Source organism: Juglans regia, chromosome 14 (genome assembly GCF_001411555.2).
Source record: "Juglans regia cultivar Chandler chromosome 14, Walnut 2.0, whole genome shotgun sequence".
Lineage (NCBI taxonomy): Eukaryota > Viridiplantae > Streptophyta > Magnoliopsida > Fagales > Juglandaceae > Juglans > Juglans regia.
This window is the reverse complement of record NC_049914.1, coordinates 23,693,471-23,837,649: the sequence shown is the minus strand read 5'-3', so window position 1 is coordinate 23,837,649 and position 144,179 is coordinate 23,693,471. Positions and strand designations below refer to the sequence as shown.

Sequence of the window (144,179 nt, the reverse complement as noted above, 5' to 3'; positions counted from 1 at the left end):
TAAACTTCAGTTCATTCTTCTCATTTTATTATCTATCTTTGAGCAGCTTTTTAAAAACTTTAAAGTGAATTTTGTACCTGGTTGGGATTTTCATGAGCTACCTACTGAGTTGAAAGGCAAGTCTTGAAGAGAGAGCTTCATAAAATGGATGACAAAAGTTGAAGAGAGAAGTAGAAAGTGCTAATTAATGTATTGTATTAGGCATATTTTGTACTAATCAGTTTCAGACTAAGGACTCATGATCATTCTCATCACTGTAGAAAGTGCTAATTAATGTATTGTATTAGGCTTATTTTGTACTAAGCAGTTTCAGAATGAAGACTCATAAGTTTTAGGCAATCATTGCACTTTTGTTTTCATGACTATTGCTCGTTCAACTTCTTTTCGCTTTTTTTTTTTTTTGTGTGGTATTTTTCCTTTCTTTTCTAAAGCCACAAAGGTTTTAGCATTCATACATGGAGTGGTGATTTCCTAAAGTTTCAGGTTATATTAAACTCTAAGACAGACACCAATAAACCAACGTTCAAAAGCTACTCTAGCCGTGCAAGCAAAAAAAAAAAACATGCTCATGTTACATCAGAATTTCAAAAATTGTTTCATCACAAACCTTCATGTTTAAATAATTTCTCAATACAAATTCTAGTGGGACAATCAAAAACCATCCAAGTAATTGGAAAAAGTATAGGGGTGATCTATGCTAGGCACTAGTGGGTGTTGAATCAGTCTCTGCAAGCCTACGCTTAATGTCCCTTGCTACTGAGAAGAAAACCTCCTCCATGTCTTGACAGCCTGTTGCCCACTTACAATTTAAAAAACTTGATGTCATACTCATTAGCAAGAGCTTGACCCTTAGAGGTAGGCACAACCTACGAAAACAAAGAAGAAAATTTTTCGAGTCAACAATGTAGAACGCGTTTGCTTTCATCCATGTAGCATCCATGCAATTTTGTGCTCAATTTATGAACTCACTATCAAGCCCAAAAGTGAAAAAGAAGTATTTTCTACTAATTGAAGGAAAAAAATATGGAACAAAATATATATAGATATATATATATATATATATATATATATAGAACCTACTCCACTAGGCACTAGTGGGTGTTGAACACTCTCCCTGCATATATAGATGAAGGAAAAATTTATTAGTAAGGAGTATAAAAGCATAGAAAAGCATACCATATAAACTGTGCTAACTTGAGTTGGAGGGGTTGGTCGTATTTCATTTGATCCACTTAATTGGATGGGCTGGTAGAAATTAAAAGTGTATCTATATAACAAAATCTATACATTAGTAACAAAGTAAATTAAAAATCATAAAGAAAGCTTCAAACCTTTTTTTTTCTTACTTTTTTACAAAATTTTCAATTGTGGAAACTTTTCAATGTGTCGGCGGCCTTCCTTTACCTCTCACAACATTCGGACTAATGACTTTTTTAGCCTTAACTGCACTTCTATTAGTGGGAACTATTTGTTTTGAAGGCCTTGGTTCACACATTACGTCACGACATTGGTCTTTGACATCGAGTAAATGGTCCACCATGTTCGAGGATTGGGATTTGGATGTACCTGTGCTATATGACCCAAATGGTTGGATAATTGGGGGCTACAAAATGGGTGGAAGGTAATAAATGAATTAACTTTGTGCATAATGTATGATATAAAAGAATGTATTATATTCACATGACAACTCCATATATAGGGGTAATGTGTGCTTGCGGACAAAGCATTATGATTTGTAGGAATAGCACATGGATTTGGAGGCAGATCATAGAGATTTGGCTCCACGTAGAAGTTTTGATTAGTGTATGGGTTTGGAGGGAGAGGATGGGGACTTGGATGAGCATAAGGATTTGGATGGGCATTAGGTGCTAGATAGGCTTTCGGAGAAGAATCCATGCTTTTGATAACTGTTATAACAGTTTGTGCATTGCCCTCCAGTACTACTTGGCTTTGTTGGAGCTATGTTGCCATCTAAGATGCCAAAAGAGCTGTTGAAGCATCGGCTATCATAGGATTTGTGATTTGGATTTTTGAGGTCCTTATCTCTAATATTTCTCCATTTTGGTCTCTACATACAATGGAGATTGCTGAGAAAGATTCTATGACTGCAGCATCAAAGGAGAAGCTCCATTGGTTATGAAGGGGAGGCTTCCATGCTTTTGTTTGATTGTTTTGTCTTTCTTCCCATGCATGTGATAAGTTTGTTTTAGTTTGCCGAGAAACCATCCAAATGGATACATCTATTTGAATTGTACTTGTTAGTAGAACATGCTCTTAAAACTTACAAGGCAAATATATAGCAAGGTGAGCAACAACTTTAAATAGGGGTCCAGTTTGCCTCCTGTTGTAAAAGTAACAGGATATCTTCTGTTACAATTTAATGGCTAGCGATCACAAACATTTTATATATGTATTCTTTAGAACTAAATTCTCGAAAGCCAAACATGATAAATATAACTAACCTTTGAGAGTAACACGATATTTAACAACATTATATTACAAACCAGAATAAGACATCCCACTTCACATTCTTTTTCTTTTTCTTTTCTTTTCTTTTTTTTTTTTTTTTTTTTTTTTTTTTTTTTTAATCATAAAAACTTTCATTTATAAAAGGGAAACATTACAAGTTTTTGTCAAGCCATACAACTTGAATTACAAACTCAAGTAAATTTTCCCACCACATATCTAAATTTTCTACATTCCAAGCATTCCTAACTAGCTTGTGTGCCAATTCATTCCCTACCCTATCCACATGCTGAACCAAGCATACCTCAAATAGAGCCTTGAGCATCTTTACTTTCCCTAACCAAATTTCATAATAAAGAGAAAGAAGCCTCACTTGCATTAACTTCATTTACTATTAACAGGTTATCACTTTCCAAGATCAATCTTTGAATTCCCATGTTTGCACAAATTTGAAGGCTTCTAAACATTGCCAAGTGTTCAATGTCTTCTGGGTCATTTACTTCATATTCAATTTTGCTAGCTACCAAGATTACATCACCTTTATCATCCCTCAAAACTGCCACAATTCTTGTTTTGTGCCTATCAAAAAACATGTCTCCATCGACATTCAACTTCAAGAAACCAACAGCAAGTGGTTTCCAGCAACAAAGTTCCTTGACTTTCGAGTTTTGAAATCCCTTGGCCCCCTTGAGCAGAGACTGCACTGTTAAAGCATAATCAATTGCTTGCTTAGGATCAAAGTAATTCATTTCTATCACCATCTTGTTCCTCCTATACCAGAAGCTCCATGCCAGTAAAAACAAAGTATTTAATGCCTCCCCATATCCCTTTTCCTTCACAGTAGCTGCCACTTCCATAATAGCATCTTATTATGCAAAGTTTGCACAATTGGAACATAGTTTTTCCATCTGATTTCGCAACAGAAGAAGAGAGCACGAGAGGTATCTTCCATCACTTCCTTGCAAAAACAACAACTCCCTTCTGTTTTAACTCTTCTCTTCTCAAGGTTAAGTTGTGTAGGTAGCCCCTCCTTGCATGCTCTATTTGCAAACACCTTAATTTTATTTGGCAAAGTCATCTTCCACACATCTTTCCAAAGAGTCTTGTGTCTAGAGAACTCAAACACTCCCCTGACTTATCATTATTTTTGTCTCTAATCAGCTTGTAAGCACTCTTCATGCTGAAAGAGCCATTTTTTTTTTTTTTGGAAACCAAATCCATTTATCAGCTTGAGCACCTGGGCAGACCACAATTCTCAATATATCCTCTGCTATCTTTGGATTTAATAGAGCTGTGATCTTTTCAACATCCCACCACTTGGTTTGACAATTCAGCAATTGGTCCACTGTCTCATCTTCCCTCACCTCCACCGATTCTGTACACAGAGTTTCATGTCTAGCTATCCAATGATCCTTCTAGATTTTAACAGTTTTTCCATCACCTATCCTCCACCTACTGCCAGCTTTTAGCTACTTCTTAGCTTCCTATATCCCTCTCCATGCATAAGAGGGATTATTTTCCAAACAAGCCTCAAATAGATTATTTTCTAGAAAATATTTGGCTTTATTCACCCTTTGCAGCAATGAGCATTCTACTTGCAGGATCCTCCATGCTTGTTTGGCTAGCAGTGCCAAATTGAAAGTTTTAAGGTCACTAAAACTCAATCCTCCTCCAAACTTTGATTCACACATTTTGTACCAGATGACCCAATGTATTCTCTTCTCATCCTTCTTCTGGCCCCACCTGAACCTTGCCATCAAAGCTTCAAGTTCTAAGCATAGTCCTCCAGGTAGCAAGAAGCAACACATAGAATACATAGGAATAGAGAGGGATACAACCTTGATCAGGATTTCTTTTCCCCCTTTTGATAAAATCTGCTCATTCCAACATAGCAACTTTTGCCACACTTTGTACTTAATGTTAGAGAAAGCACGAGTCTTTGATCTACCTACAACTGGAGGCAACTTGAGATATTTCTCATATTGTTGTACCCTCTCCACACCCCATAATAACATTATCTCCTTCTAGTTAGCTTCAGGGACATTCTTACTAAAAACAATAACAGTTTTTCCTCAATTGATCTTCTGTCCATAGGTATTCTCATAAATTTCAAGAAGCCTGTGCACCTTTCTGTTTTCTTGCATATTAGCCTTACAAAAAATTACACTTATTTGCATATGATTAATGTAAGGAGCCCCTTTGCACAGTTTTATCCCATCAAGCTAGAACTCCTTATTAATAGTTTTAAGGAGGGCCACTAGTCCCTCAGTACATAATAAAAATAGATAGGGGGATAAAGGATCCCCCTGTCTCAACCCTCTGCTTGGTATAATTGGGCCCTTTGGTACACCATTTATTAAAACAGAAAATGAGACAGACTGAACACACTTTATAATCAGCTTGATGAACCTTTCCTCAAACTCCATCTTCACCATCACCTTTTCTACAAAGCTCCAGATAATGTATGAGTTCATACGCCACTAATACATTATCTGAAATAAGCCTTCCAAGCACAAAGGTGCTTTGTGAGTCAGAAATAAGAAAAGATAAAAATCTCTTTAGCCTATTTTCAACTACCTTTGAGACAAGCTTATAAAGTACATTGCATAGGCTAATTGGTCTATACTCAACAATTTTGATAGGGTCTTGTTTCTTAGGACTAAGGGTAATAAAAGTGTGGTTTAAAGAAAGTGGGAAATCACCTTCACTTTCTAAGTTTACTTTTTACGAACATCTGTCCTATAGTTCCAACTAAATCGACAACAACAATAGGCTATATTATAAAGAACATCAGATTACAAACATCATGAAAATTGTAATATTTTATTAAATTCTTCTTTGATCTTATTGGGAATCCGTAACTGCACTGCTTCTTTTTTTCCGGTTGTTATTGTTCTCCATAAGTTCTCTCTCTTATTGGGACCCTTAGCACTTATGGTTGTAATGCCTCTAATGGATTTTTTTTAAGAGTATTCCAGCTTGGTTGCTTTTGATTCTACAACCAGCGTTGCCTGTTGGCCGTGCGCTTCACTGGAAGTACCAAGTAGCGTCAGCTGGTCTCTACCAACAATATTTACACTCTCTCCCAAACATAAATAATATAGCAAGACATGTTATCCACTCCATTACCAAATCGTTTGGTCCATCGACTTGCCAACAGGCAACACCAGCCACTGAATTTTATAACAGGATATGTTTTGCAACAGGAGGCAAGCCGAACTACTTTAAATATTCGTTCGGTGGATATATGCTTTCCAATTTATACAATATGATGACATTACCTCGTTCCATTTGCTCTAATATGTCAAGGTTTAACATCCAATGGTTAATTTCATTCAACCAAACATCATCTTTTTCTTTAATAGAGTATAACGTTGGAACCTAATAAAAAGTGTTAAGATATAAATTAAGTAATAAAATTTACCTCTTCCCATCAGCTCAAACTTTTGGACAGGGATAAGTGGTGATTTCACATGATATCAGAGCCAAGTTCTGAGTTCGAACCCTGACTCTATAGTCTACACTCTACTTCATTTAATTAAATATTCCACGTGTTGGGTCACCCATTGAGGGAGAGTCTGGCTCACACATGAGGGGAAGTATTAAGATATAAAATAAATATTAAAATGTACCTCTTCCTATGATCAGCTTAAGCTTTTAGCTAGGATAAATTGTGATTTTACATGGTATCAAAGTAGAGCTTTTGATCCGTTCAAACCTTAACTCTATATTCTATCACATTTAATTAAATATTTCCCGTGTTGAGCTACCCAGTGAGGGAGAGTTTGGTCCACACATGAGAGGGGGTGTTAAGATATAATATAGGTAATAAAATCTACCTCTTCTCGTTAAACTTTTGTGGGATAAGTTGTGATTTAACAAAAAGGATCAATGATAAATGATCTCCATGCAAGTGAATTTTTTTCTCTATTATCATCCATCATGAAGTGAAGCTTGCTAGTTCATTCTTCAATAAGATGCTGAACTAATTCATAGGTCTTTGCAGTACACATGAGCATAGAGGCCGATGAGGTCCGACGTGAGCAACACCAGATCATATTGATAGGCGTTTTGGCTTATATATTTTTTGCATGTTTATCTTTCTATGGATAATATCTTACTTTTTTTTTTTCTGCTAAACATTTTCTACAATATAATTTTTTATTCTTTATTTCATTTTTGTGTTTTTGTAAATTTAAGGTACGTAACTGTTATCTCTAAGCAAACATTTTACAAAAGATATATAAGACGTTACTATACGCTGATTTTACAAGTAGTCTTAGCTAGCTCAATTTGCAGTGTATCATGACAATATTTATCATCATGCATGGATTAATGTCACTAACCAATAGTATGGTAACTCTATGTCATACCATTGAAGATTCTCCAATTAATGTACATAAACTATATAGATTCAAAGAGAACTTAACCAAATAGATCATTAATCAAAGTTGTCATGATCAATTTAATTGATTCCTATTGTTCAAAAATTGTGTAGTAACTTCTCTATATCGATCCTCCATACCGATACAACCTAAAGCTAAACTAAACTACACTAAAAATATGAGGGTAGTTGGGAACTTACTTACCTTGACACCTTTCATAGGGAAACTCCAACAGACAATAAACCGTTTTTCCCTCCGAGAAATCCTCTGAATCTTTGTTGCCAAACAGAGAAAAGTAAAATAAAATAAAGAATCCTAGCTACTATCCCACACGTCTCAGACCGGCCAATTAAAGACTCTTTCAACACACTTCAAAATCCACCCAACCCTACAATTCCTCGCTATCAATCCCTCTGTAATCTCCCTCAACAATCCAAGCTGTACCTTCTCTCTTCTCTCTCTCTCTCTCCTTTTCTCTTTCTCTCTAAACAAACATTTCTCAACACTCCAAAACCCAATATTCCCTAGCTTGGTCGTCATCTCTTTGTTTCTCTCTCTCTCTCTCTCTGTCTGCCACCATGGGTAACTGTTGCTCTCAAGGCAAAAGCCATGCTTCCTCAATTACCGAAAAGGGAGAATCCATGCCTAAAAGCAGCCATGACAATGCATGCAATGGCACTCCGGGAAACAACTTCATTGACAATGCTAAACCTGCTCCTTCGGTCGCCCCGGGAACCCCCACCAGGCCTTCCAAGCCTGCTGCTCCCGTCGGGCCAGTCTTGGGCCGCCCCATGGAAGATGTCAAGTCAACGTACTCCATCGGAAAGGAGCTCGGACGGGGACAGTTCGGCGTCACCCATCTTTGTACTCACAAGGTGACGGGCGAGCAGTTTGCGTGTAAAACCATAGCCAAGCGAAAGCTTGTGAACAAGGAGGATATCGAGGACGTTAGGAGAGAGGTTCAGATCATGCACCATTTGACGGGGCAGCCTAATATCGTGGAACTCAAGGGCGCGTACGAGGACAAGCACTCGGTTCATTTGGTCATGGAGTTGTGCGCCGGAGGAGAGCTTTTCGATCGAATTATTGCAAAGGGACATTACACGGAGCGCGCAGCAGCATCCTTGCTGCGGACAATCGTCCAGATTGTGCACAACTGCCATTCTATGGGAGTCATTCACAGAGATCTCAAGCCCGAGAATTTCCTTCTGCTTAACAAGGATGAGAATTCACCACTCAAGGCTACGGATTTCGGTTTATCCGTTTTCTACAAACAAGGTTAAAAACGAAATCTTAATTTTCATATTTATTAGTTTTGATTTCCTAATTCAAATGATAAGTTCGATTTTCTAGGGATGTAATATATATATATATATATTTATATATATATATATTTACAAAAGTGGGCTTCTATTTTTTTCGAGGTTACCAGCTTGTTTTGAATCCTGGACCTTCAGAATAAACAGATAATTGATTCCAATATATAAGTATATATAAATATAGAGTAATGCTACATACAGTCGTGGAATGCGCAAACGCCGTGCAGTCGCTTTGAAAAAGAGTGGGGTCTACTATTAAAAAATTAATTTCTTTTCAGGTGGGTCCCTTATTTATTCACTTTTTTCACGGCGACTGCACGCTCACGACTGCAAGTATCATTTCTCATAAATATATATGTATGTATAAAAGTTTAATAAGGGAGCTTTTTATCCAATATTTCTCAGGAGAACTATTTAAAGATATTGTTGGTAGTGCATATTACATTGCGCCTGAGGTGTTGAGGAGGAGATATGGACCAGAAGTCGATATCTGGAGTGTTGGGGTCATGCTCTATATTCTTCTGTCTGGTGTTCCCCCATTTTGGGCTGGTAATTAAATAATTAAACTCATTTTTTTCCCCTTAATTTGGTTCTAGATCGCTTTCTAAATTTGTTGGGTCTTATTTCTTATATGCATGGAAATCATGTATTAACTTGTAACTAATTAAGAGATATTTTGATGATCGTACAGAATCAGAACAGGGGATATTCAATGCAATTTTACGAGGCCAAATTGACTTTGCAAGCGATCCATGGCCGTCGATTTCACCTGCAGCAAAAGATCTTGTCAGGAAGATGTTGAATTCGGACCCCAAACTGAGGCTGTCTGCCTTCCAAGTTCTCAGTAAGTGATCTAATTTTTCTGCTTTTTTTTTTTTTTCAGATGTTATTTTTGTTCCTTAATATTCAGATCTTCTAGCATTCATTTCTCTAGTTTCAATCAGCAGCTTCATGCATATGAATCCGTGAATATATGTGAAAGAGTAAGGGGAAAATGCCATAACAAGTACTGTTTGATTATCTTCATCAGCATGCACGGTAATATTTGGGAATAAAAGAAATAAAGAACATTAAAAGAGTACGTACAATGACACCAAATATTTGGAGAGAAACAGCTAGCTAGAGCTAGCTGGATATTATCAATAATGCTGATTAATCCATTTGCTTTGATTCTCAGTGCATGTGCTTGCTGAATCCCAGATGAGATATGGAATGCATAAAAATATATATATCGATAGAGAGAGAAATTACTATTTTTTTCTTTGTTTATGACCATAGATCATCCGTGGATTAAGGAGGACGGAGAAGCGCCTGATACTCCTCTTGACAACGCAGTGCTGGATAGGCTCAAACAGTTTAGAGCTATGAACAAGTTCAAGAAAGTTGCTCTTCGGGTACATCTATAATTAATATATATATATATTATTTCCTATTAATTTAGTTGATAATATTCACATTAATTAGCATAAATTTAGTTAGTTATGGCTATTCAATTTCATGTATGTACGTACGTACGTGCATGGTGATCTGCATGCATGAGCTTGGACCTGAAGTTGTGTATATATATATAATTTTGTGGGATTTATTATTATTATTATTATTATTTTTTGGTAGGTGATTGCTGGATGTTTATCAGAGGAAGAAATCAGAGGATTGAAAGAGATGTTCAAGAGCATGGATACCGATAACAGTGGTACTATTACGCTCGAAGAGCTGAAGCAAGGACTCGCTAAGCAAGGAACTAAGCTCTCTGAATATGAGGTTAAACAATTAATGGAAGCTGTAAGTACACTAATTAATAATTATTTTTTCTTTTTCATTTATTCTTAAGTACTCGATCGATTTCTTTCTTCAATTTTCTATTTAATTTATTCATTTATTCTCTAATTATACATTAGCATTAATGCTACAATTAAACAGTACATGTAATTATATATATATGGGACAAATTATTTTTACACTCGGATCTCAAACTATCAAAAACTGACAGTTTGCACTTCAGATTACCAACAAAAAAAAATGTTTTACGCCCTAGCTTCGTTAATATCTGATCAGGCCCATACTGTTTCGGGTCATGCACCTATTTTTCAAATCATTTTATTAATATATGGCTAAAATTGGATTAGCGTTCAGATCAGTGTACTAACTTTCCCACGACCCCTATTTTAATAATAATAAAATAGGATGTGCTTAACTAATGAATTAATTACTACCAACTCTCTGACGAAAATTTAACAGGCTGATGCTGATGGAAATGGGACCATAGACTATGACGAGTTCATCACAGCAACAATGCACATGAACCGGATGGATAGAGAAGAGCATCTTTACACTGCCTTCCAATACTTTGACAAGGACAATAGCGGGTACGTACTACTTCAAATGTTTTTTCAATCTCAGATTTGATTCATTCAGGATCAGTACGCACGTCCCCTAATTAAGAACATTATTAATTTCGTTTTTCATATTTAATTCTAGTTAAATATTTAGAGTTAATAACAGTTTTGGTTTTAGAGTTTTCAGACAAAAATATTCAGTGAAAATGTAAGAAGAAATTCACTCATGTAGATACAATTAATAATGTTGATCAGGCACATTACAACCGAAGAGCTTGAGCAAGCTCTCCGCGAATATGGAATGCATGATGGAAGGGACATCAACGAAATTCTCTCTGAAGTTGATGCTGATAACGTAAGTACCCAAAACGCAAATTAATTTGTGTAGTACGTGTGGCATGCATGCAAAAATGTTTCCTTAAATTTGTTCTCTTGAATGTTCCAAACAAAATCATGTACATGTAATTTGCTTGAATCATGATATATATATGCAGGATGGTCGGATAAACTACGAGGAATTCGTGGCAATGATGAGAAAAGGAAACCCAGAAGCAAACCCCAAGAAACGACGCGATGTAAATCTTTAAATGTACAGTACTGGTGCATGCGTGCATTCATGCATGGTGGGGAAAAAGAATCTAAAATTAAAATCATCATTTTGGATCAGCCCAGTACTCATGTTTGTTTTCATCTTTAGTACTGAAGCAAGCGGGTGGAGTTTCCTATCTAAAAATATATAGATTTCGTGGAAGGTGCATGGTCATGATCATGATGTGAAGGTGAAGATCAAGATCAGTATCGGATCAGGCGGATATATATATATATATAAATATATATATATATATATATAATGTATATATATGATATATATATATATATATATATATATATATATATGACTGTGAGTGCATGAGGAGTAGTACGTACTGGCCCAAGATCGAACAAATTATATATTGGTGGGGGTGTTGATGGTTATCAATTAAGTTTGGAGGGTTTAATTCTAGATCTCTTTCTTTTACAAGAATATTGTGTATGTAACAACTTCAGCAATGTTGTCATGGCAGCTTACTAATTATTGATCTTAGGAATCGATGGTATTAATTAATTAATTTCTGTGTGTTTCTTGTGCAACATGATTTCAAGCCGTCGACATAACTAACTGTTACATAATTTGTTGACTTGCTGATCAAATTATCAATTGACTAGGTATTCTATTTTGTACGGTTTTTTGAAGTTTCGTGTTTGTGAAAGGTACGCATGACTAGGGCTGTGCAAATGATCCGTTAATCCGATGGGCCCGCTTAAATCGACCCGACCCAAACCGATTTTGTCGGGTTATTGTATGATTGCGTCTCCAGCCTGACTAGTTAACGGGTTTGCATTTTTATTTCAACCCGTCCGCATTTTCTGCCTTTCGTTCTTTCCGTGCCTTTGCCAACACATTGAGCACGGGTCTCATGCGTTTCTCATCATCCTCGAGATCGTTGGTCTGGGAAGAAGTTTTTTGTGGCGCCCCCGACCCCCATGAAAGGAAACACAGGAATCGAGACGCTGGGATGATGACAACACGGTCACGCATCCCAACAAAAGTGCCAAGTGTGTGTACATGCAATAGTGTACAAAAACAACGCAGCGGATTAGTCAACTAAGTACCAGAATTTAAATACAATATAAACATCAGTAGAGGTTTAAAAAGTAGTTATACAGTCATCCAAAATTAAAATAAAATACAGTAAAATAAAATAACCAAGCAAGTGATCCCAGATCACTCTTCGGGCGGAGCCGTCTCCTCAGGCTCGCCTTCATCCTCCTCATCTACATCAAAATCTGCGTTACCACAAAATGATACCTCAGGTAAGTATAACCCAAATAACCACGTAATGAAAATGCATTAATGCAACCAATATGCATGCATATGAAGAAATATGCATTTTCCTCAAAACATCATTTTTCCCGAAAATGATTATTTTCCAACACACGCCAAAATCCCATTTGGCCCAAAATATCCGTAAAACATTTTCCCAGAAAATTATTTACACAGAAATCCAACACACTATTTTCCCAGAAAATAGTTCATTAATCCATTATTACCATATGCACCAAAGTCTCCCCTAGGGACCATCCGCACGTCCTGACTTCGTAGCGATGCCCAGTTCCGCGCCCAGCGCGTTCATGGCCGAGCACCCACTACGCAACAAGCGATGCCCAGTTCCGCGCTCAGCGCGTTCATGGCCAGACATCCTCTAGTCCCCGCCAGCAGAAGGACCACGGAGTCGGCACGAGACCATCTCGTCCGATCCCATTGTCGCCCAGCGGCAATCCAGGGGACGTTATTCAGTATATTCCGCTCCCGAGTAACCAGAGGAGCTCCACCGAGATAATGCCCCATCACGGCTTGGGGTCGTGATACACACGCACCCAAAATCCATTCTCACATGAAAACTCAGTTTTCATAAATACATGAACATGAATGCAATACACGAAAACCCAGTTTCCTTTACAAATGATCATGCGTGCAAAATGCAATGTACATGAACAACACCATATCCAAACCAACAATTACTAACCCAATCAATCACACAAACAATTTCAATCACCAATTCATCTAACCCCCGTACTCCTTGGACTCAGTCCGGCATGTTCAACCAAATACAGTGAAATGAGTTAGTGTAAAAATACATTCAAATCACGAAAGTTCTTTGGAGAAATACTTACAGCGCTATATAGAAATTTCCGAAGGATCACGAAGCTGCAAGAAGTGACGTCTGAGCAACGTAACAGTGCAAAATGCACTGTGGCCGTGGGTCTCAAATACCCACTTTTCAACGGAGGCAAACGAAGACCCAAAATTGATAGGGTAGGGCCTAGGGTGGTCGGTGAAGCTAGTGGTGGTAAAGGTTGGGCGTGGGTGGCGGCGTGGGCGGCGGTAGAAGACCAAAAAGCCCAAAACGGAAATGTTGTTGAAAATGCTTCACCGGTGACGGATCGGAGCTGGGGTTGGGTCCAATGGGTTGCCAAGAGGTCGATGATGATGTGGTGAGAAGATGGTGGCCAATGGTGGTGCGACGGCGGCGCAGCGGGGGAAAGAGTGTCGCGGCTTGGAGAGGCTCGTGGTGGCTAACGGCGGCGCGAATGGAGCTAAGGTTGGTGGGGTGAGGTCGCCGGCGGCTAGGGAGGCTAACGAGCTGGGCGGTGTCGGTCACCGCCGGCTCACGGCGGCGCTGGGTGGAGAAGAAGGAAACGGACGGAGAGAGGGAGAGACCAAAGGAGAAATAAGGAAAAAGAAAAGAAAGAGAAAAGAAAAGGAGAGGAAATAAAAATGGAGGGAAAAGAAATGAGGTCCAATCCTCATAACTTGAGTCACAAAAATGATCCAACGGAAACGATTTCAAAACCATGAGTTAAATAAAATAATTTAAACGTAATGGTAAAGTCAAATTGAAATAATTAAATATGAAAAGCAATTTAAATGCATAACAATAAATAAATTTTAAGAAAGCACATAAAAATAATTTTCACCAAATTAAAAATCATAAAAATAAACTCACTAAAAATCCAACCAATTTAAAAATAAGAGAATAAATTTTTGAATAAATAAAAATAATCATTCAGTAAAAATATACTAAAATACATGGTGTTACACTTTTGGCTGGTGGCGATTGTTTGGTGCTGCGGCCGGCGAGCTTCTGTCCAGGGATCTGCGAGGTGCGCCGATCTTCTGCACCGGAACGTGGTTGCACACAATGACTCCATGGTCAGTCGGGGAGTAACGGATTGGGAGAGTGAGTCGAGGTTGTTCCCGTTGGGGAACTCCGACGGAGCATCGATGATGATGGGGAGTTACCCGAGATTCCCCATGTATGAAAATGACTTCGGGTGGGGACGATCTATGGCGGTGCGGTGAACAAGTTCAAAGGTAAGATCTCGGCGTTTCCTAAGATCCAATACAAGTTTATATGTTTCAATAGATATAGGAGGTTGATCATTATGAAATCAGGTTCAAGCTAAAGCATCTGCTCATTAAACAAGAATAACCAGAGGTTATCTGGTCCCTTGGATTCGTCTTCAGATGCTTCCATCATGTCCCCCTTCTTCTCCTCTTCCACGGTGCAAGACCTAGTTGGGTCATACGGGTTCGACCCAATTTTATTTTGATCGGGTCGGATCGGATCAGGTCAGTCTGATCCTCGAATGATGTCGTTTTGGGTCGGGTCGAGTACAAACCCGACTGTTTTTGTTCGGGTTGCAGCCCTACTCATGACGTTGTGTATACATGCTAGAATGTCATGTGAACAAGAACAAGCTTAAACAGTTTTGGAAAAAAAATTGGGATGACATGCATTCTACAAGCTTAAACAGTATAGAAAGAAAAATTATATTTACAGTTTTAGGGTGTGGAAGTCTATTGAAAAAAGTGAATAAATCTGATACTCACATGAAAATATTATTTTCTTAATGTTGGACTACTCCACTTTTATCCAAAGAGAATATGCAGAACTTTCACACTCTGAAACAATACCTAACGTCATTACTAGTAGAAAAATGAAATTACTTTGGATGCCAAAAATTTGGTAAGCCCATGTATGCATCTTCTGGATATCCCTCAATTATGAATTAAGGAATTAGATCAAGTATTTCCAAATATATGCACAACAGCAAAATGATTGGCCAGCTTCCCTATAAACATAGTGCAACTATAAAATCTTTAACAGCTCATGATCATATATCGAAAACGGTGTTGGGAGAATGAGTGAATTTTTCATCCAATTACTGATCAGGCATACTCGCGAAAAACCTTACTGAAGCCATCATGTGCACTACTGAGATATTAAGAGCATTGGTTTCATCAAATCTATCTTCCAAAATTTGATGAATTTGCCATAAATCTAAAATATCTCAATCCATAACCCCACATTGGATTAGCCATTAAATTTATCAAAATAATAATATAATATTATTTTTTTAATAATAATATTTTTTAAATTTTTTTCATATTTTACCATTACACTAATCATATGTTAATTAAAGTAACCATAGTCATTCTAGGAATAGAACATGTAAATATTTGGAGAAAATTTGGAGAAAATGTTGTGATATTATATAGAAATTAAAGTAAAAGCTCCTCCAAATTGCCTACTTATAATTAAGTAGGCAATTTGGATTGCAGTAGCCGAATTGTCTCATCACGCCAAACTGGATTCTACTAATTTCGAGTGTATCAATCACAGAAAATGCTCGAACATATAAATATTAGTTACTGATGTTGGAGTAGTAAATCAGTAAATCAATACAAATTTGCAGTATTTTCATTTATTAATGAGTAGCAGTTGCTTCCAACATAGATAACAAATGAAACAAAGAACTCCTTCCATTCATTAGTCAGGACAAAAAGTGGGTCATCGTCCTTTTCCTCTCTTAATTCCTCATAGTTATGCTCTTGTAACATCCTATTTCAACACCACCATGAAAGACCAATTTGAATAAGAAAAAGCAAATGGAAAATATTGTTGTAACTAGTAGGAATCTTTTTTATGCAAAACAATAGAACTAATAATGAATGTGTTTATGCTAATGGCAGAGCTTGTGAATCAATTTTTTCTATTAGACATCAAACAAAAAGACATTAGATATTCAAGGATCCAACTAGTACCATTGCCACAATTGACTTCTTTTGCGCAGTCGAGGAATTGGTTCTCTTTCATATTTAGACAAGAAAACTGGCTTGGGCTACATGGACCGTGTTCTAATTGACAAACAAATTCCAAAGGTATTCTCTCATTTAGACCAAGTAGTCTGAACATTTATAGCACATTTTATTGAACAATGGTCTTAGTTTTGCAACACCACGGATAATGAAAAGATGCAAAGTGCCAAACTTTCGTAATCATGGCAAGTGGCAATCAAAGCTAGCATGAAAATTCAATTGAGAAACAAGTCTCATTAGTCATATAAGTGAGAACTTTGCAAATAATCAACAAAAGAACCACAACTGTTATAGCCCATGACATCATTTTATACCTCATTTTTGTGCACAGACCTCAAAAGTTTTTAACACCTAGATACCCTTTTTATTACATGTACCCCCTTGCTACTTTATTAACATAAAAAAGAAATGTCCACAACTAAACTCAAGGAGACACTAAGACTTGAAAATCCCATGCCTTCTTGACTGAAATATGTAGCTTTAAGATGATTTTCAAGAAAAAGCAAAGCAACTGGATAGCTTGGCAAAAAAAAAGGGAGAGGAAGAAAGGGGATCTGGGAATTCACGAGCTATTGGGAGGGAAGAAAGGGAGAGGAAGAGAAAGGGGATTTCGGACTGTTGGGAGAGGAAGAAAGGCAGAGGAAGAGAAAGGGGGAGAAAACAACGAATTCACGGGCGAAAGATGATGATTTTGCTAATAAAATAATACGGATAGCAATGAACAGTGGGTCTTCAAATTTGAAGATGAATTGGAATGTATTGTAGCTCATAGTTTCAGATTTTGAAGTATGATGAATCCAATGCAGTGATTTTAAAGTCAAATTCATCAAATTTTGAAGATTTGACTCATTTGACGAGTCCAATGCCAATACTCTAAGAGTTTGATTGAATATTAATTTGTGAAATAGTTTATGAATAGTAATGAAATGATTTGAGTTAGATATTTTATTGAGTTTTGGGAAATGAGATAGAAAAGTTTGAATAAAAATATTAAAATATTATTTAAATATAATTTTTGTTTTGAAATTTGAAAAAGTTTTATTGTCTTTTATGTTTTGTTTAAAAGCTTGGAAAAGCTGTATAGGCTGGAGTTTAGTGTTTGGATAGTGGCTAAATAACGATTACATGAAAAAGTTGAAAATTAAAAATTAAAAAGTGTTTTATATTTTAGTGATATTTGATAAGAAAATATATCAAAGTACGGTATTACACAAACAAGGTCTAAAAACTCCGTACACCTGGCGCTAATAAAAAACATGTATCAAATTAAGTGGTGGTACTTTCCCAAATTTAAGCAAACAAGCTGCAAGGGGTGATATGATACAGTATCATGAGTATCAATTTATACTTATGACATAATTAGTATTGAAAAACCAATATTAATGAATAGAGTCAAAGAGAAATTATAAAGCATTAATCAGCGGAGAGAGTAATGGTGTAGATTTAAACCAAAAAATTGAAAAATCGGACCGAACCAGTTGGTCTGGTTTTGAACTGGTCCGGTCCTGGATCGGTTCCTATATTATGAAAACCGGCCGGACCCAGTCCGGTTTCAGTTCCATAGTTTTCGGGACCGGACCCAACCGGTTGGAAAAAAATATATATATAAAAATTAATTTTATATATTATACAAAATATTTATATACACAAGTTTTATATATAATATATAATTATAATAATTATATATGAAATTTTTATATATAATTATATATCATATATTAATTTCATATTATAAATTATAACATAAAATGTTAATCTTAAATATGAACATTTATAATTTGTTTAATCATATGTTATTAATATAATTATATATAAGATAATGTTATTATAATTTATAAAATAAGTTTAATCTTAAAGATGAAAATTCAATTGATTATATGTTTTAAACATAATATATATATATATATATATATATTAAATTATTAATAACATTTTATCATAAGAAGTAACATTTTATCATATGTTTTTTACATTTTAAAAAAACCAGAAAATTGGACCAAACCGGACTGAAAACCGGTAAAACCGGAGGTACTGGTTTAAGAAGGTAACAGGCACGTAATCAGTTTTGAAAAATACAAAATCGATACATATCGGTTTAGTCCTAAATTTTATCTAAAACCGGACCGGACCGGTTACAACCCCAAGAGAGAGCATCCTTTCATGGAAAGAAAAATCATATCATTCAAAGGCACATCGTGCATGCATCTTATATATACGTACGTACCAAGTATTGCAACCTAATATATTGACTCTTCCTAATGATCTTGAAACTCGCAAACAAAAAACAAATGAGTACGCGACAACCTAATATTTCAATTTTAAGTGCAACCTAACATATTGTTGGAGTTAATCCTCATGATTCAACATGCAAGCCTGATTCTTCAGCAAATAAAGATCTTCCACAACAGAAGTCGGATATACATCAGTATTTAAATTCAAATTCAAATATTGTATATAGATAACATCAGTTCAAATAGATTTAAATTGTAACTGATAACATTTTGTAATCTATATATATACAAACTATATTACTCTGTTTTGGCATTGAGAACCAAAGCAATTCCATACACTTCGTATTTTATTTCATGGTATCAGAGCTTCTATAAGCTCACGCTTTCTATCTCGATCCTTATGGCATCTTCTTCCACTCCCTTCCATTTTCCTAATGTTGCTCAACTTGGTACTATCAAGCTCGATGGATCCAACTATCTTAGTTGGATTTTTATCACTACTCTAGTCCTTCACACTTATGATTTGATGGGTATCCTTGATGGCTTCGAACCGTGCCCTCCAAAACTTCTATCTACTGACTCTGTTTTAGGGTCTACTCTCAATCCTGCTTATTCCCTTTGGGTTAAAAATGATCAATTCATCTTGAGTTGGATTAATGCCTCTCTTTCTAAATCTATTCTACCCACCGTCTATGGTCTCCATACTTTTCGTGAAGTCTGGAATTCTCTTGAACTGAAATTTGCCTCTCATTCTCGCTCTCGGATTACTCAACTTAAACGCCAACTACAAACTCTTCATCAAGGGTCCAAATCCTGCACTGACTTTGTCACTTTTGCCAAATCTTTGGCCGCCCAACTTGGTACTTCTGGTCATCCAATTACTGATGATGACCTTATCTCGTTCATTATTGGTGGGCTTACTCCAGTTTTCAACCATTTCATTACCTCTTACTCATTTGCTTCTCATGATTTAGTATTGTCACTTGCTAATTTCACTGTTGAGTTATTATCCTTTGAACTTTTGCTGGACAACCAACACCAACAGATTGCACCTGAACCCAATGTCGCTTATTTCACGTGTAACAATTCTCAGCTATCTCACAAAAAGCAGAAGCCTCCATACAGTAAACAAATTCATCACAAGCAATCCTCCTCTCACCAAGGTTTTTCTTCCACTCCACAAGTGTCTCGTAGCTCCTTTCAACAAACTACTGCACCTCCGTCTCCTTGCCAAATTTGTGGAAAGAGTAGTCACCATGCACTTGACTGCTACAATCGGATGGATTATGCATATCAAGGTCGTCATCCCCTTGCTCAGCTGGCTGCCATGGTTGCTCAGTCTAACTCTCTCTATGATAATGATACTTGGTTTGTTGAAAGTGGAGCTAATGCTCATCTCACTCATACTCTTGAGAATCTCACCATTCATGAACCATATACTGGAAATGAAAACATTGTTGTAGGCAATAGTACAGGTTTGGATATACACAACACTGGTTCTCTTACTTTACAAACTTCTTCTAATCCTTTCAAGCTTTCTCGTGTTCTTCATTGTCCCAATGCATCTGCCAATCTTCTTTCCATAAATCAGTTTTGTAAAGATAATTTTTGTTTCTTTATCTTAACCGATTCTTTGTTTTATATTAAGGACAAACACACAGGTCGCACTCTACTACAAGGAATGAGTGAAGGTGGTCTCTATCCCATCCATCCCAACAAAGTTCATAAATCCAATGTTCATACTGCCATGTTAGGTGTCAAAGTTCCAATTAATATATGGCATTCCCGTCTTGGTCACGCCTCTTTTACTATAGTTTCAAGTCTTTTGTCCAGTCATAATCTCCCTCTTATGGGCTCTCATCGTCATTCAGCTGTTTGTCTTTCATGTTAACTTGGCAAGAGCAAACAACTTCATTTTCAGCAATCTACACATGTTACCACTGCTCCACTTCAAATTATCCATTTAGATGTTTGGTGCTCTCCAGTTATATCTCTCGGTGGATATCGCTACTATGTAATTTTTGTAGACGATTTCTCCCGTTATACATGGATGTACCCGTTATTTAATAAATCAGATGTCTTTCTATCTTTTGTTAAATTTAAAGCTCTAGTAGAAAAACAGTTCTCCTCCTCTATTAAACAACTACAATCTGATGGTGGTGGGAAATATGTTTCAAAACAATTCAGTAATTTTTTGGAACTCCATGGTATTTTTCATCGACTTAATTGTCCTTATACTGCCCAACAAAATGGGCTTGCTGAGCGTAAGCATCGCCACATTATGGAAATGGGTCTCTCAATTTTTGCTCATTCTTATTTACCACAATCATTTTGGGTTGAATCATTCCTTACTGTTATTTACATAATTAACAGCCTCCTACTCCAGTTCTTAGTAACTCAAATCCTCATTATGAACTCTTTCACAAGCAATTGCATTATTTATCATTTCGGACATTTGGTTGCTTATGCTTTCCACTACTCCATCCCTATAATTCTCACAAATTAATGTACCGTAGCAAACACTGTATTTTTGTTGGTATTAGCTATCATCACAAAGGCCATCGTTGCCTTGATCCAGTCTCTAACAAAGTTCTTATCACTCGACATGTTGTATTTGCTGAAACTATGTTTCCAGGTATTTCCACTTCTCCAAGTACCACCTCATCTCCTCCTACAAATGCAGCTTGTGTGCCTTCTTCTTCTCGTTGAAGCTATTCCCACTGAGGCTACCACTACCATTTCCAACTCAGGTATTTCTTCATCTCTTGAAAGTATAAATTCTTATTTTCATGACCAATCTCCAACCTTTCTCCTTGTAGCTTCCCATAGTTTTGTTTCTGACCTCCCACTAGTCTCACCACCTATTCAACCTCATCATCATCCAATGATAACACGGTCCCATACAGTGTGATTCTACAAATGTTTTATTCTACAAAGCATCCACTTCGTGCTTTGAGCAGTGTAATTCAACCAACTGAACCTACTTGCTATTCACAAGCTTCCACCTCCTCTGAATGGCGAGCTGCTATGGGTCAAGGGTTTGATGCTCTTATCTCAAATGGTACTTGGACACTATGTCCTGAACCTATTGGCCACAACATTGTATGCAATAAGTAGGTCTATAAAATTAAGCGTAAGCCAGATGGTTCTGTCGAGCGCTTCAAAGCAAGGCTGGTTGCCAAGGGGTATGATCAACAATGTGGAGTTGATTTTACTGAAACATTTAGCCCAGTAGTCAAATCTTCCACCATTCGATTGATTCTTGCTTTGGCAGTAAACTTTGATTGGTGCATTCGACAGTTGGATGTCACAAATGCATTTTTACATGGATATTTAGAATAGGTTATTTACATGGAACAACCATGTGGCTTTGTTGATCCTCAAGATCCTCCGCATGTGTGTCTTCTGCATAAGGTCCTTTATGCCTTGAAACAGGCACTACGTGCATGGTATTATAGACTCTCCCAAGTTCTCATAGATCATGATCTTGTGGTCATTGTGGTATGATGTTCAAAGGCTTTTACGAAGTAAATCATATACTACTATGAATTAATATTCCTTATATATTTGGCCTAAGAAAAATTAAAGTACCTCATAGCCTGCGTCAGGTCTAGTTAAAAATTAAAATATAGAATCCACCATGTTCAGGAATGCAACACACATCATGATTTTGATTGCAGTATAGCTAGCTAGCTAGGCAAGTCAAAATTTAAATTTAAATTATTAACATGATTAAGACATAATTAAAAGATTGAAAATAAAATAAACCAAGCTAGCCACCTTTTTCAACAAGACAAGACTTTGAAATAAAAATGGTAGATGAAGTTTTTCTTTATTGATTATTGAATTGTCGACATGATTGAAAGGGAAATAATAGATGGATGCATGATCATTGTCTGCTCTTTATAGATGGATGCATGATCAGGTCCATAAAAAATCCATAACAAATAACAGAGCATATAATCTCAACTCAAGATTTGCAGAACTGAAATGGGATATTTGAATAAATGTTTAGAGAGAGAGAGAGAGAGAATGGGAGAAGAAAGAGAATAGGTTGGTGGAGGAAAAGAAATGTTTCATGTGGGGGGGTGGGGGAAGAAGAAACGTTTCCTCTTAACTGTATTACACAATAATTTAGGTGTGAGATTTACGTGGCAGGTTATAATTGGAGTCTATTATTTGGAGAAAAATGGGCATGCATTCGTGCGAGAAGTTTTTCTCATAAGGATAGTGATAAGGTTACTATTCTTTTACTATCTATTTACTACTTATAATATATTTATTTTTTATCATTTTCTTTAAAGTATTTTTTTCACATCCTTAATCATTAAGAAAAAAATTAAAAAATATATAATTTTATTAATATTTACTTCTTTAACTATTAAGTAAAAAAAATTTAAAAAAATCAAATACAAAAAAATTAGTAAATAAGTAGTAAGAGGATAATAAACCTATCATTTTTCTTGTGACTATATATATAATGTGATCGAATTAATTAGAATAAAATACAATCATATGCATTACTGCTAATTTATTAAATAAGTTCAACAGTTCTATATTACAATTTATTGATATGAATTTTTATTTTGTAATTTTTATTTTTTTAAGTAGGCATGTTGTGATAAGACTGCTTATTAGAATTTTCACAAGGATAAGAGAGTGATGGTATGTTAAGGAGTCTTGTAACCCACAAATATAGTGAAGATGTTGTGAGGTTGGCGATTGCAGAGATGGTAATTGTCGATGAGTTACCATTTAGAATTGTTGAAGGACAGAGATTTAAGAAAGTGTTTTGGTCTTTTGAATCTCGGTTTAAAGTGCCATGTCGTATCACAGTGGCCAAAGATTGTATAAAATTGTATGAAAGTGAAAAGAAAAAACTTTAAAAAGTGATAAAAAATTGTGGCATGAGGATTTCGTTGACAACCAATACACGGACATCAATACAGAATTTAAATTATATGTGTCTAACTGCACACTTCATTGATCAAGATTGGAAATTGAAGAAAAAAAATCATTAACTTTGTTTAATCCCTAATCATCGAGAGGAAACTATTGGGAGATATGTTGAGTCATGCTTATATGATTGGGGCATTGAAAGAATATTTACTGTGACAGTTGATAATGCAAGTTCAAATGATACTGCAATTTCATATTTGAAACAGTTTTTGAGTGGGAATTTGTTGGGGGTAAGTATATGCACATGAGATGTTGTGCTCATATATTGAATCTTATTGTGAATGAGGGTTTGAAGGAGTGTAATGACTCCATCACAATGGTTAGAAATGCAGTTAGATATGTGCGTTCATCTCCCGCAAGATTAGACAAGTTTAAGAAATGTGTTGAAAAAGAAAAAATTGATTGTAAAAAAATGTTGTGTCTTGATGTACAGATACGATGGAACTCAACTTATATGATGTTGGAGGCGGCTAAGAAGTTTGAGAAGGCTTTCAGGCAAATGGAGAGTGAGGATTATAATTACCTCACTTATTTTGATGATGGCCCTGGGTCTGGGCACATGGGACCTCCTAAAGTTAGGGAGTGGGAGACAGTGAGGGTTTTTGTTAAATTTTTAGAGATGTTTTATGATACCACTAATAGATTTTCTGGGTCTTTATATGTGACAGCCAACACTAATTTTCTGAAGATTTTTTATCTCCAAAATGAGTTGATGGAGTAGAACGAGAGTCATAATAGTTGCTTGAGGAGTATGGCCATAAATATGAGAACAAAGTATGATAAGTATTGTGGGTCATTAGACAGGCTGAACTTGTTCTTGTTAATTGCAGTTGTGCTTGATCCACGAAGCAAGTTAGGACTTCTTACTTTCCACTTGAAGAAAGTTCATGATGAGTTTTGTGTTGAGGAGTTGGTGTCGAATGTGAAACAGGTATTGAAATATTTGTATACAGAATATAATGTGGAACTCGGCTCCACCACGAGTAGCCAAGAACATGTGCCCCCTCCGACATCTAGAACCATGAATGATGGTGATGGCAAGCGTGAGACCAAATGGTTCTACGAGTGGTATAAAGCATCTTCCGCCATGGGATCTAATATTGCCAAAATAGAAGTAGATCAATATTTATCAGATTGTGAGACACTCTTCACATCGTTTGACTTGTTGACTTAGTAGAAAATTAATGAGGCTAACTATCATATACTCGCAAGGATTGCACGAGACTTATTGGCCATGTCTGTTTCCACGGTTGCGTCCGAGTCAGCATTTAGTACTGGAGGTCGTGTGCTTGACCCTTTTCAGAGTTCATTGGTTCCGATAACTGTTGAGGCACTGATTTGTACTCAAAATTGGTTAAGACATCCAGCCACAACCATTGATATCCAGGAGGCTATGGATAATGTGGAGAGTTTCATAGTAGAATCAGGTAATATTTTATTTGTTTTCATTGTAATTTAATTTTAGTATTTTTTATAAACCAAATTCACTAACATTTGATGTTTTATTCTTATTATTAATATTTATTAATGTTTGTATATATAGTTGGGCACACAATCAAACGTGACAAGTATTGAAGATTGAAGGTTGACGGCTTAAAGTTGAAGAAGCAAGTAAGCAACTATCTAATTTGTTGTCATTTAATTATGTTATATTTTTTAGTTGCATTTTGTTATGCTTAAGACAATTTTTTTATTTTAATATGTATTAAGTAATACTAAACATCTAGTGAAGTTATTTTTATTTTTTTTAATTATGTAATAAGTAGTAAGTAATAATTAATATAGTTAGTTAGTAATAGTAGAAAATTATAAATGATATTACTATTAAAATTTAAAATGAAATTAACTCAAAAAAAGCTCAAAAAGAACTTGGATAATGAAATGAGAAAAAAAAAAGTTCAAAACGGTTTGTTGAATTGGCCCAATTGGAATAGAACAAAGGCCCACAAGAATGGCCCAAGAAAAAGTCCAAACCGATCAAACCGACCGAAAACCAGCCGGCCCGAAGCCGGTCGGTTTTAGCCCTTAAGCCATAAGGTTTCGATCGGTTTTCACTCACAAAATTGGACGGTCGGTCGGTTTCATGAGGAAACCGAACCGATAATATCGGTTTTCAGGCCTAGTCCTACTTATAAGTTTATTATATTAGCAGTAATGTAAAATTTTCTATTTATAGATCCAACTACATACTTCATTTTATATTGACTTATTAGTTTTTCTATTTATCTGTCTTATATAAATTATCTTACTAAAATAAATAAATAAAATGTTGTCGTTATAGTGAAGACATTCTTATTTGGCCAGTTATATAAATATATATATATATATATATATATAAAAGAAGATCCCAACAGTACTTTGAGAATTGCCTCCATCGTGTTGCCAATTAATATTGTCCGTACGTATGTTGTCTTCCGAAAAATGGCAACAGTACGCTAATCTCGATGATAGTGATTATTTATTCATATTATATGCTATGCATATCATGATGGTTAAACTAGTTTTACACGTCATTAATTTTGTAAATTGATCACGAGTTGTTTTCTTTTACTTTCAGCTCAATCTCTTCCGATACAGACGCAACACGTACCACCTAGCTAGCTAGTGAGAAAAGTAGTCCATCCAGTAAAAAAGTTCTAATCAAATATAGGACCTTTGAGATGTTATCTAGATAGCTGCATGTGTTGCACTAGAAGGACTCCTTTTGTCAGTTGTCACATGGCTATGTTGCATCGAAATAGATTGAGTTTAGCTTGTTTTTATCGGTAGCTGGAAGATTATCAGACACACATATATATTCAAAAATATACAACAAAATCCGATCGGGTTTTCAAAATCTAATTACGTGTAAGGCTGAAAAATGTTTTGGTTGTCCCTCAACTCATTAAAAATCTTTTATCCCTTAGAAAATTAACGACTAATTTTCTGTTATCCATCATATTTACTAATAATTTTTCACTGTTCTAAATCGATAAACGAGAAAGATGGTGACAATCGATAAACGAGATAGTGGCTTATATGTGCTAGAGCGCGACAATTACACTTTTATTTCTGCCATAAAAAATAAATTTCCATACTTCTTATGATTTATGGCATGCTCATTTTAGACATGTGAATCATTATATTATCTCTCTTTTAAATAAAAATGACAACTTTATCTTACATCTTTATTGTCATCTCCTGCATTATTAACATGACATAATTAAAAGATTGAAAATAAAGTAAACCAAGCTAGCCACCTTTTTCAACAAGACTACTTTTTTCTTTATTGATTATTGAATTGTCGACATGATTGAAAGGGAAATAACATATGGATGCATGATCATTGTCTGCTCTTTACAGATGGATGCATGATCAGGTCCACAAAAAATCCATAACAAATAACAAAGCATATAATCTCAAGATTCTCAACTCAGGATTTGCAGAACTGAAATGGGATATTTGAAGAAATGTTTAGAGAGAGAGAGAGAATGGGAGAAGAAAGAGAATAGGTTGGTGGAGGAAAAGAAATGTTTCATGTGGGGGGCTGGGGAAAGAAGACGTTTCCTCTTAACTGTATTACACAATAATTTAGGCGTGAGATTTACTTGGCAGGTTATAATTGGAGTCTATTATTTGGAGAAAAGGGGCATTCGTGCGAGAAGTTTTTCTCATAAGAATAGTGATAAGGTTACTATTCTTTTACTATCTATTTACTACTTATAGTATATTTATTTTTTATCATTTTTTTAAAGTATTTTTTTCACATCCTTAATCATTAAGAAAAAAATTAAAAATATATATAATTTTATTAATATTTACTTCTTTAACTATTAAGTAAAAAAAATAAAAAAAATCAAATACAAAAAAATTAGTAAATAAGTAGTAAGATGATAATAAACCTATCATTTTTCTTGTGACTATATATATAATGCTATCGAATTAATTAAAATAAATTACAATAATATGCATTACTGCTAATTTATTAAATAAGTTAAGCAGTTCTATATTACAATTTATTGATATGAATTTTTATTTTATAGTTTTTATTTTTTTAAGTAGGCATGTTGTGATAAGACTGCTTAGTAGAATTTTTACAAGGATAAGAGTTGATCATGTACGTACAATTTGATCTGCAGGGTATGGAAAGAGATAAGCAGTATTATTAATTGAGTTTTACTACACAATCTCCACCATATTTTATATTTTATATTTTTTTTAATTTTTTAATTTTTAAATATTTTAAAAAAAATTGAGTTTATTCGTTTTAAATTATTTCAAATTTTCTATTTATTATTCATCTAATAAATATTTGATAAAAGAAAAAAATTAAAAATTAAAAAAAATGTGAAATGTAAAGTGTTAAGAAGTTGTAAAAATTTACTCTAAAATATATTATGAGAACTTTTATAATTGTTTTACAACTTTTTAATAAAATAATATTTTTTTAAATATTTATTTTAATTTGATTTTAATTTGATGTGTTCAAAATTTGAAAAAAAATATTATTTAATTAAAAAAAAGGTAAAAACAATGTAAATGAGTAGTATGGCTATCATTGCTTTAAAACAATATATAATAATTAAATTGGCCAAACCGCTAGTGAGTGTCATCGTGTATAAACAAAAGAAAATGTCCCGATTAAGATGATATTCGAAAAAAGGTGTAGTTTACTATTAAAAAATTAATTTTTTTATGTAAATTTTACAATTACTCTTTTATATTATATATATATATATATATCATATATCATATATATATTTAAAATAATAATAAATTAAAAAAAAAAAAAGCAAAGCAAAGCAACAACGTGCTGACGACACGTGCAGGCTGTGGAATAATACGGTTGTCAAGATCACAATGTGATCTTATAATACGAAAGGATTTGATTTCTATATAAATATAATGTATAATAATTCTTGACGACTTAGTTATGAGTCCAATTTTCATTAGGAAAAATCTTATTGCAAGTAAGTTTGTGCACCGATTCGTGCACCAATATTAATATGTAATACATATGTTTAATGAAACGATGTGAATTAAAGATGAAAATAATTTTTATGATATAGGAGAGTTTTTTTTTCTCTCAAAAAATTTTTTTTTATTTTTTTTAAATAAAAAAAATAAAAAAAAATCATCAATACGTAATATAGTGCACGAACTCATTTGTATCTAGCAAAATCCTTTTTATTAATATGAGTAGAAACCTTAACGTTTTAACCTTAATTTAGTCCGACCAGATAATATGCTGCGTGCATGCTGGCCACTTAAGTAGTACTACTCTGGACCACCTAATTTATTTATAGCAATATGCAGGTTTAATGGAAAAAATAATGAAATAAAACTCTTTCATTTTTAAATTCGAACAAATCCTAAATCTATATAATTTCATGGCATGATAAAAAAGTCAAAAAATCTACTCAACCTCTTACTATTCATACAACCTCCACACTCTACATTATTTTTAATTTTTATTATTTTTTTCTTTTATTAAATATTTATTATATAAATAATGAATAAAAAATTTAAAATAATTTAAAAAAAATAAACTCAAAAAAAATTTTAAAAAAAATATTAAAAATTTAAAAAAATATGGAGTGTGAAGTGTAGTGGAAGTTGTGTAGTAAAGTTCTAAAAAAGTACCCTAAAGCCTGCGTCAGGTCTTGTCGTTAAAAATTAAAATAATGATAGAGTTACCGTTAATACAATAATGTAAAAGTTTCTATTTATAGATCCAGCTACTTCATTTTATGTTGACTTATTTATTTTTCTATTTATGGCCAGTTATATTTATAGCCTGCGTCAGGTCTTGTCGTTAAAAATTAAAATGGATAGGTCTTGTCGTTAAAAATTAATATGGATGGGTCATGATTTTGATTGAAGAATAAGTTACTATTAATACAATAATGTAAAAGTTTCTATTTATAAATCCAACTACTTCATTTTATATTGACTTATTTGTTTTTCTATTTATGGCCAGTTATATATATATATATATATATATATATTTGGGAAAAGTTTATTTGCCTACTTGATTTGTCCACTTGGTTTAATTGCTAGTCATTTTTTATTTTTTTATTTAGTAATTAAAGAAGTGATTTTAAGTGTATTGATATATTTTATTTATTTTTTTAAAAAATATAAATATATATAAAAAAAAAAACTGAACGGCAGAGTAGCGTTTGAAAATTGCCTCCATCGTACGTGTTCCCAATTTCAGAATGAGCACTGCTACATCTCCCGAGAGATGTAGCCCGAAAGTGTCCCGAATAGGTAAAAATTTTTTTTTTATTTTTTATTTTTTTATTTCATATATTTTTTTAATCATTATAAATATTTTTAAAAAAATTAAAAAATTTATAATATTATTAAAAATATTTTTTTAATCATTCTATAAAAAAAAAAAAAAAAAAAATTTAAAAAGTCCCATTCGGGACATGTTTTGCGAATTCGGGACCCAAAGCATTTCTCTTTCAGAATTAATAGTGTTCGTACGTATGTTGTCTTCCGAAAAGTGGCAACGTTACGCTAATCTCGATGATAGTGATTTTTTATTCATATTATATGCTATGCATATCATGGTTAAACTAGTTTTACACGTCATTATATAATTTTGTAAATTGATTACTTTTTATCTTGAATAAAAAATATGAATAAGCTGAGATGAGCTGAGATGAGTTGAGATAGATTGTGAATAGTAATGAGATGAGTTGTGAATAGTAATGAGATTTATGAGTTAAAGTTGCTGAATAGTAATGAATAGTAGTGAGATGAGTTGTGATGAGCTGAGATAACTTGCGAATCCAAACAAAGATTCACAAGCAATATAACTAGCTAGGCAAGTCAAAATCAAACTTTAAATTATTAACATGATTAAGTCATAATTAAAAGATTAAAAATAAAATAAACCAAGCTAGCCACCTTTTTCAACAATGACCGGTTTAATTAAGACAAGACTTTGAAATAATAATGGTAGATGACTTTTTTTCTTTATTGACTATTGAGTTGTCGACATGATTGAAAGGAAAAATCTTGGATGAGATATATACTAGATAACATTTAGATTTCGTTTGGATACGGATCGGAAATACTCTGAATCAATATTATTTTATTATTATAATTTTTTAAAATTTTTATACAAAATATAAAATATTAAAATTTAAAAAAATTAAATTATTTATTATATTTTATATAAAAATTTAAGAAAATTTTATTAATGAGATGAGATAAGAATGTGCTGCCGACACGTCTAGGTAGTGAGAGTTTAGGTAACGGATAATTATGAATTTATGAATGGTTAAAAAAAAAAAAAAAAAAAAGAAAAGAAACCCAAAACCAAGGTAAAAACAAAAATCATTATCAAATAATAAAATGTAATTTATACGGTTGTCAAGATCATGACAATGTATAAAAATCTTATAATACGAAAGGATTTGATTTCTATCCACATTGTTGGAACTGAATTCCTAATTGGATGCATATCTCATTAATTTGTTATGATATAAATATATAATATAATATAAATCTTGATGACTTAATTTATATGAGCCCATTTTTTATTAATATCATGAGTAGAAACCTCAACAGTTTAACCTTTATCAAAGGGCCGGCCTGCTATGTCCGATCCAGAAGCGCAACAGCATAAAGAAACTTGCCGAAAAAGGTTAGATTTCTTTATTAGATCAATCAAATGTTCCATATTCTTTTTATATAAAATAGCTAGGATTTTATCCCCTAAATTATTTGTATAATTCGATCTATATATATATATATATATGTATATAGTATGCGGCACATAAATATCATAAAAAAAGCATTATATATTTTGTGTTATTTTTTTAATGTACCACACGAACTGATCATAATTATTTACAACTTAATTAATTATGAGAGGAATATGGAATGAAATAAGTCTTGTAATTGGTTTGCATTAATATTTTTATAAGAGACATGAGTACACATTCATAGTTTATATATATATGCTGCATGCATGCTGGCCACTTAACTCTGGACCACCTAATAATTTATTTATTATGCAGGTTTAATGGAAAAAATAATGAAATAAAACTTTTTCATTTAATAATAATAAAAAATAATCAGGTAAGCATGCATGCAGTGATTGAATAATTTACGTAACCCGGCCAGGAGAACTCATGTCATTGAATTTACCTAACCCTAAGCACTTGATTGATCGATCTGCTCTCATATTTAAATGCATGGTTTTGGCCTGATCGAGTAGATTCATATATATATATATAGGAATGACATGATCTTAATCATCAGGCGGCGTTGTCATTTTCTAGCCAGTTTGCAAAAAACTAAGCAAAAGCTCCACATGATCACATGAGGTTCATTCATTACATCCATCCATGCAACATCCTCGATCCCCTTCTTTCAATTTTCATTAATCATTTTATTATAAGTTATTCATCTGATCTCAAATTAATAATTAAAAATTTATTTATTATTTGAGAAATATTTGGTGCATAAAGAGATCTGATCAATAAATAAAGTTTACAAACTGATCACGAATTAGTATTAGATTAATGTAAAACTCATTTTATTATTAAATAGATATATCTTGAACGTACACTTTGATCTTTTGAGCGCTATATATATATATATATTTATATTTATATATTTACCACATACTTCTCATGATCATTTTATATTTATATATTATTATCATTTTTAAATTAAATATAAAAATGATATTATTGGTTAATTTGTTTGCGAAGCCTACCTTCTCGGAAGCAAGCTCCTTTGTTTTGTAATCTAACTGATATTATTGTTTGAATAATTGTATCTATTCAATTCTATTTTAGACGCCACAAAAATGATAATTGATGTTAATCCAGACATCAAATCATGATATATATCGTGTCAACCTTTTGAGTCGATAGTCGATATATGTCCTATTCGATCGATCGTGTCCATTAATAATGCATGGCAGTGCATATCCTATTCGTTGTCTGAATCTTCAATATCAATCAACGTACCAAATTATCTTGTAAATAAAAGGAAAAAAAATATAAACAAAATATAAACAAAATAAACCTCTAGTCTCTATCGGCCCTTTGATATTCTAACTTCAAAAATTGAATTTATAAAAATAATATTCACAAATTGATGATATGTTTAGATTTGATATATATGTTAGATACTCTTTATAATAAAAAGAGAAAGATTTATAATATTCTAATGTAACGCAACAAGTCATCAATTTATAAACTTACTTTTATAAGACCAAATACTTTTTCTTTTAAGATAAGAGACCTGAAGCCCAACTCTTATATATATGCACCTTATATTGTGAATTAAATTTTTTTTTCACTGTTTTTATTATTATTATTATAGAGGAATTATACTATATATTAGCGTTATAAATAAACAAGGCTACTCAACAAGTAGCTCGAGATCGACTCAATCAATCATTAATTAACTCGATCAAAATTGATTTCGGCCTAATTCGTTTGTTATAAAATGAGTTATTTGTTAACACAAAGTTATGATCGATTATTAATTAACGATATAATTTGTATAAAGATCAGCTTGAGTAAATTCGAATAATTTTATATTTATTATCTTTATAGTATTATCTCTATAATTATAAAGAGAATAATTTAAATAGATTAGAAGAAATCATGATGTTCCTAATATTAAATATGTTACTTGAATCTTTATAAAGATAACCATTGATATATCAACTTTATAAAGATATTAGCTAAAATGCAACATAATTTGTTTGCCAGAATTAGTAGTTAAAATTATAAAATATAGTAAAAAATAATCTATTTTTATCAAAATGAAACAATTCGTGAATAAGCTCGATCGGACTTGCTCAAATATTAAATAAGCTATTAATCATGAACATAAAATCTAACTGGATGAAAAATTCGATCTTCACTCATGTTCAGGCACTACAACAGAAAGGGTCTTTTGGGACGAAAATTTTTGTCCCAAAAGACCCCAATTTCGTCCCGAAAAAATTTTTGGGATGAAAAAAATTTGTCCCAAAGTCGTTCCAATATCACTGTGCCAAAAGGCATTTTGGGACGAAAATCACCATTTCGTCCCAAAAATTTTCTTTTGGGACGAAATTGAAGGAAACCGTTCGAACACGTTCGAACGAAAAAAAATTTTCGTCACGGTTTAAATTCGTCCCAGAAAATAGTTCGAACGGAAAAAATTTTAAGTTTGAACAGTAGTAACGTGTTTGAACGATTTCGAAATATGTTCGAACACACATGAATTCGTTCGAACGTTATGAATTGTCTTTGTGTTCGAACGTTAAATGGTCAGGTCGAACGCTATATGGGTTCGAACGGTATAGGATATGTTCGAACACGACTGAAATTATTTACGTTCGAACGTTGTGTGATCGTTCAAACACTACGAACAAGAATTTCGTTCGAACATTATATCCACGTTCGAACGCTATTGCCGTTACATAGAGTTCGAACGTTTTACGTTCGTTCGAACGATATCTCTTTAATTTAAAACCAAATAGACATTCATACTATTTGCCACAATACATTAGAAACTGTTTAACACTCACAAAAGTGTTAAAATAAGCACAAAGTAAATAAATAACAGTCGAGACAGATATTGTTCGTACATAAATAGATAATCCCAAAATCCATCAGTTGTTTGGAGGCCTGTACTGTTACATAAGCTGCTGCATTTGGAGTTGCATCTGTCTTCTGAACTCTTCTTGTTGTTCTTCATGTTGTTTGAGGCGCATCTCCAATTCTGCTTGTTTTGCCAATTGAGCCTCTAACTCATGTTGTCTTGCAGTCAATTCTTCGATTCTGGAATTCGCATTCTCTAGCGCTATAGAAGTCATAGATGCATTCCCAGAAGAAGAGGAAGGGGGACCAGGCTTTACACAACGACCCAAACCCCTCAAATATCCTGAACGTTGACCCAGGACTTGTGTAAAAATCTCAATATCACTTGTTGATGAATTTTGATCTGACGCAGATTCAGCACGTAGGGCAACCATTTTATCCTAGTCATATATAAGATAAAGAATTAATATCGTCATAAATATTCTAATATATTTAATTTAAACAGGTTATAAAACTTACATAATTTTCACGGGCATCGGGATGAGTCCACTCTCCATTACGATCAGTGTGCGATGCAGCATATAATTTTGTCAGATCATAATTAGTATCTGAATCTTGCTACAATAAATGTGTTAAAGATATAAAGTCATTATGATGAGTCCAAATAATTAACTATATCCAATAAAAAAAATAGCAATACCAATTTCTGAGAAAGACGATGGAAAGATCTTGAGCCTGCATGATAATTAATCTTCAATTTTGATCTATTTGTTTTGTTTATAGAACTTCGCTCCTGCAAAGAAATTGAAAATATTATGAAGCGAAATGACAGATATGACAAGTAAAATAAATAAATTTCATTATACCTGATATGATGGATCCTCAAACATGTCACAAAGTTTTTCCCACTCAGAAGGTCGGACATCCTGGAAAGGATGTTGGCGTGCATCTTCCTTCTTCTCAAACTTATTATAATGCTCATGACACCTCGCCTTATATTTGCGGAATGCATTACCCATAAGCTCTTCCACAGTCTTACGCTCCTCTCTCCGACCAAAATTTAATTCGAAATCATCCTTAAAAAAATAGTCACAAACACATTATCATTTATAATATTCTAAATTTAAGTAAAGTATAGGAATTTATTCTACTAAATCAATATTTTAAACATTACCAAACAACGCTTCTTGATAAGCTCTTTAACATCTTGGGAGACTTTCTTCCATGAAGTCGTTGCCAAAGGTGCGTAAGTTCGTGTAAGAGCACCCACATGTGATGCAAGCCAAGCTGCTGGTTGTCCTTCACCCCCAGTATGTTCGACAGGAATGTTAACTTTGATCTTACCCACCTTCCGATATTTTTCCAACGTCACCCCTCTAGTGGTGCCTCGACCTTGACGAGATTGTACTGTAGATTCTATAAAATATAACATTGTAATCAATTACATTTATATTTCTATTACAGGACCTTAATTAATAACTTTTATGAGTATTAGATTTTTACCTTGTTCTGTAGAATCAATCTCTAATGGTGAGTCTGGAGGAGAGCTAGGAACAGGTGGAGATGAGTTGCGAACTTCCTTCCTCTTTGGCGGCATAATTTCAAACTACTGATACATTCAATAAGTAAAATATTTGTCATCAAGTGTAATGTTAACACTTAATTGGTCAATCAGAATCTGTATCAGTTTCATTTGACAATTCGCTCTCATCATCTGTAGATACTTCAGATGATTCAACATTTTCCTCAATTGTCGTATCAACAATTTCAGCCTCAATATCTTCTCTATTTAATGGAATCATCTCATACTGGCTCAAATCCACAAACAAATTTAAGGCGGGTTGACTCTCTTGGTATGCTTCTTGAGTAGAAGAGTCATCTTCTTCTTCATCTTGTCCTTCCACCTGAGGGATAACATCATATATATTTCTTGGAGAATATTTTTGAACTACTCGCCATTGATTTCCTAACTTCGGGTCATCTAAGTAGAATACTTGAGATGCTTGAGAAGCCAAAATAAAAGGATCATCTTCATACCATTTTTTTGATGTATTAACACTCAAAAAATATTCATCATCACGGACTCCAGTACGAGGATTGCTTAAATCCCACCAATCACACTTAAACAGATACACCGCAAGCTCTCCCAAATATTTCATTCCAATTATATCGACAATAACCCCATAGAAATCAATATTTTCTCCATCATGACTTCCTTCGACTAGGACACCACTATTTTGGGTTTTCCTATAACAATCTCGATCCAGTGTGTGATACCTACTTCCCCGAGAAATACATGCAGAATATCGAGCAGCGCGTCTCGATGGGCCACGCGCCAATGCATACAGTTCATCAGATATATCATTTGGATTATTCGCATGCAATTGTACAACCTACATATTGAGTAAAGCATATACTATATCAAAGTTGAAATTAATATTTTTTCATTTGTTATTGAGTAACGCATATGTAATTTCATTACCCGTTCTTCAAACCATCTCGGGAACTCCTCTTCATGTTTCTGGTTTATATCATTTACTCCTAGTTCCTTGAGCACGTTAATATGATCACTGAAATTGATGATTACCACAAATATTTTATATTTTGTATTTTTTTAAAAGTAATGAGGCAATTTAAATTAAGAAAAAGTTATAACTTACTTCAAGTAGTTCTCTATCTCAGGGCAATTGTTCAGCACGTACCACTGAGCTTTCTCGAACTCTCTTCCACACAAGTCATAACCACGCACTGCACCAATTGGACGAACTTGTTGGGAAAACACAGAATATATAGTCCGTTGTCTTGCTCGGTCAACGTCAAAGTTTCTTTCTGGCCGATCAAACCGAGTGTCAACTCCGTGGAAATATTTGGAACAGAAGGTATGCCACTCATCGTCAATATATGCTTCTGCAATTGATCCTTCTGGACGGGCCTTGTTACCCACTGTACGTTTCAACTTTCCAAGAAATCGTTCAATGGGATACATCCATCTATATTGAACTGGTCCTGCAAGTCGAGCCTCACGTGGCAAATGAACGGCTAGGTGAACCATGACATCGAAGAATGACGGTGGATAAATACTTTCTAGCTTACACAATATTATGACAATTTCTCGTTCCATTCGATCCAAAGCTTCTACATTCAACGTCCTAGCACATAAGTCTTTAAAAAATGCACCCAACTCAGTCAAAGCCACGCGCACATCTCTGGTCAAGTACCCACGGATACCAATAGGCAAGATACGCTGTAAGAAAACATGACAATCATGACTTTTTAATCCAGTTATTTTCCAATCATTTGTTCTCACACACCTTGTTAGATTCGAGGCATAACCGTCCGGTAATTTGATCTTCATTAGCCACTCACAAAATGTAACCCTTTCATTCCTTGACAATGTATACCACCCAATCGGCATGTAGACAGACGAACCATTTTCTTGCAACTGCATTTCCCGTCTTATTCCCAACCGCTTCAAATCCTTCCTTGAGTTTATTGTATCCTTTGTTTTTCCTTCAATTGACATCAATGTTCCCAATACGGATTCGCAAATATTTTTTTCAATATGCATAACATCAAGGCTATGTCGCAATTTTAACTTCGACCAGTACGGGAGTTCGAAAAATATACTCTTCTTTGTCCAATTCAACTCATTCGTAGCTCGTTTTCTCTTTCGTTGTTTTTTACCAAATTCATTACAACCGACATCTATAAATTGTGCAAGTACATCTTCGCCAGACAAATATGGTGGAGGTTGGCCCCATTCAACAGTTCCATCAAACATTCTAGAATTTCCACGCCATATATGGTCACCAGGTAAAAATCGACGATGACCCATGAAACATAATTTCCTCCCGTACGTAAGCCATTCAGATTTGGTATATTTGTTACAAGTTGGACATGCCATTTTCCCCTTAGTACTCCAACCTGACAAATTCCCATAAGCTGGAAAATCATTTATTGTCCACAACACCGCAGCATGCATCTTGAACGACTTGCCTGTTAACGAATCAAATGTGACAACCCCATTCTCCCACAAATCTTTCAATTCTGCAATCAATGGCTGTAAGTGTATGTCTATATCATTTCCCGGTGACCTCGGACCTGGGATGAGCAAACTCATCATGAAATATGGATCTTTCATACACTTCCAAGGTGGTAAATTATACGGCATAAGTACAACTGGCCAAGTACTATGACTAGTACTCATGTTCCCAAAAGGATTAAATCCATCTGTTGCCAACCCAAGTCTTACGTTACGCGGTTCTTCAGCAAACCATGGGTGTTCCTGATCAAATTCCTTCCACACCTGGGAGTCAGCAGGATGTGACAAAATATTCTCGTTCCTTACCCTATCTGATGAGAGCCATGTCATATCTACAGTCGTTGCGCGTGACATAAATAATCGTTGTAATCTTGGTATCAATGGAAAGTGGCGGACGACCTTTTGCGGAACATTTGTCTTGTCCGATGTCCATCTTGACTCGTGGCATATAGGACACTCGTTCAACTGCTCATTCTCTCGCCAAAATAATATGCAGTCATTCGTACATGCATGTATTACGTTGTAATCAAATCCGAGTCCTCGTTTCAACTTTTTTGCTTCATAGAAGTTACGAGGTAAAGTATTGTCTGTCGGCAGTGCCCCTTTAAACAGCTCAAGTAACATATTGACTGCCTTAATAGATAATCGACACATTGATTTTATGTGAAGCAATCTTACAGTAAACGACAACTTACTATGTCTTCTGCATCCTGGATATAGCTCACGCTGTGAATCATTCCACAAGCGTGCAAAAGTGTTATGGCCCCCATCATTTGAGCTTAATGTGTCCGTGTCACCTTCATCCATAAACATTCCCACACCGATGTCACCTAACATTTCCTCCAAATCCCCATCGTAATCATCTCCAACAATCTCTGGTTGTACATCTTCATCGATCTCTTCTTCTTCATGTGGAGCCTCAAATGAAGTTGGATATGGTTCGCCGTGTAAGACCCAATCAGTATAACCCTTATCAATACCTTTGACAAACAGATGCTCTCTCACCAAGTCGAATTTATGAGAACGCAAATTCCTGCATTCTCTGCATGGGCATCTGATACGCCCATCACTATCACATGTACCCAATGCAAACTCCAAGAATTTCTTAACACCTTCAGCATATACATTGTAATTCTGACCCAATCGATCGGTAACTCTCATCCAACTCTTATCCATGCCGACTATATTCATTACAAACAATATTGTAATGCATCAGCAAACAACCATATATCATGTACCAATTAATGAGTATGTCACCTTTCACCGGGTAGTTGGTCCTATCCCGTTCAGGATTGTAAGATCATAGTCGCCAACCTATGATCTATTATATGTCACATCCAACAAAATTTCGGCAGCATCTCCCCATAGTTCTCCAAATATGCTCGTTTCGTTGTGTGCACTGACGATTAACACGTCGTTGCACCATCACCGAAACTGCATATCCAGAGAACAATGGATGAATCTACCAAAATCATAATGTTAGACGACAACAGATATAGTTCTATAGTTTGCGAAAATGATCTTACAATCCCAAACTGTCCACTCTGGACAATTCAAGAGTTATCAATCAAGCATTCATCCGAATTGATAACTCTCGAACGGGTTTAAGGTTTATTTTGATGAACAAACAATACAAAATATGCTAATATATGTCAAACAATAACAACATATTATTTACACAACAATACAACAAAAACATAATTAGTAGGTATTATTTCAATATTTATTCCAGATTTTAATTTAAATATTAGTTTTACATGTTTATAATTAAGTATTTTAATTTAAAGATTTAGTAGTATTTGAATTTGAATATTAATTTTATTAATTTATCTTGAAGTATTTAAGTATTATTAAATATTAACTATTTCTATTTTAATTTAAAGATTTAGTAATATTTTAATTTGAATATTAATTTTATTAATTTATCTTGAAGTATTTAAGTATTATTAAATCTTAACTATTTATATTTTAATTTAAAGATTTAGTAGTATTTTAATTTGAATATTAATTTTATTAATTTATCTTGAAGTATTTAAGTATTATTAAATCTTAACTATTTATATTTTAATTTAAAGATTTAGTAGTATTTGAATTTGAATATTAATTTTATTAATTTATCTTGAAGTATTTAAGTATTATTAAATCTTAACTATTTATATTTTAATTTAAAGATTTAGTAGTATTTTAATTTGAATATTAATTTTATTAATTTATCTTGAAGTATTTAAGTATTATTAAATCTACCAAAATTTATATTTTAATTTAAAATTTTAGTAGTATTTTAATTTGAATAATAATTTTATTTATTTAGAATTAACAATATTAAATGGTAGTAATACATATAATTTACACAACTATCCCAAACTGTTTGTATTATGTATACGTTATTGGTGAAATGTCATTACCCGTTCGAACGATGATACCCGATGTTCGAACAAAATTAATCCGTTCGAACGTATTCATTCCAGATTCCAGTCGTCTTCAACAACGCCGAAAACTCCATTAATTACAAACAGCATCAAACACAAACACCAATTTCCGTGCATACAACTTTCTAACATTACAAAATATTAAGTTCAAATCATACATTTCTATTTTAAAAGAAATACCTGACAAATTGAAGATGAAAAGAAAATAATCCGAAAATAATCCGAAAATAATCACAAACTATCCTACAAGTATTAATCCGAGAATAATAGAGTGAGATGAACAATTTTTTTGAGCTTAAGAGTTAGTTTGAGAAAGAATACCTCTGATATGTGAAGGGTAATCTTCAGGCGACCACACGGAGCGACTGCGCAGGAGGAGAGAAACAAAATTGTGAGGTTCTGTCGTGTTTTTGAAGAACATTTCATGTTCGAACGGTTATTTACTAACCGTTCGAATGTGAAAATATTAAGCGGGAGAAAATTCCCTCCTAATTTTCACGTTCGAACGTAAAAAAAGTGTGTTCGAACGTTAATTTCTAACTGACCCAATCGGTATTACAAAGTTTTATTTATTTATTTTTTTTTCATTATACCTATGAATAAAAGAACAACATTAATATATGTAGACATATTAGATGATACTATATTTTAATTGGCGGGATATTTTCCCACCACTGCAATAATCCGTTCGAACTATAACAAATTACGTTCGAACGGTAATCCAGCTGTCTTTAATTGGCGGGATGTTTTCCCGCCATTTGCCTTGTCCGTTCGAATGTTTTATTTTACGTTCAAACGTTAACATATGTGTTCGAACTGTTTATGAGTACCGTTCGAACACATATCCTTTATGATTAAATATAACTTTTTTCATCTTAAATGAAAAGTACTATAACATCATATGTATTAGTTATATATACTATCATATATAATGTAATATATACTATCATATATATGGTAATCTATACTAATTATATAGTATATATAGTAATATATATTATCATATATATAGTGACCTATACTATCATATATATTATTAAGATCATATGTATTAGTAATATATACTCACATATATATAGCCCCAAATATACTAAGGTCACATAATAAAGTCTAGAAAAATTTATAAGATGATAGTATATTATAAGTAATCTATACTCTATGTATATATGTTGTATAATATCATATATAACTTTAGTAGGTAAAGTATAATGAAATATGTAATATGACATATATTAGTTAAGTATAAACACATACCATATAGTACTACATGCTATTATATGGTACTATATATATCTTAATATCTCATATATAACACTTTGATAGTAAAGTATTATGATATATTACTATTAGACTATAAGAAAATATTTTATAAGTTATTATGCTTTCATTTAAAGTATTCTACTATTATAATATATATTATAATATTACATAGTAGATTACAGTATATATAATCTACTATAATAGTATATATATTATAATAATTTATATGAATATAAATATAGTATACATTTAATATATTTTTTAATAAACTTACAAACTTCCGTTCAAACGTGAAATAGTAACGGGGCGAACGGTTTTATATTAAAATTCGAACATTTACTATTAACGTTCGAACGGTTATGCACGTATAAGTTATCGCGGGCAGCGATTTCTCTCACGCCGCCGTCCCCACCGTTTGAAAAAGCGAGAAAACGTTTGAACGCACTACATTCACCGCCGTCTGCCGTCGTGATCAGCACATACGTCAAACATTTTCCCTCCCAACTAAAGGTATGTATTTTCAAACTCATTTTACCGTTTATTTTATAATTTTATGGTTTTATTTGTTTTTTTTCCGAAAAATTACATTTTTTTATTAATAATTACCGTAAAACATCATAAATCTATCGTAGGATGTTTAGAAATGAAGAGTACTTTATTTTTTAGTCGAAGAAACCACAGAATCGATATTTTTTTGAGTATTTTCATGGCTGCTGTGTTGACTCAGCCATGGCCGAGTTAGATCTGGTTTACGTTCGAACGGTATTAACCAGTTAGTTCGAACAGGTAGACCTGTACGTTCGAACTTGATATACCCGTTCGAACGTTATTAATTGTCCGTTCGACCATATATTTAGACGTTCGAACGCTAATTATTAAATTAAATCCATTAACATTTTATTAGCTTATTAAATTGTTTTCATCGTTTAATTGATTATATGTTCTATCAATTAATTTATTAAATTGCTATTAGTATATAATTTTGTAAATCTTTTAGTCGTAATTAGATTTTATCACTAATCTTGAATGTATATTTTATTTTTTAAATTGCAGGATCATAATAATGTCTTATCGGGGCCGTAAACGTGGTAGATCAGGAGAACCTTTCATCCAAACAGTTCGAGAGCGGACCGTTTTACTTGAGCGACAGGTAAAACTGTCTGATTTTGTCGCTCTTATATGGGAGGGTCATTCCCTCCCATCAGTATTCAATGATCGTGGTTGGGCACCAATCTTAGATCAGCGAGAAGAAGGAATGGAGCTCGTTTCCTTAATTGAGATCGTTACTGAGTTCTATAAAGAGCTCGGTGCTGCTAGCCCAAACGATGGAGGGGCATATAGGATATGTGTCCGAGGAGCTCCTGTTATATTTTCAGCGGATGGACTCGCTGCATATCTGGGTATTCCTAGGCTTCTTGATGCCTATCCAAACCTCCCGCTTAGAGAGTCTGGTCCTTCAGGTGATGCAGCTATGTCTCAGGACGAAGGACTAGATTACACAGATGAGATAGATACACTTGCTGATCACGAGGTCAGAGACTTGATTGTTGGTCCAGATGCTCCAGTGTACGATGGCTCCAAGAGTATTAGGCAGGCAGATTTATCTTCTTTCTTCAAGATTATGAATTTGATCATTGCCAACAATATTGACCCACAGCAGCACAAGACCGAGGTCGGCATGGATCGAGCGAGATTTATGATACGGGTCGCTCGTGGCATCCCGATCGACCTCGTTGGTTATATATTTGAAAGGATCCGATCAGAGGCACGGTTTATTACGACAGATATACTGCCGTTTGGGATCCTCATCACTCGATTTTTGCTACATGCCGGGGTTGTGTCCGAACCTGCCGAGCGTTCCCGATTTCCGATGGCACCGATCAACAGCACCACCCTATCACGGAGCACGGGACACTCTAGATTTCGTTTTCGTGGAGCTGTTCCTGACAGGGCTGAGATTCAGAGAGATGGGCAGCCAGGAGATACTGGAGTCTCGGCTGGTGAGACATCTACACAGGCTGAGACATCACGCACATATATTCGTGAGGAGATGGCTGACATATTGCGTGCTGAGATCAGTGTACACACATCAGCAGTGATTGATGCAGTGCATACTGCCATGTCTGAGTTGCGTACAGAGATTATGGCTACCGTCTCTGGGTTACGTACAGAGGTTGATGAGTTACGTACAGCGATTAATGCCAATAATGCAACTCAGGTCACAGTTAGTACTCGACTGACACAGGTAGAGACACAATTAGCTGCAGTCGAGGATGTGTGTAGAGACCTCGCATCACAATAGTTTTTATCTTTTATTTATATTTTCTTTTGTTGTAATTATGAACAATATATATGGCATTTTGATAATTTGCTTTATTTGGTTGATTAATATGTATGTGATTGATAATATTTATTTACTAAATATCTTATTTAACGTAAAAGAAATCATTAAAATATTTTAAAATTAATTACATAAAATTAATTAATTAATTTGTATATATGATAGATATTTTTTATATTTTGAGTTTCGTACCGAGATTAATATTATACCTTCGAATGTATAAATGTGGTGCTTGAATATGTTCTAACTAAATATATTCCGTTCGAACGGTTTAGAAAGCTTCCTGCCAGGATTTGCCACCAAACATTTTCCATTCAAACACAAAAAATTCTCGTTCGAACGTTTTTTAACTTTCCCCGCCATAATAAAGTAATTATCCGTCAAATTTTACTGTTCGAACGTATTTTTTCACGTTCGAACGGGAAAAACTTTTTGAGACGATTTAATTCGTCGCAGAAAAAACTGTTCGATCGGTTATTTTGACGTTCGAACGGTTTTCTAAATTCATCGATTTTTTGGGACGAAATTTAAAATTCGTCCCAAAAAATGACTTTTAGGGATGAAAAAAATTTCATCTCTAAATAATTTCATCCCAAAATCTCAAATTTGTTGTAGTGAGGTAAATTAGTTTAAACAAATAAGGTTTATAAACTGCAACCCACTACTCACTCAAACTTAACTCACTCGTTTACACCCGGCCTAAATATTACCGTCATTGGTGTAGTATTTCCGTTCTCTGCCTGCTGGTATATATTCATCTATAGCTGGCCAGGGTGGAGGCGTGATTGATGAGTACTGGTCCTGTGACGACTGACGAGCGTTGAAAAGGGAAGATATGGGAGTTGAGACCGAAATAGATAAGCCATGAGCTAGTTAGATAAAATGTCTATACTCCTATATATATATAATATATATATATATATATATATATATTTTTTGTCAATGATAATCTTCCAGCTACTCATAAGAACAAGCTCAGTTCAATCTCTTCCGATAAAGATGCAACACAGCCTAGCTAGGTAGCGACAAAAGTACTAGTCCTTCCAGTAAACAAGTTCTAATCAATAGGACCTTTGAGATGTTATCTAGATAGCTGTGTTGCACTAGAAGGACTCCTTTTCTCACTTGGCTCATGTGTTGCATCGAAAGAGATTGAGTTGACCTTGTTTTTATCGGTAGCTGGAAGATTATGATCAGACACACTTATATATTCAAAAATATATAACAAAATCCAATCGGGTTTTCAAAATCTAATTATGTGTAGGGGTGAAAAAAAAACCGGTGAACCGGTAAATCGGACCGAACCGGTCAGTTCGATCCAGTTCTAAATTGGTTCGGTCTGATACTGGTTCTATTTTTTTCAAAATCGGTCGAAATAGGTATGATTCCGGCTTTCCTTTTTCTAAATATATAAATATATTTATATAAATATATATTTTTAATTTTTTATATGATTTTTTATAGTAGATATAATTTTTATATCTAATATATATAATTATATATAAAATAATATTGTATTCTATGCTAAATTACTAATTAAAATAATATTAAAATTTAAAATCATATATAAATAACAATATATTATCATTGTAGTCTATAATATTAGTAGTTAGGTGGCCGAGAATCCATCGTAAGCTGTTAAATGAGTGTTGTGTACTTGTTATTTGTGGAAGAATAAAAAGAATCGGTGGATTCTGACAAGAACTCAATCAAATGAAGAGAGAGAGCTTGAAATAAGAAAAGGAAATGAATTATGAATTGTATTGAATAGTGAAATGAAAAGAAGTAGTGAACTAAGTCTGCTATTACATCATATTTATACTGAAAATGTAAACTAACAGAATTAACTAATTACATTGTATTGCCTATTTTATCCTTCCTTAGCCTTTTTTACTTTGGACTTTAATTCCATATTTTCTATATGTGATGCAATACTCCAACACCCCCCATTGTTAAGAATGTTCATCTTGCGAAGAATATGATGAAAAGGCAATGATCTAAGTGGCTTGCGAGTATGTTTGTCAACTGTAGCCGAGAGGGAATGTAAAACAACTTGATGAGCTTTTCTTGCAGCTTCTCTCGAACTAAATGGCAATCAATTTGTATGTGCTTGGTTCCCTCATGTTGTACTGGATTTGTGGCAATGGACATAGCAGATTTGCTGTCTATATACAAGAGTGTTGGAAGAGAGTGATCGATCTGCAAGTCTTGTAGTGAATAGATTAACCATTGTATTTCACAAGTTGTAGTTGCAAGAGGTATGTACTCTGCTTCAACAGATGATCGAGTAATGGTGGCCTACTTTTTAGACTTCCATGAGATCAAAAAATTTTCTAAGAACACTGCAAAACCTATTATGCTTTTCCTGGTATCGATGTAGCGTGACAAATCAGGGCAACCCTCCATCAAAACAGTTCAAGAGATGACTATTTTATTAGAGCATCAAGTGAAGATTTCTGACTTTCTAACGCTTATTTGGGAGGGTCATTCCTTGACATTAGTCTTCATTGATCGTGGTTGGACATCAATCCTTGATCAAAAGGACAAAGCATGGGACCTTATTTTTATATTGACAGCATCTCTGAGCTTTACAAAGAACTTGGTGGTACCAGCCCATATGACAAAGGGACAAACGCGCCAATTTATTGGTATTTCTCGATTGCACACTGCATATCCGAACATGGTATGCAAAGAGTCTTCAGCTTTGGGTGATGGGGAGACGGTTGAGGATGAGGGATCTTATACAGAAGAACTCGATGACCTTTCTGATCATGAGGTGAGGCAGTTGATTGTTGGTCTAGATGCTCCTCCCTATAATGGGACAAAAAGCATCAAACAAGCATATCTATCTAGTTTCTTCAAGATCATGAACTTGATCATCGGTAGCACAAGACAAAAGTTGGCATGGATTGAACGAAATTTATGATACGCATCGCTTGTGGGGTTCCTTTCGATCTGGTGGGCTGTATATTCGATAGGATTCGATCAGAAATCTGGTACATTACAATGGATATATTGCCATTTGGGATCCTGATCACACGATTTCTGCTACATGTCGGGGTCCTACCAAATATTATTGAGCATGTTCGGGAGCCGATGAGACCGATCAACTCCTCCACTATCATAAAGCATGGGACACTCGAGACTTCATCTTCGAGGTCCTATTCCAAACCTAGTCGATACTCAGAGAGATGCAAACCCGAGAGATCGTGGAGTATCGGCCAGTGAGACATCCAGGCAGGCTAAGGCACCACGCACAACTACTCATGAGGAGATGGAAGATATAGTGCTTGCAGAGATTAGCAAACATACATCAGCTATGATTGATGCAGTGCATAGGAAGATCCATACTGTTATATCTGATTTACGTACAGACATTAATGCTAGCATCTCTGACTTACGTAGAAAGATTGATGTCATGCCTGTGACTCAGGTCACGATCAGTACTCGACTGACACAACTAGACACACGCCTAACTACAGTTGAGGATGTGTGCAAAGAGTTGGGATCTTAGTAGTTTATATGTTTTATTTACATTTTTTTATGGCTAATATTTAATTGGTGTTTTCTAAATTTAATTTAATTATGAACTAAATCATTTTTTAATTATTGATTTCTATTATTCCTATTATTTAATTTCTAATTTTTATATAAATTAAATATTTATCCATAATTAAGGTATTTTGATGCCATCAATAATTGTAAAAATTATGTAAGCATTCGAACAGAATATATCATATTTGAACGTTTCTCCATTCCTTCTAGATATTTATGTAATAAATATCTGTTCAAACTCTTTATTTTACGTTTGAACATTAATTAACGCATTCGTTGGAACAGTATAATAACCTGTTTCAAATGATAAGTCAATTGTCCCGCTAAATTTATTGACTTAACCTGCCAATTTTCCATTCGATCATATATAATATATGTTCTAACATTGATTAATTTCGACGTTCGAATAGTAAGTCAATGTCCAGCTAAATTTTATCACTATATGCGCCAAATTCTCATTTAAACATAAATAATATTCATTTAAATGTTTATTTCATTTTGTTTGAACATTTTTTGTCAATGTTCGAATGGTTATTTTATTAGGGATTGAATTTTCCACCCCTACATATACCATTCGAATGTTTTTGAACGGTAAACACCTTCCATCATTTTTTAAGAATGAAATTTCGTTAAATTTTGTCTCTACATTTATTTTTTGTGATGATTTTTATTTCGCCTTAAATAAAAATCGTCTCAAAAATAAATTTTTATTGTATTGCCACAACCATGCACAACCTATTTGACTATTACTATTTACTAGGTATCTTTTCTGCTTGGAATTGGAAACAAGAGTAGGTTTGGATTTAATTTCCAAAACTAGATCAAGAATTTTCTGGAAATGTATCAGAAAAGGTACTGCATATATCTACCGTATGAAAAATACCATTCTCACAAAAAGTTGAGTCCCGATTGAGGCTCGATAAATTTTTTTTTACTTAATAATTAAGTAATTATTTTTTAATAAAATTTGTAAATTTTTTTTAATAATTAATGATAAAAACAAATAATGCTAGATACAAGTTTCAAATAGATAAATTGCATACAAAATTTTGTAAAAAAGTGCATTCTACTAATAAAAAATACTTTCTTTAATACTTTTTTAAGGTATGATCCACTTTTTTACAATGACTTGTATGAAATTATCTATTTATAGCTTATAAAAATCATTTCTCATAAAAAAAATTAAAACTTTTACCCGTATCGAGAGTCATCCATCTGGGTGTAGCACTGTTTCTACTGTATATATGTTAGGGATCTCGGTCTTGTCCCTAACACTAAGGACCACGAGCTTGCCTTGGTGTGGATGATGACCGAGTGCCCTTGCCAACTTGCTTGGCCTTCAACAAGGGTTGGTGTTTGAGTAATGGAATGATGGAGATGATGATGAAATTGGATAGGTTAAGTGTTTAGGGAAGGCTAATCAATGTGGGCGGCTAGAGACTTGTTCTTGAGTGAGGTACCAAGTTGATGGGCTAGGGTTGGATGAGTGAGGTGAGGTGAGGTTAGAGTTTTTGTTGATGGTTGGCTAGGGTTTCCGTGGCTAGGGGTTGGGCTTAGGGTTTCGGATGCAAGAGGCAATTAGGGCTGCCGTGTGTTAGGATGAGAGATTAGGTTTTGGAGTGTAATGCACTAGGGTGGCCGAAATGGGTATGGTGAATTAAGGTTGGTGAGGATGAGATGGAGGCTAGGGTTTCGGGTGCAAGAGTTGGATGAGTTGGGAATGGATATGGAAAGCCGTGGACTATGGGACTAGATTAGGGTTGGCAAGATTGAGGAGGATTGGCTAGGTTGGACGGTTTTAGAGGGAGTCTAAGATGGAAGGAATCTTGGAGGGAAGAAGGGAATTCGGATTTGGTGAGTTGGGGAGAGTCAAAAGTTGACTTGTGTGATTTTAGGAAAAGAGATTTAAGGAATTGAAGAGTGATTTTCAATTCCTTAAATTACGGAATTTGAATTTGAGGAAGTCAAGACTCATAGAATGAAAGACTTACCTTATAGGAACTTGAGGTGGACGGCTAGGGTTTGATGGAGGGATATCTTTAGTGTGGCCGAATATGGAAGTGGAGGATTTGGCTAGGGTTTTATGGATGGGCGACTTTGGGGTGGTTGAATATGGTAAGTGGAAAATATGGAAGTGGGAGGCAATATGGGTTTGGCTAGGTCAAGGTTTGTGAATGATGAATGGCAATTTAGGGAGAGTTATCTATTTATGGAAATTAGGGCAAACACTACGGTTGGTCGAATTTAGGTGGTGGGAAGATCAAAATGGATGAATGGGTATTTTTGTGGCCGAAGAACACTAAGACCTCACAAGAACAATGCAACAATGATGAACATAAAATAATCGGATCAATGGGGGAAAAATGGAGAATCAAACGCGTGCAAGGGGTTGAATGGATGAACAATGAATGAATAAGATAGAAAAGATGTGAACACTCAAAATTAATGAATGAACACAAGGATAAACATAAATCAATTTTGATTCACGAATTTCACAAAGTTGACAAAAAAAAAAGGATAGATTGGATCACACCCATTCACGAACGTCAAGGTAATGATCCTCTATAAGGGTTTCACGAACGTCCCCCAAGTAGCCCAAGTGCCAAGCACCGAATGGTGATCTCAAGAATAAAATAATCCGCCCACAATGGGAATTTGCCAAAAGATGTCAATGCAAAGACTAAGAGTCCTATTTATAAAGATTACAACAAGAAAACTTCCAATAGGTCCCTTGAAAAATAAATAATTAAATAAATATAAATAATAAAAAATAACATAGTGGGCATAGGCCAAATTGACCCATGGCAAGCATGAGCCAATGGATAGGCTAGGCTGGCCCATGGCTGACATGGTTGACATGGCTGTTAGCATGTGGCTGACATGGCCCTGGCATGGTTGGCATGACCCAAGCAGAGGCCTGGGCGCAGAGGCTGCATGCCGGGGCTGTTGCCTGGGCGGGCTGGCATGGCCCAGGCAAGGGTGTGCGCGCAGGGCAGCCGTGCGCGAAACGTGTGTGCTGGGCAGGCTAGGCGTGCTGGCATGGTCACGAGTCTCACTCGGAATCCTGGGCATGTCTTGGCAGGCCCCGTGGCATGCCCATGGGGCTGCTGTCGGGCTGTCCAACCTTGTCATGACAAGGCTAATGGCTTGGCCATGGGCCTCAAAACATGGAATTCTACCAATATATCTACCATTCATGTCCAGTGGCCTCGTGGAAAGGTACTTTGAAAATGTAGTTGAGGCGACTAATTTGTTCGATAATCACGTGAGCTTCAACCTAACCCTAAAAGCTATACTAAATTAATGACCGCGCAACCTTTATATATTTCATGCCGCTTGGAGCAAGTTTATGTATCACACGCTGCCTTGCTTTTATTTGCACATGCAAAACCCCCTAATATTAGTGGCCACTACTGCTAGCTGCTGCAACACCATGGCCCTAGACATATTTCTTCTCCGGGAACTTGTCACCGCCATTTTCCTCTTCTTAATCTCCCACTTTTTCATTCGTACACTCCTCAGAAAAAGTGCTCGAAAACTTCCACCGGGCCCTAAAGGTTGGCCGGTTATAGGGGCTCTTCCCCTACTAGGAAGCATGCCCCATGTAACCCTAGCCAAGTTGTCACGACAGTACGGACCCGTTATGTACCTAAAAATGGGCACATGTAACATGGTCGTGGCCTCTACCCCGGATGCTGCACGAGCTTTTCTCAAAACCCTAGACCTAAATTTCTCGAACCGTCCACCGAATGCTGGCGCAACGCATTTGGCGTATGGTGCTCAGGACATGGTGTTTGCGGACTATGGACAGAGGTGGAAGTTGCTTAGGAAGTTGAGCAACTTGCACATGCTTGGAGGGAAGGCTCTGGAGGACTGGGCTCAGGTTCGAGCGGCCGAGCTCGGGCACATGCTAAGAGTGATGTGCGAGTCTAGCAGGCAAGGGGAGCTGGTGGTGGTGCCGGAGATGTTGACGTACGCTATGGCGAACATGATAGGGCAAGTGATACTGAGTCGACGAGTGTTTGTGACGAAAGGGCTGGAATCGAACGAGTTTAAGGACATGGTGGTGGAGCTCATGACTTCAGCTGGGTTCTTTAACATCGGAGATTTCATACCATCCATTGCATGGATGGATTTGCAGGGGATTGAGCGAGGAATGAAGCGCTTGCACAAGCGGTTCGATGTGTTGCTGACGAAGATGATTGAGGAGCACTCAGCTTCGGCACATGAACGCAAGGGAAAGCCAGATTTCTTAGACGTTGTCATGGCTAACCGAGACAACGTCTCTGCAGGCGAGAGGCTGAGCTTGACCAACATTAAGGCCCTCCTGTTGGTAAGTACGAATAATATTCGTCATTAATCGAGAGTATGTTAATTAGGAAGTAGTCAATTCATGAAGGGTTAACTGTGATTTAATAACTTTTTTTAATTAGGAAGTAGTCGTTTTTAATTTTGGTAAGTTGCCAGGTAGGTACGTTGCTAGGACCTAGATGTGGATAACATAGCTAGGACCTATATCTGGATAACATCTTAGACTATTAAGTGTCAGGTCTGCTGCTGGGCGCTCTTACACTTAAAAAAGATCGCGCCGTAGTTTAAGCTTTCGTTTGTAATTTAAATTTATCTCTAATTTTAATATAAAATATAATAAATAATTTAATTTTTTTAAATTTTAAAATAATAATATAAAAAATAATATTTTATTAATATTTTATCTTTTTAATTCAATTTATTTTAATATCTAAATATAGATAATAAAAATCTTTTATAATTTTTTTAAATTTTAATATAAAATATAATAAATAATTTATTTTTTATAAATTTTAAAATAATAATATTAAAAATAATATTTTATTTAATTTTTATCTCAAACCATCAAAATAAACAAAACATAACTAAATTGTTTAATTCATCCGCCGTAAAAAAAATTCACCTCGTAATTCGTAAGGAATATTTTCTTGTAACACTCCTGCATATAAAAATATATATATATATGAGTATTACGGGTCCTGAATTTAAAATTAAAAAAATATTTCGAATAATATGATTTTTTTATATATTTTTTAATCATCATAAAAAATTTTTAAAAAATAAAAAATTCATAACATCAATAAAAAATATTTTTTTAATCATTCAATAAAAAAGAAAACAATCTCAATCAAGACATTTTTTAAATTCCAAATTCAGAATCTAAAGTATTTCTCTATATATATATTTTCTTTATTTGTACACTGACAGGTATAACTAATTTGAGTCGTAGATTAATTTGGGAATTCAGTGGGTATAAACAAGTATCAATTATTTTTTTAATTAGCTGCTTTTTCGGAAACGATTTAATAAGTTATTATATATATAACTTTAATTATGTGAGATAAGAAAAATATGTAAATATCGTTTAATTTTTTTTAAAAAAAGTTAGTAATTACGAGATAAAAATAAAAGAATTAATTTTTAATATTAGACTTTACTCTTTTTCAAAACAATTATGCGACGTTTGTACAATATTTCATGATGATATGTAGCATTACTCTATCGTATAAATATTTACAATATATATATGTATGAAAGCATGTACAATATGTATTAAGGAAAATACTGGAGACCGAGGAAATGGAATCCCAAATCCATTGATACTATTTTTATTTTTATTTTAAAAAAATTAATAGTTAAAGAAGTGTTTATTAATTAATGAATTGGTTTTTTTTAATATATTTAAAGATGTTTAAAAAATATCTGAAAAAAAAAATCCACCCTGTTAATAATATTATACGATTGTTTTTTGATGATTTTTTTTTTATTATTATTTGAAGAACTTATTTACGGCCGGAACTGATACATCATCAAGCATAATAGAGTGGGCACTAGCGGAGATGTTGAAAAACCCAAGCATCCTGAGGCGGGCGCACGAGGAGATGGATCGAGTGATTGGAAAGAACCGACGCCTGGAGGAAGCAGACATATCAAAGCTCCCATATCTTCAGGCCATATGCAAAGAAACCATGCGAAAGCACCCGTCTACGCCTCTAAACCTGCCCCGGGTCTCAACCCAAGCATGCGAGGTTAATGGCTACTACATTCCCAAGAACACTAGGCTTAGTGTGAACATTTGGGCAATAGGAAGAGACCCTGACGTGTGGGAAAACCCCTTGGACTTTACACCAGAAAGGTTTTTAACAGGAAAAAATGCAAAAATCGACCCAAGAGGGAATGATTTCGAGTTGATCCCATTTGGAGCTGGAAGGAGGATCTGTGCTGGGACTAGGATGGGAATTGTGCTAGTGGAGTACATTCTTGGGACATTGGTTCACTCTTTTGACTGGAAATTACCGAAAGGAGTTGAATTAAACATGGAGGAATCCTTTGGACTTGCCTTGCAGAAAGCCGTTCCCCTTGCAGCTATAGTTAGCCCACGTCTGTCTTTGAGTGCATATGCTTCTTGATCACGAATCGAAGTCTCGAGGTTGCTGATCAAAGTTGATCTATTTAATAAGACCTTTATTAGCAATCTGTTGCCTTTTAATAAGAACTTTCACATGAATGCCGTTTTCTGTACGCATGTTGGTCTACTTGATGTTAGTAATCGAGTTATGTGGCTTTATGAATCATGACGTTTTTAGAAGTATCTACCAGCTGCTAGCTTTCTGGCGGGGAAAGAAAAAAAAAAAATCGATTTCATGTCCCACTGTTAATTAATGTGCTGTAAAAATTAATGGAACTCAATTCATTTTTAATTAGTAATGTCGTGGTCTATAAATTTTCTCAAGAAAAACTTTATTCATCATCAATATTTTTAGGAGAATCATTTTGATACTCGTAGATATATAGATCATGTTGCAGAGGCTCAAGATCAGTGCATGCTGCATGCAGCAGGCATGTTTCTATAATTCTCTTAACTCTTAAGTCTCATTTGTTTTTACAGATGAAATGAGATTAGTTGAGATAAAAGTTAAAAATTGAATAAAATATTATTAGAATATATTTTTTTAATATTATTTTTATTTTGAGATTTGAAAAAATTGAATTGTTTATTTCATTTTTTGTGAAATTTAAAAAATTTATAATCATTGGATAAGATGAGAACATTAGTTCTTTTAGATGTACCATGAATTAGCTTGTAATATTGCCTCACCAAAAAAAAACAGGTTTTGGGTCTCTGATAGTCAGTTTTGATTTATTAGATTTGCGTCCAAGCAATTGCAGTCTTGCAGAGACTAATTAAAAGAACTTTAAAAAGAGCGCACTCGCCGTCTGTGGGATTCGAACCCACGACCACATGGTTAAAAGCCATGCGCTCTACCGACTGAGCTAAGACGGCTATACATTCATGCAGTTTCAATATACTTGTATTAGTTCAAACAAAAAAAAAAGCCTCCCACCGTCTCCCACTTGTCTGTATTATGATTGGGCCGCAAAAACCCCAGCTTCGGTTTGCTACAATAATGCCAAAGAAAATATCCATGATTTACTCCCTTTTCGGGCAAAATGTTCCGACTCATTGTGGTAAAGACAGAGAAACTACATTCGGCGCCTGTACGCCCAACTCAAGCCGTCCAATAACCCAGCCCCTTAGTGCTGCTCGAAGCCCATTTTCTCCCCCTCTTTCCTCCTTTTTTTTTTTTTTTGAAAAACAACCTTAGAAACTTTCCATTTACCTTTACGTAGTACAGTTTGTATCACCAAACAGGCATCCCACAATGAAGTTTGGGACCTCTTCTATCCAAACTTGTTCTTCCCCAATCTCTAAAGCTTTTTTTGTTGAAGTATGAGCTATCATATTCTTTTTTCTAATAGCAAATTGTAAAAACCAATTTGTCCTAATTCTAAAATGAAACTTAACATCTTCAATGATAGAACTAAAATCAAATACAGCTTCATCTTCACTATGTACAGCCTCGATCACTCCCTTTGCATCACTCTCGAAAATGGCATTTTGAATGTTGAGGTCTGAGTATAGTTCCATTGCTTTCCTCAAGGCAAAACTTTCTGCAACTGCTACAACCACCAAAGTCTCTCATTCTTCATCCCTTATTATAATCTCAATCCTCATTCTCTTCTTTTTTACATCTAAAGAGCCATCACAATTAACCTTAACAAAACCCCTTTTGGTTTTTCCCAAGCCACCAACTGCTGCATTGAATTACTCTGTTGTGCACTATTCTGTCTCCCTTGATGAACTTGAATCTGAGATTCATGGTACTCTTGTAGAGCTACCCTTGTAGCAATGAAGGAGTTTCTAGGGCAACACAATCTCTTTTCAAAAATTCATTCATTTCTCCTAAGCTGGACTTTTCTTAATATCATCACCATATCTTCCAACTGATTTTGTTTAGACTGCTCCTGAGTTGCTTCCATAGTTCCAGGAAGTTTATTTATGATCTAGTCCATTTCTTGACATAACTTGCATCCATAACCTATAAGTCATTTGTTGCAGAGCACTCCCACAACACATGTGTGAGAGATTCTTCTTCTGCATCACATATAAGGTATCTTTTATCCACTGTCACCTTCCTCTTTTACAAATTCTCTTTTTTTGGTTGCACGTTATTTGCAGCTTTCCATAAAAATAGTCTTGTCATGCCTGGCATCTCAAGGTCACATATGCTCCTCCATCTGTCATCTACTTTCCTCTCTGATGAGCTCCCTGCTTTGTTTCTCTGTTTTAACTCCAAGTGAAAAAAGTAAACACTTCTAACCATAAACAAACCCTTCTTAACTGGTCCCCAAAAGATCTTGTCCTTTGCTCTACCTCTGCTCAAAGGCAAGCTAAGGATTTGTTCAACTTCTTCGACAAAAAATATGGCTCTGATTTTTGTTTCATCCCACTCTCATTTCTGACTGACAATCAATTCTTCAACTTTAACATCATTCTACAGCATGGTCACTGGGGACTGTACAGCATATGAAATGGGTCCATTTTGATCCTCATATATTTATCTCATTTCCATCCCCCACTTTCCACCTTAACCCTTCTTTCAAGAGGTCCCTAGTAGACCACATGCTCCTCCAGACCAGAGAAGAATGGGTGCCCCAACTTAACATCCAAAAAACTTCCATGTCTGAAATATTTTTCTTTAAGTAACACTGCAGCCAATGAAAGAGGGTATTTGAATATCCTTCATCCTTGTTTAGCAAGGAGTGCAACATTAAAACTCTCTAAATTTCTGAATCACATCCCCCCTCTCCCTTTCTACATACTCATATTCTCCCATTTGCTCCAGAGCATCCCTCTCCCATCCTATTGTTTCCCCCACCAGAATTTAGAGAGCATTACATTGATCTCCTTACACAATTTATTTGGGAGTTTAAAGACCATCATAGTATAAGTTGGGATGGACTGCAATACTGCCTTAATGAGCACTTCTTTCCCAGCTTGAGACAAGAATTTATTTTTTCAACTAGACATTTTCCGCCAGATCTTCTCTTTAAGGTTTCTAAAAGTGTTAAACCTTGATCTCCCTACCATAGCAGGAAGTCCAAGATATTTTTCATAGGTGTCACAAACAAAAGAATTATCAGCTTCATTTATGGCCTGTTTTAACTGACAATTGAGTATTGTTGCTAAAAAACACAGTAGCTTTGTCTTTGTTAAGGACCTGTCTAGACGCCTTCTCATATACAAGCAATACTTCTTGGATTTTCCTCCATTCTTCAATTTTTGCTCTTCTAAATAAGATACAATCAGATGATTGATACTAGTTCCCCCTTGAGCCACTTGCACCCCTCATGTAAGCTTACTCTGCTCATAAAAATCCATCAAACTATTCAGTCTCTTAGCACAGACAATGAACAGATAAGGTGACTTATCTCAATCCTCTTGAAGGCCAAAACTTATGGCCAGGTACCCCATTGATCAAAATTGAGTATGAGACAGATTTTACACATTTCATCACCAACTCTACCCACTGGTCACAGAACCCAAGTTTAGTCAACACAGCCTCCAAAAAATCCCACTCCACACGATCATTGGCCTTAGACATGTCTAACTTCATGGCCATACTTCCTACTTTCCCTTTCTTTTTACTCTACATTGTGTTCAATAACTCATGATTTCACTCAGTCCATTGCAGATTACTCTCTCTTCACCAAAGTTTCTAGATCATCTTTTATTGCTTTGCTTGTGTATGTAGATGATATATTAATAGCCTCTAATGACATGAATGCCGTTGAAGAACTCAAACTGTTTTTGGATAGCAAGTTCAAGTTGAAAGATTTAGGCCCTCTAAAATATTTCTTGGGTATTGAGATAGCTAGAACAACAAATGGCATTACCCTTAGTCAGAGGAAATATGCTTTATAAATCCTTGAAGATAGTGGGATGTTAGGGAGTAAGGTGCAGAAATTCCCTATGGAGCAGAATTTAAAATTGAGTAGAATAGAAGGCAACTTACTAGATGATCCTACAACATACAGAAGATTGATAGGCAGATTGATATACCTTACTATCACAAAGCCAGATATCTCATATGTGGTTCAAGTGCTTTCACGATTTATGGATAAGCCTAGACATACACTGCAGCAGCAAATAGAGTGTTGCAATACATTAAAGGAACTCCAGGGCAGGGCTTTTTCTATCTTCTAAGTCAAAATTACATCTAAAAGGCTTTGCAGATGCGGATTGGGTTGGGTGTGTAGATACCAGAAGAAGTGTTACTAGCTTTTGTATTTTTCTTGGAGATTTATTGATTTCATGGAGATCCAAAAAGCAGTCCACTGTGTCTAGAAGTTCTGTAGAGGCTGAATATAGATCAATGGCATCAACAATTTGTGAATTGATGTGGCTAGTTCTTGCTTAAGGATTTGCATGTTCCTCATCCACATTCTCCATTGTTGTTTTGTGATAACCAAGCAACGTTACACATAGTTGCTAACCTCATGTTTTATGAGAGGACAAAGCATATAAACATCGATTGCCATATAGTGAGGGAAAAGCTACAAGCAGGACTAATCAAGACACTGCATGTCAAGAGTAATATGCAGTTGGCAGATGTTTTCACCAAAGCTCTGGGGCAACTTCAATTTGAAGCTTTAATCTCTAAGATGAGACTATTAAACGAATATTTTACCACAACTATTTTTCTATTTTTGTCATGTGCACTACTGAAATTTAGAGTTTGATTGGATATTAATTTATGAAATAGTACTAATTAAATAGTTTTTGAATAGTAATAAAATGATTTTAATTAGATGTTTTATTGAGTTTTGAGAAATGAGAGAAAAAAATTTTGAATAAAAATATTATCAAATTAAAAGATTATTTAAATATAATTTTTGTTATGAAATTTTAAAAATTTTTATTATTTTTTATGTTTTGTTTAAAAGTTTGGTAATGCTGTATAGGCCGAAGTTTAGTGTTTAGATAATGATTAGGTAATAATTAGATAAAAAAAATTAAAAATTAAAAAATATTTTATATTTAGTGATATTTAAAAAGAAAATATCTCAAAATACGAAATTACACAAACAAAGCCTAAAAATTACGTACACCTGGCGCTAATAAAAAAATGTATCGAATTAAGTGGAGCATGGTATTTTCCCAAATTTAAACAAATTACAAGCTGCAAGGGGCCGTGATATGATACATGAGTATCATGAGTATCAATTTATGCTTATGATATAATTACTATTGAAAAGTCAATATAAATGAATCGAGTCAGAGAGAAATTATAAATCATTAATCAGCGGAGAGAGCATCCTGTGATGGAAAGAAATATCATATCATTCATGCATCTTATACGTACGTACGCACCAATTAGAATTGCATGAACGTAATATATTGACTCTTCCTAATTTTGATCTTGAAACTCTGCAAACAAAAAACAAACGAGTAGTACGACAACCTAATATTTCAATTTTAAGTGCAACCTAACATATATATATATATATATATAATATGATGACGTTCGCAGGCTTTTCCGAAGTCAAATTAAAGTACCCTACAGCCTGCATGCGTCAGGTCTTGTCGTTAAAAACATATCTGTTCATGAATGCAACACACGTCATGATTGGGTTTAGCTGGAAGATTATCAGACACACATATATATTCAAAAATATACAACAAAATCCGATCGGGTTTTCAAAATCTAATTACGTGTAAGGCTGAAAAATGTTTTGGTTGTCTCTCAATTCACTAAAAATTTTTTATCCATTAAAAAATTAACGATAGATTTTCTGTTATCCATCACCTTTACTAATAATTTTTCACTGTTCTAAATTGTTAAACGAAAAGGGTGTTAACAACCAATAAACGAGATAGTAGCTTATATGTGCTAGAGAGCGACAATTATGCTTTTATTTCTACCATAAAAAATAAATCTTCATATTTCTTATGATTTATGGCATGCTCATTTTAGACATATGAATCATTAAATAAAAATGATAACTTTATCTTATATCTTTATTGTCATCTCCTACATTATTAACATGATTAAGACATAATTAAAAGATTGAAAATAAAGTAAACCAAGCTAGCCACCTTTTTCAACAAGACAAGACTTTGAAATAAAAACGGTAGATGAAGTTTTTCTTTATTAATTATTGAATTGTCGACATGATTGAAAGGGAAATAACAGATGGATGCATGATCATTGTCTGCTCTTTACAGATGGATGCATGATCAGGTCCACAAAAAATCCATAACAAATAACAAAGCATATAATCTCAAGATTCTCAACTCAGGATTTGCAGAACTGAAATGAGATATTTGAAGAAATGTTTAGAGAGAGAGACAGAATGGGAGAAGAAAGAGAATAGGTTGGTGGAGGAAAAGAAATGTTTCAGGGGGTGGGGGGATGGAGAAAGAAGAAACGTTTCCTCTTAACTGTATTACACAATAATTTGGGTGTGAGATTTACGTGGTAGATTATAATTGGAGTCTATTATTTGGAGAAAAAGGGCATTCGTGTGAGAAGTTCTTCTCATAAGGATAGTGATAAGGTTATTATTCTTTTACTATCTATTTACTACTTATAGTATATTTATTTTTTATCATTTTCTTTAAAGTATTTTTTTTCACATCCTTAATCATTAAGAAAAAACTTAAAAAAAATATATAATTTTATTAATATTTACTTCTTTAACTATTAAGTAAAAAAAAAATTAAAAAAATCAAATACAAAAAAATTAGTAAATAAGTAGTAAGAGGGTAATAAACCTATCATTTTTCTTGTGACTATATATATAATGCGATCGAATTAATTAAAATAAATTACAATAATATGCATTACTGCTAATTTATTAAATAAGTTAAGCAGTTCTATATTACAATTTATTGATATGAATTTTTATTTTATAATTTTTATTTTTTTAAGTAGGCATGTTGTGATAAGACTGCTTGGTAGAATTTTTACAAGGATAAGAGGTGATCATGTACATACAATTTGATCTGCAGGGTATGGAAAGAGATAAGCAGTATTATTAATTGAGTTTTACTACACAATCTTTGTCATATTCTATATTCTATATTTTTTTAATTTTTTAATTTTTAAATATTTTAAAAAAATTGAGTTTATTCTTTTTAAATTATTTCAAATTTTTTATTTATTATTCATCTAATAAATATTTTATAAAAGAAAAAAAATTAAAAAAAATGTGAAGTGTAAAGTGTTAGGAAGTTGTGAAGATTTATTCTGATATATATTATGAGAACTTTTATAATTGTTTTACAACTTTTTAATAAAATAATATTTTTTTAAATATTTATTTTAATTTTGATTTTAATTTGATGTGTTCAAAATTTGAAAAAAATATTATTTAATTAAAAAATGGTAGAAAAAATGTAAATGAGTAGTATGGCTATCATTGCTCTAAAACAATATATAATAATTAAAGTGGCCAAACCGCTAGTGAGTGTCATCATGTATAAACAAAAGAAAATGTCCCGATTAAGATGATATTTGAAAAAGGGTGTAGTTTATTATTAAGAAATTAATTTTTTTATGTAAATTTTATAATTATTTTTTTATATTATATATATATATCATATATTATATATATATTTAAAATAATAATAAAAAATAAAAAAATAAAAAAAAGCAAAGCAAAGCAACAACTTGCTGATGACACGTGCAGGCTGTAGAATCATGTAGTAGCTTAAGGAATTAAGAGGACCAGCAGGTAGTGAGAGTTTAGGTAACGGATAATTATGGATTTATGAATGGTTAAAAAGAAGAAAAAAGAAAAAGAAAAGAAACCCAAAACCAAGGTGAAAAAAAAAAATCATTATCAAATAATAAAATGTAATTTATACGGTTGTCAAGATCACAATGTGATCTTATAATACGAAAGGAGTTGATTTCTATATAAATATAATGTATAATAATTCTTGATGACTTAGTTATGAGTCCAATTTTTAATTTAGTCCGACCAGATAATATGCTGCATGCATGCTGGCCACTTAAGTAGTACTACTCTGGACCACCTAATTTATTTATAGCAATATGCAGGTTTAATGGAAAAAATAATGAAAGAAAACTCTTTCGTTTTTAAATTCGAACAAATCCTAAATCTATATAATTTCATGGCATGATAAAAAAGTACCCTCAAAATCTAATTATGTGTAAGGGTGAAAAATGTTTTGGTTGTCCATCACCTCACTAAAAATCTTTTGTCCATTAGTAAATTAATGATTGATTTTTCGTTATTCGTCACATTTACTAATAATTTTTCACTGTTCTGAATTGCTAAACGGGAAGGGTGGTGACAACCGGTAAACAAGATGGTAGCTTATATTTGCTAGATCGCGACAATTCCGCTTTTATATCTACCATAAAAAATAAATCTTCATACTTCTTATGATTTATGACGTGCTCATTTTGGATATGTGAATCATTATGTTATCTCTCTTTTAAATAAAAAATGACAGCTTTATCTTACATCTTTATTGTCATCTCCTGCATTATGTAATATATGTCAACTTGAGAAAAATCACTGTTTGCCTTATTCTCGTAATGAACATAGGTCATCTAATGTGTTAGATCTTATTCATTGCAATATATGGGACCCCTCACCCGTCAAATCAAATTTGGATTTTGCCTACTATATTTTATTCATTAATGATTATTCTTGTTTCACTTGATTTTATCCATTGAAATTGAAATCTAACTTCTATGCTACATTTATTCACTTTCAAAAATTTGTGAAAAATCAATATTCCGCTCGAATCAAAATTTTTTAAAGTGACGGTGGTGCAGAATTTACAAGCAACTGCTTTAAAGCTCACATTCATAACTTTGGTATTCATCATCAACTCTCTTGTCCATATACACCCGTTCAAAGAAAACATCGACATGTAACTGAAACAGGCTTGGCTCTCCTTTTCCATTCCCACACTTCCCCTCGCTTCCAGGTTGACGCCTTTAGCATTACAGCTTACATCATCAACCATTTGCCCACACCACTTCTTTGAGGTAAGTTACTTTTGAGCTTCTATATGGTTCCTCTCCGAATTATGAAAATTTGCATCTTTTTGGTTGTCGTGTTTATCCTTGTTTACGTAATTATATGCCTAACAAGTTCCCCCCTTCCCCCGACAGTATTCCTTGCATTTTTTTGAGATACAGTTCTTCTTATAAAGGGTTCTATTGTCTTGATCCCACCACCTCTAGGCTATATATCACCCGACATGATTAATTTGATGAGAACCAATTTCCCTTCCTAGATACCTCCCAGGCTCAACCCATATCCTCTCTCCATTATTCAAATTTTTTGGAACCCAGTCTTTCCCATCCAGAAATGCCCTCATCTTCCCCCACGCCACATTCCCGGCACATTCCTCAATTTGGATCTAGCCCGTGCGTTATTTGTACTGATCCAGTAGATGAGTCTTTGCAGGCCAATGATTCTCTTACAGGTCCATCTTTGCAGCATTCGGATCCTAGCCTGGCCCCTCTTGAACCCACCACTAAGCCTCCTAGCACTACTCTTACTCCTGTTGCAGTCATTCCGATGGGTTCTCATCCTATGCTCACACGAGCCAAAGCTGGTATTTTCAAAACTCACGACCCAGCCCATCTTGGTCTCTTGGGATCCTTTGGACTTTTTCTCTACTCTTCTTGCATCCACTGAGCCTAAAGGATTCAAATATGCTGCTAAGAAGCCTGCTTGGCTAGCCGCCGTGGATGAAGAAGTTCAAGCTTTGCAAAATAATCGTACCTGGATTTTGATTCCTCGACCTACCAACACCAACATTGTGGGCTCTAAATGGGTGTTTCGAACCAAATACTTGCCTGAGCATCTCAAAGCCCGCCTTGTTGCCAAGGGCTATATACAGGTACCTGGTCTTAACTATACTGACACTTTTAGCCCTGTCATCAAGGCTACCACTGTTCGTGTTGTACTTTCTCCTGTTGTGACCAACAAATGGCTTCCTCGTCAACTTGATGTCAAGAATGCGCTCCTCAATGGTCATCTTACTGAACATGTTTATATGGAACAGCCCCTGGGTACATTGACCTTCGCTTCCCTAATCATATTTGTCAGTTGAAGAAAGCTCTTTATGGCCTAAAGCAAGCCCCTCGTGCTGGTTTCAGCGATTCAGCTCTTTTCTCATTCAACTTGATTTTTATTGCAATCGTGCAAACACATCACTTTTTTTCTTTAATAAGCAACCTGACATTATTTATTTGCTTCTTTATGTTGACGACATCATTATTACAGGCAACAACTCATCTATTCTAGACAGCTTTACTTGCAAGCTCAATTCGGAGTTCGCTACTAAGAATTTGGGTTCTCTCAATTACTTCATTGGTCTTGAAGCTACATCCATTACTGATGGTCTCTTTATCAGTCAACTGAAATATGCACGGGACATTCTCACGCGAGCTCAATTACTTGATAGCAAACATGTTCACACCCCCAAGGTTCTCAGCACCTGTCTGCTGATGGTCCTTTGTTTTCGGATCCCACCCTTTATAGATCTCTCATTCGTGCTCTCCAATATTTGACTATCACGCGGCCTGAAATTGCTTATGCTGTCAACTCTATCAGCCAATTTCTACTCTCTCTGACTGAAGACCACTTTCTTGTTGTCAAGCGCATTCTTCGCTTTGCTAAGGGCGCACTCCATTTTGGCCTCACTTTTCATCCATCTATTACTCCGGGTGCTCTAGTTGCCTACTCTGATGCCAACTAGGCAGGTTGTCATGATACTCGTCGCTCTATCTCTGGTTATTCTATTTATCTTGGCGACAATTTGGTTTCTTGGAGTGCCAAGAAGCAACCTATTGTTTCTTGTTGAAGCTGTGAGTCTGAGTATCGTGCCCTTGCTCTTACTGCTGCAGAAATTCTTCGACTCAAGCATCTCCTTCGTGACCTCAAAGTTTCTCTTCCACAACGGCATCTTCTATTGTGTGACAACAAAAGTGCAATTTTTTTTAGTTCCAACCCTGTTTCTCACATGTGGGCCAAGCATGTTGAATTGGACTACCATTTTCTTCGCAAACTTGTTATCGCTGGCAAACTTCGCACACAGAATGTGCCTTCTCCCTTACATGTTGTAGATATTTTCACCAAAAGTGTGCCTAGACCTCTCTTTGAATTTTTTTTATCCAAGCTCCACATCCGTTCAAATCCGACACTCAGCTTGCAAGGTGGTGTTGAGGATCCTTTGCCTTAAATCTAAGGCATTCCATATGTGCAGCCATTGACCCTTAATTATAGGAGCTTGATTAGACGTTGATTCTTTCCATTTATTTTGTAATCAACATTTATGTGTAAATTACCTTATACAACATTCTTTAAATGAATATATATTAAAATCTTTCACCACTCAAAAGTGTGATGGTTTCTAAACATTATCAGATACAAGTCCCAAATAGATAAGTTTCATACAAATCTTTCGTAAAATAGTGGGTCCCACTAATAAAGAATAATTTTTTTTACACTTTTTTAAAGTAGGGTCCACTTTTTTATAAGGTCTTGTATGAGATTTATCTATTTGGGACTTGTAAAAATTATTTCTCATAAAAAATAAAAATAAAAATAAAAAGTAAAAACACAAACATAAAATAAAATTAAAACTTTTACCCATATCGGGACCCGCACTACAACAAAAAAGACTTTTTGAGACGATTTTCTATTGGAATGAAATGAAAATCGCCCCAAAAAGTGAGATTTTGGGACGAATTTCAGATTTCATCCCAAAAAAATGAAGGAAGAACAAGACCATTCGAACGGTATAATTAAGGACAAAATATTTTGTCCCTAACAATGAAATCATTCGAATGTAATGTTTTAACGTTCGGAAGGTTAAATTTAATTGTTCGAACGTACATTTTGGCGCGTTAAGTAATATTTTGATAACAGGAAATTATTCCACCGTTCGAACGTGCAATTTCGAATGATAAATCAGCACTGTTTGAACGTGCAATTTGGCACGTTAAGTAACATTAGTATAGCAGGAAATTGATATACCGTTTGAACTTATAATATTCACCGTTCGAATAATGAATCAATGCTGTTAGAACGTTATTTTCATGGTTCGAACGGTGATCATATGTTTTTTTTTTTTTTAGAATTATATTTATATTAACTAGTAATTATAAAAAATTTATCAATTTAATTATAGGAATAATATCAATCAATAATTAGTTTAGAAAATATAAACTAATACTAATTCATAATTAAATAATAAATTTACAAAATACTAAATATTGTCCATTCTGAAAACAAAATAAATAAATAATATAGAAAGTACTAAGACGTCAAATCTTTGCAAACTTCCACGACTGCAGCTAAGCGTTCCTCTATCTGTATCAGTCGAGTACTGATGGTGACCTGAGTCGTAGATATGGCATCAAGCTTCGTACATAACTCAGGGATGGTACCAGTAATCTCTGTACGAAACTCAAACACAGCAGAACAGACCTCCATACAGACTACATCGATCAACGTTGATGTCTGTCCGCTGATCGCTACACGCAAGACCTTGGCCATGTCCTCACGAGTAGCGCTGTGTACTGATGCCTCGGTCTGTCTGGATGTCCCAGCGGCCGATACTCCATGATCTCCAGACTGTGCATCTCTCTGAGGATCAACCGGGTCTGGAACATGTCCCCGAAGACGCAATCTCGAGTGTCCTGTGCTGCGTGAGAGGGTGGTGCTGTTGATCGGTCTCATTGGCTCCCGTTTACGCTCGGCAACATCATGCACGACACCGGCAAATAGCAGAAATTAGATGATCAGGATCACGAATGGCAGTATATCCGTCGAAATGTACCGAAACTCTAATCGAATCCTATCGAATATATACCCTACCAGGTCGATAGGAATACCACGAGCGACCCGTATCATAAATTTTGTCTGGTCAATGCCAACCTCTGTCTTGTGCTGTCAAGGGTCAATATTACTGGCGATTATCAAATTCAGGATCTTGAAGAAAGAAGATAGATCTGTCTGTTTGATGCTCTTCGTCCCGTCATATGGGGGAGCATCTGGACCAACAACCAAATCCCTTACCTTATGATCAACAAGAGTATCGACCTCATCTGTACAAACTGGTGCCTCCTCCTCAGTTGTCTCCTCCTCAGCTGAAGGATCAGACTCTCTAAGCACCTCGTTTGGATATGCATTTGGTAGCCTAGGAATACCGAGATGCTCAACGAGTCCGTCCCGTGAAAATACAACTGAAACTCCTCAGACAGAGATCCTGTATGCCCCTCCATCATCTGGGCTGGCACCACCGAGATCTCTATAGAATTCAGAAACAATGTCAATATAGGAGACGGTCCCCCCATGACTCCTCCCGCTCCTCTAAGATATGTCCCCAACCACGTTTGTTGAAGACTGATGGTAGAGAATGACCCTCCCAGACAAGACTCTGGAAGTCAGAAAGCTTCACTTGTCGCTCTACTGAAACAATCCTCTCCCTACTTGAACTGATACTAGTCTCAGCTGGATTGTGTCGCTTACGTCCCACCCTAGAAGAAGGCATTTTAATCAACCTGAAATTTACAACTAAAGAGTTTATCAATACATTAACGATAAAAATATAATAAATAACTAATCACTAAATTACATACGAATAGTAATTTAATAAAGTGAGACATTGTGAACAACATAATTTTATAAAAATAATATCACATTATTTAAAATTAATTAGATTAATATTTAATAGAAATTAAATATTTAATAAAATGTGATAAATTTCTATATTAATTTAATTATAATATAATATCTATTCTCGTAAAAATTTAATAGAACTACAATATGAAATAAAAACATCGATTCACTAATATTACTAAAATTAATTATTCCGTTCGAAAGCTTAAAATAATGTTCGAACGGTATGCAAACATGTTTGGCTGGTATACTGTTCGAACGTATAAAACAACATTCGAACGGTCTACTACTTGTTTGGATCGTATCGTTCAAACGCACTAACCAGAGTTCGAACGGTATGCGAATTTAACTTAGTGCCTTCATTGAGTCGACTCAGCCATTGAAATCCATGAAATCCTTCGATTCCATCAATTTTTCAACAAACAAATTGAAAGAGACTTAAATAAACCTTCCTACAATGGATTTAAGCAAATCTACGGTGAGTATTGATGGATAAATTGTTTTATCCTAATTTAAATAAATAATCTATCAAAAACCTAAATTTAAACTATAAAATAGTTAGAAAAATAGCATACCGGTGCTTAGAGAAAGAGGCTTCGATTGGGTACTGTTCACAGTGGTGACGACGGCTTTAAATGGCAGAGATGGACGGTTCACTTGGAGAAAACGAAGTTTTGTTAATAGTTCAAATGTCCGTGAAAATGACCGTCCGCGAGAACTTATTTATCCAATACTGTTCGAACGGTTTGTAAAAACGTTCAAACGGTCCACTTCAATACATTTAAATATTATACTAATAAATTAATATATTATTATTTTAGTTATAGTCTAATTAGATGACACTGTATATGATACTATATATATGTTATCTATAGTCTAATATATTAAGATATTAATTAAGTATTTATGGTCTAATTAGATGACACTATCTATGTTAGTACTATAGATGACATTATATATGATACTATATATATGTTATATATATAGTCTAATATATTAACATAATATATTTTAGTTATACACTAATTAGATGACACTATATATGATACTATATATATGTTATCTATATAGTCTAATATATTAAGATATTAATTAAGTATTTATGGTCTAATTAGATGACACTATCTATGTTAGTACTATAGATGACATTATATATGATACTATATATATGTTATATATATAATCTAATATATTAACATAATATATTTGTGTTATAGTCTAATTAGATGACACTATCGATTATATATTATAATATGATATTACTATGTTATTAAACTATAGTATCATCTAATATGTCTATATATATTAATGTTGTTCTTTTATTTGAAGGTATAGTATTAAAAAAATATTAATAAACATTTAACAAACCGTTCGAACTGTTAAAAATAACGTTCGAACGATTAATAATCAAGCGGGAATGCATCCATTAACGTTCGAACATACTATTTATACGTTCGAACGTTAAAAGTTAGGAGGGAATTCATCCTGCTAAATATTTCACGTTCGAACGGTTAGTAAATAACCGTTCGAACAGGAAATCTTCTGCAAATACACGACAGAACCTCACAATCTCGCTCTCCTCCCGTGCGCCACTCTCATGAAACAGATCAGCCCCTTTGTGAACGAGAGCCATTCTTCCTCAAACTAGCCCCTAAACTCAAAATATTAACATCTCACTCAATTATTCTTGGATTACTACTTGTTAGGGAGCTCCTTTGCACGGCATATAATTTAATATCCTTGCATTTTCATCTCCAAAAATTCAGATATGCCTTTTAAATTCTCATTTTGGTTTGAATATAATATTTTGCAATGTTAGAAATTTGTATGCTATTGATATTGTTGTTTGTGTTGTTGTGAGAAATTTGTATACTCGGATTAATGGGGTTTTCAGTTGTTACAGATGACTGAAATCTGGAATGAACACCTTCGAACGGGTTAGGATTACCATCTGAACGTGTATGTTATGTTCGAACATAGTGTAGCACCGTTCAAACGTAAACTATACATCAATGTATTTAAGATTAGAATACAAATATATAAGAATAGTTGTAAATTATATGTACTTCTAAATCTTTAAATTAAAATACAATAGTTAAGATTTAAAAACCCTTAAATACTTAATTCTAAATTAATAAAATTAACATTTAAATTAAAATACTACTAAATCTTTAAATTAAAATAAAATAGTTAAGATTTAATAATGTTTAAATACTTAATTCTAAATTAATAAAACGAAGTTTGTAAATTATATGTACTACTAAATCTTTAAATTAAAATAAAATAGTTAAGATTTAATAATACTTAAATAATTAATTCTAAATTAATAAAATGAAGTTTGTAAATTATATATACTACTAAATCTTTAAATTTAAATAAAATAGTTAAGATTTAATAATACTTAAATACTTGACTCTAAATTAATAAAATGAAGTTTGTAAATTATAAGTACTACTAAATCTTTAAATTAAAATACAAATATAGTTAGGATTTAATAACACTTAAATAGTTAATTCTAAATTAATAAAATTAATATTTAAATTAAAATACTATTAAATCTTTAAATAATACCTACTAATTACGTTTTTGTTGTATTGTTGTATAAATAATATGTTGTTATTTTTTTTATATATGTTAGCATATTTTGCATTGTTTGTTCATCAAAATAAACCTTAGACATGTTCAAGAGTTATCAATCCGGATGAATGTTTGATTGAAAACTTTTGAATTGTCCAGAGTGGACAGTTTGGGATTGTAAGATCATTTTCGTAAACTATCAAACTATATTTGTTGTCGTCCAACATTATGATTTTGGTAGATTCATCTCTTGTTCTCCGGATATGCAGTTTCAGTAATGGTGCAATGACTTGTTAAGCGTCAGTGCACACAACCAAATGAGCATATTTGGAGAACTATGGGGAGGTGCTACCAAAATTTTGTTGGACGTGACAGATAATAGATCATAGGTTGGCGACTATAATCTTACAATCTCAAAAGGGATAGGACCAACTACCTGGTGAAAGATGACATACTCCTTGATTGATACATGATACATGCTTGTTTGCGCACGTGATTGTTTGTAATGAATATAGTCGGTATGGATAAGAGTTGAATGAGAGTTAGCAATCGATTGAGTCAAAATTACAATGTATATACTGAAGGTGTTAAGAAATTCTTGGAGTTCGCATTAGGTACATGCGATAGTGATGGGCGTATCAGATGCCCATGCAGAGAATGTAGGAATTTGCGTTCTCATAAGATAGACTTTGTGAGAGAGCATCTGTTTGTCAAAGGTATTGATAAAGTTATACTGATTGAATCCTACAAGGCGAACTATATCCAACTTCATTTGAGGCTCCACATGAAGAAGAATGAAGGTGTACAACCAGAGGTCGTTGGAGATGAATACGATGAGAATATGGAGCAAATGTTAGGTGACATCGGTGCGAGAATGTTTATGGATGAAGGTGACACGGACACATCAAGCTCAAATGATGGGGGCCATAACACTTTTGTACGATTGTGGAATGATTCACAGCGTGAGCTATATCCAGAATGCAGAAGACACAATAAGTTGTCATTTATTGTAAGATTGGAAAATAATTAGATTAAAAAGTCATGATTGTCATGTCTTCTTACAGCGTATCTTGCCTATTGATATCCGTGGGTACTTGACGAGAGATGTGCGCGTGGCTTTGACTGAGTTGGGTGCATTTTTTAAAGACTTATGTGCTAGGACGTTAAATGTAGAAGTTTTGGATCGAATGGAACGAGAAATTGCCATAATATTGTGTAAGTTAGAAAGTATTTACCCACCGTCATTCTTCGACGTTATGGTTCACCTAACCGTTCATTTGCCACGTGAGACTCAACTTGCAGGACCAGTTCAATATAGATAGATGTATAACATTGAACCATTTCTTGGAAAGTTGAAACGACAGTGGGTAACAAGGCCCGCCCAGAATTATCAATTGCAAAAGCATATATTGACGATGAGTGGCGTACCTTTTGTTCCAAATATTTTCACGGAGTTGACACTCGGTTTGATCGGCCGGAAAGAAACTTTGACGTTGACCGAGCAAGACAACGGCATGTGTTTTTTGTGTTTTCCCAACAACTTCGTCCAATTGGTGCAGTGCGTGGTTATGACTTGTGTGGAAGAGAGTAAAAGCTCAGTGGTACGTATTGAACAATTACCCTGAGATAGAGAACTACTTGAAGTTATAACGTTTTCTTAATTTAAATTCGCTCATTTACTTAAAAAAAAAAATCTAAGAATATAAAAGATTTGTGGTAATTATCAATTTCAATGATCATGTTAACATGTTCAAGGAAATGGGAGTAAATGATATAAACCAGAAACATGAAGAGGAGTTCCCGAAATAGTTTGAAGAACGGGTAATGACATTACATATGCTTTACTCAATAACCAATGAAAACATATTGATTTAAATTTTGATATAATATATGCTTTACTCAATATGTAGGTTGTACAAATGTATGCGAATAATCCAAATGATATATCGGATGAACTGTATGCATTGGCGCGTGGCCCATCGAGACGTGCTGCTCAATATTCTGCATGTATTTCTCGGGAAAGTAGGTATCACACAATGGATCGATATTGTTATAGGAAAACCTAAAATAGTAGTGTCCTAGTCGAAGAAAGTCATGATGAAGAAAATATTGATTTCTGTGAGGTTATTGTCGATATAATTGGAATGAAATATTTGGGAGAGCTTGCGCTGTATCTATTTAAGTGTGATTGGTGAGATTTAAGCAATCCTTGTACTGGAGTCCGTGATGATGAATATTTTTTGAGTGTTAATACATCAAAAAAATGGTATGAAAATTATCCTTTTATTTTGACTTCTCAAGCATCTCAAGTATTCTACTTAGATGACCCGAAGTTACGAAATCAATGACGAGTAGTACAAAAATATTCTCCAAGAAATATATATGATGTTATCCCTCAGGCGAAAGGACAAGATAAAGAAGAAAATGACCCCTCTACTCAAGAAGCATACCAAGAGAGTTAACACGCCTTCAATTTGTTTGTGGATTTGAGCCAGTATGAGAAGATATTGAGGCTGAAATTGTTGATGCGACAGTTGAGAAAAATGTTAAATCATCTGAAGTATCTACAGATGATGAGAGCGAATTGTCAAATGAAACTGATACAGATTATGATAGACCAATTATGTGTTAACATTACACTTGATGACAAATATTTTACTTAATAAATGTATCAGTAGTTTGAAATTATCCTGCCAAAGAGGAAGGAAGTTCGCAACCCATCTCCACCTGTTCCTAGCTCTCTTTTAGACTCACCATTAGAGATTGACTTTACAGAACAAGGTAAAAATTTAATACTCATAAAAGTTATTAATTAAGGTCCTATAATAGACATATAAATAAAATTGATTACAATGTTATATTTTATAGAGTTTACAGTACAATCTCGTCAAGGTTAATGCACCACTAGATGGGTGACGTTGGAAAAATATTGGAATGTGGGTAAGATCAAGGTTAACATTTCTGACGAATGTACCGGGGGCGAATGACAACCAACAGCTTGGCTTGCATCTCATGTGGGTGCTCTTACATGAACTTACGCACCTTTGGTAACGACTTCATGGAAGAAAGTCCCCCGAGATATTAAAGAGTTTATCAAGAAGCGTTGTTTGGTAATGTTTAAAACATTGATTTAGTATAATAAATTTCTATATTTTACTTAAATTTAGAATATTATAAATGATAATGTGTTTGTGACTATTTTTTAAGGATGATTTCAAATTAAATTTTTGTCAGAGAGATGAGCGTAAGATTGTGGAAGAGCTTATGGATAATACATTCCGCAAATATAAGGCAATGTGTCATGAGCATTACAATAAGTTTGAGAAGAATGAAGATGCACGCCAGCATTCTTTTCAGGATGTCCGACCTTCTGAATGAGAAAAACTTTATGACATGTTTGAGGATCCATCACATCAGGTATTACATTTAATTATTTTATTTGTCCTATTTGTCATTTTACTTCATAATATTTTCAATTTCTTTGCAGGAGCGAAGTTTTATAAAAAAACAAATAGATCAAAATTAAAAATTAATCATCATGCAAGCTCAAGATATTTCCATCGTCTCTCTAAGAAATTAGTATTGCTATTTTTTTTATTGGATATAGTTAATTATTTGGATGAATCATCATGACTTTATTTCTTAACACATTTATTGTAGCAAGATTCAGATACCAATTATGATCTAATAAAATTATATGATGCATCGCACACTGATCGTAATGGAGAGTGAACTCATCCTGATACTCGTGAAAATTATGTAAGTATTATAACCTGTTTTTATTAAATATATTAGAGTATTTATGACGATATTAATTCTTTATCTTATATATATATAGGATAAAATGATTGTCCTACGTGCTGAATCTGCGTCAGATCAAAATTCCTTAACAAGTGATATTGATATTTTTACACAAGTTCTGGGTCAACGTTCAAGATATTTGAGGGGTTTGAATCGCTGTGTAAAGCCTTCTCCCTCTTCTTCTTCTTCTGGGAATGCATCTATGACTTTTATAGCGCTAGAGAATGCGAATTCCAAAATCGAAGAATTGACTGCAAGGCAGCACGAGTTAGAGGCTCAACTGGCAAAACAAGCAGATATGGAGATGCGCCTCAAACAACATGAAGAACAACAAGAAGAGTTTAGAAGACAGATGCAACTCCAAATGAAGCAGCTTATGCAACAATACAGGCCTCCAAGCAACTGATGTTTTTTGCGTACATATTTTGGGATTATCTATTTATGTACGAACAATGTCCGTCTCACGGTTATTTATTTAGTTTGCACTTATTATAAAACTTTTGTGAGTATTAAACAGTTTCTACTGTATTTTTTCAAATATTATGAATATCTATTTAGTTTTTTATTATTGATTTTAAATAAATAGTTATCGTTCGAACGGTAACATAATGTTTGAACATAATTTATTTTCATCGAGTTCGAACGATCAAATAACGTTCAAACGTCATTTATCTCCGAAGTGTTTGAACATAACTTATACCGTTCAAACCAATATACCGTTCGATCTGATCCTTTACCATTCGAACGCAAAGCTACGTTCATGTCGTTCGAACAAATTCATGTTTGTTCGAACATATTTTGTAATCGTTCAAACACGTTACTATTGTTTGAATTTAAAATTGTTTTCATTTAAACGATATTCTACGATGAATTTCAACTATGATAAAAGAAATTTTCATTCGAATATATTCAAACAGATTCTTTTAATTTTATCTCAAAATATATTTTTAAAAATAAAATGATAGTTTTCATTCTAATATTATATGCACGAGCTTGGAAAGATTTTTTTTTTTTGTTCCAAAACATCATTTCGGTTGTAGTGCCGACTGGGTTAGGTAGCACCGCTCCTACTGTATATATCTACAATTCTTGACCAGTGGCCTCGTGGAAAGGTCTACTTTAGAGTTTAGTCACGTGGGCTTCAACCTAACCCTAAAAGCGGTAATGATGGCCGCACGATCTTTATATATTTCATGCCGCTTGGAGCAACTTTACGTATCTATCACACGCAGCCTTGCTTTTATTTGCATATGCAAAACCCCCTAATATTAGTGGCCACTACTGCTAGCTGCTGCAAGCCTGCAACGCCATGGCCCTAGACATATTTCTTCTCCGGGAACTTGTCACCGCCATTTTCCTCTTCTTAATCTCCCACTTTTTCATTCGTACACTCCTCAGAAAAAGTGCTCGAAAACTGCCACCGGGCCCTAAAGGTTGGCCGGTTATAGGGGCTCTTCCCCTACTAGGAAGCATGCCCCATGTAACCCTAGCCAAGTTGTCACGACAGTACGGACCCGTTATGTACCTAAAAATGGGCACTTGTAACATGGTCGTGGCCTCTACCCCGGATGCTGCACGAGCTTTTCTCAAAACCCTAGACCTAAATTTCTCCAACCGTCCACCGAATGCTGGCGCAACGCATTTGGCGTATGGTGCTCAGGACATGGTGTTTGCGGACTATGGACAGAGGTGGAAGTTGCTTAGGAAGTTGAGCAACTTGCACATGCTTGGAGGGAAGGCTCTGGAGGACTGGGCTCAGGTTCGAGCGGCCGAGCTCGGGCACATGCTAAGAGCGATGTGCGAGTCTAGCAGGCAAGGGGAGCTGGTGGTGGTGCCGGAGATGTTGACGTACGCTATGGCGAACATGATAGGGCAAGTGATACTGAGTCGACGAGTGTTTGTGACGAAAGGGCTGGAATCGAACGAGTTTAAGGACATGGTGGTGGAGCTCATGACTTCAGCTGGGTTCTTTAACATCGGAGATTTCATACCATCCATTGCATGGATGGATTTGCAGGGGATTGAGCGAGGAATGAAGCGCTTGCACAAGCGGTTCGATGTGTTGCTGACGAAGATGATTGAGGAGCACTCAGCTTCGGCACATGAACGCAAGGGAAAGCCAGATTTCTTAGACGTTGTCATGGCTAACCGAGACAACGTCTCTGCAGGCGAGAGGCTGAGCTTGACCAACATTAAGGCCCTCCTGTTGGTAAGTACGAATAATATTCGTCATTAATCGAGAGTATGTTAATTAGGAAGTAGTCAATTCATGAAGGGTTAACTGTGATTTAATAACTTTTCTTAATTAGGAAGTAGTCGTTTTTAATTTTGGTAAGTTGCCAGGTAGGTACGTTGCTAGGACCTAGATATGGATAACATAGCTAGGACCTATATGTGGATAACATCTTAGACTATTAAGTGTCAGGTCTGCTGCTGGGCGCTCTAACACTTAAAAAAGATCGCGCCGTAGTTTAAGCTTTCGTTTGTAGTTTAAATTTATCTCTAATTTTAATATAAAATATAATAAATAATTTAATTTTTTTAAATTTTAAAATAATAATATTAAAAAATAATATTTTATTAATATTTTATCTTTTTAATTCAATTTATTTTAATATCTAAATATAGATAATAAAAATCTTTTATAATTTTTTTAAATTTTAATATAAAATATAATAAATAATTTATTTTTTATAAATTTTAAAATAATAATATTAAAAATAATATTTTATTTAATTTTTATCTCAAACCATCAAAATAAACAAAACATAACTAAATTGTTTAATTCATCCGCCGTAAAAAAAATTCACCTCGTAATTCGTAAGGAATATTTTCTTGTAACACTCCTGCATATAAAAATATATATATATATATATATATATATGAGTATTACGGGTCCTGAATTTAAAATTAAAAAAATATTTCGAATAATATGATTTTTTTATATATTTTTTAATCATCATAAAAATTTTTTAAAAAATAAAAAATTCATAACATCAATAAAAAATATTTTTTTAATCATTCAATAAAAAAGAAAACAATCTCAATCAAGACATTTTTTAAATTCTAAATTCAGAATCTAAAGTATTTCTCTATATATATATTTTCTTTATTTGTACACTGACAGGTATAACTAATTTGAGTCGTAGATTAATTTGGGAATTCAGTGGGTATAAACAAGTATCAATTATTATTTTTAATTAGCTGCTTTTTCGGAAACGATTTAATAAGTTATTATATATATAACTTTAATTATGTGAGATAAGAAAAATATGTAAATATCGTTTAATTTTTTTTAAAAAAAGTTAGTAATTACGAGATAAAAATAAAAGAATTAATTTTTAATATTAGACTTTACTCTTTTTCAAAATGATTATGCGACGTTTGTACAATATTTCATGATGATATGTAGCATTACTCTATCGTATAAATATTTACAATATATATATGTATGAAAGCATGTACAATATGTATTAAGGAAAATACTGGAGACCGAGGAAATGGAATCCCAAATCCATTGATACTATTTTTATTTTTATTTTAAAAAAATTAATAGTTAAAGAAGTGTTTATTAATTAATGAATTGGCTTTTTTTAATATATTTAAAGATGATTAAAAAATATGTGAAAAAAAAAATCCACCCTGTTAATAATATTATACGATTGTTTTTTGATGATTTTTTTTTTTATTATTATTTGAAGAACTTATTTACGGCCGGAACTGATACATCATCAAGCATAATAGAGTGGGCACTAGCGGAGATGTTGAAAAACCCAAGCATCCTGAGGCGGGCGCACGAGGAGATGGATCGAGTGATTGGAAAGAACCGACGCCTGGAGGAAGCAGACATATCAAAGCTCCCATATCTTCAGGCCATATGCAAAGAAACCATGCGAAAGCACCCGTCTACGCCTCTAAACCTGCCCCGGGTCTCAACCCAAGCATGCGAGGTTAATGGCTACTACATTCCCAAGAACACTAGGCTTAGTGTGAACATTTGGGCAATAGGAAGAGACCCTGACGTGTGGGAAAACCCCTTGGACTTTACACCAGAAAGGTTTTTAACAGGAAAAAATGCAAAAATCGACCCAAGAGGAAATGATTTCGAGTTGATCCCATTTGGAGCTGGAAGGAGGATCTGTGCTGGGACTAGGATGGGAATTGTGCTAGTGGAGTACATTCTTGGGACATTGGTTCACTCTTTTGACTGGAAATTACCGAAAGGTGTTGAATTAAACATGGAGGAATCCTTTGGACTTGCCTTGCAGAAAGCCGTTCCCCTTGCAGCTATAGTTAGCCCACGTCTGTCTTTGAGTGCATATGCTTCTTGATCACGAATCGAAGTCTCGAGGTTGCTGATCAAAGTTGATCTATTTAATAAGACCTTTATTAGCAATCTGTTGCCTTTTAATAAGAACTTTCACATGAATGCCGTTTTCTGTACGCATGTTGGTCTACTTGATGTTAGTAATCGAGTTATGTGGCTTTATGAATCATGACGTTTTTAGAAGTATCTACCAGCTGCTAGCTTTCTGGCGGGGAAAGAAAAAAAAAAAATCGATTTCATGTCCCACTGTTAATTAATGTGCTGTAAAAATTAATGGAACTCAATTCATTTTTAATTAGTAATGTCGTGGTCTATAAATTTTCTCAAGAAAAACTTTATTCATCATCAATATTTTTAGGAGAATCATTTTGATACTCGTAGATATATAGATCATGTTGCAGAGGCTCAAGATCAGTGCATGCTGCATGCAGCAGGCATGTTTCTATAATTCTCTTAACTCTTAAGTCTCATTTGTTTTTACAGATGAAATGAGATTAGTTGAGATAAAAGTTAAAAATTGAATAAAATATTATTAGAATATATTTTTTTAATATTATTTTTATTTTGAGATTTGAAAAAATTGAATTGTTTATTTCATTTTTTGTGAAATTTAAAAAATTTATAATCATTAGATAAGATGAAAATGGTTGTAAAAACAAATAATACATTAGTTTTTTTAGATGTACCATTAATTAGCTTGTAAAAAAAAAACAGGTTTTGGGTCTCTGATAGTTAGTTTTGATTTATTAGACTTGCGTCCAAGCAATTGCAGAGACTAACTTTAAAAAGAGTGAACTCGCCGTCTGTGGGATTCGAACCCACGACCACATGGTTAAAAGCCATGCGCTCTACCGACTGAGCTAAGACGGCTATACATTCATAAAGTTTCAATATACTTATATTACTTTAAACAAAAAAAAAAAGAGCCTCCCATTGTCTCCCACTTGTCTGTATTATCATCGGGCCGAAAAAAGCCCAGCTTCGGTTTGCTACAATAATGCCAAAGAAAATATCCATGATTTACTACATTCGGTGCCTGTACGCCAAACTCAAGCCGTCCAATAACCCAGCCCCTTAATGTTGCTCGAAGCCCATTTTCTCCCCCCCTTTCCTCCTTTTTTTTTTTGAAAAATAACCTCATAAACTTTCCATTTACCTTTACGTAGTACAGTTTGTATCACCAAATAGGCATCCCACAGTGAAGTTTGGGACCTCTTCTATCCAAACTTGTTCTTCCCCAATCTCTAAAGCTTTTTTTGTTGAAGTATGAGCTATCATATTCTTTTTTCTAATAGCAAATTGTAAAAACCAATTTGTCCTAATTCTGAAATGAAACTTAACATCTTCAATGATAGAACTAAAATCAAATACAACTTCATCTTCACTATGTACAGCCTCGATCACTCCCTTTGCATCACCCTCAAAAATGGCATTTTGAATGTTGAGATCTGAGTATAGTTCCATTGCTTTCCTCAAGGCAAAACTTTCTGCAACTGCTACAACCACCAAAGTCTCTCCTTCTTCATCCCTTATTATAATCTCAATCCTCATTCTCTTCTTTTTTACATCTAAAGAGGCATCACAATTAACCTTAACAAAACCCCTTGTTGTTTTTCCCAAGCCACCAACTGCAGCATTGAATTACTCTGTTGTGCACTATTCTGTCTCCCTTGATGAACTTGAATCTGAGATTCATGGTACTCTTGTAGAGCTACCCTTGTAGCAATGAAGGAGTTTCTAGGGCAACACAATCTCTTTTCAAAAATTCATTCATTTCTCCTAAGCCAGACTTTTCTTAACATCATCACCATATCTTCCAGCTGATTTTCTTTAGACTGCTCCTGAGTTGCTTCCATAGTTCCAAGAAGTTTATTTCTGATCTAGTCCATTTCTTGACATAACTTGCATCCATGCCCTATAAGTCATTTGTTGCAGAGCACTCCCACAACACATGTGTGAGAGATTCTTCTTCTGCATCACACATAGGGTATCTTTTATCCATTGTCACCTTCCTCTTGTACAAATTCTCTTTTGTTGGTTGCAAGTTATTTGTAACTTTCCATAAAAATAGCCTTGTCATGCCTGGCACCTCAAGGTCACATATGCTCCTCCATCTGTCATCTACTTTCCTCTCTGATGAGCTCTCTGCTTTATTTCTCTCTTTTAACTCCAAGTGAAAAAAGTAAACACTTCTAACCATAAACAAACCCTTCTTAACTAGCTGGTCCCCAAGAAATCTTGTCCTTTGCTCTACCTCTGCTCAAAGGCAAGCTAAGGATCTGTTCAACTTCTTTAACAAAAAAGATGGCTCTGATTTTTGTTTCATCCCACTCTTCCTTCTGACTGACAATCAATTCTTCAAGTTTGGCCTCATTTTGCAACATGGTCACTGGGGACTGTACAGCATATGAAATGGGTCCATTTTGATCCTCATATATTTTTCTCATTTCCATCCCCCACTTTCCACCTTAACCCTTCTTTCAAGAGGTCCCTAGTAGACCACATGCTCCTCCAGACCAGAGAAAAATGGGTGCCCAACTTAACATCCAAAAACCTTCCATGTCTGAAATATTTTTCTTTAAGTAACACTGCAGCCAATGAAAGAGGGTATTTGAATATCCTTCACCCTTGTTTAGCAAGGAGTGCAACATTAAAACTCTCTAAATCCCTGAATCACATCCCCCCTCTCCCTTTCTACATACTCATATTCTCTCATTTGCTCCACACCATCCCTCTCCCATCCTATTGTTTCCCCCACCAGAATTTAGAGAGCATTACATTGATCTCCTTGCACAATTTATTTGGGAGTTTAAAGACCATCATAGTATAAGTTGGGATGGACTGCAATACTGCCTTAATGAGCACTTCTTTCCCAGCTTGAGACAAGAAATTATTTTTTCAACTAGACATTTTCCGCCAGATCTTCTCTTTAAGGTTTCTAAAAGTGTTAAACCTTGATCTCCCTACCAAAGCAGGAAGTCCAAGATATTTTTCATAGGTGTCACAAACAAAAGAATTATCAGCTTCCTTTATGGCCTACTTAATTGATAATTGAGTATTGTTGCCTGTACGCCCAACTCAAGCCGTCCAATAACCCAGCGCATTAATGCTGCTCGAAGCCCATTTTCTCCCCCTCTTTCCCCCTTATATTTTTTTTTTAAAATAACCTCAAACTTTCCATTGATCTTTACGTGTTACAGTTTGTATCACCAAACAGGCATCCCACAATGAAGTTTGGGACCTCTTCTATCCAAACTTGTTCTTCCCCTATCTCTAAAGCTTTTTTTGTTGAAGTATGAGCTATCATATTCTTTTCTCAAATAGCAAATTGTAAAAAGCAATCTGTCCTAATTTTGAAATGAAACTTAACATCTTCAATGATTGAACTAAAATAAAATATGGCTTCATCTTCACTATGTACAGCCTCAATCACTCCCTTTGCATCACCCTCAAAAATGGCATTCTGAATGTTGAGGTCTGAGTACAATTCCATTGCTTTCCTCAAGGCAAAACTTTTTGCAACTACTACAGTCCCCACATTAGTCTTATGATCACACATAGCCACCAAAGCCTCTCCTTCTTCATCCCTTATCATAACCTCAATCCTCATTTTCTTTCTTTTTACATCTAAAGAGGCATCAAAATTAACCTTAACAAAACCCCTTGCTCGTTTTTCCTAAGCCATCAACTGCTGCATTGAATTACTCTGTCATGCACCATTTTGCCTTCCTTGATGAACTTGGATCTGAGATTCATGGTACTCTTGTAAAGCTGCCCTTGTAGCAATGAAGGAGTTTCTGGGGCAACACAATCTCTTTTCAAAAATCCATTCATTTCTCCTAAGCCAGACTTTTCTTAACATCATCGCCATCTCTTCTAGCTGATTTTGTTTAGTCTGCTCTTGAGTTGATCACATAGTTTCAGGAAGTCCATTTCTAATCTAGTCCATTTCTTGACATAACTTGCATCCATACCCATAAGTCATTTGCTGCAGGGCACTCCCACAACACATGTATGAAAGATTCTTCTTCTGCATCACACATAGGGCATCTTTTATCCACTGTCACCTTCCTCTTGTACAAATTCTCTTTTGTTGGCAGCAAGTTATTTGCAGCTTTCCATAAAAATAGCTTTGTCATGACTGGCACCTCAAGGTCCCATATGCTCCTCCATCTGTTATCTACTTTCCTCTCTGATGTGCTCTCTCATTTGCTTCTCTCTTTTAACTCCAATTGCAAAAAGTAAGCACTTCTAACCGTAAACAAACCCTTCTTAGCTAGCTGGTCCCCAAAAGATCTTGTCCTTTGCTCTACCTCTGCTCAAAGGCAAGCTAAGGATCTGTTCAACTTCTTTAACAAAAAAGATGGCTCTGATTTTTATTTCATCCCACTCTTCCTCTTGACTGACAATCAATTCTTCAAGTTTGGCCTCATTCTGCAACATGGTCACTAGGGACTATACAGCATATGAAATGGATCCATTTTGATCCCCATATATTTATCTCATTTCCATCTCCCACTTTCCGCCTTAACCCTTCTTTCAAGAGGTCCCTAGTAGACCATATGCTCTTCCAAACCAGAGAAGAATGAGTGCCCAACTTAACATCCAAAAAACTTCCTTGTCTGAAATATTTTTCTTTAAGTAACATTGCTGCCAAAGAAAGAGGGTATTTGAATATCCTTCACCCTTGTTTAGCAAGGAGTGCAACATTAAAACTCTCTAAATCTCTGAATCACATTCCCCCTCTCCCTTTCTGCATACTCATATTCTCTCATTTCCTCCACACCATCCATCTCCCTTCCTGCTATCTCCCCACCAAAATTTAGAGAGCATTACAATGATCTCCTTGCACAATTTATTTGGGAGTTTAAAAACCCTCATAGTGTAAGTTGGGATGGATTGCAACACTGCCTTAATGAGCACTTCTTTCCCAGCTTGAGACAAGATATTATTTTTTCAACTAGACATTTTCTACCAGATCTTCTCTTTAAGGTTTCTAAAAGTATTAAACCTTGATCTCCCTACCATAGCAGGAAGTCCAAGATATTTTTCAGAGGTGTCACAGACAAAAGAATTATCAGCTTCCTTTATGGCCTGCTTAATTGACAATTGAGTATTGTTGCTGAAAAACACAGAAGTTTTGTCTTTGTTAAGGACCTGTCTAGAGGACTTCTCAAATACAAGCAATACTTCTTGGATTTTCCTCCATTCTTCAATTTTTGCTCTTCCAAATAAGATACAATCAGATGATTGATACTAGTTCCCCCTTGAGCCACTTGCACCCCTCTTGTAAGCTTACTCTTCTGATAAAAATCCATCAAACTACTCACTCTCTCAGCACAGACAATGAACAGATAAGGTGACAGTGGGTCACCTTTTCTCAATCCTCTTGAAGGCCAAAACTTATGGCCAGGTACCCCATTTATCAAAACTAAGTATGAGACAGATTTTACACATTTCATCACCAACTCTACCCACTGGTCACAGAACCCAAGTTTAGTCAACCCAGCCTCAAAAAATCCAACTCCACATGATCATTGGCCTTAGACATGTCTAACTTCATGGCCATACTTCCTACTTTCCCTTTCTTTATGCTCTTCATTGAGTGCAATAACTCATAGGCCACCATGACATTGTCATTTATCATTCTACCAAGTAGGAGAGCACTTTGAGAATGGGAGATTATCTCAGCTAAAACATATTTGAACCTATTTGTAATTACTTTAGAAACTATTTTGTATATTGCATTACACTTCTTCAGCCACTACGCCCTATTATCAAACTTATGGGTCTGTATTCAGTAACTTTTTTGGGGGATTCAATTTTTGGGATCAAGGCTATATAGGTATAATTGAGGCATCGATTAATAGGGTTACCATTCAAAATATCTAGTGCAGCTCTACTCATTTCTTCAGCCACTACGCCCTAGTGATTTTGATAGAAACAAGGACCAAATCCATCTGGTCCAAGGGCTTTTAATGGAGCCATTTGTTTCACTGCTTCTTCCACTTCTACTGATCTGAACCTTCTTGACAACCTTTCATTCATCTCTATAGTTACCCCCTTATTGATGCCCACAAGACATCTTTCAATGTCATCTGGACTTGATTTTATAGTTTGAAACAGCTTGCCAAAAAACCCTCTAAAAGTTTCTTCCACCTTCTTAAAACCAGCAAAAGATATACTACTTTCATTTTCCACTTCTTTAAAGAAATTTCTTTTTCTTCTTTGATTAGTCAGTGCCCTCCTCTTATCTACCTTGTCACCATCCATACTAAGCCTAACTCTTTCCTCCTTATTGCCTTTTATCTTACGAGTTACATTTTTTAAAGGTTCATTTTCCTAAATAATAATAACATGATAGAGAATGAATTTCATCCTGTATTTGTACTTTCTCGAACCCTCATGTAGCAAGTAAGCTTATTTTTGAGTGTTTGATAAAATGCCTGAACGAGGATGGACAAACTACCTTTGTTATTGAAACTATTTCGATCTTACATGTAAAGACATTTTGTTTTGTCCTTTTTTTTGTTTCTACTAGTGGGAGGAGACTTGAGAGGCACGTGCCCAATACCTAAAACTATTCATCTAGGCTGAGTTTTTATCCGGCCCAGTTCAACTGGGTTTCGATCCAGAACCAGCATCACCACTAACTGACCCAACCCAGGCCGGTTATGGTATTACACCCGGGTACCGGATTTTAACCCTGGTACCCGGTTTTAATAAAAAAATAACTGAGCCTAACTCTAAGCGCCCACCGGTGTGATTTGAAATGATAATATTGACCCTTCATTAATCTTATCTCTCTGCTCTCCTCTCTCTCTGCTCTCCCCCTCGATCCATGAAACCCTAGCCTTCTCCTTCAAGTTTTGATGTTGTCTCTCTCTCTATCTATCGCCACTGGCCGAACTTTCGATCGGTAAGTCTCTCTTCGCTATCACTTTGGTAAGTCTCTCTTCTCTCTCGATCTATGAGCAATGCCTTTGAACAAATCTTATGTGGGTATAGAGTATATACAGTTATTTTTCTAGATCTGCTATTTTTTGTTAAACATGGGGTTTTTTTTTTTTTAAGTTTTTGAGGGTTTACGTTTTGGTTCTTCTAACTCTCATGATTTGTTGTTAATAGCCATATAAATGAATGATCAGAGATCTGCTCTTTGTTTGCCCCAAAATGATAATTAACTGCCATGCATTTGCCTGCTCTTTGATGTTATAAATAACATTAAATAACGTTATACATTATAGGCATGATCAAATGATGTTATTAACTTATTATACATAAGATTTTAAATAAAATAAACTTACTCTTAAAAGACATTATTTCCTTCCCCCTTCTTTGTTTTCTCTCTCATATTTAACCCAACTCTTTTTTTTTTTTTTTTTAAGTTCAAAAATTGATTCAACATGTTAATGAACTAGTTAAATATTCAACGTTTGATTGATTCATGTCGTTATTGATGGGTTCCTTTGCAGCATTAGTAATTTGGTCTGTTTCCTTTCCCTTTTGTTTTGTATTTTGATTTTAGCTTTCTCTATGTTTAGATTCTCTAGAAAACCTAATTTCACAATTAATAATTTGGATTATGTAAAACCCTAACATGTGGATTTCCGATTTAGAAACCCTAACAATATCACAATTATCGGTAAGAATTGGACTCAACGGGCTTAGAAATTAGGTTTAAGTAAGAGTTCAAAAGCGTGCTTAAAGTCTAGGCTAATATCAAATCTACACACTCGCTTGTATGATTGAGACAAGGGACACAAATAAGAGTAGGCCGGGACATGGCGCGAGGATCATGACAACTCAACCGTATAGGAGGGGGAATGATACACGTATAATTCTTTTTACAACTATTTATATAACTATATTTTAAATTGAGAATATTTTTATAAATCGATACTACTTTTATATATAAACTATTTTACGAAATTACTCATAATTTAAAACAGAATATTTGTGTAAAAGATTGTAAGTATATCATGTTCATAGTCATTGCATGTAATGGTGTGGTAGTTAGTTTAAGAAAAAAAAAGAAAATAGTTTTTATTTTTCTAATGTCCTTTTCAATACATTTTCTAATTGAATCAACTGAAACCCAAATCTCTAACAGATTTCACTTTCAGTCCTTTGGACGGCCATATTTTTTGGCCTAAAATCTCTCCCTCTCTCACATTTCGTACCTATCGATGCATGTTTTCTGACTAAAATTACGTGAACTGATCTGTTCTTGTCACCATGCATGCAGAACGCACGTAAATGGTTAGAAATCACATTGTCTTTTCAATAGTCCAATTAAACCATGCCAGCAACTTTCGGTTAGTTCTCGGATTACTATATATGGTGAAAATGGTAATGGGAAAAGATTACAACTTCTTAGGCAAACCCCATCGGCCTCACCTCTAAGCCTCCACCATGAATCATCCCAATGAGGTACTCTCAAAAACCTCAGAATTTTTTGTTTTTTTCTTGAGTAAAAGGGTCAGTGGGGGTGATGGAAGATTAACCATCTCTGCTAAATCACCCAACAAGTGAGGAAAAAGGGTTCGAAAAATTCAATGCCCGATTGCTTATTTTCAACAATCATTTTCTTTTGATGATCTTTTAGGCCGGCCGGATTATTGAATAGGGTTGGTAGTTTTTGGGGAAAGAGCTTCTTCCCCATCTTAGCTAGAAACTATTGCACCATTTTTGCCTTTATACTCACTCATTAAAGGATCAGGATCTTTTGATTATCATAAAGAATGGAGGTGGAAAAGAAAACAGTTCTTGAGCTTGTATTGATCAATGTGCGTTGACCAAGGGGATATTGACCAATGCAATCTCAAGATGTCATATAAATTGCTTTCTAAAGAAGAAACTTCGTTGTAATTACCATGCAAATGTGATGCTCATTGATATTTTGTTAGTCGTGTGAGTTTCTTAGATGATGATATGTATTGACTAGTTGGATATTGTACTACATTTACAGAAAAATGGTTGGATGTCTGTTCCTCAATTTGGAGGCTGGGATCATACGGCCCCAGGAGCTACTGACTATTCTGTGGTATTTTCTCGAGCTCGAGCCAATCGTAAGCAGAAGAAGACAGACTTGACGGACTTCAAGCGCAACAGTATCGGTACCGAAAGGGAGCTCATCAACCCTGTTCATCATCAAGATGATCAAATAATGGTGAGCCTTCATTTCAGTTATAAAATGTTTGTTATAATTGTCTGTCTTAAATTATTTAGCTATCATTTTAGGATGGAATGTGTTCTTCTCACTTTGGGCAAATGCCATGCCTTGTTTTGATCCATATCCCCTTGGTCAACGCACATGGATCATTTCAGGGTATAGTATGCCATCAAAAGCAATCATATATACAAGTTTCCATCGAGTAAATTCTCATGGAAGGAGGAAGAATGGTGATAATCCAATCCTCACTTTCTTCTTTCTAATCATTCTGTCTCTTCCCATGCAGAGGAAAAAGAAGATTCTGACCTACATCAATTGCTGCATTAGGCCTTGATTTACTCAATGCACTCAATTGTCAATCATCTTGCACCATTGCACTAAATTTTGAATTCTGGCTTGTAAATTTATGGATGGCAAATGTTCGTCAATTGAAGCATAAGCAATCAAAGCTTCTGTAATCTTTCTTTCTTTCTTTTTTTCTTGGCCAGAAGATTCTGTATCCTTTCAAGTGTTCTATGTATGCTATTTACTATCTAAACTTCTGGGTTCTACAGCTTTTAGCACCGCAGACTTGGCAAAATAAGGGAGTGAAATCAGATTGTAACATAATTAGAAAAATACAGTCATATTAGAGTTCCATTAATTTACATCCATAGAAAACTTCATATACATTTCATACCAAGCGGTGATGACATTAGCCTGGTCTCATTTATTTCTCTTCTATACAAAGCCAAGGCTATTATTTTCCCTCCAGGTGAACCTAGTAGAGTAGCAGTAATAGTAACTGCAGTTTAAGCTGCGGATTTAAATCGCTTTACCGGAGCTTGGAGGGAAGATAAATACATAGCATCTAGCTTGTCAATTCCATTGAACAGAGAACCGAATGGTGGCAGTTCTACATACTTTCCAGAACCAGGAACAACCTTCAGTTCATCATTTTCCCAAACAATTCTTCCTCCAGCAATTGTCACTTCAACCTTTCCCTGAGAGAACATAATGTGAACTTTTAAGACCTAACATAAAGTCACATATTTCAGAAGGATATATGAATGTGCATAATCTCAGAGTGAGAGAGGACTTTGAACCGTAACTCATTTATCATCCACAGATCAACTACAATAGAGCTATAAAGAGATTACCTTTCCTTTCCTTCCCTCATAAACGTTTGTATCTGACCTAGAGTGGTGGGACTCTGCAGATATTTCCACGCTTGAGTTTGGGTTGAGTATAATTATGTCCGCATCAGATCCAGGAAGAATTGCTCCTTTTCTAGGATATATATTGAAGATTCTAGCACTGAAAAGATAGCAGGGTCCAGACTGTGAGATCATTTTGACTTACTCAGACAGCCTAATGAGGATTAGATCGTAAAACACATAATATTCTCTATCAGGTTCTTTTAATCCCACAAAACTAGGGAAAAATTCACAGAGATCTTAAAATTATCTCCAAGAGTAATAGCATACCATTCTGTGCTTGTTACCCGAACATAATCAGTAACAGAAATTTGGCCAGATTCCTGCACGAATTCATGAATCTGAGAAACAGAGTGATTTCTAGGGCAAAATCCATATCAAGCTTTTTCTTTTGAGGGAACGAGTAAGACATCTATTGCAGCTTACCACCATTATATCCCATACAAGGTGCATTCTCTCCTCAATACCTATAGATTCCCAGTTGCAACATATAGAAGTATTAGAGAGTATAATAGCATGAATTGACCACAGATAATTTGCTCAAGCTATATTTATGACCCACGAATATCAGGGACAAATTTTAGTAATTACCATTGACACCATTAGGAATTTTTCGGAAATCATCAATCCCTAGTGCTTTCTGTGTAGAATTAAAGGAACAATGATCGGTTCCTACAAGCTGCAAAATGTAAAAGTATCCTGAGAAACAAATTCAAAGATCTCCATGAGACCAATATATTAAAGGTCAAGTCTCAGGAAATCTGACTATCGAAAGAAATTCATACGAATCCGAGCATATAAAGTTGACCTGTAGCACATAGCTACAAGAAAAGATGTTGGAGAATGCATGCATAGAAAATTGTTAATTAAACCCATGTAATGGATAATAAGAACATCCATGTCTTCCTGGCAACCTGTCTAGAACCTCATACTATATCATAACTACTGGAGATCAAAACGTTCTCATGTCTCTAAGGTTCAGGCTGTTACAATTATGCTGCGCTCTCTAACGATGAGGTTCTCAGGAAAGACTGTTGAAATTAATTTCGTATGACTCTGAGGGTAACTTGTAGCACATATCTACAAGATAATATGTTGGAGAACACATCTATAGAATATTGTTTATTAAACCCATGTAATGGATAATAATAACATCCTTTTCTTCCTGGTAACCTTTCTAGAACATCATACTCAATCATAAGCCCCTGGAGATTAAAAAAAAAAAATCTCATGCCTTTAAGGTTCCAGCTGTTACAATTACACTGTTAACTAATGATGAGGTAGAAACCTGCAAAACTCCAGTCGAAAGGGCAGCTTGAAGGGCCTTGTTATGTCCAGATGCCCTAAGAGGGGGACTCATAACGTACCTGAGACATGAAAAAATCATAATTTTTATATAGTTCAAAATTAGAGAAAAGGTCAGAACAAGACAAAGTAAAACAAAACCAAAAAAGATAAGTAGTGCAGGCTCTTGCTTTGCAGCAGTGACGAAGTCAGGATCCCAAACCCTAGAACCATCAAGTGCTAACCCAGCAGCAATTGGCTCTCCTATAACCCTTTGACCTGCAGTTTGAACAATAAATCGTAAATATTTTTTTTAAAAAAAAAAAACATAGACAGATCAACATAAATGCATGAGTTTTAATCATGAAAGCTGACAACTTGAAGATCACACACAAACCTAATCAACCAGCTAGGATTGCAAATTCACTTATCATATTTCTCTGTGCGTTTGTTTTCATGTATATATACATATCCATGTTTGTGTATTTATCATTTTTCCAACTCTAATCATTTTTGGCCCATAAAGATCATAAGGGGAGGGGAGAAGGAGAAATTGCTCCCCAGCTTGTTCTTCATCAAATACCCGACTTTGCCCTTTTTTAGGAATTCCTCATATCCAAGGCAGCTTACCACAAGCGCCCCCCTCCCCCAATAAATGGATTAATTCCTTTGACCAGTCATTATGAGCTTAGTTAGCTATATAAGCTAAGCAAGCCTGGTTCTCCAGACTCATCAGTTTGAATCTAGCTGATTCCTACAAAGCCACTCCATTCCACCCACCATTTTTTACACGGTTAGTGGGTAGGACGGAGGCCCAGGTTCTGTAGATATTTAGCTATACAATCTTCTGGATCCATGATTCGGCAGTTTGGGTTCCTATATTTCACTCATGGTACTTCATATATGTAAGGATTATGGGGTTCCTTACAATAAAGACAAAATGGAAGCCACAATTGAAAAAAAAAAGGGGCAAAACTCAAAGGTAAAGTTGAAATTTTACTGTTCAACTAGTTGTGACCCATGCAATGTCCCCAGAATAATTAAAGTAGAATAGTTAAGAGGCGAGGAAGTCGAAGTAGTAAATAACAATAAGTCAAAACCTACAGGGAACATTCGCCACTCAATAGCTATGGAGGAGTTCTATGAGTTAATGTTTGATTTGGATCTAATGGATCTTCCCCTGGCTGGGGGCGAGTTCACATGGTCCAATGGTAGGGGGTGGTCGAGACTGGATAGGTTTCTTGTTTCTCCTTCTTGGGAAGAGCACTATTTGGAGTTATATCAAAAGAGGTTGGCTCGATGTTGGTCGGATCATTTTCCTATTTTGTTAGATTGTGGTGGCATGAATAGGGGTTGCCAGTACTTCAAGTTTGAGAATATGTGGTTAGCAGTGGATGGTTTTGCTGAGAAAGTTCATGCCTGGTGGTCTTCTTATCAATTCTCTGGGACCCCAAGCTTCATCTTTGCACGTAAGCTTAAGGCTTTAAAGCAAGATCTAAGGAGGTGGAACTTGAAAGTTTTTGGTAGTATTGACAACCAGAAGACAACCTTACTGGAGGAGCTTCAGGACTTAGAGGAACAGATGTTGAGGGGAAATGCCTCAGAAGAGGCGTTGTTGAGGAAGAGTGTGGTGGTGAATGAATTGGAGAGGGTTTTGTTGATGGAGGAAACATCGTGGCCCCAAAAATCCAGGGCTCTTAATCAAGTTCTCTCTTCCCGATTTAGAGAACCATATTGTGAGCTACTATGAGAACCTGCTCACGAAGACGACCAGTTGGAGACCGAAGCTCGATGGTTTGCCTTTCGAGTCCATTGATAGGCAGAGTGCGAGCGTTTTGGAAAGACCTTTTGAAGAAGAGGAGGTGCATAAGGTCATTAGCAGCATGGCCAAAGACAAAGCACCTGGGCCGAATGGTTTTACAATGGGGTTTTTCCAACATTGTTGGGAGACTATGAAAAATGATGTAATGCGGGTCTTTATTGAATTCCATGCTTTCCAAAAGTTTGAGAAGTGCTTGAATGCGACCTTCATAGCTCTAGTTCCAAAGAAATAGGGAGTGCTGGAAGTTTATGATTTCAGACCTATTAGCCTTGTGAGTGGGATTTACAAAAAAATTTTCGAAGGTTCTGGCTAATCGGTTAAGTGTGGTAATGGAGCAAATTATTTCGGAGCCTCAAAATGCCTTCGTTCAGGGGAGGCAAATACTTGATTTAGTTCTCATTGCCAATGAGTGCTTGGATCAAAGGTTGAAGGAGAGAAAATCAGGCATACTATGTAAGCTTGATATGGAGAAAGCCTATGATCATGTGAATTGGGATTTTCTCCTTTACTTACTTGGGAGGTGTGGTTTCGGAGACAGGTGAATTTCATGGATTCGATATTGCATAACTACTCTGCGTTTCTCAGTGCTAGTTAATGGTACTCTAGCGGGTTTCTTTAATAGTTCTCGCGGCTTGCGGCAAGGGGATCCGCTGTCTCCGTTTCTTTTCGTTATTGTTATGGAGGCACTTGGCAGGATGGTGAAGGCAGTTGTAGATGGTGGCTTTATAGCTGGTTTTTCGATGGGCAATGGTACTTATGGTTCTATCATGATCTCACATCTTTTAATTGCAGATGATACACTTCTCTTTTGTGAAGCAGAGGTGGGTCAAATTCAAACTATACTAGCACTTTTGTTGTGCTTTGAGGCCGTGACGGGACTTAAGGTAAACTTGGGCAAATCTGAGATGGTGGCAGTGGGTGTGGTGCCTCATATTAGTCTACTAGCAGATATGTTGGGGTGTGAAGTGTCTTCTTTGCCTATGAAATATTTGGGCCTTCCTTTGGGGGCCACTTTCAAAGCTAGAGGTATCTGGAAAGGGGTTATTGAGAGAGTGGAGAAACGGCTGGCTGGGTGGAAACGATTGTATCTATCGAAGGGAGGGCAACTTACACTGATCACTAGCACTTTATCTAACCTCCCAACCTATTTCCTATCTCTCTTCCCGTTGCATGTGGGGGTGGCACATCGGCTCGAGAAGTTATTCCGAGCTTTCTTGTGGGGTGGTCTGGGGGAGGAAACCAAATTCCATCTTGTTAATTGGAATAAAGTTTGCGCTCCAATTTCGAGTGGAGGATTGGGTGTGCGCAATCTGAGGACTTTCAACAAAGCGCTATTGGGGAAATGGCCATAGAGGTACCATATGGAATGGGAGTCTTTGTGGAAGGAAGTAGTATATTCTAGACATGGTGGTGCTTGGGGGGGTTGGTGCACTAATGAAAGGGGGTATGGTGTGGGCTTGTGGAGATATATAAGGGGGGATGGCAATGCTTTGAAAATAATATTCGATTCGTGGTTGGACAGGGTACTCGCATCAGGTTTTGGCATGATGTTTGGTGTGGAAAGCATTCTCTGGAGGGGGCTTTCCCAGCTCTCTATAACATTGCAGCTAATAAGGAGGCTTCGGTGGCGGATCTACTTGTGTTTGCCCAAGGCTCTTATCAGTGGAATATTTTATTCACTCGGGATAACCATGATTGGGAATTGTCTACCGTTTCAGAATTTTTTAGTTTGGTATACTCATCAAAAAGATTACCAGCTCAGGGTGATAGGTTACAATGGAGGTGCAGGGGCAGCAAGAAGTTCTCAGTCAAGACATATTATAAAATTCTGGCAACACAAGGTAATGTACATTTCCCATGGAAAAGCATATGGAGGTCTCGGGTACCTTCCAAAGTTGCTTTTTTTGTGTGGACGGCGGCACTTGGAAAAATTCTAACCATGGATAATTTAAGAAAGAGGGGCCTCATCGTGATGAATTGGTGTTGTTTGTGCAAAAAACATGGAGAATCAGTGGACCATCTATTATTGCATTGTGAGGTGACGAGAGAGCTGTGGAACGGGATATTTAGTAGAGTAGATGTCGTGTGGGTTATGCCGGCAAAGGTGGCTGACCTGCTTGCTTGTTGGAAGGGTCTACAAAGTTGTTCTCAGGTAGCAGTAGCTTGGAAGATGATCCCGTTGTGCATTATATGGTATATTTGAATGGAAATGAATGCACGGTGTTTTGAAGATAGGGAACGCACAATGGCAGAGCTTCAGAATTTTTTCATACACACTTTACTCCTATGGTTTTCAGCCATTGTTCTTAATGGAAATAGTGTACATGAGTTCTTGTCTCTAATTTAGCGTGTTGAGAATGTACTTAGGTGTCTTCTATTGTATACTCTCTGTATACATGGGCTATGCCTATTCTCGTTCATATTAATGAAACTTACTTTTACTGATCAAAAGAAAAAAGTAATAATAAAATGATAGAAGAGTTGAGTGTAGGAAAGTCAAAGAGACAAGTGATGGGAAATCAATAACCACTATAAGATGAAAACTCTTTTTTCCTCTCTATTATATTGTAATCATAAATGGTAGGAGACTTTCTGTCTTCAAACTTTTTTTAAATCTTAATGCCAACAAATTGAGTGGGTTTATTGTGGCAATAAAGCCATACAATGAAATGCTGGTCAATAAAGTAAAATGAAAAATAAAATAAAATGATAAGGTGCCTTAATAGAATACAAAAACAATGCCAAGACATTACATAGGTCATAGATAACATGACACTCAATCGAAGCACAAATTAAACAGATTTAAAAGATTAGAGAGTTCGACCTGTTTTTCGAGCTCTAGCTATTTCTTCCACAGCATCAATGCTCATTACATGAACTACATAGAGAGGAGTATTAACAAAACCTGCCAAACGAATTGCTCGAGCAGTTGCCTCTCCTTCCAGCTGTATGGACATTAAAGTCAAATCATAGATGGGGCATTTCTTTGAAGATATTCAAGAAATGAACTTATAAGGAAACAACTACAATAAAACTAACAGATCTACTTCTTCTGTACTTAATCTGACCAAATAGGACAGAAATATATCATTTACTGAAAGGGTAGAAGTCTTAAAATAATGTCGGTTAGCACTTGCACCCGAACCAGAAAGCAAGTACAAGCAGCTACCCTGTTCTTAGTACTGATGTTAAAACGACTGACTAATCCTGTGAGAAGCATATAAATTTATCACAGATCAATAAACCAAAAGCAGTTTATTCTTAAAGAAAATTATTTGGAGCACCAAGAATGCAGGAAAACTTGGCATCTATCAGTCCCTTCACCTATGAAAAGTTCAAAATTTGCAGTCTTTTTGAGCCAGAAAACAAGTAAAAACATATCTTTACTGTTAAATATATGCTGTTAGTTGTCAACAACAAAAATAATGAAGCCCTGGCCAAGAGTTGAAGTTATAGTTCAGGCAGCTGCCATCGGTAAAGGCAAAATAAGTTATATGCTTAAAAAAGAGTGAAAAAAAAAATCAATTTCAGCCATTTTTGCACGATGCACAGATCTGCTTCGCACATGGACATGCAGCAATCAATAATAAAGAATAGCATAGCCAGAAAAAGGAATTCCATTAGGAAATATATCCCAAAGATTACCAACGGAGGTCTCGAAAGAGTATGCCCCTCTGGACCAGTAATACCAAGTTCTATCATTCTTTTCTGGCCTTCATATACAGCATCTCCATTTTCTGCATGAACCATAGCTAAAGCACCAAGGGATTTGCACTTCTTAAACCCTTCCAATAAAAGCTCATCATTAATCATAAGTGCCCCCTTGTAGGCCATGAAGAACTTGAAGGAATTGATACCTATATGTTGGCATATATAATAAACTCATAAACAAACTCACTGGATGTGGAAAAGGAAACTAAAGTAGTGTTAACCAAATTTCAATGGTAGACAAACTTTGTTCAATAAAACTAAAAATATTGAAAACAACCTTTCTCCTTCACCATGATTTCCATTTCTTTTGCAACAACTTCATCCCATTTCGTAATTGCCATGTGAAAACCATGATCCATGCAAGACTTCTTTGCTTTTTTTGCATAGGCTTCAAATCCTGCTGTTAAACTCCCATTAACCGGTATAACAAAGTCAATGTGCATTGTTGTTCCACCAGCTAATGCTGCAGCCTGACCACTGAAGAAGTCATCAACTGTCTCGGTATTCATAAACTCAAAAGCTAGGTGTGTGTGAGGATCAATGCCACCTGTTGGAGTAACAAAAATGTGGTGTAGAGAATAAATGAGAATCAGATCTACCTAATACCAATCGATGTTGGAAATAGAAATGGACAAAGTAGTTAAACTTTGATAAACTGGACTGGAAATCCCACACATGAACAGGTTATAATTTTTTTATATAACATGGAACCTTACCAAGACAGAACCCTTCAGACCCACCCCAAGGGAGCAAACCAAAAATGGGTAACCCAGCCCACCAAAATAGTGTATCAGGTAAGCCAGGGGTATTTCAAGTGTGGAATTGAACCTAAGGTGTCTGCGTCAACAGCTTATCCCAAGCCCGGCTGTTGAACACTAGGCTGTACTCTGACAGGTACATCAAGAGGTTAAGATTTGAGGTAAAAACATGTTAAGAAAGGCTGGAACTCAATATGAAGGAACTCGCCATGGCACTGACCCACAAAAAACATGCAATACCCAATATTATTCATCCAACTTCATAACTTAGGACAGAAAGGATATGAAATTTTCTATTTCATATTTAACGATCAGGTTCACATTGAATGCTATAAAGAAGAAATATTCTATCTCCACCATCTAGATTGCAGGATGCATGATTGATCCTGAAAATGTAAATGGAATAAAGAAAGAACTAATATGTTAGTCAACTTAGGTGTTCCCAATATTCCCGATATAGTCCTTGCTATCCACTACCATTGTCAAGAGAGTGAAGAAACTGATGGTCACTTATCTTGTAGTTATAGATGAAAACTAACCGGGCATGACAAACTTCCCAGTGGCGTCAAGCACGGTAACCTCATCGTTAACCTGCAAAAGGCAATTAAAGGGGTCAAACCTAAACACGTGAAGAGTAAACAACAAGCCGAAACAATGAAAGGGTAATATGGGTAGCTAAATGAGTAAATGCTTTCATTTTGGAAACTTTTATCTATTTGGGACAATCCAAAAGGGAAAGCACATTTATCTAATGTGACACAAATAGGATAAAATCCCATTTTAACAGTGTGCTTGTGAATGTAAACAGTAAAAGCAATGAGTTGCATAGCATATGGTAGCTTGAAACTTTAATCTGCTAGAAGCCTAGAGCTACAGCGAGCAAGAAAAAGATAATTTTGGTAGATGTTTTCAGCAGTATGAAGGATGAAAAATTATCTTGTATTAGACCAAATTGTGCTTCTAGAATTGTGGTACTATTTGTCAAAATTCTAGGCACGACTGGCCGAAATTATGTGCAGGGTCTATCACATAATATTTAAGCCACCTTTTTAACTTAATTTACCATGAATTTCAATGACTAGCACCCAATATATATTTAAAACTGTGTTGATATCAAAATAATAGCCTAAACCAATGTCATATATGTATAAAAGTATGTTTAGGTTTTAGCAGCAGAACAATTACTGTGGTGAATCTGTAGATCATCTTCTACTACACTGTGAGGCAGCTCGAGGGTTATGGAATGAGGTATTTAGTGGATTAGACTTGGGTTGGGTCATGCCTGAGACAGTAGTGGCGATGCTGGCTAGTTGGACAGATCTAAGAGGCAATCAACAGATCAAGGCTGTATGGAAAATGCTTCCTATTTGCATCTTGTGGTGTGTGTGGCAGGAGCGCAATGAACGGCCGTTCGAGGACAAAGAGAGGTCGATGGAGGAACTAAAAGCTTTCTTTTTTAGAACTCTTTGTACTTGGGCTATAGCCGTTAATTTTAATGGTCAAGATTTCCATAACTTCCTTGTATCCTTTGCTCCTACGTTGTTAGGGCATCCATTGTACTGAACATGGCTTTGCCTATTCATTAATAATATACTTATCAAAAAAAAAAAAATCTTCCACTCAGCAAATAGGTCATCACCAGACTCAAGTTCTGTGTACAAAGGGGGGCAGGGAAAAAAAAACAAAAAATTGTGCCCTTAGATGTTACCCTCATACCAAAATAAGTAGTTGGTCGTATAATATATAATTATCTATTTTTCATAAAAAATAATTTATAACCATCTTGCCTTGCTTGTATTCCACTAAAAAAGTATGCACATTTATGCACTCCAAAACCTATCACATTAATTATACGAAAAATAATGAAATTATAATAGCATTACTCATCAAAATGGATTTATAAAAGCATTGAGATGATTAACCTATACTCTATATTCAGACAATAAAACTTATGTGCACAGACATAAATACACACATTTTCACAACCCAGGGAGGTCCTAACTACATCTGTATTATACTCCAAAACGAATAGTCAAAGTTAATTAAAGCTTGCAGAAGCTGCTTACTTATTTCCACCTAATAAATAATCAATATGAGACTTAGCACCCTCTCAATGCTATGACATTCCTCCTACCCAATGTGGGACTTAATCACAACCTGCAGTGTCACAATCTCTTTCATTCAAATACTTGACATCCTCATCAAGATCCATATCTTGCTACAGTGCTTTAGCACTACATGGCCTTACTAGACCAATTATACTACCATTTTACATAATAGAGAGATGTGCTAGCCACATTCGCGTTACACTCCAATAGTTAAAACTCTCCGAAATCACTTGTAAACCCAATTCTACATAATAAAAACCAATGTGGGGATTTAGCATCCCCGAAACACTATCATATTTCTCACCGAATGTGGGACTGAACGTTAAGGCATCCCATACATAAACGAGTGCATACATATGTATGTGCATAAAAGTAACATATCATTTATAAAGAGAAAATTGTGTAAACCTAGAGTATGAGAAGGACAGGGAGGAAGGGAGGGGGAGAGAGAGAGAGAGAGAAGATCTAATGCATCCCATACATAAACTAGTGCATACATATGTATGTGCATAAAAGTAACATATCATTTATAAAGAAAAATAGTGTAAACCTAGAATATGAGAAGGAGAGAGAGAGAGAGGAGATATAATAATATCTAGGCTACCAATTCGAATCAAAGCAAACAAAAGGGAGAAGGAAAACATTTAAATGTAGCCATCGAGCTTGTGCCTATACAAAGGAGTTCAAAACCGTAAAAAATATTTAAAACTTTTTATCCCAACAAAGATGCCACAAAAGAATTGATTTCAAAATTCAGAACTTACAAGCATTTTCAAAATCCATTTCCAACAGCGTGTATCTCAACCATCATTAGAAGATGTAAAACGTCTCGGAAAGTACAAGACCAAATCTCCTCACAAAAAACATGATGACAATTATGATAATTTAGCAAAAGATGATCCATCCTCTCTTCATTGTGCTTACATACACACCAATTACCAATGGTCTATTCCATTTATCTAGATTCTCCATAATAAGAATCTTCATGAAAGCAACTATCCATGCAAAGAGAGCCAGTTATGGGAATGTCAACACAATGATACTTTTCCATAACCCCAAGAAAAGAAGGTCGTCATCATTTGTGGCAAAATCCTTAAAACCCAGCAGTAATACTACCTCAAACTTCAAACAAGATTCTCCAGCCTATGTTGTCATCACTTGTGGCATAAATGTGTACTGCAAACAAAGTAAAAAAAGGTTACTTGAAGAGTTTAGCTTGCTATCCCATACCATTCTAGGTCAAATGTCTAGAAAAGCTGCTTTATGAGGAGCCTCCCCATGCCAAACATCATGACAAAAATGGATTGAGGACAAGTTTGGGGAGTGAGATGAGATGAGAATTTTGGGAATAGTAGTAAGATAGTTTGTGAATAATAGTGAGATAGTTTGAGTAAATGTTTTATGGGATTTTGGGAAAGGAGAGAGAAAAAGTTGAATAAAAAATATTATAAAATTAAAATATTGTTAGAATATAGTTTTTTAATATTATTTTTGTTTGGAGATTTGAAAAAGTTGAATTGTTTTTTATTTTTTATTTGAAAGTTTGGAAAAGTTGTAATGATTAGTTTGAAAAAGTTGTAATGATTAGTTTGGAAGTATTTGTGTTTTGAGTGATATTTGGGAAGAAGATGGGATGAGATGAGAATAGAATTTTGGGATGGAAACTTATTCCAAACAAGCCCTTACTATCCCTAACATCTCACACAAGAGTCTTAGGGACTTCCTAGCCACTCGTAATGCCATCATAAAGAATTAATAGAGCCTCGTTGTATAATCAGTCCATTAATACAGTTTTTTCCCACATGTCAAAGCCACAACATGCCCTCGAGGAGTGTTTCTTACTATTTCGAACCACTAAAGCAGCTTCTCTGAGAGACTTGGTTATGTGTGCAAAGTTTTCCAGGACCAAAAGCCCTTAATCAAAGAAGGGAACAACCAATCTTCCAGTCTATTGATTGGTATTCAAACTCAATTCCCCCACAAAGGGATTTTTTCAAAGAATTATCTAGTTTGTTTAGCCAACAAACACATACACCATGAGCATAATCAAAAAGTAAGTCGGAAATCTCAATAATGTTTACATGGCAAGAGTGAATTGCGTCATTTTGAGGGATATTATTTATTAGTCGTTGCTAACATATTCCACACAGAGCAGAGTCCAAAAATGCAAGTCAGATATAACATAAGGAACAAATCTACCTAGCGCACATAGTTACTGTAAGCTCCCCTACTCCTTGCACATACTTAATAAAAGCTAACTAAATCTTTCCCAATTTCACCTCCAAAAGCAGAGACACCATGAAAGACAGAAGCACCACAAACTATCAGCCTTTTCAATGTCAACTCACAAAACATTATAGATCAGCTGCAAAATCAAAATGTGAGACAACCATATCCACCACCCGGCGGCATCAGCTCTTGCAATCATCAAATTCAGTGCCTCCATTATCAGAATAAGAGTGGTGGATTGAGGAGGAAGAATGGGATTGTTAAAAAGGATCCCTTCCTGGTATTGTTCGAAATGTTGAAGAAACAAATTGAAACCAATTCAAAAGGTCTTAGAATTTTCCGGTGATGCAAGAAGATTTCTTCATCCTCCACTTGTACTCAGGAACCAAACGATCGAGCTTATACATGAAGCCAGCAGACATGATGATACGTCATAAATTATGCCTGAATCTCTAGTATCAAAACGCTAACTAGACACTCATTAGCAAAAATTACTGAATCCAAGATCTGCCTCTCATCACAAATGAATTTTGAGAGCTAGATCCCCTGGTGCAGCACTATTTCCATTCTACTTGCCATCACCTTGGTAGTAAGTTATACATGAAACCCATGATGCTAGTGGGCTCAATGTTTTTTATATCAAAATAGAGAAAATAATACATTATAGGAGGGTGGGGGAGCAGAAATGAGTTGATCTCATTTATGCTCTTTAATTTAGGAATTTGGTACTAATAGAAATATCACACGTGAATATTCAAATTTTCTACAGATATAGATGTCATGCATCATCGCCAAATTCTACCAATTCAAAAACACATACTAAAATGGATTCACTAGATAACAGGGAGAAAAACAAAACCTTGATATTAGGCTTCACAGCAATTATGATCCCATTCCCCACATAAACATCAGCCTTCTCTTCTCCATGAGCATTCACAACAGTTCCACCCTTTATCAATATCTTTGACGGTGACGTTGACGCCGAAACTCCACATGCCGACTCACCATACCCAATACCAGCATCACAAAACTGAAACAAATGAAAAAAAAAAAAATCATTTCCTCTTATATAAACACTAATACTCTAGTTTGGCATTTAAAAAAAAAAAACAGAATCTAGAAAATTTCTGGAATTCTTTTCTTATTCTAGTAGTTGATCCAATGTAAGTAAACTGGCATAATCGACTCTTTTTTTATTTATGAGATAAACCACAGTTGACTCGATAAGTACTTCACTTAACTTTTCTTTTTCATGGTAACTGATAAGCAAGAGTTTAAAGAAGTTAAAACAAATAAACTGCACAAAGTCAGAAGATCAAAAGAGAGTAAGTTTGTCTTTTCCCTTGTTTTCTCGGCAACCAAACAGGAAGTCAACAATAAGATATATCGAGAAATAAAATGGTAAAGGGAAAAAGTAGATACAAAATTTCAACTGGGTAGTCGACAGTTGAAGATGTCGGTACCTGGTTCGACTCAGAAATCGAAAAGAAGGTAGAGAGAACAAGAGCGAGCGAAAATAGATGGAGGAGCATCTGGGACATGCAACTCGACTCCATGACTGATGAGTTTGAGACTGACCGAGCTTTACAACTGTCTATCGGGAAGAACAGGAACTTCGGATCGCACGCTCGTATATCTTATTAAAGATTCTCTGCCATGGTTGCTACGAGGCTTCTTCGGTTCTTTGATTTTTTCTCTTTGATAACGTTGTGACGTGGGACGTTATATACATGTGACATTTTTTTTTCACAATTCTTTATATAATTACGTTTTAAATAAAAAATACTTTTATGAAAGAATTTAGAAAACTAAAATCATCATTTAAAAATAATATATACTATGAATTTGAAAATGATATATATTATAAGTACTTTTCAAATTCAGGAACTTCCAAGGTGTATGAGGCTGTACACTCATATTGCCTAACATTTTTATGTTTTTACCTCTTTTTAGTTTTTTTTTTTTTTTTTGTGAACTAATGATGGTTAGAAAGGAGACGTGCTATTCGTCTCCTTATCACACATGATCTATATAATATAATTGAAAAAATATACTTACAACCGTGAATTGCGTAACCGCCGCGCAATCGCTTTGAAAAAAATGAATCAAACATAGGATCCACATGAAAAAAATTAATTTTTTAATAGTGGACCCCACTCTTTTTCAAAGCGATTACGCGACAGTTACGCACTTCACGGTTGTATGTAGAATTACTCAATATAATTTAATTTATAAAATTTAAAATTTAAAATTATCTTTTAAATTAAATTATATAATTACATAGTGTTATAGAGATCTTAGAATATAATTATTTGGTTAACAAGTATAATTACTAAACACTCTTAAAATATGGACACGTAATACTTCCACCCAATCATAATTAAAATAAAAAATGTGTAGTTTAATTTTATAATATATTAAATGAGATACATAAAAGGAATAGATTAGGGCCTGTTCAGATAGTAAGATGAGATGATATAAGTTGAAATGATTTGTAAATAGTAGTGAGATTATTAGTTAAAATTAAATGAGATAAGATGAGATGGTATCTCACCTCTGTATCCCGATAGGTCATTAGATATTCAAAGATTTGAAATATATATATATATATATATATTTATATATATAATTGATGAGGCTTTATTATCTTATTCATTTGTGGAAGGTAGTGAACAATAAGAAGAATGATATGTGTAAAATGTTTAAAACAAAATAATGATATTTGTAATTTCGATAACAATCATTTTATATTAATGATGAGATTACATTATTAATAATCTTGAATCTTGATTGATGGTTTTTATTGATTATGTTATAAATAAAATAAAATCCAAAACAATGAATTGATAAATAAATAAGAAATTTTAGGTCTAATACCCCTTATTTTATAGGGTATGCATGATTCACATCTTGTACAATTTCTTTTTTGAGAATAACTCATTGTATTATAGGTGAGAAATGAGTTTTTTCGTTAATTTTTTTCGTTTATCAAGAAAATACATGACAGTTCACTAATATGAAAACTTCAAGTTTTTCTTAATCAAAAAAGAATTAAAATTTTAAAATAATTTATACTTATATTTATGAAAAAGGTTTTCAGTATAAAACTAGTTTAATATTTTTTTAGAAAAATATAGGTTCCACTCATATTTTTGGTTAAAACTAGAAAAAAAAATCAAGAAGAGAAAAAAAAATCGAAAAGCTACACATTTATGCAGAAAAAAAAAAAAAAACAATCTGAAGAATGCAACTTAAATAAGTTCAGTCAAAACTTTGGATATTTTAGCCAAAACTTCATAGAAGAAATATGATGGGAAGCAAATAACCATAGAATAATAGGATGAAAAATGATATTTATAATCTTAATGTGTGTCTTTTTTTAAAATAAATAAATATAAGATCCACAAAAAAAAAATTACATTTTTAATAATAAAATTCACTCTTTTTTAATAAAAATACTCAAAGCTTATACATCCCATGCTATATCTATCATTATTCTAAAACAATTATGCTCTTGAATAGTCCCACAGTCTTTATAAGGCACTCGTTTGTGCTTTATTTATTTTCACAACACATCTCATCTCATCTAATTATTATAAATTTTTTAAATTTTTACATAAAATAAAATAAATAATTTAATTTTTTTAAATCTCAAAATAATAATAATATTAAAAAAATATATTCTATTAATATTTTATTTAATTTTAAACTTTTATCTCAATTCATCTCATTGTATCTGTAAAAATAAACAAGACAAGTGGTGTTAGTTGTGACTGCCACATAGGTCCTAAATTTAACATTACCCAGAAGATTGATATTTGACAGAGACAAGGCTCCTGCCCCCATTGATCAATTGGCCTCATTTGTTTTCGGAGATGAGATGAGATGAGATGAGATGAGATTAAAGTTAAAAAGTTGAATAAAATATTGTTAGAATATATTTTTTAATATTATTTTTATTTTAGAATTTGAAAAAATTGAATTATTTATTTTATTTTGTATTGAAAGTTGAAAAAGTTATAATAATTAGATGAGATGAGATGAGATGTTTTTCCAAAACAAACGAGGCGCAATCTTGGCAACAAAATTCAACCTAAGGAAAACAAAGTTTGTGGACAAAACCAAAATTTTAGCTTCATCTATTTCAAACCCATGAGTCATGACCATAAGTTTAGGAGGAATTTGGAGCCTCACAATTCAAGACAGAAATATATAGCAACCCATTTCATTAAATAAATTTCAATTTTACGAAATTATTCTTCATTTTATACAAATTTTTTAAAAAAATTGTGAAAAAAAATTGTAATTAAATCATTTTCCTTTTTCAATACATTCACACTGTATAGTTCTATTTTCGAAAAAAAAAATACTTTTTCAAAATTGGTATTGGTTTTTCTAGAAATTTATTGTGGATTATTTTTCTCAAGACACTTACAGAAGTCTTCTGTTATAGGTTCCCATCACCATGTCATTGCTAACAGTATGTTCTTATCCCTTATATTCAAAAGGGCAATTCCTTTCGTGTGCTGTCCAAACACTTTCTTGGTTCTTATTAAATGAAGACTTTCTCGCCTCGTTTGTTTTTATAAATTATCTTATTTAGTTATTATAATTTTATCAAATTTTTATATAAAAAATAAAAAATAATTTAGTTTTTTTAAATTTTAAATAAAAATTATATTAAAAAATAAATAATATTTTATTTAATTCTCAACTTTTATTTTATCTATGTAAACAAACGATGCCTGTTTTCTTTGTCTTGCTTCAACTTCCCAAAATTATCGTATGATTCCTTATAAACATGAACCCATAATTTGTATTTGATTCATTTGGAGTAAAATTATCAAAGAGACCATAGCTAATAGAGAGTGGCTATCTAAAAATTTTGAGTTATTCTATTTTTAAATCGGTATGTAGAGAACATCATTCACATTAATTAAATAATAAAATTTTGATTTATAAGATTCAAATGTTAAAATATATGTTTCAAATCAAATTATGTCATATAAACACTTTAAAATATATATTTTACAATCTATACACTGATTTGAGAATAAAATTTTTCAAAATTTTATATATTAAATATTAAGATAAAAAAAAAAGAGTATTGATATGTAAAAGAATTCCTTCAAATTATCACTCAATTTGTAATCACCTCGAGTAATTAATTTTTGCAATCATATGCATCAAACTATCAAAAAATTGCAACACACCCACTTTGACTGTTAAAACGGAAAAAATTAACCATAAGAATTCTAAAAATGACAAATTACAATTATTACATTCAAAATAAATAATCTTTCAATATAAATTATTCGTATCAAAAACATTTTTATGGTTAATTTTTGAATAGCCTAATTACTACGAATAATTAAGAGAGAAGAGAGTTTTGAGAATATATTTTGAAATGTTTTGTAAACTAGAGAATATGTAAAATAACAAGAATAAATTTGAAAGAGAGAACCTGGTGTTGAGGCACGTTGTGATAGTCACTTTTCTTTAGGAGTGGGCAGCGGGGCCCGTTCCCCGCTGACCCGCCCCGTTCGCCCCGCCCCCGCACATGCGGGGCGGGGGATCCGGCCCGCTAAAGCGGGGTGCGGGGGGCCCCGCCCGCACCCCATGGAAGATGCGGAGGCGGGGGGCAGATGGGGCGAGGCCCCGCCCCGCTTTTCCCCCGCCCTGCTTGAGTTATATATATATATATATATATATATATATATAAAATATAATTAAAACTATATATATATAAAAAATAAATAAATAAGTAGAGTGAAACGGCGCCGTTTTGTTATAGACAAAACGGTGCCGTTTCACTTAGGTCCGTCTGCTAAGTGCCGCCCCTCAACTAATAGTGAAACGGCGCCGTTTCACTAGAAGTGAAACTCCCCCCCCCTTCCCCGCGTCTGCTTCCCATTTCTCATTTCTGCATTCTCCAGTTCTCCTTCTCGAACTCTCTCCTCTCTCACTCTCCGTTCTCACTCTCTGTCTCTGAGTCTCTCGCCGATCACTCACACTCACTCTCTCTGACTCAGTCTCGCACTCGCATCCACAAGCCTCTCTCTCTCTCAGTCGAATCTCCGTCTCGCACGAGCAGCACCACCGCTGCCACTTCTCTGTCTCCGTCTCTCACTGGGATTTCGTCGCCACTCAAAGGTAAGAAATCCGAAACCCATTCTTTTTTTTTTTTTTGTTTTGGATTGGAGATTGGAGGAAGGTTGGGTTGAATCGGAGATGGAGGATGGGAAATTTGTGAATTTGTGTGCTGTGGAGAATTTTGTTTGTGTGTTTGATTCGTCTGTTTCTTTGTACTTGTGTGTTTGTTTTTGTTTGTAGATTGGAACTCTAAATCAATTTAGGGTTCCAATCCGAAATTTGTGCTTCAAATTTAGGGGTTTCAATCGAAACCCCTAACTCAATTTAGGGTTTCGGATTGAACCCCTAAATTGAGGGGGTTTCAATCCGAAACCCCAAATCAGTTTGGGGTTTCAATTGAAACCCCTAACTCAATTGAAACCCCTAACTCAATTTAGGGGTTTATGTTTGGAATTATGTCGTACGTGATTGATAAGTGCATGTTTGGAATTATGTCGTATGTTGATTGATTTTTTTATTTTTTGTTGTGTTGTGGAATCAGGAATGTCTTCTCAAAGAGAGTTCACTGATAGCTCTCCCACCCCTACCAGTACCCCTGCCCCTACCAGTACCCCTGACCCACAACCTAACCCTACTCCAACCCCTGGGAGTGGGAATACACCTTGCCCCGCCCCTAAGCCCACACAAAATAAGAAACCTGTTTCCGTAGTTTGGTCTCATTTTACCAAACTAGAGGGTGGTGACCCCAATAACCCACAAGCTAAATGTAATTATTGTGGGAAAATATATGGATGTCACTATAGGAAACATGGTACATCCCAGTTAAAGGCTCATTTAGAGGAACAATGCAAGAAGAGTCCAATATTAAGATCCTTAGTGGAGAAGGGTCAATCAAGACTAGAAATTGGACTAAAAAAAATGGCGGATGGGAGTAGTGGGGGTTCAACATTGAAGGGGTTCACAAAGTATAATGTTGATGAGTGTAGAAGGAAGTTAGCTCGTATGGTTGTCATAGACGAGCTCCCTTTTCAGTTTGTGGATGGGAGAGGGTTCCAAGAATTTGTCCAAGAATTGGAACCTAGATTTATGCTTCCTTCTCGCCACACTGTGGCAAAGGATATTAAAAAGATGTACTGGAAAGATAAAGATGTTTTGAGGGGCCAATTGGCGGGTTTGGTAGTTTGTCTCACTACCGATACTTGGACTTCAGTCCAAAATTTTAATTATATGTCTTTGACTGTCCATTTCATTGATTCTGACTGGATTCTCCATAAAAAGATTATCAAGTTTTGTCAAATAACTGATCACAAGGGTGAGACAATTGGGAAGGCCTTAGAGGCCTCAATCAAGGAGTGGGGGTTGAGTAGGGTTTTGACAGTTTCGGTTGACAATGCCTCGTTTAATGATGTCGCCTTGGGATATCTGAAGACTTATCTTAAAGAGGCAAATAAGACATTCTTGGGTGGTGAATATTTGCATGTTAGATGTTCTGCACATATCTTGAATCTAATTGTGACTGAGGGGTTAAAAGATGTTGATAACTCGGTTGCACGAGTTAGATTGACTGTGAAATTTGTGAGGTCTTCTCCTTCTAGATTGGAGAAATTCAAAATTGCTGCGAAGAGTGTAGGCATAACATCAAAGATGGGTCTTTGTACTGATGTTCCCACCAGATGGAACTCAACCTTCTTGATGTTGGAGGCGGCCCAAGAATATAAAAAAGCCTTTCAATTATTGGGTGATGAAGACATTCAATATGTCAAATACTTTGATGAGCACGGGAGTTTAGGATTGCCTAATGATGATGATTGGGAGGTAGTTACTACATTTGTTGATTTTCTTGGGCTGTTTTATGAAGTCACGTTGAAGTTATCTGCTTCTTTGCACCCTACATGCTATGAATTTTGTCAACAAATATGTAGGGTGAAAGAAGAATTAGACGACATGTGTAGGGGTTCCAATCTAAGGATGAGGGGGATGGCATTGACCATGAGGGCCAAATTTGACAAGTATTGGGGAGATTTGACTAGACTCAATATTTTGTTATATGTGGCTACTATTCTTGATCCCCGTCTAAAAATTTCTGGCATGTTATATGGTTTGGGACTTGCGTATGATCAGGCTTGGACTGATCTTATTGGTGAGATGGCCCGCGATACCCTTCATAGATTTTATGATGAGTTTAATGTAATTAAAGGTGGTACTACATCTACTACACCTACACATATCCCAACACCTCCTCCAGACACCGGGGCAACAAAGAAGCGTAGATTGGCATGGACGAAAACCCTCGCACATAATCTCACACTAGTCCATCAATCTACGGAGGTGGTTTTAGAGTTAGACAGTTATTTGTCAACGGATCTTATTCAAGATGATGATGATTTTGACATTTTAGGATGGTGGAAGGTAGCATCAAAGAAATATCTCATTCTTTCTGAGATTGCCCGTTGTATATTGGCCATCCCTATTAGCACCGTTGCCTCAAAGTCTGCCTTTAGTACCGGAGGGCGCATATTAGATCCTTTTCGTAGTTCATTGTCTCCTACAACTGTGGAGGCATTGATATGCACACAGAGTTGGACGATGGGAAATGATATTTATGTTCCGGATGTGTTAGATTTTAAAGAGACTGACGAAGAGGGTGGTGATCAGTCTGGATCTGGACCATCTGGTAATTATTGTTTTTATTTTATTATTTTGATTTATTTATATTCATTTCAATTTCATCAGTATTTATTTATATTCATTTCAATTTCATCAGTATTAATTTTAGTATTGATTGTTGTAGCAACACATGAAACGGCTCAGACGATGTCTACCTCCACTGCTATATGAACATGTGCTCAAGCCTCAAGCCTCAAGACTACCCATCCGGCCGCCCCAAATGTCACAGTCAAAAACCCAAACCGCTCGCATCTTTTTTTTGATTATTAATTTCGTAGATTTTTGAATTTTAAATTAGTCTATCAGATATATGTATTATATATTTTATTTGTAATTTTATAATGTTGATACAATGTCCCTTGGACACTTTTATTTGTAATTGTTTAGACAGTTAGACTTTTCTTTTTATTTTTGTAATAGCTTAGTTATTATTATTATTTATTAGTTTATTAGGTAGTAAACTTGTAGTCTATACTCTATAGTAGTATTTCATTAGTCTTAATTATATAAAATTGTGTTTTTTTTTTTTTAACTCTTCTTTTTTTAAAAATGTAAAATATATTTTTATGGGCCGAAAATGGCCCAGAAGCTGTTTCTGGGCCATTTTCGGCCCATTACAGCATTTTCTGGGCCAAAAAAGGCCCAGAAACCGCTTCTAGGCCCAAAAAAGGCCCAGAAACCGCTTCTGGGCCTTAGGCCCAGTACTGCTGCGGGGGTGCGGACGGAGGACCCCCTCCACCCGCACCCCGTCAACCGGACGGGGTCCCCCGCCCCCGCACTCCGGGGGCGGGGGGCGGATGAGTCTATTCACCCCCCGCCCATGCGGGGGCGGGGGGCGGGGTGGGGGCTACCCCGCCCCGTATGGGGCGGGTAGCACCCCTACTTTTCTTAGAGTAGATTTCGCCACCTCCAAATTTAAATATGCACTAGGCTTCTTGACAATCTACTCTTAAGATACAACAATATCGATTCCTGTTAATCTCTTTGTCGGAGAACACAAAAGGAGATTCTCGAACCCGATATAAAATAGTCAAAGTCCAAAGAAAGAAAGACAAAAAGAAGATGAAGTATTTCTCTAATTTTTGTAGAGAATTTAGAGTTAATGAATTTATGGGTGGGGTTCTCTATTTATAGAGAATGAAAAGGCACTTGTGAAAAGTCATAACTTATTTAAATGAAAGGGTACATGTAAAAATATATTTCTGAAAAGTCACAACTTATTTAAATGAAATGGTACATGTAAAAAGTCACATCACATAAATGAAATGGTACTTGTGAAAAATCACAACTTAAATGAAGGAATATTTTTGAGAAGTCACAACTTCTCAAATATTAAAGAATACATTAAAAATCTTTCTAATAAACAAAAGACATAACCCTTTATTTGGTTAGGAAGCAGTTAAGGCTCATATATCTAAGAGGCATACATTAGTTCAAGTATCAAAATATATTTTTATTTAAATTTAGATAATCAAACCGATATATTGAACAATAATAATGGTTCATATTGTTTTTATTTTATATCAAATATTTTAATTATTTCTAAATTGAAAAGACAATGAGTACATACTAATTACTACGTATTGACATAATGTTAAAAAAAAATAGATATAATAAAAAAGAAGAAGGGAAATAGAGTTAGATATAAAATAAAATAAAAACTACAGATTTTGAGGGTTAATTCTTACGATTTTTTAATTATGTTCGAGTGAATATAAAATATAAATATTTATTTATAAATAAATTATTATAAAAATTAAAAAATTACGAGAAACAGATCGAGATAATTACAACTTTCTTTGAAGTCGGTCACTTTTTGTAAAGCGAATCCTTAGGGCATGCCACAACTGCTCCCTTCGCTGCATCACTCTCCTTCTCCGACTCGGCATGTAAGCAAAAAGCACAGGCACAATCAAACACTAATTTCTTCACTTCAAAACGCCTTCTCTTTCATTGTGAACTCGCTTCTTTCTTTTCTTCTTTACGTTTTTTACGTGTTTGGTTAAATTTAGGTGGAATGTTTTGAAAGAGGGTTCTGATTTACCCGATAACTGTTAAACGTACATGATCGCGATTGCTCGGGAACACAAAGGTATGCTCCTTTTTTGTATTATGTTTTGTTTAATGATTAATCACTCTGTTAAAACTTAACCATTAATCCATAACTCTTAGAACTGTTGAATACTAATTGAGAAATGCTACTTATTACCCAAACACCAAACCCAAACACCAATACGTTATTTGTTATTTTTTATTTATTTAAATACACATATTTAAACACATCACTCATTATTATTTTTATTTGATAAATAGAATTTTTCATACTAATTTTGTTAAACCTTTAATCATCGGGATCATAACATTCAACTACGCTTCTGAACCCGACTTCATTCCTTTCACAATCGTTTATATGATACATTTTAAGTAGTTTATATATAAAATGCACCTTAAAATATGACGCAATAAGCATAATTAATAATGAAAAATTTAAAATAAGTGAAATATGAGTCGTAGTTGAATGTGCGCAATGAATAAATCAATGTATTTGCCGAAAATGGGACGCTGAAGGTCAGGGACTCAGGGGTAGTAGCCAGCCGATGTTATTAGCAACTTCTTAACCTTGCTGCACCTTCTTTTCAGTGAAAGGTGAGCTTCGGTACCCCAAACCACAAGCATCTCCATCCTTCCATTTTAATTACTCAATGCTCTTCAGATAACATTTCCTAATTCTAGGTCAAACTGATAATAGAGCATCGCCATCCTTCCATTTTGTGTCCCTCGGGAAAGACAATAGAGCTCCTCTAACCATCGTGATCGTCAGCCACTCAATGTTCTCCCACCCCAGCAACCTAACGCGAGGCATCTGTTGACAAGTAAAAGACCCCCCATTGTCAACCCAGAGTTCAAATTCATTTGCCTATACAGCAAGTAACCTATGAAAGCCCATCTTCCTAGATTTGCTCGACATGAGAATAACACAATTTGTTATTCAACTTAGCACTTACTAATTCGACAATTATTTTGAAGGAAAAAGCTTGAGGCCGGATGGGTTTGAAACCCATTTTCACATCCAACCAATAAAACAATGACATATAGGGCATTCTATAGAAATTCTCATTACACCCGCATACACCCCAAAATGTCTCCTTCTTCTTCTTTCTCCCCCTCCCTCCCCCATCTGCAAGACACACGAAACCTAAAGCCCCCCCAAAAAAAAGCACGAAGCCAAAGCTCCCTCTCTCTTCCCCATCTGCGCTCAACGCCGACGGAAGGTAGCCCCTGCAAAATCGTCTTCTGTTTGAAGCTCCCTCACGCCGAAGCTCTCTCTCCCACCAGAAATGAAAAGAAAACAAGTTCTGAGCAGTAATTCTTCGAACAGTGCTTGATCGGATCCCACTGCAGTCACTGATGGTCTTGGAAAACTTTAAATGAAGGGTTTAAATCACCAACATGGTTCATGTGTTTTGCGCAGTAATTGCTTGCCTGCCTCATCAAAATGAATGCTGCCCATGTGCATGTGCTGCTTTTCCCCATTCCCAGCCAACCCAAATACCCATTTTTTGAATTTCTTGATACTGTAGCCAATTTATAGAGATTGACATTATATTTTTCAAAAATTTTTGAAAAGGGTATCTTTATAAAATAAAATTTATACATGTTTCTATCATTTTCATACATACCCATGCATTACACTGATAGTGATGAAACTCACTATCAAACTTGAGCAGCTGTGTGCCTCAGTTTGGTTATGCAACCCAAAACCAGATGCAGCATCTTGGTAGATTTTGAGATCAGGGGAAAACAAGGAATTAATCCAACTCGGATGGGGGGATGGGGATGGACCTCTTGAGAGTGACTCTCCCTAAGGAACCTGTCCGGAGATTACTCCATTTTGTAAATGAAATTCCGCTGTTGATTTCTCAGTTGGGGGAGGGAGAAGGGAGAAAGAAGGAGGGGGAGATGTTTTGGGTACATGCGACTGTAACGAGAATTTCTATAGAATGTCTACGTGTCATTATTCTATTAGTAGGTGTGAAAATGGGTTTCACACCCGTCCGGCCTGAAGCGCGACTCTCTTTTGAAACTTAGGATTCTAAGTAAAGAAGAAAATAAAGTTTGCATCCTCCAACTATCAGTATGGGAATAATGACCATTAAGATGAATGAGAAATGGGTGATTTCAAGCAATCTTCATGGTCATTTTAACATAGGGTGCACATTGCAATATTTTGGTAGTTTTGGGTTGCAATATATCAATTAGGTAGTTTGGAGTGAGTTTGTAGTCGTACAGACGATGAGTTTTCTCTTTCGTTTGATTTTTTTGGTAAGTAAATCATGGAGTTCTTTACTTTATTTAGTTGAACAGAAAAATTAGGAGAGGAATGATTTTGTGTTGCTATTTTTTGCATTCGTTTGATAGAGGAGATAAACTCAACTCACATAAGGGGGTAAGGACCGTTCTTGAAAACATTGAACTTAATGCCAGAAACACTTGTTCCTTCATACGAGTTTTATGCAAAAAATCCATCAAGATTCATGATACTCCAAACTTAGATGCTAAGCTATAGATTATTTACCAAATTCATTCAGAAGGGATTGCTGGCAGCAATACCAAGGAGCCCTGAATTTTGAATTTTTGTCTCTGTTTATATATGGCTTAAGGTTTGGAAACATGCCCAAATGATAATCTCACAGACAACACATAGCATTGTTCAATTCATTGCTCGAAAATCAGATATCCACGTCTAGTTGCTGCCCTTAAATTACAACTAAATAAAGAGAGAATTTTAGAACCAAATGGAGAGCACAACAACTAACACCAAAAGAGAGAATTTTAGAACTTAAAACCCACTATAGCTTGCTGGAAATATCATCAAATCAAACCATTGATTGAAAGTTCATTCCTTAGCTAAATAAAATAATTTGATTAGGGATTGACATGTTAATGTGTGTGTTTATAGGTGATTGTTGACTCACTCATTTGTGCTTGAAGCTAAGAGGTAAGTAATTGCAATCAAAACATTGTTTGTTCGATGCGTATATAAAATGTCTTTATTTATTTTGTATAATGGACTCATGAACGTGTCTTTATTTCTTTAGTATAAATGTGATGTTTTTTTTAATCAAATGTTGTGTTTAATTACTAGATGGTAAAGCATATCTATTTATAGTTCTTTTGATGCAGTCTCTATTATAAAAACATGCGAATGCTAATGAAATTTTATGAATGCTTCTTCTATGCGATGATCTATATATATTTAGTAGTGATTCTGAATGCATAAAAGAAAGACAAGAAAAGGTAAAAGGAAAGAAATAAAAGTGATTGAATGATTGTATGTCCTGTGATGACGAATAACAGAAAATGGGGCGGATGACAATGCCAAGAATGGCTCATTATATGTGTACCCGGTGATGTTAATCATCTCCTTTATTATGGGATTTCACCCAATTCCTTGAGTGGAATCCTGATCGTCAAGATGCCAACCCTTGCACATAGTGCGTAATCGTGTGCGATGACATTTTGCTTGTAATGTGATGTAGATGTTTAGATTTATAGATATTTTTCAAAAGCAAAAACTTAATTAAGTTGTGGTAATGTTACTTATCAAAAAATAAATAAATAAAGTTGTATTAATGTTTACTGTTTGATATGCTGCTTACTAAGCATTCAACTCACTTTTGTTTTTATGTTTTGATTGTCTAGCTGTGGAAGTATTTGATGTTGAGTCCACAGGTTAGGAGTATCTTATAGCGACTATGGCAAGACCAGACTTAGTTTTATGAAACTCTTAATAATTTATTTATGTATTTTCTCGTTAAATATGGAACTTTTTGGAAAGCACAAGACTATGGTTTTTTATCAAGTGCTTCCTTATGACTTTTATTTATGAAAATTTTAGCCTTTTTTAAACATTTATGGAATATTTTATACCTGTCTCGTATGTGATGTTATGTTAGTGACAGTCCTAATCCTAGGGGAAGGGACCTTACAATTTTGGTATCAAAGTCCAGGCTTAAGAGATTCTGTAGATTTCTAAACTTAAGAAAGAAAAAGAAACTTGGCTTGCAACGAGTCAAGTTAGAATTGATTGTTGTTATTTATTGTTTCTTTATCTCCCAATTGCTAAAACTACTCAATGTAGGCATTTCAAAAATGGCACCTACCATCAGGAAGCGCCCAATCGCACACCAAGATGAATCCCTTGATGTGTGCAATGAGGATAATAGGAGGGCTCTGAGGGATCCTGAAGCCCTTGTACATGCGGCCACACGGCTACTCAAGGATTTTACCAACGGACCATCTGTGTATGCTGGACAAGCACATTCGGGAAGTAAGTTTGATCAGTTCTGCCGCCTGCATCCCCCTATGTTCAACGGCAAAGCTGATGTTATGGAGTCCGATAACTGGATAAGCAGGTTGGAGAAGATTTTTTGGGCCATCGACTGCACCGAGGAGCAGATGGTTGAATTTGCCATGTACAATCTGGCCGATGTGGCTGATGTGTGGTGGGTCTCCACCAGAAAGCTGATAAAGCAAGAGCTTGGTGAAGAAACCCCAATTACCTGGACACGATTTAAGCAGGTATTCAGGGACCAATTCTTCCCTGAGGTCTTTAGAGAGGCCAAGGCCCGAGAGTTTGCTGATTTGAGACAAGGCGATATGTCAGTTCATCAATATGCATTAAAGTTCATTGAACTTTCACACTTTGCCCCCTATCTGATCCCAGACGAGTCACGGAAGGCTCAGAAATTTGAGAGAGGACTGCATCCACAAATTCTTGATAGATTAATCGCACCGGAGTTAAGGAATTTTAATGCGTTAGTGGACAGGGCAATGATCGTAGAGGAGTATCTGCAGTCGAGAGAGGCAAGAATTTTTCTTTAAATCACATTTTTGGTAGTCCTAGCAGTCAAGTATGGACAGACAATCTTATTTTGCTTGCTTATTAAAAAAAAAAAAACAGAAAGTATGGACAGACAATCTGAGTTGCAGTAGTAATGAATGTGCCTATAAGCAGTTTTGTGTTCTGAAATTAGCTAAATGTAATAATGTAATCAACATGGAAATTGTTTTGATACCTTGCTGACCGGGCTATTAAGCTATGATCATCGGCAGTGCACAACCATCAAGCCGATTGCATACCGTGATGACGGTCATGCGGTGGAGGAAAGTCCTGCAGGGGCGACCTGAGAACACATTTACTGGACAAATGAACACAAGCAGAAAGGGTGTCATGTCAATAATAAGAATGCCCACATGCATGTAATCTCATGTTGCCCCTGTAAGGCTCATCCACCTTTAGTTTACAGGACTTTCTTGCCTCTTTCCCAACAATTTGGTGATGTCAATGGAGAAAGATATTCCATGTTATATAGCCACAGCAACACTTTTAATGTTAAAATTTGGTTTGTTTGGAGGAATTAGAGTTTGGCGGGAAAAAGATGATGAGGGGAGATGTAGAGGAAGTGATATTACTTCAACCCATCAATGAGATACGTAATGTTTACTCTATCTTGCGTGCCAAACGCATACATACAGTAAATGAGATACGTGGCCAACCGAACATCCACAATTTTTTTTTAACAACTATTTTTTGCGTCTCAACCAAATAAAAATTTTGTCTTTAATGCTACTGGCAGATCAACTTCTCTAAACTAAGACGGGCTACTACACTGTTAGAGTACTTTAATTATGAATTAGGTTAGGTTCGGATGCGAGATTAGTTGAATTCTTTATGAATAATAGTGAATTAAAATTATAAAATGAGTTATGTAGAATTCACTTAAGATGAATTTAGATATGTTTAAATATTAAGATGAATTTAGATGTATTTATAGGAAGTGAAAAAAATTATAGATCTTACGTGTAAAGAGGTTTTGAGTTGAGATGAATTTAGTGATTTGAAAAATGGATGTTTAGATAGTAAAAGAAGTCTAAATCTGAACCGAAGTCAGTTGAATTGAGTGCAGTCAAAAAACCAAACAAGCCCTAAATCTCTATTCTTGCTTAGTCAAGAAAGACAAATTGAAGACTTCTAAGAGCATTTACATTGTCTTAACCAAATGTAATGCAAACTAAAAGCTGGCTAACAATTCCTAATGGTCTACATTGGAAGTGGCAAAAGACAAATTTCTTGCTTGCTATAGTAACTCAATATATTTGTATGGTTAGTTTTCGCCCTCTATTGACTAATTTATATTCATTTCTTTCTCATTTTGTTGCTACATAATAGTTGCACCATTAATTATTATATATATATATAGGTGCCTGGGTTCATAAAATTTACAAAGGATTTCAATTGCGAATGTGATTTTAACTTTACCTAAGCAATAATAATGTTCTAAGGCCTCGTTTGGTTCCACATATGAGATGAAATGAAAGTTGAAAATTAAATAAAATGTTGTTAGAATATAATTTTTTAATATAATTTTTATTTTGGAATTTGAAAAAGATGAATTGTTTATTATATTTTGTGTAAAAATTTAAAAAATTTGTAATGATTAGATGAGACAAGATAAGATTAAATGAAATAATTTGTATAACCATACGAGGCCTAAGTCCCTAAAACCCCATTCAACTTAAAATGTTAAACCATAGTCTATGCCAATTAAACCAATGAATTCTCAGCTTAGAACTTCGACCATTCAATGTATAACAACTTCACTGCACAAAATTGGAGGTTTGGATACAAGAAGCTAGGGGTGGACAAAAACTCCGCCACTCCGACTCTGTCCGAATTCTGTCTAGACTTCGATTCGGACATAGTCGGAGTTTTCAGAAATCAGAGTGAGAGTTAGACTCCCCTAGTTGGAGTCGGAGTCTGGAGCCCATGTTGGTTTTGAACTCTGACCTTTTTTTTTTTTTTTTTTTGTTAAATCACATAATCAAAACGACGTCATTCCAGTTCAAGAGGAACGACGTCGTCTCGTTCATAATGGGGTCCAAAATGTAGGACCCCCTACTGAAGTAACTAAACGACATCGTTCTGCTTGAAGTGGAACAACGTCATTTTGTGAAAAAGGGGGTCCAAAATGCAAAACCCCCTTCTTCCCCCCTCACTTTCACATAACACCTGTAACTCCCTTTATCTCCCTCCTCTTTACACTGTGCTTCACCTCCCCAGCTGCCTGTTGTCGCCTGCGGCCACCACGAGCCACTTTTCGAAGTTCATTAGTTGATTGTATTTGTAAGCCACTCACCCAATCACTCAGTTTTTTTGTAGAATTTTAGGGTTTCAAAATCATTTAATTGTCACATTGTGGTTTGAAATTTGTGAAATGTGTATGATTTGTTGTTAGCATTTCAATGATTTTGGTTTTTAGATTGATAAATTTAAGAATTGAGGAATTTAGGTTTTGGGAAAATCGAATTTTTTGTTCTAGACAACGTTCGCTCGATGCCTGTTTGATTGTAGCTCTAGCGAACTTTACACAGATTGTTCGCTCGAGTGTGGCGTGAGCGGACATTAAGTTTGTGTTTTATTTATTTTTAAAATCACAAACATGACTAAACACATGTTTTTCATTTTCAATGTGTTTTCAATATGTAGATAATTTTTATAATATGTTAAATGATGGTTGTTTATTAATTGTTTCATATAATTTTATACTAAGGCCGAGCAAACTATGGATGCTACACCATCTTGCCACGAACTTCCACAAAAGGATGATGCAAAGCTGTTAGCATCATCGGCAGGTACTTCGGGCCATAGATCTCCATCTAGAGCAGCTACCTCCTGTGCAAGTAGTCGAGTCTCAATAGATTTAAAAGATGTTGATATGCTTAATGAATAGGAGGAGTTGATGAATGTTGACGCTGATTGACCACCACGACCTAACCAGGGATGTGCTAGTCATTCTTATCACTACGGTTGCCTCTGAGTTAACGTTTAGTACCATAGGTTGTGTCTTGAATGCTTATCGGAGTTCATTGTCTCCAACCATCGTCGAGACTCTCGTTTGCACACAGAACTGGTTAAGTTCAACGCCCATTGGAGTAGATACCGTTGATGTCGAGAGCTATATGCTTGAATCGGATAACTTTATGGCTTTAAATGATTATTTACCTAAAGTTCATGTTTTCATTATTTAATTTATAATTTATACGATATTGTAGACCTAGTAGTGAACTCCATACTAATTGTGGATGACCGAGATGGACACACTGCTGGATGGAGAACCCCTAACCCTTTTATTGATGAGAAACCCAGTACCATCATGCAAAACTCGTCAGAGTTGGAGGTGAATGTGAGTTCATATTGTGTCCTATTTTATGTCATGTACCACTTAACTGTTGATTTAGAAATCTATAGTTAAATGACTAAAGAAAAGATAGTGCATTTGATCAGTAAAACTTCATATAGGAAATCACTATTGAGTCATTGAATCAAATGCATGGACTGTCAGGACTAATGCGGGATTGTGGCAATTTGAATTAAATCTATGACATTATTTATATTTTGGTGCTATGAATTTAAATTTATTGCGAATTTATAGTTTTAAATTTAAATTTATCGTTTGCACACATTAACTTATCTATTTTTGTATTGTATGTGATGCTGTCATTGTATTTAAATTTTAGTTTTTTTACTTATTTTTTACAGTATTTTAGATTTTTTAATTACTTTTTTACATTATTTTATCTTTTCTTTTAAATATCTTTAAACAGGGGTGGGCATATGTGTCTTGCACCTATGCCCAATCTGATTAGGTTTATTAGGCCTAAAGCCCACTTCAACTCCAAGCTCCGAGTCTAATCGGAGTCGAAGTCGAAGTACATATTGACATCGGAGCCGAAGGTCAGAGGTGGGCATTCTGACTCCGTCGGAATCAGAGCTCACCCCTACAAAAAGACTCTCAACCCATCTTATATCATCTAATCATTACAACTCTTTCAAATTTCTACATAAAATACAAGAAACAATTCAATTTTTCAAATTACAAAATAAAAATAAAGTAATGTTACATACAGTTGTGAAATGCGCAAACGTCATGCAGTCGCTTTAAAAAGGAGTAGGGTTCACTATTAAAAAATTAATTTCTTTTCATATGTGTCCCATATTTATTCACTTTTTTCAAAGCGACTGCACAGTACTTGCATACTTACGACTGCAACTATCTTTTCTCATAAAAATAATATTAAAAAATAATAATTTATTTAATTTTCATCTCATCTAATTTTATCTCAACTAACTATTCAAATCTCTCTTTACCGTTCATACATTCTCTATAATGACCCAGCCTGTGTTAAGAATCAAGTCCAACTTTTTTTTTTCTTTTTTTCTCTCTTATTTTCTACTCCTCGGTCCTCCTTCTCCCCCAGATGATCACATAGACCGATACTTTTTGCACAGCCCCTCGCCACCTATGTCTTTCCCGTCGTTAGTTTCCACGCCACGCCGGTAAGTCCTCCACCCATATCTCTCTCGTGCTCTCATTCTCTCTCCCTGCACCGTGTTGTCGCAGTGGCCACATATCATACATTATTCATAATAATTTCTTCAAAATCATGGACATAAATGAGAGTAAAAAAATAAAAGACGAGAGAGGTTAAACAAAAACATCCCTAAACATGGATCACGGTGACATGAAACTATAAACAGAGTGGGTGTTCATGGTGACATCTAATGTATTACAATTTCATTTAACCCCCGTTTGGATTCAAAAAGTATTTCATCTTGTTCATCATTACAACATTTTTAAATTCTCATACAAAATAAAATAAACAATTCAACTTTTTCTAATCTCAAAACACCAATATTTTTTTTAATTTTTATTTTTTTTTATCTAAAATCATCTTATCTTATTTTATCTCATCTCAAAATCCAAATCAGTCATAAGCACACTGAAAGCCGTGTGGGGGCCAACGTCCCACTTCAAGCCTCGAGGGCCTTTCGCTAAATGCATTCTTCTTCCTTACTTTCCAATTTCAAAAAGATCCTTCCACCAAGAAGTATATATGGATATTTCTTCAACAACTCCGTAACTAAAATGGTAACGATATTATGATTTATTTATTTATTTATAATTTCATCTTCCAAAAGAACAATATTATGATCAAACAAAAATATTCAATAAAACCGTTTTATTTTACCTATTTCCATGTTGGTACTAGATCTCACAATCACCTTTTTTTTTTCTTTTTGACCACAATTTTATATAGAATACTCTTTTTTTGGATAAATTTTGAACTTCAGTTTCAGTAGATGCAAGATTGTAAGCATTCAAATGGATGGGTCAGCAAGGATGTTGGCATCATTATTTGTTCTATTTATTCTGAAGTCGAAGCCTTTACAATTCCTATGTTATAAGTCAATTATACTAATTTTCTTTCCTAAAAATTATTTTTGGCCTCGTTTATTTTTATAGATGAGATAAAATGAAATGAGATGAAATAAGTTGAATTGAGATTAAAGTTAAAAGTTAAATAAAATATTATTAGAATATATTTTTTAATATTATTTTTATTTTAAAATTTAAAAAACTTGAATTTTTTATTCTATTTTATATAGAAATTTAAAAAATTTGTAATGATTAAATGAGATGAGATGAGATGAGTTGAGAGTTATTGTAAAAACAAACGAGACTAATTTCGTGTGATATACTAATTTTTAGAATGAAATATTATTTTTTTGGAAGAGATAAAAAAATATAAAATAACTTTTTTTTTTACATAATTGTGAATGAAGTGTTTTTTAATGAGTTTGTAATTTAAAAAAAATGTTTAAGAAATTTAAAACATGTTTGAAAAAAAAAACAAAAAATCAAAAGTTTTTTTATACAGTTGGTAGACCGTAGAAGTGTTCGATGGACTTCCTCGCCTTCAGCACTGAAACGGTGCGTTCCATGGGCTTCCAATACGCTACGTTTTGGGTTCTTAACATTCCAACCCTCATCTTCCCTCACTCGACTAACTTCAGCCTTCTCCTTCCTCGTAACTCCTCCGTTCTTTATCAAAAAATCTACACAATTTTTTATTATTCACACAATTTTTACACGCCTATTATTCACATAACTTCCACATACTAAATTTTTTTTAATTTTTATTATTATTTTTTTTATCAAATATTTAATATATAAATAATGAATAAAAAAATTGAATTAATTTAAAAAAAATAAACTCAAAAAAAATTTTAAAAAATATTAAAAAATTTTAAAATTTTAAAAAATTATGATATATGAAGGATAAGAGATTATATAGCATTACTCGTTCTTTATATTCTTATTTTTTAAAATATCTCATAATTGTTTATTATTATTTTTAACATAATTTTTTATTATTATTTATTAAGTAATACTAAGATCAGCCTAATGTAGCTCATAATCCATTGCACACCCTGGCTTTAATTTTTTTTTTTTTTTAAACAAAACGCACGTTTTGCATCGTGGGTTTTACATTTCAGTCTCCATTCTGATTCATATCCGCGCCCACCCTCCTCCCTTGCCAGGACTCGCGTCGGTTTCCTCTTCCCAACGCCGTCCCGCGACGGCGTCTCTCTGTTCTCAACAAATCTCGCTTCCTACCATTTTAAAGAAATTCACCGAACTATTCAAGAAACAAGAAGGATCTTGAAACAAGAAGGATCTATCTCAGTAGGTTATATATCTACACGAACCTCTTTTACAAAGGGAAGAGAGTATCAGAGTGTGGGAGAGAGAGGGAAGCAGAGACTTTGACAACCTTTCATCAAGATGTTTCCAGAATCAAATTGAATAAAAGAGGTCAATAAATTAGCATACTTGAGGAAATTTGAAATCTGCGTTGAAGACTCACAAACCCATCTCTCTCTCTCCCAACCCCATTTAGTTGGTTACCTCTACGCAAAGAGAACTCGGTGTGTTCCTTCTACCCGCAAAGGTTCCAAAGAATCCAAACACCTTCCTTCTGAAGGGCTACGAATACCTTTTAGCTGTAAATTCTACTTTCTGTATGCATATTTCACAAATTTTCGGTCTCCATTCCAATCCTGCGCTTGCCCCCCTCTTTTATTACTGCTATGTGCCGACAAGTAAGAAAAAGAGAGACCTTTGTTTTGGGTGTTCAATCCTTTGGTGTTACCTCTACTCTTTACTGATAATCAATCTATTTTATATCAATCTGTTTTATTTCTTACTTATAAAAAAAAAAATTCGAAATCTGCGTAGTGGGTTTCAAAATTTGGAAAAAATTACAGAGACATTCAAAATAAATCAGTGGGAAGAAATCACATAGAAGAGGACGGGACTTCATATAAAACCAAGAAATCACAGAGAATAAATCACAGAGACGACGTGCTTGGGGTCGGGGGTTTGGACTGGAAGCTTCTTTGCTTGGGAACGTCGTCTTCCGTTGGGCTGAGGTCGAATGTTGGGGTCGGGGTGAGGTTGAAGACGAAGCCTTGAGGTGGGGAACTGAGTGTCGAGCCTTGAGGTGAGGTGGGATTTGAAGATGAAGGCGCCTGGGTTTTGCACGAGAAAGGAAAAAAATTTAGAAGTAATTTCGAATGAGAGAGGAACCATGTGATGGGAGAGAGCGCAAATGGATGCCACGTAGGGTGTGCAACAATAAAAACAGTAGGCTGATGAGAAGCTTTTTCCTTATTCAATATTCTATCATTATTTTATCTGAGAATTCACTAGCCAAACGCAATCTTACTTCCTCGTAACAGAGAAATGTCGGAAGCAGAAGACCCTGCGATCAAGCTCTTCGGGAAGACATGTCCTGTGCTGTCTGCTATCTCAGGTTTTCCTCCAGTCTATGTTTCATCTTCTTAATCTCTCATCCTTTCCGATCTGATTTGGGTGTTAAGCAACCCAGATCCTTTTCTTTTCGAGCTGTGCGGTTTCTTGGCTCTGACTGATTTCTTTGCTGAGTCAATATCCTTTTTAGCTAGTTGGGGTATTCGGATCTGTAATTTTAGTTGTTGCAAAATCTTGTTTTCTTATGCAGTAGTTTCGATCTTATTTGAGTGTTAAGCTACCCATATATTTTTCTTTTCGAGCTATGCGGTTTCTTTGGACTTCTAAAACTGTAGCCAAACTGTGAAAACTTCTAGTTTTGAGATGACGAACACCAATAAATTTTCTGTTGTGTCTGCTATACCCATTATCCTTCTTTATTTGGCCTTCGCATCGATCCATGTTATTCTGGCCCAAAACTTTGTTCCGACCGATAAATTCCTCCTAGATTGTGGAGCAACCTCGGAAACCACTGATACCGATGGCCGGAAGTGGACCTCAGATGTTAAGTCCAAGTATCTAATGGCGGGTGGGAACTCCAGCACCTCCGAAGCTGCTACTCAGGACCCTTCGGTCCCGCAAGTCCCTTACATGACTGCTAGGGTCTTCTACTCCAGTTTTACATATAGTATTCCTGTTATCTCCGGTCGTAAATTTGTACGGCTTTACTTCTACCCTGCTTCTTATGCGGGCTTAACTGCCTCCAATTCCATCTTCTCGGTGACGGCGGGGTCGTATACTCTGCTCAACAACTTCAGTGTTTCACAGACCACGGAAGCTTTGAATTTTGCATTTATTGTGAAGGAGTATTCGATAAATGTTGATGGTGACAAATTGGATATAACTTTCGTCCCGTCTCCCAATGCTCCGAAGGCCTTTGCATTCGTGAATGGGATTGAGATTGTATCAATGCCCAACATTTATGGTTCCACTGATGGAAGTCCCATGATTGTGGGCCAGTCTACTCCTTTCGAGATTGGCAATAGCACTGCTCTTGAGAATGTTTATCGCTTGAATGTGGGTGGAAATGATATCTCGCCATCCAAGGATACAGGTCTTTATAGATCTTGGTATGATGACTCGCCATACCTCTATGGGGCTGCGCTCGGGGTTACATTGGCTGCTGATCCAAACACAACCATTGTGTATCCGACAGATATGCCTACTTATGTTGCACCAGTTAATGTTTATAGCACTGCAAGATCAATGGGGCCAAATCCTCAAATCAATCTCAATTACAATTTGACTTGGATTTTCTCAGTCGACTCAGGATTCACTTACCTAGTTCGGCTTCATTTCTGCGAGATTGCCCCAAATATAACCAAGATCAATCAAAGAGTGTTTGATATCTTCCTTTACAATCAAACTGCTATGAGTGGGGCGGATGTTGTTGCATGGGCACAGCAAGATGATGTTCCAGTGTACAAGGATTATGTGGTTCCTGTTCCAAGTGGAAGCCCACAGCAGAATTTGTGGCTTCAACTACATCCAGATGCGTCTGACCAGCCCAACTATTATGATGCAATCCTGAATGGAATAGAAATATTCAAAGTTAATGATTCAAAGGGTAATCTCTCAGGGCCTAATCCTACTCCTCTTCCTAGACAAGATGTGATTGACCCACCAAAGGCTAGACCATCATCTGGTAATGGTAAAACAAAGAATCAGAAAGTGATTATCATTGGGGTTGTTAGTGGTGGAATCGCCTTAGCCCTTGTTGTTGGCTTCTTTCTTATTGCTGCTTCCCGTTGCCGTAGGCATGGGAAGGAGTCAAGTGCAAGTGAAGGTCCTTCAGGGTGGCTTCCACTTTCTCTATATGGTAATTCACATTCTGCTGGTTCTGCCAAGACAAATGCTACAGGAAGTTACGTGTCCTCACTTCCTTCAAACCTTTGCCGCCACTTCTCATTTGCTGAGATCAATGCAGCCACCAAGAACTTTGACGAGGCTCTTCTCCTTGGGGTTGGAGGTTTTGGTAAAGTTTACAAGGGAGAAGTTGATGGTGGAACAACCAAAGTGGCAATCAAGCGTGGAAACCCACTCTCCGAGCAAGGAGTACATGAGTTCCAAACTGAAATTGAAATGCTTTCAAAACTTCGTCATCGCCACCTTGTCTCGTTGATTGGCTATTGTGAAGAAAACTGTGAAATGATTCTTGTTTATGACTACATGGCTTATGGAACGCTGCGTGAGCATCTTTACAAGAGCCAAAAACCTCCACTGCCCTGGAAGCAAAGGCTTGAGATCTGCATTGGAGCTGCTCGTGGCTTACACTATCTCCACACTGGTGCCAAGCACACTATTATCCACCGAGATGTTAAGACAACGAACATCCTTTTGGATGAGAAGTGGGTTGCTAAGGTTTCTGATTTTGGGTTATCTAAAACAGGTCCTACATTGGATAACACGCATGTCAGCACTGTTGTTAAAGGTAGTTTTGGGTATTTGGATCCTGAGTACTTCAGGAGGCAGCAACTGACCGAAAAATCTGATGTTTACTCATTTGGAGTTGTTCTTTTTGAGATCTTGTGTGCTCGCCCAGCATTGAACCCAACACTTCCAAAGGAGCAAGTGAGCTTGGCAGAGTGGGCAGCTCATTGCCACAAGAAAGGCATTCTTGATCAGATCATGGATCCTTATCTGAAGGGGAAGATTTCTTCCGAATGCTTCAAGAAGTTTGCCGAGACTGCAATGAAGTGTGTGTCTGATCAGGGCATTGAAAGGCCATCGATGGGTGATGTGTTGTGGAACCTAGAGTTTGCTTTGCAGCTACAGGAGAGTGCGGAGGAGAGTGGCAAAGGCATTGGTGGAATGGATATCGAGGAGGGGCCATTAGTGCCCTGTAAAGGGAAGAAAGATCCTGATGCATCGCCAGGTTTTGATGGTAATGCCACCGACTCGAGGAGCAGTGGAATGAGTATGAGCATAGGCGGTCGAAGTGTAGCCAGTGAAGACTCGGATGGGTTGACACCAAGTGCTGTGTTCTCGCAGATCATGAACCCAAAAGGACGTTGAGATCACAAATGATTGATTACATTGCAAACTTTGAGTAAACCGGTATGTTTTCTTCTGTCAATTGTAGCATGCAGGTAATTTTTGTCTCTTCTTTTTATCCTTGTTCGTTTACCAAGGATCAAAATGTTTTGATCAAGTGTAAAAATAATGCTATGTAATACGACTCTTTACTTGCTTAATTCGGATGGTAATATGAGTTTCATACTATGCTACTGGTCCGTGTTCTCTCTCTCTGATGAGAAATTGCACCGATAATTCATCTTGTAAATATAATAGAAGAAAAATAATTTGAATACGTGTGATGGAGAGGGTGCGAGCTGCCAGAATAATGTAATATATAATTATAAAATACGAAAGCGTCGTTTAGTCGTTTTAAAAAGAATAGGGTTCGTTAATTAATAAAAAATTATTTTTTTATGTAAATTTTTTATTTATTTATTTTTTTTAAATAATTATACGACGTTTGTGTATTCACATCTATAATTATCATTTCTGCTGGCAGCTTTTAAGCGCAGATTGCTATGTATTATTTATTTTTTATTTATAATCGTGAATGTCGAGACTAAGGCTTCGTTTGGATGACAAACATCTCTCAACTCATCTCAACTCATCATTACAACTTTTTTAAATCCCAACATAAAATACAATAAACAATTCAATTTTTTCAAATCTTAAAATAATAATAATATTAAAAAATAATATTCTAACAATATTTTATCATCTCAACTCAATTCACTTCAACATTCAAACGTAACTTAACTTCGATTAATCTCATGTGATCTGAAATTAATAACCAGGTAAACCGACCGTCGTAAGGGACTAGAATAGATGACCATAAACTATTAGATGAAGCGCGGATTCCTCTTTAGAGTGCATGACAGCGACATTGACGTGTTTTCTTTTAAGTTTCAGAAAGACAGATTGGTGTAAAGAATATTTTTGAATGGAATGGAATGACGTGGGGAGTGGGAATGGCTTTTTTCTGACTTTTGCCCTCCTCCCCCAACGACTTTTTTCTTTTCGTGAGACTCTGAGGAAGCTGGCTTGGCTTGTGTCCAAACTCCAAACCCTTTGCTCTTTTAAGATAAATTTAGATTTTAAATTCATCTTAATTTATCATTATAATTTTTTTAAATCTTAAAGTAATAATAATATTAAAAAATAATATTTTAAAAATATTTTATCATCTCAACTCAATTCAATTCAACTCACTTCAACATCTAAACACACGATTTATTATTTTATTTCGTAATTTGACATCTTGATCTTCTTATCATTATAAGTACTATAAAATGGGGATATTATAGAGGAGACAATATCAAAAGCTAGACGGGAGAAAGAGTCTTTTCTATTGGAGAAATAATTTATACAAATTTTAAATAGATAAGACTCGCATAAATTTTTATAAAAAAATAGATTCTATTTAAAAAAAATGTAAAAAAAAATAATATTTTTTTAATAAGATTTACTTTGCACCAAAAACTACGGGTTATATCAATTTGAGATTTATGCGTACCATTACTCGTCCTTTCTTTCTATGATTTTCTAACAATGCTCTTCAGATAACATTTCCTAATTCTAGGTCAAACTGATAATAGAGCATCGCCATCCTTCCATTTTGTGTCCCTCGGGAAAGACAATAGAGCTCCTCTAACCATCGTGATCGTCAGCCACTCAATGTTCTCCCACCCCAGCAACCTAACGCGAGGCATCTCTTGACAAGTAAAAGACCCCCCATTGTCAACCAGTTCAAATTCGTTTGCCTATACAGCAAGTATCCTATGAAAGCCCATCTTCCTAGATTTGCTCGACGTGGAAGCCCATGAGAATAACACGATTTGTTATTCAACTTAGCACTTACTAATTCGACAATCATTTTGAAACTTGGGATTTTAAGTAAAGAAGAAAATAAACTTTGCATCCTTCAACTATCAGTATGGGAATAATGACCGATGGATGCGAAATAGGTGATTTCAAACAATCTTCACGGTCATTTATAGGCTTGAATCAGATAATTTTACGATTTTAAATGATTATTTACATGAAGTTAATGTTTTCATTATTTAATTTATAATTTATATGATTTTGTAAACTTAGTAGTAAACCCCAGACTAATTGTGGATGACTGAGATGGATGCACCGAGTGATGGAAAACCCTCGGCCCCTTTATTGGTGAGAAACTTAATACCATCATGCAAAACTCGTCAGAGTTAGATGTGGAGGTGAGTTCATAATGTATCTTATTTTATGTCATGTATCACTTGACTGATGATGTAGAAGTCTATAGTTAAATGACTAAAGAAAAGATAGTGCATCTGATCAGTAAAATTTCATACAAGAAATCACTATCGAGTTATTGACTCAAATGTCAGGATTGATGCGGGACTATGGCTATTTGAATCAAAGCTATGACATTATTTATATTTTGATATTGTAAATTTAAATTTATAGCTTGAAATTTAAATTTATCGTTTGCAAACATTAAATCATCTATTTTTGTATTGTACGTGATGTAATCATTGTATTTAAATTGTAGTTTTTTTACTTATTTTTTTTATAGTATTTAGATTTTTTAATTACTTTTTTACATTATTTTGTCTTTTTTTTAAAAAAAAAATATTTTTAAACAGGGGTGAGCATATTTGCCATTCAGCTTTGGCCTTCGATGTTGGGTCGTGGGGCCAGGCCCAATCTGATTAGGGTCATTAGGCTTAAAGCCCACTTCAACTTCGAGCTCTGATTGGAACTCCGAACTCCGACTCCGTTCGGAGTCAGAGTCAAAGTGCATTTTGACATCAGAGTCGGAGGTCAGAGGTGGGTATTCTGATTCCACCGAAGTCGGAGCCCACCCTTACAAAAAGACTCTCAACCCATTCCATATCATCTAATCATTACAACTCTTCTAAATTTCTACATAAAATACAAGAAACAAATCAATTTTTTCAAATCACAGAATAAAAATAATATTTTATTCAATTTTCATCTCATTTCATTTTATCTTAACTCACTATCCAAATCTCTCCTTACATACCTTCTCTATAATGACTCGGCTCGTATTAAGAATCGAGCCCAACTTTTTTTTTTCTTATTTTCTTCCCATCGACCCTCCTTCTCCCCCAATGAGTCACACAGACCGATACCTTCTGCGCAGCCCCCGCCACCTGTGTTTCTCGTCGTTAGTTTCCACGCCATGCCTGTAAAGGATCTTGCTATAATTAAGACAATGTAGAACACACACACACACAATCGTCTACTAGATAATACTCACTGGAAATTCCACTGTATTCATATGATAAAAGGATTGTTCGAGGCAACCCTAATCTCCTGTAAAATTCTGTAAAAAGACTGAGAATATTCAAGATGATCTGACACTTTTTCTGTTTCAACTCATATACTAGACACTTTATAACAGAATCAGGATTCAACCATTTTGACCCAACACAAAACCTACGAAAATGATAGTACAAGAAAGAAATGCACCAAACGGTGCGTATAAGACAAAATAACATAAATGACATAAAAAAAAATCCATTTAACTAAAATGGTGTGTTCCACTGCACTCACTCTTTTGGCTTTAACCTAGCATAGCACTTCAAATAGGTTTCTAAGCACTTATTCAACACCTCTGTTTGGCCATCCGATTGAAGATGATACGCCGAACTATAATGAAGAGTAGACCCCTGCAAGGAAAAGAAAGCCTTCCAAAATGAGCTCACGAATATAGGGTCACGGTCAGACACTATGGTTCTAGACAAACCATGCAACTTGAATACATTTTTTAGGAATCGGTTTGCCACTATTGAGGCAGTATATGGATGAGAGAGAGGAATAAAATGCCCGAACTTTGTAAACTTGTCCACGACCACCAATACAACATTCTGACCTTTTGACCTAGGCAAACTTTCTATGAAGTCCATAGAAATGTCTATCCACGCCTGCTATGGTATTGGCAAAGGTTGTAACAACTCTGCTGGTGGGGTTGTCTCATGTTTCATAGCCTGGCATGTGTCACACTCCCTTACCATTATCTTTACATCATTCTCATTTCCTTCCAATAGAAATCCCTCTTTGCTCAGTGATAGGTCTTCAAAAAACCTGAATGGCCTCTAAAGGGATGATGGTGGATAAAATGCAACACCTTATCTTTGAAAGCAGAATTCGAAACCACCACAATTCGACCCTTCTTCAGAATTAGCCCTTGTTGCAATTGAAATCCATTCTGAGTTGCTGGGTCCTCTTGCAATTTCTTTAATAACTCATGCATTTCATCTGATTCTTCATAGCTAGTTTTCAACTCATCAATCCAATCTGGAGTGGGAAATGAAATCAGTGCTAAAGACCCTTCATTCAACTCATCTTCTTCCTCTTTTCTAGATAGCACGTCGGTTGCCAGATTTTCTTTGCCTTTTTTATATGATATTACAAAATCGTACCCCATAAGTTTGCTCACCCATTTTTGTTGGGCCTCTATGCCCACTCTTTGCTCTAGTAAAAACTTCAACACTTACTTGTCCGTCTTAACCACAAATGACTGACCCAGCAAATACGACCTCCATTTCTTCACCGATGTCACTAAGGCTGAAAACTCCCTCTCGTAAGTATAGAGAAGTAGCTCCTTGCCTTTTAGGGCCTTACTCATAAAGGCCAGGGGTTGTCCAGCTTGTATAAGGACTGTCCTTATTCCCTTTCCACTTGCATCGCATTCAATAGTGAACAACTTAGTAAAATTTGGTAAACGAAGAATAAGTGGGTTTGATACAACTATCTTTAACTCCTGTCGGCCTCCTCTCCCCCCCCCCCGGAAATGCAATTTTCTTCAATAAATTTGTTAGTGGAGCCGCAATCGTGCCATAATTTTTTATAAACTTATGATAGTATCTCGTAAGTCCCAAAAACCCACTTAGTGACTTTACATTGGTAGGAATAGGCTAATCTATCATGGCAGCCACCTTACTAGGGTCGGCCATCACCCCATTCCTTGTTATGATATGCCCCAAAAAGTCAATATCAGAAATTCCAAATTTGCATTTAGAAAATTTGGCATATAGCTGCTTTTGTTGCAACACTTCCAGCACTCTTTCAACATGCTCAAGGTGCTCATAGCACCCCGTACTATACACTAATATGTCATCGAAGAATATCAATACAAATTTCCTAAAAAATGGTCTAAACATGTGGTTCATTAGACCTTGAAATGTTGACGGCACATTCGTTAATCCAAACGGCATCACGAGAAACTCATAATGTCCCTCGTGTGTTCTAAAAGTTATTTTCTCCACGTCTTCAAATTCTAACCTGATTTGATGGTACCTGGACCTCAAATCCAGCTTTGAGAGCACCATCGACCCATACAACTCATCAAGTAACTCATCAATCACCGGAATCGGAAACTTGTCCTTAACATTTTCTTAGTTAAGGGCCCGATAATCCATATACATCCTCCAACTCCCATCCACTTTTCTCACTAACAACAAGGGTGACGAAAATGGGCTGGTACTTAGCCTCATAACCCCTGTCTTTAACAGCTCCGTCATTATCTTTTCAATTTATGTTTTTTGATAATATGGGTATCTATAAGGTCTAGCTGTTATAGGAGAAGTTCCTTGTTTTAAAACAATTTTGTGGTTCTGTTCCCTCTAGGGTGATAACCCTTTTGGAACCTCAAAAACCCATTGTAACTTGGTTAGGAATTGTTGTAATTGTCCCCCTCCCAACTTCACATTTCCCTCACAATTTTGGCCATTTGACTCACTACCTTGGCTCCCCATTAACTGTAAGAATAACCCCTTATCCCTACTCATCGAATTCATAATTGATTTATGGCTACCTTCCATAGTTAGTTCCTTCAAGCCTAACCCTACCTACTCCCTCTCCTTTTTCCCAACAACAAATTTCATGGTGGATTTGGAAAAATCGCAAACAATGGGCCCAAATGTCTCCAACCATCTCACGCCCAATCCCATGCCACAACCACCCAACGATAAAATATAAAAGTCAAGGCAGAAATTTATACCTTGCACGTTGGTATTGATTGCATTGCAGTACCCCTCGCTGCTAATTACTTGCCCATCAACAATCTTGACTGCAAGCTTTTTTGTCCCATCAACTTTCAACATTGCTTTCTTGACAATAAAAAGATCTAAGAAATTATGGGTGCTCCTGGAGTCCACCAAAATGACCAGCTATTCTTTCCCCACTCTCCCCAACACCCTCATAGTTCTCGGGTTGAGGGTGTCAGTGATTGCACTGAGTGAGATCTCAGGCTCTCCACTCTCCAGTTGACATTATGTTTTTAAGGCGCTGCCCAAATCGGAAGCTTCTTCCTCCCCACTGCCTTCCATTTCTTCTTGGCCTTATAACAAATAAACTTTAGGAGTTTTACACTCATGTGTGGGGTTCCATTTCTCTTCACAATGGTAACACAACCCCCGTCATCTTTTCTCATCCATAGAAATCGAGGTAATTATTTTAGGACCCCCGAATTTCTGGCCCTTTGAGCTCCCTTCTCCATACTGATTATGAGTACTTGAGTAATGGCTTGATGGAACCACTGCACTTTCAAAACTCGATTTAATAGATTTCCTTGTACTAAGCATATATTCATCTTGTATGCGTGCCAAACCAAATGAGGCATTCAAATTAAAGGGATTTAGCATCTGTAATTAAATTTTTTTGATTTCCTTGTACTAATCATATATTCCTCTTCTCATCCATGTGATACGATGCGATTAAAATTTTTTGAGCAGGAAGTGTTTGATGATATTCAAAGTATTGAGCAGCCTTAAAAATTCATGCTGAGGGATTCTCCATAGTAAAGTGTAGAAAATCCAAATGGATCCCCCTTTGAAAACCCGTCCTATTTGGACCCTGATCTTGGTCATTTGCGATTTGCAGGTCCCTATTGCCCATGGCGTTTTGAGAGGCTACTAAAGAACGTTACCATATCAGTGAGTTGGTCCAATCTGTCGTGCACCTCCTGCAGACCTCCACGCACCTCTTGGAGACCAGTATTCAAGCCATCAATTTGCTTTTGTAATGCCTCCCCCTGCTGCTTAGAACAAGTATTTTCTGCCATCAATCTGTTGCTTTTATAAGGATCGTCGGCTCTAATGATACCACTTGTAAAGGATCCTGCTGTAATTAAGACAATGTAGAACACACACACAATCATCTATTGGATAATGCCCACTGGAAACTCCACTATATTCATATGATAAAATGATTATTCGAGGCAACCCAAACCTCTCATACAATTCTGTAAAAAGGCTGAGAATATTCAAGATGATTTGACACTATTTCGTTTCCTCTCATATACTAGACACTCTATAACAGAATCCAGATTTAACTATGCTGACCCAACACAAGACCTACGAAAACGACAGTACAAGAAAGAAATGCACCACACGGTGCACACAAGACAAAATTATATAAACGACATAAAAAAATACCATTTATCTAAAACGGTGCATTCTACTATTGATTCCCAAAACGACAACCCCGTTGTTTCCCTTCCAAAGTCGTGTCCTCACCTTCAGCCCAAAACACTGCACTTCACTAAGCAACCCAACCCTTATTTAGTTTAGCTCCCTCACACTTAACTAAGGGTGCAATTCGGTCCAGTCCAGTCTGGGGGGTGATGGATCGAAATTTTCGGTCCATCATTTTTCCTGAACCGAACTCGGACCAGACCGGACACTATCGGCCCGGTCTGGTTCGGCCCAATTATTTTTTTAAATAAAATAATAAAAAAGGCTATTTGAAATACTAAATTAAAATTAAGTGAATTATTAATGTAGATTATGTAACTAAGTTAATAAAAATATATTTTATATGATCAATGATAATAAATTAGTTGAAATTATATTATTAACTTATATAATTGCTATATAATTATTTAATTGATATTATACATTAGTTAATTGATTGAAATATTAATTTGTTAAGATCATATTTAAAAAATTTATATTTTTAATGGTGATAAGTTATATAAAAATTACATAATAAATTATATAATTATTATATACATAATATATATAAAATAATATATATTTTTTAATTTCAATTCGGTCCAAGATAGAAACCCCTAAACCAGAACTGGACCGAACCAATTTCGGTCCGGACCGACCGGCTTACACCCTTGAATATACACTTCTCGAACACACTTCAGTTCCCTTAGTTCTCGAAATCCCTAGGGCTCTTCACAACGCCACGCCGGTATGTCCTACACCCTCATCTCGCCGTGTCGCAGTGGCCACCTCCGCCAGACTTTACGCCGCCCAGGCCCGCCGTACCTAGCCACCTGCGTCGCGCACCACTCCCCGTCATTCTCTCTCTATCTCTCTATCTCTCTCCCTCTCTCCCCCCATCCGCGTCTCGCTCCTTTGATTTCTCTCTCCAGCCCATCTTCCGTTCTCACTGTGCCGCCGCGTGCAGCGGCCACCCTCCCCACGCCACCGCTGCTCCTCGCCAGTTAGGTTTTGGTTTCTCTCCCTCCGTCCGTCTCTCCCTTTATCTCACTCGGTCTCACTTTGTCTCTCCCTCCACGATTAGGCGGCCCCTACCCACCCGGTCCCCTTGCCACGCCGTCATGTCTCCCTCTCTCACCGATTTCTCTCTCTCTGATTTCTTGCTCCCCTCTCTCACTCTGCTTTCTCTTTTTACTTCGCTCACCCCGTAAACCCTCTCTCGGGTTCTCTCATCTCTCTCCATCTCTCTCTCCATCTCTCTCTCTCTCTCTCTCTCACACACACACACACACACACATTTCGCGCGTTTAACCCGGGGAGGCCTCCGGAGCTAGCTGCAGCGCCTCAGACCAAGGAGCCCTGAATTTTGAATTTTTGTCTCTGTTTAGATATGGCTTAAGGTTTGGAAACATGCCCGAATGATAATCTCACAGACGACACACAGCATTGCTGAATTCATTGCTCGAAAATCAGATATCCACGTCTAGTTGTTGCCCTTAAATTACAACTAAATAAAGAGAGAATTTTAGAACTAAAAACCCACTATAGCTTGCTGGAAATCTCATCAAATTATACCATTGATTGAAAGTTCATTCCTTAGCTAAATAGTAATAATTTGATTAGGGATTGACATGTTAATGTGTGTGTTTTTAGGTGATTGTTGACTCACTCATTTGTGCTTGAAGCTAAGAGGTAAGTAATTGCAATCAAAACATTGTTTGTTCGATGTGTATATAAAATGTCTTTATTTATTTTGTATAATGGACTCATGAACGTGTCTTTATTTCTTTAGTATAAATGTGATGTTTTTTTTAATCAAATGTTGTGTTTAATTACTATATGGTAAAGCATATCCATTTATAGTTCTTTTGATGCACTCTCTATTATAAAAGCATGCGAATGCAAATGAAATTTTATGAATGCTTCTTCTATGCGATGATCTATATATATTTAGTAGTGATTCTGAATGCAAAAAAGAAAGAAAAGAACAAGGTAAAAGGAAAGAAAATAAAAGTGATTGAATGATTGTAATGCCTGTGATGACGAATAACAGATAATTGGGCGGATGACAATGCCAAGAATGGCTCATTATATGTGCACCTGGTGATGTTAATCATCTCCATTATTATGGGATTTCACCCAATTCCTTGAGTGGAATCCTGATCGTCAAGATGCCAACCCCTGCACATAGTGCGTAATCGTGTGTGATGACATTTTGCATGTAATATGATGTAGATGTTTAGATTTATGCATATTTTTCAAAAGCAAAAACTTAATTAAGTTGTGGTAATGTTTACCTTTTGATATGCTGCTCACTAAGCATTCAACTCACTTTTGTTTTTATGTTTTGATTGTCTAGCTGAGGAAGTATTTGATGTTGAGTCCACAGTTTAGGAGTATCTTATAGCGACAATGGCAAGACCAGACTTAGTTTTATGAAGTTCTTAATAATTTATTTATGTATTTTCTTTTTAAATATGGAACTTTTTGGAAAGCACAAGACTACGGTTTTTTATTAAGTGCTTCCTTATGACTTTTATTTATGAAAATTTTAGCCTTCTTTATACATTTATGGAATCTTTTATACCTCTCGTATGTGATGTTATGTTAGTGACATTCCTAATCCTAGGGGAAGGGACCTTACAATTTTGGTATCAAAGTCCAGGCTTAAGAGATTCTATAGATTTCTAAGCCTAAGAACGAAAAAGAAACTTGGCTTGCAACGGGTCAAGTTAGAATTGATTGTTGTTATTTATTATTTCTTTATCTCACAATTGCTAAAACTACTCAATGTAAGCACTTAAAAAATGGCGCCTACCACCAGCAAGCGCCCAATCGCACACCAAGATGAATCCCTTGATGTGTGCAATGAGGATTGTAGGAGGGCTCTGAGGGATCCTGAGGCCCTTGTACATGTGGCCACACGGCTATGCAAGGCTTTTACCAACAGACCATCTGTGTATGCTGGGCAAGCACATTCGAGAAGTAAGTTTGATCAGTTCTGCCGCCTGCATCCCCCTATGTTTGACGGCAAAGCTGATGTTATGGAGGCCGATAACTGGATAAGCAGGTTGGAGAAGATTTTTCGGGCCATCGACTGCACTGAGGAGCAGATGGTCGAATTTGCCACATACAATCTGGCTGATGTGGCTGATGTGTGGTGGATCTACACCAGAAAGCTGATAAAGCAAGAGCTTGGTGAAGAAACCCCAATTACTTGGACACGATTTAAGCAGGTATTCAGGGACCAATTCTTCCCTGAGGTCTTTAGAGAGGCCAAGGCCAGAGAGTTTGCTGATTTGAGACAAGGCGATATGTCAGTACATCAATATTCATTAAAGTTCATCGAACTGTCACGCTTTGCCCCCTATCTAATCCCAGACGAGTCACGGAAGGCTCAGAAATTTGAGAGAGGACTGCATCCACAAATTCTTGATAGATTAATCGCACTGAAGTTAAGGAATTTTGATGTGTTAGTGGACAGGGCAATGATCGTAGAGGAGTATCTGCAGTCGAGAGAGGAACAATTCGATAAGAGAAAACGTAAGCAACAGATTCCTAAGCAAAGCCTAAGCAAGAAGCCCTTCCAGAGTAGTGGGCAGATGCCACCACAGAACAATAAGCCACAACAGAATGCTACTGGACAACATGCGATGTGTCAGACTTGCAGTAAGGTGCACAGGGGGAAGTGCTTGATGGGAACCAACACATGCTTCAAGTGTGGGAAACTAGGACATCGGATTCGAGATTGCCAAGACGACCAACGATGTGGTTGAAGGTACTCTTCCGTTATTTTCTTGCCATGTATCAATTCTGTTTAACCATGCTCTTCATTTCTAGCAAATTTACGTAGTTGAGCTTAACAAAAACCAAAAACTCTCTGCAATCCCTAAAATAATATTAAAAAAAAAGCTTTAAATTTTTTTTTTGTGTACAAAAATATAATATAACTCCTAAATGTTACCACAAGTCCTAGATTCCAAGTTTTGGTTGAACTTCAACAAGGGCCCATGGGCCAGATTTGTCTTATTGGATTAAAATTGTGTGATTTAAGATTTATATATTGCTATTGTTTGACTGTTTGAAATTTTCAGGCCTTGATTTTACATGGTAGTAAGTGGGTTAACTAGTGGGCTTGTGTTGTCCATCCCATTGGACAGCTTGTGGTGCCAGCTTGGTGCCCAAGTAGTTTAGGATTGTTGACCTTATATATATATGGAATGTTTTCTCCACACAAAAGTCGAGCTTTTGTGCATATTCATAGGCCAAAGACTTTCCTTAGTTATTGTTTTTTTACAAGTAAATCTTACTTTCCGTAGTTAAATATGGAAGGAATTATGTGGTTTAAATACTGGAATAGGACTTTGGTGGGTACGTTTGGAAACCAAACCAAACTCAAATCATCTCAACTCATCATTACAACTTTTTCAAATTCCAAAATAATAATAATATTAAAAAATAATATTCTAACAATATTTTATCATCTCAACTCAGTTTAACATCCAAATGAGAAGCTTCTAATCTGTTGGGCAGCAGAATTGCAGCATATTAGGCAAGTTTTTGTGAAAATATGTGGTTGTAATTCAACCACACATCGTCAGACTACATAGGCAAGACATTCGCCAAATTGAGCACCTACCTTCTTTGTTTGCTTGGCCTTTTGGAAATCTCAAGTAACTGAAGCCTTGGCTACACAATGATTCAGCACAGATGAATCCAGAGTTTCTCCAACAGAAACAAATGTATCCAAAACCATTCTTTTTTAATCTCCTGCGTCAATGTCTTATGTATCAGCTCCAGGCAACAAGCAGCTTAGGATTTGGCCCTTCATCATACCTAGTTTATTGGAGAAATCTTTCTGTTTGAGATATCTGAAAAGCTTCACTCACTAAGTTTATCGAATGCAGATGTTAAGGAGGAAGAAATCCCATCTGTGACAGACCTTTTCACCCAGCAAGAGAAATCCATTAATGGAAGGAAGGCCATCTCATGATTGGTGGGATTTGGAAGGGAGCTGGGGAAGATGACCTACTTGCCATTGAATCTGAGGCAAGAATTTTGCTTTAAATCACATTTTTAATAGTCCTAGCAGTCAAGTATGGACAACAATCTTACTTATAAAAAAAAAGTATGGACAACAATCTTATTTTGCTTGCTTATAAAAAAAAAACAAAAAGTATTGACAGACAATCTGAGTTGCAGTAGTAATGAATATGCCTAAAAGCAGTTTTGTGTTCTGAAATTAGCTGAATGTAATAAAGTAATCAATATGTAAATGCAATAAAGGTATGATCATCGGCAGCGCAAAACCATCAAGTCGATTGCATACCGTGATGACTATCATGCGGTGGAGGAAAGTCCTGCAGGGGCGACCTGAGAACACATTTACTGGACCAATGAACAAAAGCAGAAAGGGTGTCATGTCAATAATAAGAATGGCCACATGCATGTGATCTCATGTTGCCCCTGTAAGGCTCATCCACCTTTAGTTTACAGGACTTTCTTGCCTCTTTCCCAACAATTTGGTGATGTCAATGGAGAAAGATATTCCATGTTATATAGCCCACAGCAACACTTTGAAATCAGTATTTTGCCTAAAAAAACGTACCACACCTCAGTACTTGCATGAGAGTTCTAATACATATTATCAGTTCGTACAACTTTGTACTCGCTATATGAAAAATGCATCGTACTATTCGAAACTTGGCAGGAATAAAGGGGGTGACTTTTATACCATTTTAAATTTCCAAATTAGAAATATATTTGTGAAAGGGTTCTTCTACAGTCACCGCTCGACCCTCCGGCTCGATGTGGCATGCCGCGTTTCATGCCACATATAATTATTAAAAAAAAAAAGGGGGTAAGGAACAAAAAGGTAAATGGAGACTTTTCATTGCATTTCCTCAATTTTGTGTGAGTTCCTCAGTGACATCGACCTCAACAAAATAGTAAATGGGGACTTTTCATTGCATTCTCATTTCCACGTCGAGTTTCCCAGCGACATCGGCCTCCAGACAGGGCACTCTCTTAAAATAGTGATCTTTACAGATGGGACACTGGTTGATTTAAGCTGTGTTGAGATGGGTATGCAGGAACTATATGGAATTCAATTAAAAAATACAAACCCAGAACACAAATTAAATTAAGTCCAATTTGTGAAAAAAATAAAAACAGATTAAGATCAGGATGAAGAGGAAGAGGAAGAGGAAACTAACTTGCAGAAAATGTGATTGCAGGAGAGTAACATTGGTTTAGCAAAGCAAGTTTAACTGGGATGGCTTGCCTTTTGGACGATGTGTAAGAAGACCTGTAGCCAAGATTTTGAAACATTTTTTAACAATTATTTTTTGCGTCTCAACGAAATAAAGATATTATCGTTAATGTTGCATTTGGATCGTAAAATATTTTGATATATTTTTTGAATAGTAATAAAAAAATAATTATAAAATATTAAATAATAATAAAAGATAATAAAAAATATATAAAAAATAATAATAAAATAATAAATAATAATAAGATATACTAAGAATACCATTAATATTTTTAGTATCAAAACTAGACCTGCTAGTACATAGTTACACTTTAATTACTTGTAGTTTTGTGAGCATATAAACCCGTCAATTTCAATCATTTTTTTCTGGCATTTATTACGAGGTTATGCTGATATCTCTCTCTCACTCGTAATAGAAAAATACTATTATGCCATCCAATGCATACAGTTCTATTTGATCTCTCAGTGATTTTGTTTTTTTATTTTTTTAACTTTTTTATTTAATGATTAAAAAAATAATTTTAAGTGTATTGATATATTTTTTTATTTTTAAAAATATTTAAATATATTAAAAAAATTAAATAAAAAAATTACAAAAACAATTAGCGGTATAATAATACTATGTATACGTCGCATGTCAATGCCAAGAGTCAAGAATCAAATATCAAGCCAAAGCATTACAATTCAATTCAACTATATATATGCGGATTTTTTTTTTTTTTTTATAAGTATATGAGGAAAAAATCTTGTCGATCGAACGACAACATTCTCTTTAGACCAAAACGCTCTTCCTTCCCTCTAAAATTTCACTACAGATCTGGCTAGAGGGGGTGGGAGCTTCGGCTCCCTTTCCCTCCCCTCCCTCCCCCTCTGTGCAATGTTTCGTTTTGTATTTTTATATTTTTTCAGGCCAAATAAGAGAGAATCGCATATCTAAAACTTTCCGGCTACCATAAACCAGCACGTGCCCCTCCATAGTGCTGTCCAGCCGTCGATCTTCAAGACCACTGAATGCGGCGCCAAACAGAGTGGCAAGTAGCTTGCACGCGCTGTTTGAAGTTCTCATAGACGTTTGGCGAGGGGCTCTCATGCGTCACCTGGAAGCCCTCTTCTGGGGTCTGTGAGTCCAGGACTTCCAAGATCGACCTTCGGTTTTCCTCCCAGAGTTGCGTGTGTACTGCAGGCCCCACATTAGCCTCTTAGAGCACTGTTTTTCCGGTTTTCACATTGGTTTCCCATTATATTTTATTTCGTGTCCTATCTTTACTTTTTAGAAAAATAAAAATCCAAAAAAATAGTGCCTTCGGACTTTAGTCTAAATGGAATTATCCCTCTTCCGCTTAGGCGGTGCTTATGGTGGGGTTGGTGCACCCAACTCCGCTTAGTCAGGATATGAGCTTTTGTCATCCGGTTACTGTTAATTCTATCGTGAAAAAAGTTGTTATTTCTTGAACTTAGGTTTTTAAAGATCTGGACTAGACCATGTCAGTCACGTAACTGTGTTGGGAAGCTATTAATGTTTATAACTGACTTGTTTTAAGTCAATTTTATATGTCTTTCTTTAATGAATAAAATTTGGTCCATTATTATAAAAAAAAAATCAACTTTATATGTATATATATATATATATATATACATGTTAAAGTATCAAATATATTGAAAATATGGACAGAAGATTAGCATAGATAGATTCGCCTGGTCGGCGCAGAAGCTAGCAGTACTGCTTGCACGTACGTTTAAGCGCACCTGGCATTTACATACATATGCCACAAAGAAAACCCGGCAACAATATGTAATAAATATTCAGAACTCTGAAAATAGAAACTGTTAACATTTACATACATGTCCCTTTAAGCTCTCCATATAAAGTTCTTACGTTTATTAGGTAGTTGTAAATTCCATAAAATTTTTCAAAACTGTCTATTTGATGGATCATTGAAGCTAGTCCCAACCTCCATATTATGTTTTAAATGAAGAACAACATGATAAGCTGATTTTACACTAAACAAACCATTTTGAGTATAGCCCCACACCAACTGATTAGCCCCCCAATGCCAAATATAATGGAATGTTAAGGATGTCGCTTGCCTCAAAAGGAAGAAATACATGTTTTATCAAATTTGTGTTCCACCCAATAGAAGACGTATGACCCAATTAGGGGTGTAGAACTGGGCCCCATTTTTTTCCGGTCCGGTCCGAAACTTAGAATCCGGATTACACCTAGGTGGGTAAGATAAACTCGGATCCGGTTACAAATCCGGTTCTATGACCCGGTTATCTGAAATCGGATCTTCTTCTTTTTTTTTTTTAAAGAACTATATAACGATGTGAAAGAGAGGGTGCCAATGATTTCAGAGAGAATGAAGATTTGAAGTCTCCTAAAGATCAAGGTTGATTCTATCGTTTATGCAAAACAAAATATTGGGACATTGGACATAAGCAAAACATCAGTTTATTTTGCATTATTATTAGTTATGGTATTATTCTTTGTAAATTAATATTTTGCATTGTGATGTAATAAAAATATTATTTATTTTGCATTGTTATTTATTTTTTTTAAATAAACTTTTAAAAAGTCTTTAAATTATTTATAAAAAAAAAAATTCTAGGCAATTTAAACATGATATCATAATTTTTTTTAAAAAAAATGTGCTATAAAAGTATTTTGTAATGTTTTTTAAACAGTTTTTTTTAAGTATTAATATTTAATCCGGATTAAATCCAATTCCAATCTGTAGATCTAACTCTGGATTAAAACCAATTATAATCTAGATATCCGAATTTATAGCTGAAAAATGGAAAAAAATCTGAATATCCGGTTACATATAATGGTTTAGCTTCACATATACTATGCCAAATATAAGAAGGAATTGAGGCCAAGTTTGCAGAGAAAAAATCATAATGTGGATAAGTATTTTTCTTTGAAAACTTTATAGAACAAAGCATCTAAGAGCATTCACATTATCTTAACCAAATGTAATGCAAACTAAAAGTTGGCTAACAATTCCTTAAAATGGTCTACATTGGAAGAGGCAAAAGGCCAATTTCTTGCTTGCTATAGTAACTCTCTATATTTGTGTGGTTACTATTCACCCTCTATTGACTAATTTATATTAATTTCTCTCTCATTTTGTTGCTACATAATAGTTGCACCAATAATAATAATTATTATTATATATATATAGGTGCTTGGGTTCATACAATTATTTACAATGAATTTAAATTGTAAAATATGAGAAAAATAAATTAGATAAAAAATATTATAAAAAATATTAAATTAATAATATTTTATTATTATTTTGGCTAATAGATGGATAATTCAATGTAAAA

General features: G+C 35.3%; 8 protein-coding genes and 2 non-coding genes across 15 annotated transcripts; 7 read left to right on the top strand and 3 right to left on the bottom strand.

Moving 5' to 3' along the window:
• Positions 1–7,429: 7,429 nt before the first annotated feature.
• LOC109000584 (calcium-dependent protein kinase 34-like) lies at positions 7,430–11,264 on the top strand. Its single transcript, XM_018977513.2, has 8 exons — positions 7,430–8,129; positions 8,576–8,719; positions 8,862–9,014; positions 9,449–9,564; positions 9,785–9,952; positions 10,409–10,536; positions 10,762–10,861; positions 11,001–11,264. Exons 1-8 carry the CDS (start codon positions 7,430–7,432, stop codon positions 11,091–11,093), a joined length of 1,602 nt encoding a protein of 533 aa, XP_018833058.1. The 3' UTR covers positions 11,094–11,264.
• A 39,666-nt stretch (positions 11,265–50,930) lies between these two features.
• On the top strand, positions 50,931–54,230 carry LOC118344424 (flavonoid 3',5'-hydroxylase 2-like). Its single transcript, XM_035684949.1, has 2 exons — positions 50,931–51,910; positions 53,388–54,230. The coding sequence occupies exons 1-2, from the start codon at positions 50,960–50,962 to the stop codon at positions 54,015–54,017; spliced, it is 1,581 nt and encodes a 526-aa protein (XP_035540842.1). The 5' UTR covers positions 50,931–50,959; the 3' UTR covers positions 54,018–54,230.
• A 589-nt stretch (positions 54,231–54,819) lies between these two features.
• On the bottom strand, positions 54,820–54,892 carry TRNAK-UUU. Its single transcript has one exon. It is a non-coding gene; the product is annotated as a tRNA-Lys (tRNA).
• A 20,336-nt stretch (positions 54,893–75,228) lies between these two features.
• On the top strand, positions 75,229–78,632 carry LOC109000585 (flavonoid 3',5'-hydroxylase 2-like). Its single transcript, XM_018977514.2, has 2 exons — positions 75,229–76,219; positions 77,712–78,632. The coding sequence occupies exons 1-2, from the start codon at positions 75,320–75,322 to the stop codon at positions 78,339–78,341; spliced, it is 1,530 nt and encodes a 509-aa protein (XP_018833059.2). The 5' UTR covers positions 75,229–75,319; the 3' UTR covers positions 78,342–78,632.
• Positions 78,633–79,134: 502 nt separating this feature from the next.
• Positions 79,135–79,207, bottom strand: TRNAK-UUU. The gene has a single exon. It is a non-coding gene; the product is annotated as a tRNA-Lys (tRNA).
• Positions 79,208–86,598: 7,391 nt separating this feature from the next.
• On the top strand, positions 86,599–88,241 carry LOC109000593. Its single transcript, XM_018977526.2, has 3 exons — positions 86,599–86,770; positions 87,309–87,509; positions 87,799–88,241. The coding sequence occupies exons 1-3, from the start codon at positions 86,753–86,755 to the stop codon at positions 87,844–87,846; spliced, it is 267 nt and encodes an 88-aa protein (XP_018833071.1). The 5' UTR covers positions 86,599–86,752; the 3' UTR covers positions 87,847–88,241.
• LOC109000588 (dihydropyrimidinase-like) lies at positions 88,093–102,348 on the bottom strand. Its single transcript, XM_018977518.2, has 13 exons — positions 102,084–102,348; positions 101,480–101,650; positions 96,823–96,874; positions 95,803–96,072; positions 95,460–95,671; positions 94,639–94,759; positions 90,184–90,271; positions 89,997–90,075; positions 89,300–89,387; positions 89,135–89,175; positions 88,979–89,031; positions 88,652–88,808; positions 88,093–88,495 (listed from the first exon to the last, which is right to left on the bottom strand). The coding sequence occupies exons 1-13, from the start codon at positions 102,174–102,176 to the stop codon at positions 88,304–88,306; spliced, it is 1,617 nt and encodes a 538-aa protein (XP_018833063.2). The 5' UTR covers positions 102,177–102,348; the 3' UTR covers positions 88,093–88,303.
• Positions 102,349–111,190: 8,842 nt separating this feature from the next.
• Positions 111,191–116,892, top strand: LOC109000590. Of its 3 annotated transcripts, XM_018977523.2 has the most exons (4): positions 111,191–111,269; positions 111,393–111,472; positions 114,341–114,379; positions 115,523–116,892. In XM_018977523.2, the coding sequence occupies exon 4, from the start codon at positions 115,534–115,536 to the stop codon at positions 116,263–116,265; it is 732 nt and encodes a 243-aa protein (XP_018833068.2). In that variant the 5' UTR covers positions 111,191–111,269; positions 111,393–111,472; positions 114,341–114,379; positions 115,523–115,533; the 3' UTR covers positions 116,266–116,892. The 3 variants fall into 3 exon arrangements, with proteins under 3 accessions (XP_018833068.2, XP_035541189.1, XP_018833069.2); XM_035685296.1 differs by lacking the exons at positions 111,191–111,269; positions 111,393–111,472 and adding an exon at positions 111,935–112,026 and having other exon boundaries at positions 115,523–116,777; XM_018977524.2 differs by lacking the exons at positions 111,191–111,269; positions 111,393–111,472 and adding an exon at positions 112,477–112,743 and having other exon boundaries at positions 115,523–116,777.
• LOC109000589 lies at positions 112,978–139,823 on the top strand. 4 transcript variants are annotated; one of them, XM_018977522.2, is made up of 5 exons: positions 135,291–135,326; positions 136,232–136,270; positions 137,376–137,563; positions 137,649–138,356; positions 139,486–139,823. In XM_018977522.2, exons 3-4 carry the CDS (start codon positions 137,508–137,510, stop codon positions 138,352–138,354), a joined length of 762 nt encoding a protein of 253 aa, XP_018833067.1. In that variant the 5' UTR covers positions 135,291–135,326; positions 136,232–136,270; positions 137,376–137,507; the 3' UTR covers positions 138,355–138,356; positions 139,486–139,823. The 4 variants fall into 4 exon arrangements, with proteins under 4 accessions (XP_035541188.1, XP_018833066.1, XP_035541187.1 ...); XM_035685295.1 differs by lacking the exon at positions 135,291–135,326 and adding an exon at positions 112,978–113,410 and having other exon boundaries at positions 137,376–138,356; XM_018977521.2 differs by having other exon boundaries at positions 135,282–135,326; positions 137,376–138,356; positions 139,073–139,823.
• On the top strand, positions 123,964–127,342 carry LOC109000586 (receptor-like protein kinase FERONIA). The gene has a single exon (XM_018977515.2). It carries the CDS (start codon positions 124,422–124,424, stop codon positions 127,110–127,112), a length of 2,691 nt encoding a protein of 896 aa, XP_018833060.1. The 5' UTR covers positions 123,964–124,421; the 3' UTR covers positions 127,113–127,342.
• Positions 139,824–144,179: the final 4,356 nt, after the last annotated feature.

What these genes read in the sequence shown, in the direction of transcription:
- LOC109000593 (XM_018977526.2), top strand. An exon ending in ATCAAGATGATCAAATAATG is followed by an intron (nt 87,510 to 87,798) that starts GTGAGCCTTCAT and finishes CTTCCCATGCAG; the next exon opens with AGGAAAAAGAAGATTCTGAC.
- LOC109000586 (XM_018977515.2), top strand. Translation starts at nt 124,422, where the DNA reads ATGACGAACACCAATAAATTTTCTGTTGTGTCTGCTATACCCATTATC.
- LOC109000590 (XM_018977523.2), top strand. Translation starts at nt 115,534, where the DNA reads ATGGCACCTACCATCAGGAAGCGCCCAATCGCACACCAAGATGAATCC.
- LOC109000589 (XM_035685295.1), top strand. Translation starts at nt 137,386, where the DNA reads ATGGCGCCTACCACCAGCAAGCGCCCAATCGCACACCAAGATGAATCC.
- LOC118344424 (XM_035684949.1), top strand. Translation starts at nt 50,960, where the DNA reads ATGCAAAACCCCCTAATATTAGTGGCCACTACTGCTAGCTGCTGCAAC. An exon ending in ACATTAAGGCCCTCCTGTTG is followed by an intron (nt 51,911 to 53,387) that starts GTAAGTACGAAT and finishes TATTATTTGAAG; the next exon opens with AACTTATTTACGGCCGGAAC.
- LOC109000584 (XM_018977513.2), top strand. Translation starts at nt 7,430, where the DNA reads ATGGGTAACTGTTGCTCTCAAGGCAAAAGCCATGCTTCCTCAATTACC. An exon ending in TGTTCCCCCATTTTGGGCTG is followed by an intron (nt 8,720 to 8,861) that starts GTAATTAAATAA and finishes ATGATCGTACAG; the next exon opens with AATCAGAACAGGGGATATTC. An exon ending in TTTGACAAGGACAATAGCGG is followed by an intron (nt 10,537 to 10,761) that starts GTACGTACTACT and finishes AATGTTGATCAG; the next exon opens with GCACATTACAACCGAAGAGC.
- LOC109000588 (XM_018977518.2), bottom strand. Translation starts at nt 102,176, where the DNA reads ATGGAGTCGAGTTGCATGTCCCAGATGCTCCTCCATCTATTTTCGCTC. An exon ending in AATCATGGTGAAGGAGAAAG is followed by an intron (nt 95,672 to 95,802) that starts GTTGTTTTCAAT and finishes GCCAACATATAG; the next exon opens with GTATCAATTCCTTCAAGTTC. An exon ending in GACTTCGTCACTGCTGCAAA is followed by an intron (nt 90,076 to 90,183) that starts GCAAGAGCCTGC and finishes TTCATGTCTCAG; the next exon opens with GTACGTTATGAGTCCCCCTC.
- LOC109000585 (XM_018977514.2), top strand. Translation starts at nt 75,320, where the DNA reads ATGGCCCTAGACATATTTCTTCTCCGGGAACTTGTCACCGCCATTTTC. An exon ending in ACATTAAGGCCCTCCTGTTG is followed by an intron (nt 76,220 to 77,711) that starts GTAAGTACGAAT and finishes TATTATTTGAAG; the next exon opens with AACTTATTTACGGCCGGAAC.